Genomic DNA, 144,179 nt, shown 5'->3' with positions numbered 1-144,179 from the left:
TCAGATCAGACCATAGCCCCTATCAATTCTCCATTTCTCCGTTCTACCAGCTCCTAGGTGTGACAGAGCTTCTCTTATTAACATCAGTATAATGAGGCACAGGGGGAAAGTGTAATCAGTCCTATTACGGTACCACTTTTTTGTAAATCCTTTCCCATGAGTAAGACTGAAAACAATCGCAATTTACTAACAGAAAGTAAAAGTTGTCGTAGTCCTGTTGGTACCAGGATACTAGCGAGACAAGGTGTCAGCGTTCCTTCCCCACTCTGAACTCTAGGGTACAGATGTAGGGACCTGCATGAAAGACCCCCTAAGCTTATTCTTACCAGCTTAGGTTAAAAACTTCCTCAACGTACAAACTTTGCCTTGTCCTTGAACCCTATGCTGCCACCACCAAGCGTTTTAAACAAAGAACATGGAAAGAGCCCACTTGGAGACGTCTTCCCCCAAAATATCCCCCCAAGCCCTACACCCCCTTTCCTGGGGAAGGCTTGATAAGAATCCTCACCAATTTGTACAGGTGAACACAGACCCAAACCCTTGGATTTTAAGAACAATGAAAAATCAATCAGGTTCTTAAAAGAAGAATTTTAATTAAAGAAAAGGTAAAAGAATCACCTCTGTAAAATCACGATGGTAAATACCTTACAGGGTGATCAGATTCAAAACATAGAGAATCCCTCTAGGCAAAACCTTAAGTTACAAAAGACACAAAAACAGGAATATACATTCCATCCAGCACATCTTATTTTACCAGCCATTAAACAAAAGGAAATCTAACGCATTTTCTAGCTAGATTACTTATAGATTACTTACTAACTTTACAGGAGTTGTAAGGCTGCATTCCTGATCTGTTCCTGGCAAAGCATCACACAGACAGACCAAACCCTTTGCCCCCCCCCCATCCAGATTTGAAATAGTCTTGTCCCCTCATTGGCCATTTTGGGTCAGGTGCCAGCGGGGTTACCTTAGCTTCTTAACCCTTTACAGGTGAAAGGGTTTTGCCCCTGGCCAGGAAAGGGTTTATAGCACTGTACACAGAAAGGTGGTTACCCTTCCCTTTATATTTATGACACAAGGTGAGTGAGGTAATATCTTTTATTGAACCAACTTCTGATGGTAAGACAGGCAAACATTAGAGCTTACACAGAGCTCTTCTTTGGTCTAATAAAATATATTACCTCACCTACTTTGTTTCTTTAATATAAGGAAAGGCATAATCCTAAATGTGCCCAAGCAAGAAAAATATAATGCAATCTTTAATGTATAAATCAAAATAGGATATCATTTCTGATCCAAAGTAGAGACTGCAAAGATTTACACCAAGCCAATTCACATCCTTTTTAGTTCCTAGGCAGAATTTCAAATATTTTCTTAAAATTCAGGGATAATTCACAACAATTTCAAAGTTTCAGCATTAAACAGTAGGAAAATCACGTTCATCCTAAAACTGCCAATAGTCTTGCAGACCTGTGCTAAAAGTTGTCTCCACTTGGGACTCTGTCCTCCAAAATCTCTTGCAAATTTTTGTCTTTCCACTCAATTACTTCTATCCTATGTCTATGTTTGCAAAGTGTAAGGAGAACCATCATTATTATCCTATGTATCGGTAGTAAAAATAGTGGTGGTAGTAAAGAGTGACATGCATTTTACAGAGCAAATAAAAGATAGTCGGTTCCATGGAGTTCTAACAATTTAAGCATAGACAACTGAGCATTGGCACACCTAACTTTTAGGCACCTAGAAAATCAGTGGGATTCAGGAAGTCTGAGTTTGATGCCTAACTCCCTCTACAATGAATGGTGAGAGATAGGCACCTCAGAATGAGATTCACAAAAGCCAGCATGCAGGTGGCTCCTAGCCTAAAATAGCCAATGGGAAATGCCAAGAGGAGGAGATAGGCCTTAAATCCCTATTTCCTCCCTCTGCTTGGGATTCTTAGCTGTGAACCCGCTGGAGTTAGGGGCCTTTACCACAGCAAGAACCTGTGTGAAGGGGAAGGAAGAGAGAACGAGGAGAAGAACCTGAACATCTCTCATAACTTCTATCCCAGTGATTAGGGTAGTCAGCTGGGATACCAGAGATGCCCACGTCAAGTCCAGTGGAGGGGTAGAAGGGATTTGAATTGAGATCTACTACCTTTCAGGTAAGTGCCCTAGCCATTGAGCATAGGACATTTAGATGTGGGTCTCCCTCAGTCTCTCCTGGTGAAACTGTGCCACTGTGGGTAAATAATTTTAAAAAGTCATTGGAACAAGGGGACTAGCTCTTGGGTCTTCCACTTCACAGATGAGTGCTTTAACCACCAGGCTACAGAGCCTTTTGCATGTTTGCTCTGGCCCAGCAATTCTTTTATTATTAAATCCACAGTGGAACAGCTCCAACAAGGGAGACTGAGGGAGCTCCATATCAGAATGTCCTACAGCCAGTGGCTAAGGCACTCAGCACAGAGGTAGCACATCCTAATACAAATCTTTTCTCCCTATCAGCCAGAGGGGGGACTTGAACCAGGGATCTCCCCCATCCTAGGTGAGTACTTCAACTACTGGGCTTAAAGCATTCAGGGTAGTCCTCCCCCCATGTGTGTAAGCTTTTATGTGAGAGCCTGGTCTGGTAGGTGCTTTCCGAGCCTCCCTGCCGAACTGCGCCCTGCAGGCAAGTTAAGCAGAAGAATGCCTATCTTTTCCCATTGCTCTGAGGCTTAGGCGTCCAGACATCTCTTGTGGGGCTGAAGTGTGCATAGTTAGAAGCAGAAGTATAGGCACCTGGGGAGATTTTACTGAAAACATTTAGATGCCCAACAATTTTAAGCACCTACAAGGTTCGGGGGCAGTTGAGTGGGGGCTTTGTGAATCCCAATGTAGCCTGATTCTGGGATTTAGGCAACTAGAGTGGAAGTTAGGTGCCTAAATCATTTTGTGAATCTAGCCCCTAATCCGTAAGACTCTCAAGCCCAAATTCAGCACCATACCTAAGGGTGAATACTTGAAGCATCTGAACATACTGAACAGTAGGCACATGTTTGCATACCTTTCTGAGTCACCTCACAGCCTTACATCAGAGCCCATCTCCTCATCTATGACTCAAAGGATAATTAGGGAGAAGTTTCCAGAAGTTAGGGGCAAAGCAATTTCTGTGCTAGGTAAGAAACTATGGAAGACACTACAAGGAGAGATCAAAACACTCTTAGTTTTACTTTTCTGTTCCAGAAATCAGGAAAGCACCTGTTAATTTTATATTGATGGGATTTAAGAATGTGTTCAAAGTTAATCAGGTGACTAAATTCTCTCCCGAAATGGGGCCCTAGATTATGATGAAAATCAAAGATTTTTGCAAATGCATACCTACAATAACAGGAAAATGATGATGAGGAAGGAAAGAAATGTATACAATAGGATGTCAAGAGCAGACTCATTCTAAGGAAATTAATGAATACATTAACTAATTAATTGATTGTTTTTCTTACGGATTAGAAAGAGAGAGATTGAGAAAGATTGTTCAATGAAAAAATGATTCAATGATTTATGTCCGATTACATTTTTAAATCTAAAAATTAATGCTTGACACAACTTCCTAAAACGCCAGCCGGTATTCTGGAAAGCACACGCACAGAATCACAGTTGAGATTTAGGCACACAAACATGTACGGTTTTTTTAGTACATTGAAAGCTAAAATTTCAACGGAAATCAACATTAAAAACAAAACCATGAAACCTACCTGGCTGATGAATTGACCTTCTTTATTAATATTTGAATCTTCTGCAGTTAAAAGAGGCCCTGATTTCTCAGAAGGATGCTGACCTATCAGAGTATTTGAACAACTTCCACTAGGAAATTTCCACTGACTTTTTTTGGAGTCCGTGGTTAGAGAAACCTCGTGTGAGTAGGAATGAAGAAAAGCTCTGACTCCATCGATCCCCACAAACTGCGAGACGGGAACTCCACTGAAAGTCACACTCGAGGAGTCAAACAGCTGCGAGTTTCTCCACCTGCGGAGCCTCAGGGCCAGTAACACTAGGATAAAGGTAAAGAACAAGCAGGAAACGGAAGCCACAGCGATCACCAAATACAAGGTGAGGCTGGACTGGGGGTCTGCAGGAGCTGAGAGGCTGCTTAAATCGGAGAGGATTTCGGGGATGCTGTCAGCCACCACCACCGTGACGGTGGCCGTGGCAGAGAGAGGGGGCTGCCCGTTGTCCTTCACTAAAACCACCAGACTTTGCTTGAGCGCATCTTTGTCTACAAAGGAGCGGGCTGTCCTGATCTCGCCGCTGTGGAGTCCTACAGAGAAGAGCCCCGGCTCTGTAGCCTTCAGCAGCTGGTAGGAGAGCCAGGCGTTCTGCCCGGAGTCTGCATCCACCGCCACCACCTTAGTGACCAGGTAACCCGGCTCGGAGGAGAGAGGGGCCAACTCCACTCCCGTGGAGCCATCGGTGGGAAAGGAGGGGTGTAAGATGTGCGGGCTGTTGTCATTCTGATCCAGTATAAAGAGAGTGACGGAGACATTACTGCTGAGAGGTGGGGAACCCCCATCCTGAGCCTGCACTTGGAACCGAATCTCCCGGAACTGTTCGTAATCGAAGGAGCGCAGAGCGTAGAGAGCCCCAGTCTCAGAGTTAATGGAGATGGAGGAGGAGAGAGGAGTTCCTTGAATTTGACCCTCAGTAACAGAATACGTCACTCTGGCGTTCTCTTCCCAATCAGCATCGTTTGCCTTTAATGTGAAAATGGGAGCCCCTTTAGGATTATTCTCTGTGATGTAAGAGGCGTAGGTTGTTTGGCTGAAAATGGGCGGGTTGTCGTTTTTGTCTAATATCTTCAGTAAGAGGAAGGTGGTTGTAGCCATGGGAGGAGTGCCTCGATCGGTGGCTGTGATAGTTATATTGTAATCAGAGATCTGCTCCCTGTCCGGGGCTCTGGTAGTCTCCAAACTGTAATAATTATCAAATGACTTCTGTAATCGAAATGGGAGATTATCTGGGATAGAGCACGTGATCTCACCATTGACGCCGGAATCTCTGTCTTGTACATTTATAAGGGCAATTACAGTTTCAGGAAGAGAGTCTTCAATTATTTCTTTGCGAAGAGACGTTACCGTAATCTGCGGGGCATTATCATTTGCATCAATGACCCTTAACAAGATTTTGGCTCGAGACGATAATCCACTGCCGTCCTGAGCTTGTACTTCCATTTCATGTATTTCAGAGTCCTCGAAGTCCAGATTCCCTACAACTGATATTTCTCCAGTCCCAGAATTCAACTGGAATATATGGGCAGCTTTGTCTTCTATTTTTCTAAATGAGTATATTACCTCTGAATTAATTCCTTCATCTTGGTCAGTGGCGTTTACTGTAAGCACCAGGAAACCGACAGGGACATTTTCCATAATTGCCACTTTATAGACAGACTGGCTGAAAACTGGCGCATTGTCATTTACATCCATAACAACAACTCTGATTTTCACAGTGCCAGATTTGACTGGATCTCCGCCGTCTGCAGCTGTAAGGATTAACTGATGAATTTTCTCTTCTTCCCTGTCCAATAATTTTTCAAGAACCAGCTCTGCGTATTTGCCACCATCAATTCCCGTTTGCACATCCAGAGAGAAGTGTTTATTTTTACTAATTTGGTAGCTTTGGAGGGAATTGAGTCCCTTATCTGGATCCCCAGCCTCCGGCAAAAGAAAATGTTCCCCCTTTCCCGTGGTTTCAGTTATTTTTAACTCCAGTTCCTCCACTGGGAAACTCGGCGCATTATCATTAATATCCGTTATTTCGACTTCAACCGCAAAAAGCTTCACTTTATCCTGAACAAGAATCTCAAAATTTAATAAACACTTCTCTATCCGGCCACAGATCTGTTCTCTGTCTATTCTTTCGCTAATATATAAATGTCCATTGTTCAAACTGAGAGCAAAATATTGCTTCATACCTCTGGAAATTATCCTGACTCCGCGGTCTGAGAGCTCCTTTACATCCAGTCCCAGATCCTTTGCTGTATCCCCTACGAAAGAGCCTTTCTGCATTTCTTCAGGAATTGAATAACGAATCTGTCCAGAAATTGTACCCCAGACTGTCACAATTATGAATAAAAGCGGGACTCGTATTTTGCAATCCCAGCTCCTTTCTTTATCCGCCATTTCCAAATCACCGGGATATTTTCCGATCCTATTGATTATATATGTTTCCCCAGATATTTTGGGATGGTTCGGAAGCTACAAGCACAAAGTCCAAATCAGTCCAAATCAGCAAAGAACTAGAAGCACTCACCTTTCTTCCTCTTTTCCAGCCAAACGCAATCAGTGTGGATCTGATCTATGTGCTGTGCTTTGTAACAGCGGGGCTGGACTGGCTGGATCTCTCATTGCAGTTCTCTGTCTTATTGGGTGAACAGCGGCGCTCAGAGTCTCAATCAATAACTGCACCAACTCAGATGCTACATTAACTTAATCTTTAATCTCACTGTGTGTCGTAATTTGCACTACAGTTTTAAAGGTATCATACTCGGGAGCTCCAAGTGACAGACTTGAGAGGTTCCAAAAAGTGAACAGTAAAAAATTAAAAGCCTCAGCTCAGGGGGCTAGACTAGACGACCCCTTTCAGCCCTACACTTTTATGATTCTATGATTGTTTGAAAGCAGAAGATGGAAAACGTGCACTCCGCAGAGATAATTCTTTTTATTTTCCCGATTCAAGAATTAACTCAAAAGTATCCATTTGAAAAAAAAAAGTGTGTGTGTGTGTGTGTGTGTTTTCATTCTGATTTAATTTAAGGCAGCTTTATACTCATGTTACTCCATTGACTGCTGGTGTAGTAAATGAGATCAGACATAGGCTCAGAATTTCTGCTGCCCTCTTTCTATGTGGCAATGAACTATCATAATGCTTTATTAACTATAACATTGTGTTTCTTCTACAGTACTGATGAAAACCAATCAACCAACAATCTGAGGAAATAATTTGCGTGGGAGATTGTGGAAAGGGAGTAACACTTACTTTCCCTTAAAGGGGAATATTGTTTTGTGAGCGAAGTATATATACAATTATATTTATAAAATATTATTTCGAAGTTTAATCATATTAAGTTATATTAAATACATTTTAGCTGTTTGCAAATGTAGACTTATGCTTTCATCTCCACAGAGCATTGGAGACACAGTGGATATTTTATAACAATAATTTAAAGTTATGTGGGTTGTTACAGAACTGCTATTCTGGACATAAATATGTTAAATCATTTTTTCCGATTATCGCTTTTCTAAAGTGTCTTTACCTTACACATATTTTGAGTTTTATAAATATATTATTTGATAGTTTAGATGATCATATTAATTAATTTTACATATATAAAATTAGAACAGGTCAGGTTTATTTCTATCAACTCATTTCAAGTGTACCGTTGTGACAGTTACATTATAATCCGAGACCTGCTCCCTGTTCAGGGCTTTGTCCGTCACCAAACTGTCATAATTTTCAAATTACTTCGGTAACCAAATAGGACATTGTCTGAGACAAAGCACGTGACCTCACCAATCTCTCTCGGTTGCTCTCATATTTTTAATAGAGAGATTACTCTCTCCAAAGAAGAATCGTCGGCGATTAAACAAGAGAAACGTGATCTTGTTTTTATGAAGATTTATGAATCCTTGGTGATTTACTATATGAATACGATATCTCTATTTAATGTTCATCCATATAAGTGGTGCTTGCTCTGACCAACAGGGAACCATTACGCTCATTTTCAGAAGCATTAATTTTGCAGAAAGATTTATTTTTAAGAGGGATCCTTTGCTTCCAGCAAAGTAAGGCGGATATTTGCAGAGCCAGACTTGACTGGAAGAATACTTTGAGAATAGGTTATTTTTCCTTTAACCGGACTTTATTCATAAAGTACCATTTCTAAATATTTTGCATGATCTGCTCTTTTTTTCACACCTGGCGTGAAATGTTCATTATTGCTGGAGGAATAGCCAGTAAGAGAGTTAACTCCTACCAGCCCAGCAGAATAAACCATACTCATGGGCTGTAATTTTGTTTTTATTTTAAAATTATATAATAGAGGGGGAAACTGTCATTAATATGTTATAAGAACTCCAAGGGCATAAAGTCTCATTTTATTCTGCACAAGCACTTCACAGTTGAACAGGCGCTTCGGTATTCTACCACAGAACTGCTCTCGGTCTACTCCTCCTGTGATACATATATGACCAAAACAAAATATCTAGTTTACGGTCTGGAGAAAACACGACCCCTGGGGTTCATAATTCCCATTTATCCTCGGCCGATTCTTTGCAATATTTTCTACAAAAGGGAGAAAGGCGTTTCTCCGGGAATAGAATAGTGGAAATGCCATTCCCGGCTCCCATGGAACTCCCAGATATTCCTACTCATATTTTCTTTACATTTGCTTTGTATAGAGCGCTGTGCATAGGAATTATTCTGAAATCACAAATACTTAAAGCAGTGATGGGTTCAGTTCTTCCATCTAAGTTGTCTTTCTATAAAGGTACTTTCCGAGGAAAGGATGATGAATCTCTCTCTGCCTTTCTTTCTCTTATAAAGCATTCAGAGTCAATCAATAACTGCACATACTTGCAGTATTTGCGAAAGATTTTGAGGCTTTCTGCGTGTGCTAATAATTTTCCTTTCACTCTGTATGCCTTACTTATATACCCAAATGCCCAATGACACATGCACTGAAATCAAAATGAAATAATTATGTTTGAAATGTAGAATATATCTTAATGGAAATGAAGGAAAAACATTTTCATGATTTCAGGATGAAGTTTAGAGTCTCAGATTCTTTAATGAAACAAAATGATTCCTAGTAGAGAATTAGGAAACAATACAAAATAATAGAAAATAGTTCTGAATGCTCACTCGAAATTCAGCACTCAAAATATTTTTTCTATTCCTCCTTAAGAGATACAGTTTTTTTTATGGAAAAGAAAAACACAAACAAGTTATTTTCAACGCTGAGGAATACCAAGTTTGAGCGTGATGTTGTATATCCACCCACTTTCTAATAAATCCTAACTTTCATCAGTATGTGAGAATAAATATGATATCTTTTATCATTTGGAAAGATAGAAATGGAAAATCTTTCCTACAGGACAAATAGTTATTTTGTTAAAGGTGTTTATATAATATATAATACATCATGATGTAAACTGGAACCACACTTCTAATGTACAATCGTTTTTGATTACCTAACGACTTGCCCTAATGTCCTTGTATCAGTCTACAACTGGAAAGAAAGTTTTTCTCTGAAATCTTTGAAGTCTGGTGAATTGCTTCAGAATTCTTAGTTTGTATAAAATGGAGATTATTACTCTATCCCCAGCATGCCTGAACAACAAGATATGGTGCAAAATCTGATTCTGAGGCAAATCTTCTCAAATAACAAAAGAAAATTTAAAAAAACAGAAATCTGACACTTTTTGAATATTTCCCCTTAATTCCAGGGGCACAGAATTTTGCTCCATACCTGCTGAACTCCGTGGCACAGCAAAAGTCAGAATGGCTCCCGGAAAAGAGTATGTGGCCAGAAAGCATACACCTGTGCCCTATGTTCTATCTAATTGCCTCTGAATGAAATAGATGTGAGAGAGTTAAATCCCACCATGTGCAACTCTGTGGTTATTATAGTGGACGTAAATATGTACAAATGCTGGTATTATGCACCCTGTCTCTTAACATTATGTAGAGAAACCTGTTTCTGCAGTAGTTATGTATACCTGACAACTCTGGAATGGGGATTCCATTGCAGCAGGTGTGGCTAGAAAGGGAGTATGGTTACAGTCAAGTCGGAAACTGAGAGGTGTTGTGCAAGTTTCCTTTGAGGATAGGTATTGAAAGATCAGATATGGAGTGATTGCTTTGTGAAAAGTGTTCCTGAACCTGTGTTTGCCTTTTAACAACAATAGTGCAAAGAAGTAACAAATTAACAGGAGATGGATTATATACTTAGTGGACACATGACCATCTAAAAGACCTTCTAAAACTGGCAGAATAGTGGACTCAAGACCCAATGCATCAACCAGTCAATCTTCAAGGGATCCAATGTCACAGCATTATATTCAGTTCCATACATCCGAAAGTAAACAGCAAGTACACTTTAAAAGCACATTATCAATGTGACATCATATAATAAATGAATCTTCAATAACATATGTAAACGATACCTTATTTCTTTAGTAAAACATAAGTAAAAAATTAAAAAAGCATAAAAAGCAGAGTGCAAAATATTTTTAGTAGCAGTAGCTTAGTGGTTTCATTCAGAATCAGGGCCCCATTGGAGCTGATCACTATGCAAACATACAAGTAGAGAAGATCCCTACCCCAAAGAGCTCTCTCCAACATTAAAAATAGCAAGAAAAAGCAACCGGTTATACAAACAACTTAGCGTTTCCTTGAGTGAAATAACACCATATACAGATGCTATGAAAGAAGGAAGAGGTTAAGAAACCGAAGAAAAACTAAAACATTTCTTGTCATAATGACCTCGACTAGCTCCTAAAACAACAATGCAGATAAAAGCTCCCAGCTACACTCAGAGTAATTCATTCATTAACAACAAGTTTAAAGGACTACCGTAGAGATCACCGACAAGGGTTTGGAGTTATTCGCCAAAGTACAGACAAAAATGGGTGTGGGAAACCTATTTTATGGGTATTTTAATATAACCATTATTTCATAAGAATTTTAACTTGCACATTTAACCAGTAATTCACAAATCCTCTCTGCAATACTTGTCAAATAAGAGAACTAATAAATATATTAAACGTTCTTTTCCTAGGAGTATTGTAATATTCACCACTTAATCACGGTGTTCATTTTAAAAGAAAAAAAATCTAGTTTTATTTTACTAAAACTTTTCATACTCCAAATAACAAACAGGCATCTAATGCAAAACTCACCTCATCAGGAACACTGATCTCAGATTTGGGTTCGCCGCACTTATTGCTCAAAAATAGCATTCCAGAGTTGTCACTCGAAGGGATACTCTCTGCTATCATAGTCTGGTCGTTTGGTTTTAGAAATTTAAGATCGCTATTTCCGGAATTTACGGGTAAACATCGGTTATAAGAATATGGTAAAGTCCCGTCGCCATAGTTTGGTGGGAATCTGGCATTGGATTTGGAATACAAACTAGGAGTGAAACACTGGAGAACGGTGGGATTCATTGATCTTCGAAATTTCATTATAAGAACTGCTAAAATTGTTAAAAGGAAAAAAAATGAGATCAGGGCTAAAACCAGCACCAAGTAAAACTGTAAATCAGACTGTGGTGCCGAGTCACCCGATTGGTCGCTCATTTCCGGAAAAGCCTCTTGGAAGTTCTCGGCAAACACCAGGTTGAGAGTCACTGTGGCGGACAGAGGCGGCTGCCCGTTGTCCTTCACCAGGGTGACCAGCCTGTGCTTCACTGCATCTCTGTCCGCAAAGGCGCGGGCTGTCCGGATCTCCCCGCTCTGCAGCCCCATGATGAAGAGCGACGGGTCCGTGGCCTGGAGCAGGTGGTAGGAGAGCCAGGCATTGTGTCCTGAGTCAGCATCCACCGCCACCACCTTAGTCACCAGATAACCTGCCTCGGCCGAGCGAGGGACCATCTCGAACAAGGCGGAGCCATCGGCTCCGAGGGAAGGGTACAGGATGCGAGGGGCGTTATCATTCTGATCCACAATAAACACCCTGACGGTGACATTGCTGCTGAGAGGCGGGGACCCGCCGTCTTGGGCCTTCACTTGCATCTCAAACTCCCGGAATTGCTCGTAGTCGAAGGAGCGCTGCGCATAGATCGCTCCGGTCTGGGAGTTAACGGAGATGTAGGAGGAGAGAGGCAGCTTCTCTAGGTTGCTGCTCAAGATGGAGTAAGTGACTCGGGCGTTCCGGTCCAGATCCCGGTCTGAGGCTTTTACACTGAAAATAGAGGCCCCCGAGGGATTGTTCTCTGGCACATAGGCGGTGTAGGAAGGTTTCTCAAAGACAGGAGTGTTGTCATTGATATCCGAGATTTGTAAGAGGATGGTTTTCTGGGTGGAGAGGGGGGGAGAGCCTTTGTCTGTGGCTGTGATCGTGATAGAATAGTCAGAGATTGTCTCTCTGTCAAGAATATTTTCGGTTACGAGTTTATAAGAATTACTAGAAGAAAATGTTAATTTTACAGGTAAATTACCTTGCACACCACAGGTAACCTCTCCGTTTTTTCCTGAATCTCGGTCACGGACATTAATGAGAGCCAGGACAGTCCCGGGGGGAGAGTCTTCGGGAACCAGATTGGAGATTATTGTGAAGTCAATCACAGGGGCGTTATCGTTCTCGTCGAGGATCTGTACTCGCACCTTAGAATGAGCTGTCAGACCGCCCCCATCCTTTGCTTCCACGTCCGCCTGATAAAATTTCGCCTCTTCGAAATCCAAAGGACCCGTCACTGTAATGTCACCCGTTCGGGGATCCAGACTGAATAGTTTGCGAGCATTGTCAGGGACATTGCTGAAAGAGTACATTATTTCTGCATTTAAACCCTCGTCGGTATCAGTAGCTCTCACCTGAAGCACTAAGGAGCCCTTTGGAAGGTTTTCCCTCAGGCTGACTTTGTAGATCTCTTCAGTGAAGACTGGGGGATTGTCATTGGCGTCAGTGACATTAACTCTAACTTGAGCTGTACCAGTTCTGACTGGATCTCCGCCATCCACAGCCGTCAGGATTAAGTGATGGTATCTCTGCTTTTCCCGGTCCAAAGGTTTCTCCAGTAGCATTTCTGCCTGTTTACTGCCATCCGGGCTTTCTTTCACCGCCAGGGTAAAATACTGATTGAGGCTGAGCTGGTAACTTTGTAGTGAATTGGTGCCGACATCTGGATCTCTTCCCGTTCCTAGTGGAAATCGCGTACCCGGCAGTGTGGATTCAATAATTTCTAAATCAATGTATTCAGTATTGAACCGCGGTGCATTGTCATTAATGTCCTGGATCTCGACATTCATGTGAAAAACATTAAAAGGGTTTTGCACAACCGACTGAAAACTGAGGACACAAAGAGGTGCTTCCCCGCATATTCCCTCTCGATCTATCCTTTCATTTACAATCAGGTTTCCATTTTCTGTGTTAGTAGCGAAGTACTGCTTTTCAAAACCAGAGACAACACTAAGCTTTCGCTGAGACAGTTCTCTCACATTCAGTCCCAAATCCTTGACGAGGTGCCCCACAAGGGAACCTTTGGCCATTTCTTCAGGAATCGAATAACGAATCTGCCCCGAGACCGCCCGGCCGAAGAAAGAGAATAAGAAGGGAAAGAATAGTATTTGCCGTCTGACTGCCGGGTCCCGCTCTCTGTGTCTGGTTTCCTCTCCCATCTTTACTGAATGTCCAGTTTGGTTTATTCTGAACAGTTCCGGTATGTGAATTTCTCGTTCGGCTCAAAGAATCCGTGGAAATGACAAACATATAAAATCACAATTACCACCCAATTGTCTGCAATATCCTGAAAAATGACGTATTGTATCAGCGACAGGGCAGGAATATCCTGCCGCTGCTTCTGTTATTTTCGTAGCACTGCAGGAGGCTCCAATGGATCGGCAGCCGCCTCTTCTGGTCGGCCAACGGCGACACGCTGAGTCTTTGCCGAGTAACTGCAGAGTGCAGAATTAATAAACTGAAACTCATTCTCTGTTGTGTACTCTTATTTTTAAAAATAGCAAATAAAATAAAATAAAATAGGCATTTTCAGTACCAAAACCTAAACACTCTATCATTATTTAGTATGCAAAATCATATCTCTGACTAAACATGACGTGCATGTAGGAGCGATGGATATGTGAGGATATGTCTTGTAATCGAAATCTAATTCTATGCGAAATTCATTATTAAATGTTTTAAAAACTAATACTAAAAATATAAAAATGCAACATCAAATTCTATGGTTCTTTGAGTCTATTTAAATCTCTCGCTTTAAATTCACCGGAATTTCACCAGAGATGGTGTTGCCCTTAGGAGTTAGAGGTTTTCTATACAAGGTAGAGAATTTTAAATTGGTATGTAAACGATCCTCAAAGGTACAAGAACTTCCAAAACATTTCACAATTAGATTTTTTCACAAAATTGCTAAGAGCGTATTTTCTTGTTTTTTGTTTTGTTTGGTTGTTTCTCACTGATATACAGAACACACCTATGTAAATCTAGAAATTTTGTCAGATAATCTTTAAAACACATTTTCAGTTTACTTCGAAGGTGAACTTATGAAAAAGGTGAAATATAGTTTTTAATTTTCTGTTAAAAACAGCAGTTAATAACGCTAAACAAAATATATTCTAAATGTTTATATCATAACTGTGCATATATTCTTCTGAAATACACATTATGCCTATCAATGGCTATTAGCCAAGATGGCCAGGGATGCAACCCCATGCTCTGGATGTCCCTAAACTTCTGACTGCCAGATCACTCAATGATTGCCCCATTTTGCTCATTCTCTCTGAAGCACCTGGCACTAGCCACTGTCAGAAGAGAGAATGCTGGGCTAGATGGACCATTAGTCTGATCCAGTATGGCCATTCTTATCCATTATATCAATCAACTACTTACTCTATGTAATACTTCTTCCTAATAAATTTGTCAAAATATCATGGATATTAAATTTATGATACTTTGACAAATTCAGCATGAAAAATTTTAAGTAACCATTATGAAGATCATTAGAACTATTAGCAAAATTTGGGAGACCGGGCTCTGCGCCAGCAGAGCCCTCAGGGAGCAGTGACGGTGGGGGCAGGGCCCGGGAGCCCAGGCCAGAGTGGATCAGTCCAGGCCACTGTGGAGAGCCGAGGACCCTTCACTTGCCATGGGAAGAATACCCCAGCAGGCAGGGACACATGCCAGTGGCTGCTCTCAGGCACCCTAACCTCCCATCCAGGCTTACTTCTCTGTTGCTGCTGGAGCTTGGCGCCTGGCCAGCAGCCACTGCTCCCTCCACTCTGCATTCAGAGCTGGGCAGCTGGAGAGCAGCAGCTGCTATGGGGCGGCTACAGGGGGCAGGAAAGGAAAATTTTGGGGTGGCTTAAGCTCCACAAGCCCTCCCCCCAATGTCGCCCCTGCTCTTAACTATCTAGCTAAGCTGACTTAATAACACTACCTACTCAAGCAGCATAGAGTCAAGGTTGATGTAGTTAGGTTGACTCAGTGTCAGTGTAGACACTGTGTTAATTACATTGACTGTTACTGGCTTCCAGGAGATGTCCCCCAGTGCCCCACAGTAACTGCTCTGGTGATGATTGTGAACTCCACTACCAAGGAGCCACATGGACAGGAAGACACCCATCCCCATTAAAGCCCTATGAATTTTTGAAATTCCTTTTCCTGGCTGCCCAGCTTGGCAAGCACACCTAGCAACTTTCCATTGTTGTGTGCAACTGCCCAACTGCCCATGCTGGTTCCATGCTGTAGATGTGCTCCTGTCTGGAGTACACAGGAGGAGTTGGCTCGCCTGGGTTTGTGGGGAGAAGAGGCTGTGCAGGCCAGCTCCAATCCAGCCATAGAAATGTTGACATCTATGAGCAGATTCTTGGGACATGGAGGAGAAGGATTACCAGTATTCAGATGCCATTGCCCTATACACATATAGTCATACCTGTGAACTATCCCCCTCTCATTTCCACAACACTGCCCCCTGGAGTCCCATACTCACCAGGGCTGGTGCTATGACTGGTGCCATACTGTATCAATCCCAAGGAGAAGCAACAGGTTTCAGAGTAGCAGCCATGTTAGTCTGTATTCACAAAAAGAAAAGGAGTACTTGTGGCACCTTAGAGACTAACAAATTTATTTGAGCATAAGCTTTCGTGAGCTACAGCTCACTTCATCAGATGCATTCAGAAGTGAGAATTTAGTGCTTAAAATTTATGATGTTCAAGGGGAGTGAGTTCAGTATCCTAAGTTTCAATTTCTGTCTCGAATACCCTGACAATGGTACCTCTGGGTGTTGTATCTGCAGCTGCTGGTATTGTGGCCTTGAGGGTCTCCCTTTCCACACCAGCAGAAGGCTGGAGCCAGATAAGGAGGAGAAAGAAGAGGACTTGGAATGACATGTTCCAGGAAATGCTGCAAGCCTGTGCTGCATCAGAGAACATGACCAGGGCCTGGAGGATGATCCTTGGAGACAGCATAGAGAAAGAAAGAGTGGAGAGGAAAAAGGCCTGGGATTCCAAGCAAGAAAAGGAGAGGGGGATGCACCTGGACACAATGGGGTTTCTCAGGCAGAAAACAGAGATGCAGGGGACACTGGTAGACCTGCAGCTCCAAGAATCCCATGCTTGCCTCCCTCTGCAGCCCATAGACAACTCAATGTTGGGCCCTTTCTACATCCCCCTTCAACATTCCACATGACGTCGGGGCTGCTGCACTACCCCTACCAGTCCACCTCAGGAGACATTAAAGAAAATCACAGCTGCAAATACACAGACCTGTGAAAGACTTGGTTGGTGTATGTGTACTTGAAAAGGAAATGACTGTTCTTTTCTCTTTATAAGTTGAGTTCCCTTAATTGATTAAGTTTTATAATGTTTTAAATGATTTTTTATTTGCCTGGTTGATGTCACAGAATAAAATTCAATTTTTTGGAACATAATATGTCTTTATTACTTAACAACATATGCAGGCTGGTGATGAGCATGTCTGACACCCAAAAATTTCCTGTTAGTTCATTTTGTCATTAACCATAACATGTTTATCAGACAATATTAATAGGTTCAACAAACATTAATAGGGTCAACAAACATGTGGACAAGGGGGATCCAGTGGAGATAGTGTATTTAGATTTTCAGAAAGCCTTTGACAAGGTCCCTCACCAAAGGCTCTTATGTAAATTAAATTGTCATGGGATAAGAGGGAAGATCCTTTCATGGATTGAGAACTGGTTAAAAGACAGGGAACAAATAGTAGGAATAAATGGTAAATTTTCAGAATGGAGAGGGGTAACTAGTGGTGTTCCCCAAGAGTCAGTCCAAGGACCAATCCTATTCAACTTATTCATAAATGATCTGGAGAAAGGGGTAAACAGTGAGGTGGCAAAGTTTGCAGATGATACTAAACTGCTCAAGATAGTTAAGACCGCAGAACCTCAAAAAGATCTCACAAAACTAAGTGATTGGGCAACAAAATGGCAAATGAAATTTAATGAGGATAAATGTAAAATAATGCACATTGGAAAAAATAACCCCAACTATACATACAATATGATGGGGGCTAATTTAGCTACAGCTAATCAGGAAAGAGATCTTGGAGTCATCGTGGATAGTTCTCTGAAGACGTCCATGCAGTGTGCAGCGGCAGTCAAAAAAGCGAACAGGATGTTAGGAATCATCAAAAAAGGGATAGAGAATAAGATGGAGAATATCTTATTGTCCATGTATAAATCCATGGTATGGCCACATCTTGAATACTGCATACAGATGTGGTCTCATCTCAAAAAAGATATTCTGGCATTAGAAAAGGTTCAGAGAAGGGCAACTAAAATGATTAGGGGTTTGGAACGGGTCCCATGTGAGGATAGATTAAAGAGGCTAGGACTTTTCAGCTTGGAAAAAAGGAGACTAAGGGGGGATATGATAGAGGTATATAAAATCATGAGTGGTGTGGAGAAAGTGAATAAGGAAAAGTTATTTACTTGTTCCCATAATATAAGAACTAGGGGCCACCAAATGAAATTAATGGGCAGCAGGTTTAAAACAAATAAAAGGAAGTTCTTCTTCACACAGCACACAGTCAACTGTGGAACTCCTTGCCTGAGGAGGTTGTGAAGGCGAGGACTATAATAGAGTTTAAAAGAGAACTAGATAAATTCATGGAGGTTAAGTCCCTTAATGGCTATTAGCCAGGATGGGTAAGGAATGGTGTCCCTAGCCTCTGTTTGTCAGAGGGTGGAGATGGATGGCAGGAGAGAGATCACTTGATCATTACCTGTTAGGTTCACTGCCTCTGGGACACCTGGCATTGGCCACTGTCTGTAGACAGGATACTGGGCTGGATGGACCTTTGGTCTGACCCAGTATGGCCATTCTTATGTTCTTATGTTCTTTGATAGTGTTATATTCCTATGCATACAACACTCACTTCAGGATTCATACTGGGCTGCAAAAGAGCAAGGCCGGATAGAACATTCTACAGCAATACACACTACTGTGACTCACTATTTAAATGGTCTTTCAAATCCTCCCTGAGCTACACAGCTCCACACTGAGCTCTTCTTATAGCCCTTATATTTGGCTGTTCAAATTCAGCAGACAGCTGCTCCACTTCCACGCTCCACTGCAGTGGAAACTTTCCCCCCTTTTCTTCACAGATATTATAGTAGGACACAGCAGGCAGCCATAACCATTGGAATATTTTTTCCAGTGAGGTGCACTATCATAAGTAGACAACATCAGAGACCCTTCAAATGATCATAGGCACATTCAACTGTCATCTGCATCTGCTGAGCCTGTAGTTGAAATGCTCCTTGATGCTGTCAAGGTGGCTGGTGTATGGCTTCATGAGCCATTGGAGCAAGGGGTCTCCCAGGATCACTATTGGCATTTTAACATTCCCAATGGTAATCCTGTGGTTGGGAAAGAAAGTCCCTGCTTACAGCTTAATTTTATCCTTTGTCCTTGGAATAACCACTGCCACCACCAAACTCTAACTGGGTTTACTGGGAAATGCAGTTTGGACACGTCTTTCCCCCCAAAATCCTCCCAACCCTTGCACCCCACTTCCTGGGAAAGGTTTGGTAAAAATCCTTACCAATTTGCATAGGTGACCACAGACCCAAACCCTTGGATCTGAGAACAATGAAAAAGCATTCAGTTTTCTTACAAGAAGACTTTGAATAGAAATAGAAGTAAATAGAGGTAAAGGAATCACCTGTGTAAAATCAGGATGGTAGATACCTTACAGGGTAATTAGATTCAAAACATAGAGAATCCCTCTAGGCAAAACCTTAAGTTACAAAAAAGACACACAGACAGAGATAGTCATTCTATTCAGCACAGTTCTTTTCCCAGCCATTTAAAGAAATCATAATCTAACACATACCTAGCTAGATTACTTACTAAAAGTTCTAAGACTCCATTCCTGGTCTATCCCCAGCAAAAGCAGCATATAGACAGACACAGACCCTTTGTTTCTCTCCCTCCTCCCAGCTTTTGAAAGTATCTTGTCTCCTCATTGGTCATTTTGGTCAGGTGCCAGTGAGGTTACCTTTAGCTTCTTAACCCTTTACAGGTGAGAGGATTTTTCCTCTGGCCAGGAGGGATTTTAAAGGGGTTTACCCTTCCCTTTATATTTATGACACAGCCCCATAAGGCATTGGAAAATTTTCCCAAAACACCCTGCACTGGATGGTGGCACACTGCACTGTGGGATAGCAACCCAGGGTGCAGTGCACTTTGCATCAATACAAGCGCTCCTGGTGATGACACGCACCACTGACACAAGGAGCACACTTTGAACATGCACAAGCCATGTAATATCTGCACCAGCTGTTTGCAGACATAACTTAGGTTGACATTATTTGTAGTGTAGATATGGCCTTAGTGAATTTGACATTCCTTAAGAATGCAATTCTGGCATTATTTTTATCTAAAATTAGTTACATCATATTCAGACACCAGCTCCCTGTCCAATGTTCTGTCATTCACTAACCTGTAATAATTGTCATCTGACTTTTCAAGTGAAATGTGATATTTTCTGTGATGACATGTGACTTGGCCATTCTGTCCAGTATCATGATCATGCCCACTAAAAGGGGCTATAACTGTCCCTGCAGAGCTGTCTGTTAAACAGCTGAGAAGGTATTTCATTGCAACTTCTGGCATGTTATTAATAACATCAGTAATTTCTAACAAAATTCTGCACCGACTGAACTAGCCTCCACTGTCTTGTGCTTGGACTTTCATTTAACAGAATTTGGTATTGTCCTTTAGTTTTAGTCTCTCATGTTATAGAATTAATGAATATTTGGGAAGCTTTCTGAGGTATTTTAATAAGTGAGTATATTACCTCTGAATACAAATTTTCATCAGGGTCTGTGGCATTTACTGAAACTACTACTGTACATTCTCGCAGGCTTCCCACCACTCTTATTTTCATAGAATTATAGAACTGGAAGGGACCTCAAGAGGTCATCTAGTCCAATCCCCTGCACTCATGGCAGGACTAATTATCTAGACAATTCCTGACAGGTGTTTGTCTAACCTGCTCTTAAAAATCTCTAGTGATGGAGATTCCACAACCTCTCTAAGCAATTTATTCCAGTGCTTAACCACCCTGACAGTTAGGAAACTTTTTCCTAATGTCCAATTGGAACAGGGTGTGACTCACCACCACAGCACCTCCTGCTGGCTGTCCTGAGAATTAGCTCTAATTTCACCAGAGTGCCCTCGTCTAGTGGTGTCTTGCCCATCATCACTCCTGTCTCCATGTGCAGGACCCACATCGCTCCCCAGACTGCATCATCCTCTTCTGGACACAGGCCTCTGGCTCTGCCCAACTTGGTTCTTTCCTCCCTTCTGGGAGACCGACAGTCCTTAGTCCAACCACTTGCCGCAGTGGCAAACTGCAGTCCCGATTCTAGCTGCTTGTCTCAGTGGCAAACTGCAGTCCATTCACTGGCCACTCCCCTCAGTGGCAAGTGGGGGCAAGGGGAGATGAGACATGGGCCCGCCTGCTACTCCAGATCCCATCGCAGGGAGCCTATAGCTGACAGCCATGTACTGCCCCTCCTCCAACTCTGACATCTCCTTCTCTGGGTAGCTTCCCTGAAGCCCTAGCACCTTCTCTGCTCTTGTATCAGGGCCTCAGTGTGGCAGCCATCAGCCTGGAGCTTTCGTCTACTCTGCTGATCCTGCCCAGCACTGCTCTGTCCATGGTGCTCCAGATGTCTAAGCAGCCAGTCCTCCTCCCTCACCCTTCAGGGAGTGACTGCCTCCTCCTCTGCTCAGCAGCCCCTTCTTATATGATCATAGGCTATCAGGGTTGGAAGGGACCTCAGGAGATCATCTAGTCCAACCCCCTGCTCAAAGCAGGACCAATCCCCAATCTTTGCCCCAGATCCCTAAATGACCCCCTCAAGGATTGAACTCACAACCCTGGGTTTAGCAAGCTAATGCTCAAACCACTGACCTATCCCTGGGCCAGCCTGTCCCTAATTGGCTGTTCCAATAAAACTTCTCCTGATTGGTTGTCACTATAAGCCTTTTCCTCATTGGCTGCCTCCTCATAGCCTCCCCAGGCTTATCTACCAGTGAGGGGCAGCCGCCCCATCACACCAACCTAAACCTCCCTTGCTGCAATTTAAGCCCTTTGCTTCTTGTCCTATCCTCAGAAGTTAAGAACAATTTTTCTTCCTCTTCCTTGTAACAACCTTTTACATACTTGAAAAACGGTATCATGTACCCTCTCTGTCTTCTCTTTTCCAGACTAAACAAACCCAATTTTTTCAATCTTCCCTCATAGGTCATATTTCCTAGACCAGGGATTGGCAACCTTTGGCACGTGGCCCACCAGGATAAGCTACCTGGCTGGCCGGGCCAGTTTGTTTACTTGCCACGTCCTCAGGTTCAGCTGATCACAGCTTCCACTGGCTGCGGTTTGCTGCTCCAGGCCAATGGGGGCTGTCGGAAGTGGCGGCCAGCACATCCCTCGGCCTGCGCCACTTCCCGCAGCCCCCATTGGCCTGGGATGGTGAACCATGGCCAGTGGGAGCCACAATTGGCCGAACCTGCAGATGCAGCAACTAAATGAATCGGCCCGACCCACCAGGGGGCTTAACCTGGTGGGCTGTGGGCCAAAGGTTACCAATCCCTGTCCTAGAACTTTAGTCATTTTTATTGCTCTTCTCTGGACTCTCTAATATGTCCACATCCTTCCTGAAATGAGGCACCCAGAACTGGACACAATCAGGGTTGGATTACCCAATAGGCAGACTAAACATTTGCTTAGGGCACCAGCAAAGCAGGGGGCACCAAAAAAATGAGATTTAAAAAAAAAAAAATGTGATATTTGATATTTCAAAAAAAGCATCCAAGTAGTCATCATGGGAAAAATCAGAACTTTGTTAGACTTCTTTACACTCCACTACACACTCTTCCCCTGTTTTTCTGTTCTCTTTTTATTACTTATGCCCACCTAAACCAGGGGGGCATCCTACTAACGTAGATGAAATAATGCGAAGAAATCAGATCCTGTCATGTATTGCAATAAATTTATGTTTTATTATTGACATATTCTTTTAAGTTATATTCTTGTTGGAGCTTGTGGCTCAGTTTGACCCATTTTTAGCAGACCATATCTCAAAATATGGGAATGCTGGCAAAGGTAACCCATCATACTTATCCAAGACAATATGTGATGAACTCATTGGTCTAATGAGTGACAAAGTTTGTTCAGCTATTGTGGATGAAATAAGTACTTCTGGGTACTTCAGTTTACCTGTCCACTCTACACCTGATCTTTCCCATATTGATCAATTGAGTATTGTACTAAGATATGTGTCTCCCACAGCTGGAAAACCTGTTGAACGATTTATAACATTCCTCAATTTGAAAAGCCACACTGGTGAAGAACTGGCAAATCAAGTACTGCATTATCTGTGCCAAGTTTGCAAAATAGATTTCTCAAAGTACAGAGGTCAATCTTATGACAACGCTGCCAACGTGTCAGGGCATTACCAAGGAATGCAGAAGAACCTTTTAAAATGGAACAAATATGCCATATTCATACCATGTGCTGCACACTCTCTCAATCTTGTTGGCTGCAGTGCTATTGATTGTTGTCCAGTGGCAGTAAGTTTTTTCTCAACAGTCCAGTTACTTTATACATTTTTCTCTGCCTTAACACACCTATGGGCAGTTCTTAAAACATATATGGGCAATGATCATGTGTTGAAATCTCTTTCTAATACTCGCTGGGAGGCACATGCAGTGACAACAAGTACAATTCTGGAGTCCTACTCAAAGATTGTGGATGCATTAGAAGTATAGCTGAAGACCAATCACAAAAGGGAGAATCTATATGAGAGGCAGAAAACATTGCAAACAAGATGCAAGAACTAGAGTTTGTATTTATATTGACCATGTGGAATGAAATTTTACGACACTTTTACCACACAAGTCAAGCTCTCCAAGAAAAAGAATTGGATTTGAAAACATGTGCAGTCCTCTGTCAATCATTACACACTTTGAGGAATGATTTCGAAAGATTTGAAGATATATCAAAAGATATCTTGCCTGATACTAACTATAAAGAAGCCCAGGCCCGCAAGCGAATCAGGAAAAAACAAGCAAATGATAGCAGTGCAACAGAAACAGCATTGAATCCTAGAGACAAATTTTGCATATCTACTTACTACGGTATAATTGATACACTTGAAGCTCATATAAAGAGGAGAGGTGAAGTGTACAAAGAAGTATCAAGTAGATTTTCTTTTCTAAACGGTATGGACTTATCTGATGAACAATATTCACAAGGTTCCCAAAAACTAGTTGACTCACACCCTGTTGACTTGAACATCAATCTCTGTCAAGAAGTACGGCAGTTCCACTGTTATATGCACGCAAAGTTTAATGAAACAGGAAAAGTGAAATTCAGTCACATTGATCTTCATGACACAATATTGAAAGATGGAATACAATGTGTATTTCCAAATGTACAGATCGCACTACGTATTTTTCTAACATTGATGATTACTAACTGCTCCGCAGAACGCTCTTTTTCTCAGATGAAAAGAATAAAAAACCCTCAGAGAACAACAATGTGTCAGGACAGACTTGATTCACTTTCCTTATTGTGTATGGAAGTGGACATGCTTTGTTAAGTCAGCTTCGATGAACTTATCCAGAATTTTGCAATCAGAAAATCTAGAAAGAAGCTATTTTAATTTCAGCATAAATGTAAGTTATGTGTCATTTCGAAAAATAAAATTTTATTTTATGATATAGTATGGTTTTTATTTTGAATTACATATGGGGGGGCACCATAATCTTTTCAGTGCTTAGGGCCTCTAAAGGTCTTCATCTGGCCCTGGACACAATACTCCAATTGAGACCTAATCAGAGTGGAGTAGAGTGGAAGAATTACTTCTCATGTGTTGCTTACATCACTCCTGCTAATACATCCCAGAATGATGTTTGCTTTTTTTTTTGCAACAGCATTACACTGTTGACTCATTTTTAGCTTTTGGTCCACTATGACCCCCAGATCCCTTTTCTGCAGTACTCCTTCCTAGGCAGTCATTTCCCATTTTGTATATGTGCAACTGATTGTTCCTCCCTAAATGGAGTACTTTGCATTTGTCCTTACTGAATTTCACCCTATTTACTTCAGACCATTTCTCCAGTTTGTCCAGATCATTTTGAATTGTAATCCTATGCTCCAAAGCACTTGCAACCCCTCCCATCTTGGCATCATCCACAAACTTTATAAGTGTTTATAAGTATGCCATTATCTAAATGATTGATGAAGATATTGAACAGAACCAGAACCAGAACTGATCCCTGTGGGATCCCACTCATTATGGCCTTCCAGCATGACTGTGAACCACTGATAACTACTATCTAGGAATGGTTTTCCAACACTTTTGCACCCACCTTATAGTAGCTCCGTCTAGGTTTCATTTCCCTAGTTTGTTTATGAGATGGTCATGCGAGACAGTATCAAAAACTTTACTGAAGTCAAGATATACCACATCTACCACTTCCTCCCCATCCACAAGGCTTGTTACCCTGTCAAAGAAAGCTATCAGGTTGGTTTGACACAATTTGTTTTTGACAAATCCATGCTCATTGTTACTTATACCCTTATTATCTTCTAGATGTTTGCAAATTGATTGCTTAATTATTTGCTCCATTATCTTTCTGGGTACAGAAGTTAAGCTGACTGGTCTGTAATTTCCTGGGTTGTCCTTATTTCCCTTTTTATAGATGGGCACTATATTTGCCCTTTTCCAGTCTTCTGGAATCTCTCCAGTCTTCCATGACTTGTCAAAGATAATAGCTAATGGCTCAAATATCTCCTCAGTCAGCTCCTTGAGTATTCTAGGATGCATTTAATCAGGCTCTGGTGACTTGAAGACATCTAATTTGTCCAAGTAATTTTAACTTGTTCTTTCCCTATTTTAGCCTCTTCTGATCCTACCTCATTTTCACTGGTATTCACTATGTTAGACATCCAATCACCACCAACCTTCTTTGTGAAAACCAAAACAGAGAAGTCATTAAGCACCTCTGCCATTTTATATTCAGGTTGACTAAAAGTTGGCTCCTTGTAAACTGACATGGATCTATCTGCCTAGATCCTGTGACCGGATCCCCACAGTCAGTGGCTGTGAGGATTAAACAATGAACAACCTGGTCCTTCTGGTTCAGAGCTTTCTCCAACACGACTTCTGCATATCGACCCTCAGGTACATCCAAAGTGAAGCGTTTATTGTCACTGAGATCAAAGCTCTGGAGAAAGATCAATCCCCTCATAAGGATCCTGCGCGTCATCTAGAGGAAACCGCGCTCCGGATGCTGTGATCTCACTTATTTTTAACATCGTTTTTTTTTTAATTTGGAGAACCTGGGAGCATTATCATTTATATCCAGAATTTCCTCTTCCGCTCTGTAAAACTGCATTCGATTCCTCATTCCTCAGCAAAAATTAACATATTCATCAGACATTTAACGGCTGCAGCTCATATGATGGAAGTGAACAACTTTTCGTATTTATATTTCATAAGGAAATTATAAATATAAAGCTAAATTTGCAACTCTCTGTATCGTGCCTCAAAGGGAAAACTACATTAAAGTATAGTACCCGGAACATATAAATATACAGTCTATAGTGAATAATTAATTCTCGAGCTTACAGATCTTTTCCCATGGAAAGTGTCACTTGGAGTCATTAGGAATTTTGTTCTAGTAAAGACTTCAGGATTTGGCCTTATTTATTTATATTTATCCAAAAGAACTTGTCTATACTATAGGTATTTACACACATCTTTTAAAAGCTCATACAAGAGAGTTCTTGTGGTTCAATAACCAAAAATAGACCCTTCCAGCTCACCACACTAACATTCTTCCCCTTCATCTAATTCAGGTGTCCATTTGACCTACCCTCCTAGGGGAAGCCTCATAACATAGACAGGTCATGCAAATTCTTGTAAATCCAGGCTCTGTCAAACTAAGAATAAGGTTCAGAATCCAGAACCCTTCAAATGCCCTCCGATTTGTCCCTCTTCTTTTAATTTGTTATATAAATTATCCTGTTAAACTTTAGCTGCAGTGACTCCACTTATCCAAACTATCACAGTAGCACACTAAGGGAAATAACAACGCCCAAACTAACTCGTAGCTTATATAGACCCAAAACAATACTTTAAACTTAATCTAGAAACCAGTTCTATTCCAGTGCAGAGTACAATTGCAATGTGTTCCTTGCCAGAATGCCAGGAAATATATGTATATTTGCATTCTGGACTATTGAAGTGTCCCTGTGGTGCTCAAGGGTAGCCCCATGGACACAATGCAATGAAATAATCAAATGTGGAACTGATAAAAGTATAGCTAACTCTGGTGAGATCTTCAAATGAAAAAAACACCCACCTCCAAACTTCTTGCCACGTGCAAACAAGCAACCCTCACCTCCACCCCCCAGCCCCTCCATTGTTGATACGTGTACGTACAGCAATACAGAGCACTCACCATGATCCCAAGTGTGAATTTGACTTATATATAACGGGAACACTCCCCCAGTCAAGGCAGTTGATGTAATCTCCCACATTTCTTCCTGTTCTTAAAAATCAACACCAGAGTCTTCCTTATCAGTGAGAGTGGGCAATTATTTCTACTCGTGATTTGTCACTATTCTTATATTCATTCAGGTATTTCTTCAATCAAAATGTTTAGTTCAGCCCTGGATTTTATTTTCAAACCTTCTGCAGTCACTTGCCAGTTTAAATCTCTTTTCTAGATGGCCACAATCTCATTATTAATGTATTTATTATTTATTATTAATTATTATTATTATTATTATTATTATTATTATTCCGGGATAAGTGTGTCCACAAGATGATTTTACCGTCATAGCTATGCTGGTATAATTATAACGTTATAATTAACAATAGTACACCACACATAATATTATACAATATTCTTATATAATATATATAACCTTATATGTACTATATTACAATTATATCTGCATAGCTATGCACATAATTTTCCGATTGTAGCGCAAGCCTTTACACAGTCATAGCAAATGAACCTTAAAATATATGAAGAGCGAAACCGGTTTCATTTTTCACTATTTTCCCTTCCTTTTCCAACACCACTCCAGATGACTCCGCGCATCTCTCTGAAAGTACCTAAATGCCTAATCATACAACGTTTCCACCTCTGGACATGAACATTTAGATGAGAAACCTCACTAACCGCCTTTGATTTAAGTCCATCTTATCACTATGCAATCAGCCCCTGGGTCAGCACACTTCTTATAAAAAACCTTTTCTACAGAGAATATTTCCAGGGTGAAGAACTCTAGTTAGAACCCGTCGCTAACTTTTAACTGTCTAACATCTTCCGGTTAATAGGAACGCTTTACAGTTTATTGTAACTTAGTGCTTTTATCGCTAAATCCGCCCATGGTTGAAAAAATGTTTTTCAAAAGAACACAGAAAACACCAAAGCAAAACTCGAGCTCAGACTTTCCATTCTCAATCTAGACATTAAAAAGTAATATATTTTACCTTGGATTTAGGCACTATTCTCTATATAGCATTTCATCTCATATAAATCCCCATCCTCCATAATGGGATTAAATGCTCATCTATCTGAGGAATTATCTCCGATTCTTATGAAAGACTCTTACGCAGTGATATCATAAGCAAGAATAAGAGTTATTTAAACTGAGAAATACTCTAAGGCTGCCTGGAGTGGGCAATAAATTGCCAGCGCAAGAGATCTCTTTTATACCCAAGTCATTCAGAGCAATTGTTTTGTGTTTTGTGCTATGTAAATTGCCAAGGAAATCTGCTGATTCTGTTCCAGAACTTCTGATCCACACTGGTAAACAGCGACTCTCATATTTTCAATCATAAACTGCAGTATACTGTCTTACGTTTAGTTTTTAACAAAATTTGTTCTGCCTTCGTAATATAAAATCCATATCAAGTTCTAGATTCATCCTCAAAATATTTCACTTCTTCAGACAAGGGATGAGGACTTTCATATTTTCCTAGAGAAGGAGCTGAGGAATCTTTCAGATTGGCCAAAAGTTTTCTGAAAAAATTGGAAAATATCACAGCAAATGCAAGAAAACCCAGGGAGCACCCGAGGCACAGTAGTCACTCAGTGCACAGAGAAAAATAGAAGCTTCCTTGTAGTTTTAATAACTGAGGTGATAATTACAAGATATAAAAGAGATGGAAAATGAATTTTAATGAAACTCAATAAACTTGAAGCTGTTGTTTCCTTCCGGAACATTGTTAGATAATATTATTTTTGCATTGTCGTATTCCTCTCTAATTAATCTACAACACGTTCGGAAACAAAATTATAAATTGGTTAATCTGTGAGTGACATTTCACTTTAACTATGAGATTGTAAATATATTTACCACGCTGGTCTTTGTCACATTTAGAGTTTTAATGTCGCATTTTTTTTGTTTCACTAAATGTAGAAAAATGAACGTGGAGCCTTCCAATGCCTCTACCCGCAAAGTACACACCAGGCAAGTGAAAAAATTCAAGATGAAAACTCTTGCGTATGAAAAAAATGTAAGTTTTGAATACAAAATTCTCAATATAAGAAAAGACCAGAGTAGCGCCTGAGCGTACCAAAATATTATGAAGCGATAAAGCTATCTTATAAATAAATAAATAAATAAATAAATAAATAAATAAATAAAGCACTCAAGGAGCGGGCAAATGTGGAACAGATTTATTTCTTTCTTTCTTTCTTTCTTTCTTTCTTTCTTTCTTTCTTTCTTTCTTTCTTTCTTTCCAGATGCAGACAATTGCTAAAAATGTTCTGGGAAAAAATTGCCAATACTTTTTCAAAGAGAGGCAGAAAAAGCCTTTGCTCCCAGCGCTCAGACTGTTTTGGCTGAACAATTTCAATAACATATGTTATTCTATTTAAGACTTTTTAAATATCTAATTGTGTTGGATCGTTTAAAAATCAGCTGGCATTCAAAAATTCTGAGGAATCACTATTTGAACAAAAGCAAAGCAAACAGAAGCACAAAAGTACAACCATGAGGAAAAGGAACATAGATTCTAACTGAAGGATCCATGCATACTCTTCCTTAGTTAGACATTTTCATAAATTCATGGACTATAAAATCAGAGGGTCACATACTCTGACCTCCAGAATTTCACCCATTAATTCCTGAACAACGCCCAATAATTTGTGGTTGAGCTAGTGCAAATATTTTAGAAAAATATCCCATTTCTATTTAAAGATGCCAAATGATGGTAATCTACCACTTTCTTCGGTAAACTGTTCTGATAGTTAATTACACCCACTATTTAAAATGTGCACCTTATTTCCACTTTGAATGTATCTAACTTCAACTTCCAGGAACTGGATCTTGTTAAGACTTTGTCTGCTAGCTAAAAGAACCATCTAGTATTATATATCTGCTCCCTATGCAGGTACTTAAAGACCTTGACCAGGTTGCTTACTAACCTTCTCTTCCATGACATATATAGAATGAGCTCCTTAAGTCTCTCATGTTTTCTAGTTCAGGAAACTCTTGTAGGTCTTTCCTGAAGTGCTCGAGTTTCTTCAATATCCATTTTAATTTGTTTATACAAAACTAGACACGTTATTCCATGACCAGTGTCACCAGTGCCATATACAGAGATAATATCACCCTAGAGAAGTATTATCCTTTGTACAAGGCACTGGTAAGACCTCATATAAAATACTGTGTACAATTCTGGTCACCCAGGTTCAAGAAAGTTGAATTTAAACTGGAACAAGTGCAGAGAAGAGCTACTAGGGTGTTTATGGGAATGGGGGAGGGGCTTATGAGAGGAGACTGGAAGCTCTTGGCTAGTTTAGTCGAGCAAAATAAGCCTGAAAGGGGATATGATTGCTCTCTATAAATACAGGGGGCTGGGGGCTCATTCCCTCAGGGCACCCCGCATTGGTCACTGTTGGAAGACAGGATACTAGGTTAGATGGAACGTTGGTCTGACCCAGTATGGCCGTTCTTATGAAGCTAAAGCACAATGTTGGCACAGGAACAAATGGATAAAAACTGGCCATGAACAAAGTCAGGCTGGAAACTGAAAGAAGTGTTCCAACTATGAGAGGGGAGAAGTTCTGGAACAGTCTCCTAATAGGAGTTTTGGGGGCAAATAATTTAATTAGTTTTAAGAGACAGAACCGGAGAAATTAATGAGTGCAATTGTCTGATGGGGTTGCTTGTGATGGGGGAAGTGGGTGTTAGAGGTCAGGGCTTAACAGCCCTGAGGCTCACTTCCAGTTTATGTCTTATGTTCCTAAAGCTCATGCTTCAGGCTTTCAGCCAGCCACTAGCTGGGAGTCAGAAAGAGATTCCTCACCTATGTATTCTGGGAGGGTTTTTTTAACCTCCTTCCTTTGATGAAGGGAGGGATAGCCATGGCTGGAGATAGTACATTGGGTGGGGAGGGCCAGGACTCTGAGTTGGAGCCAAGCATTCCCTCTCCCAGGTGCTTGGCTGGCTGGTTCTTGTTCATATGTTCAGTATCTAACTGCACACATACAAAATGGGAAATAAGTGCCTAGGAAAGAGTACTGCCTAAAGGGACCTGGGGGTCACAGTGGATAAGAAGCTAAATATGAGTCAACTGTGTAACACTTGCAAAAAAAGCAAACATCATTCTGGAATGTATTAGCAGGAGTGATGCAAGCAAGACATGAGAAGTAATTCTTCCAGTCTACTCGGTGTTGATTAGGCCTCAACTGGAGTATTGTGTCCAGTTCTGGGCGCCACATTTCAGGAAAGATGTGGAGAAATTGGAAAACGTCCAGAGAAGAGCAACAAAAATGATTAAAGGTCTAGGAAATATGATCTGTGAGGGAAGAGTGAAAAAATTGGGTTTGTTTAGTCTGGAGAAGAGAAGACTGAGAAGGGACATGACACCAGTTTTCAAGTACATAAAAGGCTGTTGCAAGGAGGAGGGAGAAATTTTTTTCTCCTTAACAGCTGAGGATAGGACAAGAAGCAATGGGCTTAAATTGCAGCAAGGGCAGTTTAGGTTGGACATTAGGAAAAACTTCCTGTCAGTGTGGTTAAGCAGTGGAATAAATTGCCTAGGGAGGTTGCAGAATCTCTCTCATTGGAGATTTTTAAGAGTAGGTTAGACAAACACCTGTCAGTGATACTCTAGATAATACTTAATCTTGCCATGAGTGCAGGGGACTGGACTAGATGACCTCTCAAGGTCCCTTCCAGTCCTACAATTATATGATTCTCTGATGTCATATGTAGCATCAGGAAGAAATTATCCCCCAGATCAGATAGGCAATGACCTTGGAGGTCTTTTGCCTTTCTCTGCAAGTGTGTGAGTGCTGGTCATTTGCCAGGATTATCTGGTTATTTCTCACTTAATCATTTCCCTGCTATTGCAGGGAGCCTGAGTACAGTGCATCTCCGTCCCTCCTATTTTCTGCCTGTGGTACATAATAGACTAGTTTCCTGTGTGCTGTAATACTTTGGTTTCATTTTGTTTGTTGGATTTAGTGTGCTGCTGCTGGGTGGTGTTGGAGGCCTGTGATATACAGGAGATCAGACTAGATGATCTAGTGGTCCCTTCTGTCATTAAAACTGGTGGCTCTATGACTCCATTACTCCTGCTTTATATTGCCCTTTAATACATCAAAGAATCAGGTTGAAAGAATAAAGCCATAGCACTGCACTGGGAGTTCATATTCAGTGAATTATCTACTATCACCCCTATGTCCTTTCCAGAGTAACTACTTTCCCAGGTACAGCCTCCCATCCTGAATGTATGGCTCCTAAATGCATGACCTTGTATTTGACTATATTAAAATGTATGTTTTTACTGCTCCCAGCCTACAGACCTCTCTGCATGGTTGACTGGATCTCTGTTTTTAACTAGCCCATCAATATTTATGATATCTGCAAATGTTAATGATTATAGTTTCTTCCAGATCATAGATAATAATACTGAATAAAGTTGGGCTTTGACTCCAACTTTGCTGAGCCTCATTAGAAACACCACCATCTGATTATCTTGACATAGTAAATAGAGTTTCATGTCTGAAATAGTTTATACCCAATATGTAATTTATTTATTTTATAGTATTAGATTTCAATATGAATATCAAGTGGTATTAAGTTAAATGCCTGACATTAATCTAAAAATACTAGGTCAACAGAGTTACTTTTATGAACTAAATTAGCAATCTCATAAAATATTTGTATTCTAGGCTAGCCAGACATCAAATAGGGAATAATGCCATCATCTTTATAAGGCAGTCTGCTTTTAAAATGTGACTTGCTAAAATGACATTAGATGTGGAGTATCTATAATATCTAGGCTATTTGGGGAATAAGAGTTTACGATTGCAAACCTTTAGCAATGGCCAATGTAAATTAGATTTATAATATACTAGAATAACATTTTCGTTACAGATTGTAATGGTAATAAAGGGCGTTTATTTTATTGAGGGCTGTCAGTGTAAACTATTTACGTACACTTCATTTTTGTAAAGAAGATATCTTCCGCAACGATCACTGACGATTTTTCATGATCAAAATAAAGATTTAGAGCGCTCCTTAAACTCTTCTTAGGTCTTCCTTCTGATTAGAAACTGCTTATCAGGAATAGGTTTAGGATTTAAGCTCTAGATGAAGAACCTATGAGGAAAGAAATCCCCAGATGTTGTTTAATTGTCCTTGGCAAGAATTTTAAAAATGGGTGCCCACAGTTTGTCTCTTACATCCAAATTTAGGTATCTTCACAAGTAACCTGATTCTAAACAATAAATGGGCACGAGTTTAGGCATTTCCTACAGATATAGAATCCCAACTTTAGGCACCAATTTCTTAAATTTTTGATAGGGACTAATTTAGTGATAAGGCTACTGTGATTGGCCTTTTAACAACACAGCTAGGATATAATAATATAGAAATAAAAAAATGTGTATGTGGAGAAATTAAGAATGGAAATTCTGAACTCCTTAACAGAAAATATACAACATGAAAGAAATGGCCACTAGTAGTTTTATCAATTTTTCTCTGAGAGTCAATCAATCCAACCCTCCTCCATTTTTAAATATTAAGCCACATTTTTCTGTAAACAGAATTTGATTTGAAATCTTTGTTTCCATAAACTTATTTTTAACATGTGTACTCAATAAAACGCTCTTTCTTCCTTTTAAAATATCATTACAAATACGATTAGACAAAAAGACTACAAAATATAATGGAAATATGGTAACTGAAGTGTTTTACTCAGAGATCAAAGAAATATCGAATTCAGCCGAGTACACTCACCTCCAAGAAGATGTCGAGAGCATTTCTGGTACTTGTTTCTTCATCAGACGATTCAGTCTGCTTGTTGACAGCAGAATTAATACCCGTAAGAGTGTTTGAAGCACTTCCCCCTTGAAAGCAGAATTCCTTTAATCCACAGTCCTTATATAGGACAGTCTCCTGGGCAGAAGTGTGAAGAAAAGCTCTGACTCCATCAATCCCCACAAACTGTGAGACGGGAACTCCACTGAAAGTCACACTCGAGGAGTCAAACAGCTGCGAGTTTCTCCACCTGCGAAGCCTCAGGGCCAGTAACACTAGGATAAAGGTAAAGAACAAGCAGGAAACGGAAGCCACAGCGATCACCAAATACAAGGTGAGGCTGGACTGGGGGTCGGCAGGAGCTGAGAGGCTGCTTAAATCGGAGAGGATTTCGGGGATGCTGTCAGCCACCACCACCGTGACGGTGGCCGTGGCAGAGAGAGGAGGCTGCCCGTTGTCCTTCACTAAAACCACCAGAATTTGCTTGAGCGCATCTTTGTCTACAAAGTAGCGTGCTGTCCTGATCTCTCCGCTGTGGAGTCCTACAGAGAAGAGCCCCGGCTCTGTAGCCTTCAGCAGCTGGTAGGAGAGCCAGGCGTTCTGCCCGGAGTCTGCATCCACCGCCACCACCTTAGTGACCAGGTAACCCGGCTCGGAGGAGAGAGGGGCCAACTCCACTCCCGTGGAGCCATCGGTGGGAAAGGAGGGGTGTAAGATGTGCGGGCTGTTGTCATTCTGATCCAGTATAAAGAGAGTGACGGAGACATTACTGCTGAGAGGTGGGGAACCCCCATCCTGAGCCTGCACTTGGAACCGAATCTCCCGGAACTGTTCGTAATCGAAGGAGCGCAGAGCGTAGAGAGCCCCAGTCTCGGAGTTAATAGAAATGTAGGAGGACAAAGGCACTTCGCTTCTGTCTCCTTCAATAATGGAGTAAGTGACTCTGGCGTTCTCCCTCCAGTCCACATCACTTGCCTTCATATGAAATACAGAAACACCTGGGGTGCTATTTTCTGGGATATAGGCCGTGTAATATTTTTGATCAAAGACAGGCCGGTTGTCATTTTTATCCAAAATTTCTATAAAGACAGTTTTGTTTGAGCTGAGAGGAGGAATCCCTCGGTCTGTGGCTATAACAGTGATATTGTATTCGGAGACTTGCTCCCTGTCCAAAGCTCTATCAGTCACCATAGTGTAAAAATTATCAAATGACCTCTCTAATTTGAATGGGAGGTTTTCTGGAATTATAGAACAAGTGACCTCACCATTCTCCCTAGAATCTCGATCATGCACATTAAGAATAGCAATCACTGCACCTAAGAGGGAATCTTCGGCAATGGGACTGAAAGCAGATGTGACGGTGATCCCGGGGATATGATTATTAACGTCAGCAACCTCTATCAGAACTTTGCAGTGGGCTGATAGCCCGCCTTCGTCCCTCGCTTGTATGTCAAATTCATAAAATGCTAATTCTTCAAAATCAAGCTTTGCCGTTACTTGGATGTCCCCAGTTTCAGGATCCAATTTAAATTTTTTGTCAAACCGTTCTGAGATTTTGAGAAACGAATACTTGATCTGTGCGTTTATGCCTTCATCCCTGTCCGAGGCTGTTACCCGGAGCACCACACTACCCACAGGAATGTCTTCCTTTACACTCACTTTATACACCGATTGCGTAAATTCTGGGGCATTGTCGTTTCCATCCAACACCACAATACGGATTATTGTTGATCCTGTTTTTACAGGATCCCCACCGTCAGTGGCGGTGAGGATCAAATTATGAACGGCTTGTTGTTCTCTATCCAAAGATGTCTCCAATATTAATTCCGGGTATTTTACACCGTCATCTCCGGTTTCTACATTCAGGATAAAATAGCTGTCTTGGCTACATTTGTAATTTTGTAGCGAATTCAGTCCTACGTCAGGGTCATGAGCTTTTTCTAATGGGAAACGTGTGCCTCTTGCAGTATACTCGCTGATTTCTAACGCGCTTTCATTTTCTGGGAAACTGGGCGAGTTATCATTTATATCCTTTATTTCCACCTCGCCTCTGTAAAGCTTCACTGGATTTTCCGCAAGCACCTCAATATTTAGCACACATTTTGCAATATGACCACAGATCTGCTCTCTGTCCATCCTTTCGTTGACAAATAAATGGCCGTTTTTCAAATTCAAACCAAAATATTGTGTCCTACCTCTGGCAACAAGGCTGACTCCGCGGTCTGAGAGCTCCTTTAGATCCAGTCCCAGGTCCTTTGCGATGTTCCCCACGAAGGATCCTATCTCCATTTCCTCAGGAATCGAATAGCGAATCTGTCCCGAAACTGCCTCCCAAACAGTGACCAAGATACAGCAACACAAGACTCGCCTTTTGAAATCCTGTCTGCTCAGTGTGTCCGCCATTTCAAAACGGATGAAGAGCTGCCTTCCAGTTCTCTTACCGATCTCTGCAGTGATTAGGAATCAGGAATTTGTATGCTGTTGTCTCGGACCAAATCTTCATTACGGCATCCTATGTAAGGGCTAGATTCAATCAGCAAGGTCCTCTTTTTCTATTCAGACCTTGCATCCTGCGGCTTCTCTGTCTTTGCTGTTAAATGGGTTTGCTCTATTTCGTATTAGACTGTTTGTACATAGTTAGCGAACAGCGACACTCAGAGTCTATATCAATGACCGCAGAATACTCCATTGTGAACGGTCTGTTTTGTTTTTTAATACTGACATTTCAATTGTTCAGTCATTTTAAAGCGCTAGATATGTAATTAAACGTATTGTTACATTATGCTATGTGAACTGTCATGCATACATATGTGAATATATATCTATATCTATATATAATTATTATTCTCTACAATGTAATGGAACACTCTACAGTCTGATTATGACTGAATCAGAATATATCTTTTAGAAAGACATCAAATCTCAGTGTGAGAGGGGAACCTGTATAATGAAATATGATATACTTTATGCTTTTTGCTGACATATGTCACTTCTTAATAAAATTACTATCTACATGATATCTATTAAAATGTGAAGTATAAATCCCTTAAATTGATTGAATTGTGTGTTAAAAACACTTCCAACAATAGAATGCCTATAGACGTTCATATATTAATAGCCAGAAATAAGAAAAGAAGATTTCTTCCATAAATTACATAGACTAATGTGGACATATGTTGAAGCATGAGATTGTTGGGATACTACACATAAAAAAAACCATTAAAATAGTCATAATACCTAGTTCTTATACGGGACTTTTAATAAGTAGATTTCAAAGTGCTTTACAGATGGGTTTAGTATAATTATCCCCACTTTACAGATGAGGAAATTGAGGCACACAGAGATGAAGTTATTTGCCCAAGGTCACCCATCTGGCGAGGGGCAGAGCTGAGAGTAAACCCCAGTACAAGTCCAGTGCTTCATTTACTAGGCCATACCAATGACAATTTAATTCATCTCCTAGAACTCTTGACCTAAAAGAAATTGCATCGGTGAATGAATTTGTCTCTGTAAAGTCATTTCACATATGAGCCCATATTTTAAGGGAATACAGATTTTTCAATACAGTGGAAATACCCTTGTGTTTTAGAATGAAAGGATGCTTCGTTATAATTATATAAATTTGTAAAAGCATTACTTCCATTACCATCTTTTGACTATAGATATTACAAATGCACTTTAGCATTATATTTGGCATTATTATTCTTTAAATACTGTCACTTATTATACTTCACAATGTTTGACAGTAACATTTTGAAGTAGTAGAAGTATTTCACTTCTTAAAATGTGCATACAGATTAATAAATTCACTGGAATAAATTAGATAATGGGAGAGGTGTCACCAAGAAATTAATGAAAGGAGAAACGAAGAGTTTGTTCATCAATAAATACACTTTTTAATTTAACCTCAGTTACTTAAAATTAGATTACATGATGTACAGAAATAAGCCCACACTCATCTGAAAGTAGAAAAAAAACATTGGCTAATCAAAAAACATTTAAAATTACTAATGTTACAAGATGTAAATGTATGTGCATAGGTCTAAAATGTTCATATTTAATTTCCACATAATATGTAAACATAAATAACAAAATACATTCTAAATCGTCATTAGCACAAAATATACACATGCGAGGGACTAATCCGATTAATTAAATGTTCTTCGTTAGAGTTCTTCAAACTTTTCTCAGACCTGTTTGAATCCCTTTGATAATTTTCTTGGTTTTTTTTTTTTTTTTTTTAAGGGAATCGTTTGAGTTACTTGCCTCGGCAAACTAAACCGAACCATTTTAAATTCGCCAGTTACAGACTCATCGGGATCATAATTTGTGTGAAGAAAAGCTCTGATTCCCTCTATACTATGTACTAGGACATGGGAACTCCACTAAAAGTCACACCGGAGAAGTCAGATAGCTGAAAGTCCCTCCATCTGCAGAGTCTGAGGACCAGTAGCACTATTATAAAGATAAAAAACAAGCAGGAAACAGACGCCATCACATCCCCAAATAGGAGGTGAAATTGGACTAGGTGTCTGCAGGAGCTGAAAGGCTGCTTAAATCGGGAAGGATTTTGAGGATGCTATCAGTGAGGGCAAACAACTTAAATTAGTTTTAAGAGATAAGCAAATTTATAAGTGCAACTGTATGATGGGACTGCTTGTGATGGTAGGGGACAGGGCTCAGCACCCCAGGGGCTCACTTTCTGTTCGTGCCTTATGTTCCTAAAAGACCATAATTCAGGGTTTTAGACCACCAACTGCAGGGGTCAGGGAGGGATCCACACACACACAAAGGCCAAATATATTCTGTTTTTTTCTCCTGCTCTCTCTCTCTCCTTTCTCTGAAGCATCAGAGATGGCCACAACTGAAGATGGGACATTGGAGGAGGATGTGTCACCAAGCATTCACTCTCTTAGGTCCTTGGTTGGCTTGTTCTTGCTGAAGTACGTACTCAGGGTCTAACTGATCTTCTTTTGTAGAGTGGAGAAAGACTTTTCCCCCAGGTCAGATTAGCAGTGACCTTGGTGGTTGGTTTCTTTTGGTTTTTGTTTTTCTTCCTCTGCAGCATATGGGTTCAGGTCTCTTGACAGAATCATTTCTCCGCCACTGCAGGGCCTCAGGCACTGATGCACCTCAGTCCCTCCTAGTGTCTGCCTGTGGCACATAATAGTCTTGTCTCCTGTGAGCTGTAAGGTTTCAGAGTACTTCGGTCTACTTTCAGTTGGATTTAGAGTGTGGGTATGGGGCGATGATGTATGGGAGTTCAGACCAGGTGATCTGGTGATGCCGTCTAGCCTTAAACTCTATGAATCTATGACCACCACCGTGACAGTGGCCGTGGCAGAGAGAGGGGCTGCCCGTTGTCCTTCACTAAAACCACCAGACTTTGCTTGAGCGCATCTTTGTCTACAAAGGAGCGCGCTGTCCTGATCTCTCCGCTGTGGAGTCCCACAGAGAAGAGCCCCGGCTCTGTAGCCTTCAGCAGCTGGTAGGAGAGCCACGCGTTCTGCCCGGAGTCTGAATCCACCGCCACCACCTTAGTGACCAGGTAACCCGGCTCGGAGGAGCGAGGGGCCAACTCCACTCCCGTGGAGCCATCGGTGGGAATGGAAGAGTACAAAGTTCCCGCGGTATTGTCCAATATAGAAAGAGTGACGGAGACATTACTGCTGAGAGATGGGGTACCTCCATATTGAGCCTGCGCTGGAACCGAATCTTCCAGACCTGTTCGTAATTGAAGGAGCGCAGAGTGCAGAAACAGAGTTTCTGAGTTAATGGAGAGGTAGGATATATTAGGAATTTCATGAAAACCACTATCAACAATTTAGGAGTGACTGGCATTCTCCTTCTAGTCACAGTGCCTCCACAGAAAGAAACAGAGTTTCATTTCAGATTGTTTTCCGGGTAATAAGTGAGGCAGGACTCACTGCTAAACAAAGGTGGATTGTCATTTTTTCCTGAAATTGTTATGTTACTTGTCTTGGTTACAGTGAATGGAGGAGTCTGTGCCTGTGATTGTTACATTTTTAATCTGAGACCTGCTCCCTGTTCAGGACTCTGTGAATCACCAATTTGTAATAATTATCAAATGATCTCTGTGTCTGAAGCGGGAAATTCTCTGGGATGGAAGTGTTACTTGACCATTTCTCCCTGAACCTTGATTGTTTATATTAAAAATCGCGATTCCTGAACCAGTTGAAATATCTTCTGAGACAGAGGTAAAGAGAGAGAACGCTTCAGGCGTTGAAGTGACATAATTTTCCTCAATAGCATATATAATTACTTTACAATAATCCCCCGTCCGCGACTTTCCTTAGCGTTTACCTCTATTTTATACAGCTGAGCTTCCTCATAATCCATGTTCCAATATTTCTTACTTCTTCCGTGGTGGAATTACAGTGGAAAATCCTGTGCATTCCCTCAGATGCTTCCCCGAAGAAGTAGTTTAAACACTCTGTTCGCTCCCTCGCCTTTGTCAGTCTCCAAAAGTCTAATTACCAAGGTTCCTTCTTGCACGTTTTCCATCACATATGTTTTATATATGGACTGGTTAAACACAGGCTGGTTGTCGTTTGCATCTAGAACAATAACCTGGATCGGAGCTATAACTGACCTGCAACTGTGAGATGGTGAAGACTTTGCTCCTCTTGGTCCAGGGATTTCTCCAAAACCGGTTCGGAATACTTCGCGCCACCAGCGTGTGTCCTTACATCCAGGTTGAAATGTATATTGCAGCTCTGTAGTGAGTTGGATCCCACCTCCCGATCCTGGCATTGTGTAGAAAAAAGTGCGTCCCCGGAGCCCTGAGCTCATTGATTTCTAACAAAAGTTTGTCTCTCCGGTAGCTGGACGCTTTATCACTAATGTCCTAGATTTCCACTTCAGCTCGTTGTCCACTTCACCATGGGCTCAGCCTTTATACCCAGCCCCAGATTCTTTTCAATATTTCCCACGAAAGAATCTTTCTGACTTTCTTCAAGAATCTAATAGCGAATCTTCCCATAAACTGTTTCCAGAATTGTAATAATAAGAAAATAAAGCAGAACTCGCCCTTTGCAATTCCAGACACTTTGTCTGCCATAGGAGTGAAGATGCCTCTGACTTCTGTTTAGGCGAATACTGTAGTAATCGAGATTATGTTTATTATTTAATGCATACCTCACAAGAAGTTTGGAAAAATGTAAAAATAGCTCAAAGGCAAAATACAGTCCCTATATTCCCTTTTCATAACCAAACACTGTTATGTGTGGTCGATCCATCTCTGCTTGTGCGGTGTGTATAAGGGGAAAGAGTTGGTTGAACTGGATTTTCATTTCTCTCCTTAACGGGCGAACAGCGCCGCTCAGAGCATCAACGGAACATTGCGAAGTACTGGAAGCTACGATTATTTTTCAGGAGAACGTTCTTTTCTTTTCGTGATTTATATTGATTTGTTTTCAGTAAAGCTAAACGTTATTACATAAATAATACTTTAGATGGGTTTTCGCAGAATAATGTAATTAGGTCTGCATTGGAAATATTTGTACAGCAAATATTCTGAAAATATTTAGAAATACCGCTCTTTCATTCTGTACTCATGCAAGGAAGTCTTGAAAAGTGACACAAAATGGTATTTAACATCACATATACAGGTGAAAATGAAAAGAGAAAATACGAACATTTTCGTAGAGTGCAGAATTATATAGTCTCAAAGTGCCATCTTTATCGTAAAAACAGAAAACTAATTAAATATAATAACTGGGCCAAATCCAGAGGTTCTCACTCCATTTTTGCTAAATTTTGCTCAGTCCTCGGCTCAGTTAAATTCCATTACAGACAATCGCATTTTCCTTGAAAAAGAGCTGATTGAAATTGAGTAAGTACGTTCTATTAATATTTTTAGTATTTGTGCCAATATCGTTAAATCATCTAACACAGTTTTATCTCTTTGACAGCATACGTACAGCGACCAAAGTGTAATTTTTGTTGTATTGTGAGGATCCCTCCCTCCTGACACTTTGCTGAAGAGAAATAGAGATATTCAAGGGTTAACAAACTCCAGATAATCGGAATGCGACTAGAATTTGGCAATAAGTACACAAAGACTTGCTTCATTAGGAACTAGACTTCAGGATTTGGCTCTCCATTTCCCCTCATAGCAGCTTCTGTTCCCTCCAGCCCCATTCCCCCTTTTCAGTACTCGAATGAACGTACTGATTTGAGGCACCACACAGAAAAAATTGAAATATTGCATAAAAGGAGCGAGTTTTCCTGATTATTATTATTATTATTTTATGTAGAAAGGAAAAACAGATTTATTTACATATTACTGACCGATGTGAACCCAGATGTCTAGGTTTATCCTAATCAAGTTTGAAATGCTCCATCTTCATCGGTAAGCAAATTATACAAGCAGAAATTTTAAATGTTGCTTATTTTGATGCACATTCTCAGAATACTCTTCCAGATCTCTCTTTCTTTTAGAGAAATGCTAATGCCTCAGCCATGGAAACAAATCAAAATGTTGTCCTATAACAGATTCTGTTCTATCATATATTTTCTGTAGCTTTCACCGTTTTAAAGGGCAGACTCTCTGCTACCCAGCTTCCGCTGGGAGCAGCAGAGCCGGGATCAGTCAAGGGACCTGTTATGGCTATCTGATTCTCTTCTCTAGATCAATCCAGGCTCAGGATAGAGCTACTTGGGAATATTTAACTTGTGCCTGCTAAGCATGGTACCCTAGCAATTAATCAGATAGATTGAATCAGGTTCCTATCACCAGCCAAGGACGAGGGACAGTTGTGAGGGAGAGCTGCTTACACAAGCCAGGGGCATTCTGTTCACCCTCTCCTGCCCTCCAGCTTACTTTAATCTCTGTCCGCTGGAAACTATAGAATAGTTGGAGATAACCAGAATTAATTGGGTTTGGGTGACTTCCTTTCTGCCGGAGGCAGGATCCCCGCCTCGCAGCTACGGGCAGACACGTATAGCTATTGAGGTCTGTCGGGGGCTTCGGCTTCCACTCGGGTGGCACACGGGGAATGGAGGGAGCACACAGTCTGCCCCTAAACCTCCACGCCACTTCATTGGAATTTCAAATAGCAAATACAACAGCAACATACTTATTCCGGTGTGATAACATCTTTTCACGTTTATCACTATTTTACAGGCTACTTAAACATTTGCTCCAGGACTCTTACATTGGATATTTTCATTGTCAAGTAATAAATTACTAAATGGTGGAGTGATCAGTGGGTAATTAGTTTCTTCAACGTTTGTATTAACTGGATTTTTGGGGTTAAATTTCTACCTTTTGATTTTCCAAGTACTCAGTAGTCACCAATATCAATTTGTGTAATAAGGGATGTAAACAGTGTGACCGCTCATGCCAGAGTCCCTAGATCTCAACTGAACACCGACAAACACATAGCTGGAATCAATCTGGCTAACCTGTGTGTTAGTGCTGTTAAAATAGGTATTAGAATTCTAAGTATGTTTAGACTTGATTTAATGCTTGTGAGCTGCTGCATGCATTAATCTCACTTATAACATCTGTAGTCCACATTGTAAGGTAATATTTGAGCGGTTGTATCGTGAACCTCTGTGACTGTGTTAATAACCAAACAGAAGACAGACATTAATTAATATGAAAGACTGATCTACAACAGAAGGTGTTATATCCTTCCCAAAAGGAAATGTCTGTAGCTATCAGACAGACTATGGTGGGACATTGCAACTGGAATTTCTGTAGGTACCATCAACAAGAGGACAACAGATTTGTTCTGTTTTCCTGCCCCCTAAAATGAGTCATGGAAGTGGACTCCCAGCAGCTGAGTTTGTAGCTCAGAGCACAGGGCTGGAGAGGGATAAAAACCCCCTAACAAGGAAGGACAAGTCATTGTTATGCTGCTTGGACTTTGAGGGGCAAAGTGTTTCTAGGCATATGTGTGAGATCCCCAGCCGCTTAGCCTGCGCTAGCCAGAAAGGACATATAGAACTTGCTGATTATAGAATCTTTTGTTAGCTTTTGAAACTTAAGATCATAACTCATTTGTGTATCTATGTTTACCTGCTTTCACCTAGTAAATATTCCCTGGTTTCCTTTTCTTATTTAACACATCTTTATATAGTTTATTATAGGAATGTCTACAAGCTTTGTCTTTTGAGTAAGATCTAAGGTGCAATTTACCATGGGTAAGTGACTGGTCCTTTGTGAGTGGAAGCAACCTAAATACTGCTATGATTCTTGGTGTAAGCAACCATCTATCACAGAGGTAAGATCACCTGGCTAGCTGGACAGACTGGAGTACCCAAGGGGACTGTCTGTGACTCCATGTTAAGGCTGTTATAGTGCCTGAGGCTTTACACTTGATAGTTGGTTGGTGAAATCTGAACTCACATCCAATTTGAGGTTTGTGCCCTGGTTCAGAACAATCTTTCCTGAGGTTGGTACTCAGGCTCTAGAGTCAATGGAGGCAGCATTACAAACGGTTAAATAATTTGAGGGAAGATTACTTTATTACTCAAGGAGACACTCGGAAGATAATGCACAAGAGGTAGAGCTCTGGTTCTAATTTATTAATCTCCTCAGCAGAGAAATCTCATCCCAACGACACTTTTCTTGTGTAGAATTTAATTCTCCTTTCGTTTATTGCTCAAAGACAATTGCCGCTTCCAATTATGAGTTGAAATACCATAGTGGAGTATACGGCTCTCACGGATTTCCCCATTACCTTGTCACACTTTTTTCTTAAAAATTGTTAATCAACAGATACAGATATAGATCATATATGTCATCGGATCATCCGATAAATTGCTAACAAGACAAAACATGCTACAGCAAGCAGCGCCATTATCTGCATGCGCAAGTATAAAATATTATGGTGTATGTATCGAAAAAAATCTGAAAAGTAGTTCACTAAATTGTATGATGATGGTAGAATAGTCATATAGTACTACATTGGTTGGATTAAAACTATTTTTCCTAACATTTATTTCCTGTGGCAACAAAATATCACACTGAAGTTGTTAAGCAAACACACACAAGTAAAACTGATTTAGTAAAACAATGTGAATCACTCTATCAAAAGAAGCGCGAATCTCTTCCCTTTAGCATCTGGAAGCAGCCTGAAAACTACATTTCATTTAGTATATCATCATTGAAGGTATGTGACTGTCACATTGTGTACAATTACATTTTATTAAATTCGATGTGACTGCTAAATTTAACTAAGCGAAGTTTATGAAGGAGAAGGGTTTCGGAACCCTGTTAATTCTACAAAGATATTCAGAAATGTTATAAAGGAATCAGAAAAGTATTTATCCAAATAAACAGTCCAGTACACCATGCTTTGTAATTAACCCTTTACCTTTGCTAAGCATAAAAGGTAAATATTGTGTTACAGCGCATATACACTTTCCAGAAGTTTCAAACAAACAGACAAACGGAAACTCAACAAGTCATCCTAATCACCCTTACGGACCAAATTCTGTTTCTCTCAGTTATGTAGTTCCTTTAACTTCTTATACAGTGTCAAATGACACTACTGTCCTGGATAAAACTTTAGTATCATTTTGTGTGAAAAACATCAACCCACTTCATAAACACATATAACAAGATTTAAAGAAAAACAATGAAAAATAATATCAACGTATATTCATATGATTTTCTGAGTCCACCTCCTTACTGGGGTTAAGAATATTTTGAAAATCCGCTTCTGTCTCAACATTCCCTTCTATATTACAGTGCTGAGCTGGGAGACTGGGAATGGCGGTTTCAGAAACTTGAATTCGCTGTTACCCGAACCAGTTGTTAAACAGACTTCATAAAGACAAGTGTGGGACAGAGTTCCCGTATCACTTACATCAACCAAGTTACTCAGAAAGTTACAATCTCCATAAACCATACCAGAGGTTGACATGTAATTCTCCTTAAATTGTTTTTTGTTACATAATTTAACTATGAGATTCATTAGCGCAACCAGGAAGAGAAATGAAATTAAAGCCAATGAAATTGCTAAATACATAGTTAATGTACTGCCGTTTTCCTCCTCCTGAGTCGAGTCAGTGAGTGGCATATGTACCCTCCACCAGAAGGATATTCAGCACCGCAGTAGTGGAAAGAGGCGGTCGTCCATTGTCGCTAACAAGGATGGTGAGTTTCTGCCTGGAAGAGTCTCGCTCAGTTATTGGCTTGGTGGATCTTATTTCCCCATTTTAAAGCCCCACCATGAATAGACCAGAATCAGTTGCCCCGAAGAGTTGGTAGGAAAGCCAAGGCTTCTGACCAGACTCTCCATCTACAGCCACCACCTTAGTTACAAGACAGCCTGCCTCCGCTGTTCTGGGAGCCAAGTCAACTGAGGCAGAAGAGCTGTTTTGCGGGGGGAATAAAATAACTGGAGAGTTGTCATTTTCGTCAGTAATGATTACATGGACTGTGACATTTGTGCTTAATGGAGGAGAGCTAAAGTCTGAAGCTTGTACTAGGACATCGATATTTGTTATAAGCTCATAGTCCAGTGGCCGTAGAACATATATATTTCCGTTTTCAGAATTAATAGATATGTAGGAATATAAGGACTGGTCAGCTTTCCGAGCAGGCATTATAGAATATGGCACGTTGGCATTCTGCCCTAAATCCTGACCAACAGCAGTTACGGGGCCAATTAATGCAGCTGGATTATTGTTCTCATGCACATACATGGTGCAAAATGCCAGATTAAACAGAGGGGCATTGTAATTGATGTCCGATATTTGCATCGTAATGGCTTCAGTGGTAGTAAGCGACGAGGGGGACCCTGAGTCTGTAGCGGTGATGGTTATAACATACTGTGAATCCTTCTCTCTGTCCAGAGGTTTTTCTGTCACCAGTTCATAATAATTCTTGAAAGCTGGTTTTAGAGCAAAAGGCAGTTGATCTTCAATAGAACAAGATGTTCTCCCATTTTCCCCGGAGTCGAGATCCTTAATGCTGAAAAGGGCCACCACTGTCTCAGGAGATGAGTTTTCTGGTATGAGGCTCATGAGCGATGAGCTGTAGCTCACGAAAGCTTATGCTCAAATACATTTGTTAGTCTCTAAGATGCCACAAGTACTCCTTTTCTTTTTTCAGGGGGATTGTCATTCACATCCAAAACTTCCACAAGGACTTTGCAGAGTGCAGACAGACCTCCGCCATCTGTGGCTCGAATACCAATCTCGTATTTTTCAGTAAGTTCAAAATCCAGAAGCTTTACTATTCGGATTTCACCACTCAGAGGGTTTATCTTGAATGCTGAATGGCTCTTCCCCGCATTTTGACCGAATGAATAAACTATCTCCCCAGAAAGTCCTTTATCTAACTCAGTTGCTATGACCATGGCAACCATAGAGTTTTCTGGGCTGTCTTCCAAAATCTTAACTTTGTACAACTCCCGAGTAAAGATAGGAGCATTATCATTTACATCCAGAACCATGACGTGTATTTGTGCTGTACCGGGTCTTGGGGGAGAGCCACCATCTACAGCAGTGAGAATGAAACTGATCTCAGGCTGCTCCTCTCTGTCCAATGATTTTTCCAATACTAGCTCTAAGTATTTATCACCATCATTTTGATCCCGTTAAAATATTCATTAGGAGGAATGATAGTATAATTCTGGAGGCTGTTACTTCCCACATCAAAATCCTGAGCGCCCTCTAGTGGAAAACGAGATCTAGGATCAATTGTTTTCGGGATCTTGAAAATTAATTTGTCCTCAGAGAAAACTGGAGAATGGTCATTGATATAATAAATTTCCACTTCAGCTCAAAAGAATTGCAATGGATTTTCCAGTAATAATTGAAAATGTACAGTGCACATGACAATTTTCCTACAAATCTCCTGGAGATCTATTCGGTCTTCAATTAGCAAAGCCCCTGTACTGCGTTCAGATTGAAAGTGCTGCTTGCTATCTTCTGAAACAATCCGGGCCCCACGAGCAGACAGTTTTCTCAAATCCAGCCCCAGATCCTTTACAATATTAGCTACAATGGACCCATTTTCCATCTCTTCGGGTACAGAATAGTGAATCATTTCAGAGAGAACATAAGGTGCAGAGATAGAAACACAGAAACACAGAACTTGCCTTGTTAATGCGATTTTCAGGTTTGTCGTCGCCATTCGTCTCACAAATCTCCTCCAAAACTGTCAGGAAGTCCCCTTATTTTCCAGACGAAAATATTGCAGAATGTGGAAAAGTAGATTTTATTGCATATCCCTTGTGGTACACTTAAAGCTATAATGCCGCTTCCGAACGCGCTAAACATTGTTCAGTCCGTCATTCCTTGCAAAGTAATGCCGTGGTGTCTGCGCTCCGGCGTCCCTGACCGATACTGTCTGGCTGAACTGCCGGGTTTACTGGACGCACACTTCTGTTTCAGCGCCGCCTTGGTCAATAGCACCACCAAGCGGCTTTAAAAAGGGATTCTTCCCGTTTCAAAATATTCTTCCAATGATTTTCCTCCTTTGAGCTTCAGAAAAAGTAATAAAGCGATTAATAAAATTAATAAAAGTAATTAAATAGATAAAAAGGTTGCATAAATTCTGGATGGAGAAAAAAGCTTTATTTCAGAAATGAAAAATGCATGGATATCTATCAGTATAATATAATATAATATAACAAAACAGAAAAGATAAATTATCATTGCAAAATGTCTGCACACTTCAGTTACCGCTGATCTTTTAAAAGTAAAAAAGAATAAAACTAGGAGTACATTTTTTCACAAAAAACAGTATGCTGTTTTACTAAAGCCCGTTTAGGAGTGTATGTGAAAAACCTGCCCTTCCACTCCGTTATCTCGGAGATATCACATTTATTGTCTGTACTTAGCAAGAGGAGTAACAGAACGCTGAATTTCTCTTGTCCTCACCCGTTTTACAAATACATAACATGGCACTAGTTCATTCTGTTGTTATGTCCCCGTTTCGGCCATCACCAGGCATCATCTAATAACTGATGAGGCTCCAGGCTTTCCTGCCGCAAGGAGAGGTGGCTGGAAAGCACTACTGGGATTTTGATGACACAGCTCATTTCTACCAAATGCGCATTTCAACCGGAAATCAGAGTCAAGGAATGAGGATGCGGAGCCACAATACATTCAACCAGTCTCAGGTGTAGAAGAGAATAAAACCATTTGAAACCATACATCTATTAATCTAAATCGATTAATCAGTGGTTTTAAATACCCACGTAGGCGCACACACACACACAAACTGGTTCATACCCTTGTATTCACCAAGGCAGCAAGCTAATTTTCCGAACTGGTCACTGGAACTACACACAAAGCTGGCCACATACCGGACCTAGTATTTGGACTGCGAGTAAACAGGGAAGAAATAAATAATACTCGCTTTCCTGATCCAATCACCACTTCCTCTGGATAGAGATCATTGCTCTTCCCAACCCTTGATTCAATAAATAGTCTGAAAAACAAATTGCCCTCCCTATCTTCCTCGCGATCGTAAAAGTTAATGATTCCACCGAACTTCCAAACTGTCCTAAAGGATACAAGGAACCAGACACAGGCACAGAGTTCTGACAGCTTTAGGAACAACGTAGTCATCTGATGTGCTATGTCACTGATATTCTGCTCTTACTCTCTCACCGCACACAGGTGACTTTGATTCATGGATGAGCTGTGCCAGATGATGCAGGACAGCAGAAAGGTAAGAATGCTGGTGGTTTAAGACACACTTTTTCAGATCCACAGCAGCACAAGGACGAGGACTTACTGAAAACACAATCCTCAGCAATTGTCTTCTGTGAAATCACAGTATCCACACTTGCCGTGTGGGAAGTCCACCATGTGTGAAATGGATCTTTGCCCGTGTGCTGTTGAAAACCTGCGAACAGCACATAGGTCCCCTCCGGAAGGAAATAATCAATGTATCCTTCAGGGAAGGCACTCTCCCAACCACTCTGAAATGAGCCCTAATCAGTCTGACTCTCAGGAAATCACTGGATGCCAATAACCTTTTCAATTTTTCTTTATCCGAACTTCATTTGGTATAACCAATCTATAATTAGCTGACCTGCTGGACTTTTCCCAGTCCCAACTCAGTCCACACAGCTATGCTGATGATGATGGGAAACCATCTCAGGAACAATGACAACAGACAAACATTCAAGGCTTAGATTTCCAGACCTATCAGCTCCCCTGGGGATCAATGATCACAGGAAATTGCTGTCACCTTTCAACAGGGAGATTGAGAATAGAGACATTCTATAGAGTCCAGAGAGCCATGAAGGGCAACTATTTCTAGTCCCTTAAAGGTCTCCTTACTAGACTTCAAGGGGATCCCTTAGATTGTAGGTTCCTCATAGCAGGGAATGTCTTTTTATGTGTTTGAAAAACCTCAACAGGTAGTCAACACCAGAGTAAATAAATAAATAAGCAGCCCGTCTCTTTTACTTTTCAATCTATATATGGCATTTCTTTAAACAGGCCCAGAATGTTCATAGGCTCAAATGCTTCCAGAACATGACTAAGCCAAGATTTATGTCTCCTGACTTCCTTCTGAATCTAATAAGAAAATTGAGCAATGCTTTTTTATCTCTTCATACAACCATAAAGTGGCATTTTAACAACTGAATTAAATGAATTCGTGGATTAAATCAAAATAATAAAGGGCAAAATAGCCTAATCATAGAGTTAAAATGTTTACAATTTCATGACAAAAAGACAGGTTTCAGAGTAACAGCCGTGTTAGTCTGTATTCGCAAAAAGAAAAGGAGTACTTGTGGCACCTTAGAGACTAATTGGTTAGTCTCTAAGGTGCCACAAGTACTCCTTTTCTTTATGACAAAAAGAGTTAAATAAATCAAATATCTAAAATTTGAAAACAAGTCTATAGAAATAGTGTATCTATATCTATAAAACACATACACACGCTTCTATAAGCAACCTATTAAATATCATATAGTCACATATCGGGAAAGTACACAAATAAAATCGATTGCCAGTACATAATAAAACTGATGTCAACTGTAACATAAACACTGAAAAATCATAAAGAACATGGTTGCTCGATAAAAGGAGAACAGCAAAAACAGAATTGTATATGCTAATAGTTCACCTGGACATCGATAACAAATCGTTTCGCAAAGCGTTCTTTTGAAAATCTGGGTTATTCCAAATTTGCGTATCAGCATTGAAATGTTGATTTAGGAACTGAGAATAAAGTATTGGGGATAGTGCGCCCATACCCATAATAATTAGGCTTTTCTCTATACTGTTCTGATCTGTTATTATCCTGATGGTTCTTATTTCCCCATTATGGAGTTCCACAATGACCTGGTTCTGTGGCCTTCAGAGTTTGGCAGGAAAGCCCAGATTTCTGACCAGAATCTCCACTACTGACATCACAAGGTAACCCGCCTCTGCTGCTCTGAGAACCAGTTCTATAGCATGGGAGGTGCTGTTTTGAAGAAGGTATAAAATTATGGGGGCGTTGTCATTTGTATGGATTCTAAATATTCATTTAAAATGTATCCAGCTATTATGGAGGCAAGGGAAATTCTGTAAAGAACAGTATAATGTCTCAGAGAGCAGCTAGCCTAAAACAAGAGCTCATCCCAGCTGAGCCAATACAAGTGGGTCGGGCTACACTGTCGGAGTGGGATTATGAGGCCCCATACCGAGCATACCTAGAGCCTCGATTAGTTTTATTGGGTAACAGTGAGTCAACATAACAGTGTGGAACTGGCTAGGTCCATTAATTTATTGTCTCCAATTCCCGGTTAACCCACACTTATGGCAAAGTCTGATTTTTAATAACATCAGCACTCCTTAACAAAAGCACAAATCAGTACACCCTACTAGGACATTCAAGAGTATTTCCAAAAAAGATAGACTAATAATGTCCTTATAACATGCATACACAATGCACCATTAGTATGTCAATATTCTCCAACTCTTTTCACATCTGTTCATTGCTGAAGATATCTAATAACCCAAATATTTCTAAACCAAAATACATAAAATACAAAACATTAAATGTACACAGATAAATACTAAATTCGAATTGTAAAGGTAATATTTATACGTACGTTAGAGTGGGAAAGGAATAGATTTCTGAATAATTTTGAAAATAAAAACGTCTACATTATCTTTTAATATTGGGTAAACTTTAAATAAATAATTAACGAAAATGAAATAAAAAGACTATAGAAGATCAGAAATTAATCTAACCTGGTTCGCTGATTCCACGTCCGTGTTCAGCTGGAGGTTAGTAAGAAGATCCTGTTCTTTTCCAGAGTCCGTTCCAGCAATGCCATGCTGAGGTGGGAGAGAGGGGATAATGGGTCTGAGGAATTTCAATTCGCTGTTTCCTGATCCAGTTGTTAAACAGACTTCATAACGATAACTGTGAGACAGAGTTCCGTTACCCTTTACATCTACCAAATTATTTTGGAAGTTGCTATCACCATAAAAATTACCAGAAGCAGACATGTATCTTTCTCCATAATGTCTTCTTCTATAAAGCTTGGTAGTTATAAATACTATTATTGACACACAAAAAACAAACGATACTAAGCACAAGGAAATTATTAAGTACAGAGTTAATGTGCCATTCTCTTCCTCTTCCACAGCTACATCTGTAAACTGCATGTATGCGTCCGAAAAGCCTTCCACTAGAGCTATGTTCAGAGTTGCAGATGAAGAAAGGGGCAATTCTCCGCTGTCTCTAACAAGCACAATGAGTTTTTGCTTCATCGTATCTCGGTCTGTTATTAGCCTCGTGGTTCTTATTTCACCATTTTGGGAAGCCACAGTGAAGAGACCTGGGTCAGTGGCCTTCAACAAGTGATAGGAAAGCCAAGAATTCTGACCGGAATCCCCATCCACAGCCACCACCTTCGTCACCAGGTAACCCGCCTCCGCCGATCTGGGAACCAGGTCATTAGCGGGGGAGCTGCTGTTCTGCAGAGGGTATAAAATGAAGGGGGCGTTGTCATTTTCATCAATTATCACAACTCGGACAACGACTTCAGAGCTCAGTGGAGGGGACCCGCCATCTGCAGCTCTCACAGTGACCTGGAACTCTCTTATCTGTTCATAATCCATGGATCGCAGAGCGTACACATTCCCATTTTCCGAGTTTATGGAGATATAGGAGAGAAGCGGAAGGCCACCTACCTCAGCAGGCAACAAAGAGTATGTCACTTTGGCATTCTGCTCTGAGTCTGAATCAAAAGCATTGACTTTCCCTATCAAGGCGGCTGGGCCGTTGTTTTCTCGGACATGCATAGTGTATGATGTTTGATTGAACTCTGGGGAATTGTCATTAATGTCGGATATTTTCACGACGATTCTCTCCTCAGTGGAGAGACTGGGAGTTCCCAAATCCCTGGCTGTGATGGTGATGTTATACTCCGATACTTTCTCTCGGTCAAATGTATTTTCGGTCACTAAAGAGTAGGAATTTTTTGAAGTTGGTTTTGCAGAAAACGGCAGATCGTCTTCTATGGAGCAGACTGTTCTCCCGTTGTCCCCAGAATCACGGTCTCTGACATTGAAGAGGGCCACCACTGTCTCAGGAGAGGAATCTTCACGTATCGGGCTAATAAGAGATGTTACTTTCACCTCTGGGGCATTGTCATTGACATCCACCACCTCCACCAGGATTTTGCTGTGCGCTGACAGCCCCCCGCCATCTGTAGCTTGAACGTCTATTTCATAGGTTTCTGTTTCTTCAAAATCTAGTGGTCCCAAAAGTCGAATCTCCCCATTTACCGGGTTTATACTGAATGCGTTGACGCTCTTTTTGGATTTTTGGCTAAATGAATATGATATTGCTCCATTAATTCCTTCGTCTGAATCAGTTGCGGAAACTGTCAGAACCACGTAATCTTGTTCGGAATTTTCCAAAACCCGTGCTCTATAAAGAGTTTGGGAAAACTCGGGAACATTATCATTGATATCCAGAACAGTTATTCGTACCTGCGCTGCACCGGACCGCGCTGGGGAGCCTCCGTCTATCGCAGTCAGCATGAAGCTAATTTCTGCCTGCTCCTCGCGATCCAAAGGTGTCTTCAACACCAGCTCCGCGTACTTCCTGCCGTCGCTGCGATGGCGAGTGTATACGCGGAAATGGTCCGTTGAACTGATGGCGTAGCTCTGCAGGCTGTTGTTCCCGACATCTAAATCCTGGGCGTTTGCCAGAGGGAATCGGGACCCAGGAGGAGTGGTTTCGGGCATCTTTAGAAGCAGCTCATTCTCTGAGAACTCTGGAGAATGATCATTTACATCATAAACCCTCACCTCAGCCCGATAGGACTGCAAGGGATTTTCCAGGATTATTTCAAAATGCAGAATGCAGGGGTCAGTTTGCCCACATAGTTCCTCTCTGTCCATTTTCTCTTTAATAAACAAGTCCCCGGTGTTGCTGTTTAGCTGGAAATGCTGGCGGCTGCCTTCGGAAACCACACGGGCCTTGCGAGCAGACAGTCTCTTCTCGTCTAGCCCTAGATCCTTTGCTACATTAGCCACAAAGGACCCGCTTTCCATTTCCTCAGGCACAGAATAGCGAAGTGTTTTGGGTCCGAGGGCCCATACGCAAAGAAATAAAATGAGAAACACTACTTGCCTAATGATTGTTGTTCTCCTCTGCTTATCCGCCATTTTTAATGCGAAAATATAAAGAGCTCTGTAGTGAAATAATGTCACTTGCTGTAGTCTCTTCTGTAGTTCCCGAGAGCTGTGTGCATCCCTGCTCCTGCATATATAAACTATTCCAGTCTCGCGCGAATGTTTCAAGTTGTCGATCTCTGTTCTCCTTAGCCAATACTGCCACCAAGCGTCTCAACTGATACTGATTGCATTTTGAATCGATTTACAAAGATCTGGAATTTTGTTGTATATTTGCCATCAGCTGTCAGTCTCGCATGTAAATGGAACAGTCACATCTGCAAAGTATTTAAGTCTGTTTAGTGTAAAACAGAAGTGAATGTAAAGGAAATGTAGAAGGCAGAGCTACAGATATCTTTTATATGCATATTTATAATTTGAGAATTCTAATTATTCTGAAAATCCTTTTCCGACTCTGGCAGTCTCTTTTACAACACAAGGACTTACCTTGGGGGAGAGTTGTCGAATCTTCCAGTTCCTTACAGCCGCATTCAAGTTACTAAATTCGTGAAAATGGTACCCAGCCACTGCAGTAGATTTCTGAATCCACTGCATCTTTAGAAAGCACTGACTGGAAAAATAATATGGAATGTTTGATATAAACTTGTAATTTTTTTTGGTACATTGGTCAGGCTAGTTATTGCATTAGCTAGCGTTATATCCCCAGGTATTTCAAATATTGAACCACATCCTGCCCGTGAATTTTAAGTGGGACGTCTTATTGATTCCACCCGGTAATAACATGCCCTTTGTGAGCAGTTAATATCCAAAAAGAGTCTGGGTTTGGGGCTGGTGTTTTTCTTGTTACTTTCTTCTGTCAGACCGTCTGACTATTTTGTCCCAGATTCATATGCCCATATGTGTGTTAATATTCAACCAATCTGGCTATAACACAGAATGTTATTTTCAAGCAAAACTAACAATCCTTGTTTTCACAGCTTTCTCTGTACTCCTTTTATAACAGTTCTCCTGATGGAGCTGGTTTGGGCACTGTTAAATTAGAGTGCTTATTCTATTCCAGAAATTAGCATATTAAACCAAAAAAATTCTAGAAGTCTCTTTTGGATGGGGATAATTCCTCAGGAGTCTTTAATAGAAACAGTCATGTCAAGAGTCCATCCATTTTACTTCAGTTGACAAGGTTAGCGTTTCCTCTGTTCGTTTGGATTGAAGGTGGGGAGACAGATGATTCTTTCTTGGGATTCTTTCTTTCATACTTGCCCCTCTCAGATTTTGGAAGGCATTGGGTGGAAAGCTTTAGCTATCTTTAGAAATTTCACATTGGTACCTTCTTTTCTTTTTTTGAAATCTGCAGTGAAACTGTTCTTAAAATGAACAGCATGTGCTGGGTCATCATCTGAGACTGCTATAACATGAAATATATAGCAGAATGCAAGTAAAACAGAACTGGAGACATACAATTCTCCCCCAAGGAGTTCAGTCACAAATTTAATTAACGCTTTATTTTTTTAACAAGCCTCATCAGCATGGAAGCATGTCCTCTGGAATGGTGGCTAAAGCATGACAGGGCATACAAATGTTTATGCAATGCTGGCTACAAAAGTGCCATGCAAATACCTGTTCTCACTTTCAGGTGACATTGTAAATAAGAAGGGGGTGGCATTATCTCCTGTAAATGTAAACAAACTTGTTTCTCTTAGTGATTGGCTGAACAAGAAGTAGGACTGAGTGGACATGTAGGCTCTGAAGTTTTACATTGTTTGTTTTTGAGTGTAGTTATGTAACATTTGTAAGATGCACTTTCATGATACTTGTACAGTACTTGTATGAAGTGAATTGAAAAATACTATTTCTTTTGTTTATCATTTTTACAGTGCAAATATTTATCATAAAAATAATATACACTTTTATTTAAATTACAACACAGAATACAATATATATGAAAATGTAGAAAAATATCCAAAATATTTCATACTTTTCCATTGGTATTCTATTGTTTAACAGTGTGATTAAAACTGTGATTAATCATGATTAATTTTTTGAGTTAATCGCATGAGTTAACTGTGATTAATCAATAGCCCTAATATATAGCATAGATTTGGAGGTGATATCAATGTAATTGTGATGCTGGCATACCAGGTGCCAGCTCATGCCAAAGCCCCAAACCAATTCACATATGTATTAGTATAGATTAAAGTGATTGTTAATTGTTTAAGAATGTATTTGGTATTTAACTTAATGAAAACTAATGGGACGTTACATGCATTGTTTTCAATTATATGTATCCTGTTATAATATAATAGCAAACATTTACATTCTATATTCCTCTGTGACTAAATAACCCATCAAATGAGAAAGAAGCCTTACATAATGCAATGAAAAACTTTAACAGGAAAGTGCTAATTTGAAGGCAAGTGGTCACTGTGTGTGCTGATCAGAGATCAAAGACTCTAAATGTGCTCCTATCTCTCCATCAACCAAAGAGCCCATCAGGGTGGTAAGCCTGTCAGCTTGTTTTCTGTGAGAAGAAGCTTTACCTCTGGATTCAGGGAAAGATCTTGCATCTCAGGACTGTTTGGACTGTTACAGGGAAGGGTACCAGAAGCAAAGCAGAGATCCCCAGAAACAATCTGGCTATCCTGAAAAGACTTTTTTGCCACCATTTGGGAATTAGAGACTGTGACTCACCTGTAGGTATATTTTATGTGCTTTAACCTCTCAACAGATCTCATTTCCTTTTCTTAGCTAATAAACCTATAGTTAGTTTACTATATAATTGACTACCAGGGTTGCCTTTGGTGTGAGCTCTAGAATGCAACTCGACCTGGGTGACTGGTCTCTTTGGGACTGGGAGTAACCTGTAATGTTTGTGATTTTTGGTATAAATGACCATTTATGGTTAAGTCCAGTTGGTCTGGGTGGCAAGATAGACTGGAAAATCTAGGGGGACTGTCTGTAACTCCATGGTAAAACTATTATAGTAATCCAGGAGTTCGCACCTGTTACTGGTTTGGTGAAATCTAATCATGGAACCATCACCAGTTTGGGGTGTCTGCCCTGAGGTAGGCACTCAATGTCCTGAGCTACTCCATATGGCCTGACAGTAATATATTAAAGCAACTTTTGAAAATTGCACAGGCATCCTGTCAGTGTATTACCTTCCCAATGAGCCATGTCCTGGGATTAATTTATGGGTTTTTTTAAACCACTGGTCACCTTCTAATAGCCTCTATATTTTAAAAATGGTCAGCCTGAAAAATACTTTCTTCCCCAAATTTTGCATTTTCCCCCTAAACAATCCATGCCCTTTTCATTGGGTCAAGCAAACCTGTCTACCCCTGAATACCATATATATCAGCCTTTAAAGTCCTAACATTTTTTATGAAAAGAAAGCTATTCTGGGTCATTTTAGGATGTTTTACATTTATAAGTTTCATTTCCCCTCTCTTTTTAAGACCTGCACTTTTCCGTTCATAGTAACAAAGGTACCTGACTTTACCACTGGAAAGATGCAAGAGAAACTCCAAATAACAATTTTTTGAAAGCTTTCTAAAATATCCCTAAAATATTTTTTCTATAACATCTGAGTAATTTAAAACTACATAATTTATTGGTTAGCTTTATGAACACTCGTTTGTGATGATCTATATATGTCGCCTTTGCTTTCCTGTTCATCATACACTCGTGGAGATAAAATTAGTATGACACACAGAATCAAGTATTCAACAAATATGTGAGGAAAGACAGAGAGAGCTGCTCCGGGAAGATATTCTTGATAAAATGGTTGCGAATCTGTTATATCTCTGTACAATCATTTATAATTGTGTAATGAGGTTGGAATGCATCTGGAGATTGGAAGAAAAGACTTTAACTATACACAATGATACTGTCAACTTCTTAACATTGATGGTTTTCAGGTGGCTGTTCACTGTTTATGTGAAGTGAGTTGTTCGTTAGAATTAGGATCTTACAGTGGACGAGTTGAATTGGGAAAAAGGAACATCACATAAAGCTGATTGTCATCCTTTTGCTGGCAGTCTCAACAGAAAGAAGGATTGAACTTCTCATTCAATTCATGAGATTGTGGCTCATTCATGGGGAGCTTGGAAGGTGGCATAGCTACTGCCAATGAAAAGTAAACAGAACACTTTACTTTTATAAAATCCAGCAATGATCCCCAAACTAACATTTACTTATTGTATGAAGGGAACTTGATATAAGCAAAGAGAGATGTAAATTTTCCAGAAGTTACAGTTCATATTGTCTTAAATTTACTCCTGGGGGAATTCTGCACCACTGTGCAATGCAGAATTTTGCAGAAATTAACACTGTGTGTCCAGAATTTCCTTTCCCCCACAGAAATGGGCTGCAGTGATGCTAGCCCTCACTAGGGGCTACTGGACCTGGCAGAGCCTAGCTCGCACATAGAAGATACTGTCGGGGGGAGGGACAGGGAGCCAGAGGGTTCCCAGCAGATGCAGTTCCCTGCCCTGTGAGAAGGTGAGGGCTGTGCTCAGGAAACTCCATTCAAGCCTGGGACCAAGCATCAGGCTGTTTCTCCCTCTGGATCCCTGAGTTCTTGGGAAGGAAGGTGGCAGATGTCTGGTCTGGGTGGGGGAGGGCACAGCTGGGCTCAGGTGTGTGTGTGAAGGGGGCAGAGAAACAGGAACTGGGTTGTCACCAGGGGTTTCTTAAACACTCTAGTCCTCAGGGAATTTTTGTGTGTGTCTGTATTGTTACATACTTGCTGACAGGTATTTTGAAATAAATTATCAAAATAATTGAAACTGGTGTATTTATGTAGTGTTATTTTGACAAATAAAATTTGCAGAATTTTAAAATATTGTGCACAGAATTTTTAATTTTTTGATGCAGAATTTTTAATTTGTTGGCACAGAATGCCCCCCAGGGGTACTGTAAGGAGGCTATTATGGTCCATCATGGAGAGATGCTGAAAAGGGATCACAAGGGTCTGCGCCTCAATCTCAGGTCCACTATAGGTATAGTGGGAGGCAAATTCAGCCGTGGTGAATGCAACAGCTAGGATGCAACTTCATAGCCAGTCCAAGCTAATTGGCAATATTTTCTCTTGTCCTTGAAACCCTTGTGTAGACACTACATTGCATGACTAGGTGACTGGCTCCCAAACAAGTGTAGGTGGTGAATAAGAAGGATCTTTTTTATCCACAGAGGGCCAGATCCAATTCTCACTAAATTCAGTAGTAGACTTCCACATTTTTCAGAGCTACAATGAGAAAGTGAAACAATCTTTACAACTGAAAATGGTTCGGCCAACAGGAAGTGAACTTCAGTCTCCTCATATGGGTCCCAAGAGTCTTGGTTGAGTACTATATGGGACCCCTGTTAAATACGGCCACAGGATGGAAACCAGCCATTATGCTCTAATATCTCCCAGAAGTTCACAGATACAACATAATTAGTTAATTTCCCCATTTTGCTTTATCTAGAATACCTCGCGTTATCCACTTGCTTTATCAGAACATCTACTCAATTTAATTTTTTGTTTATTAGTCCCTATTTAAATGTGTAAGTGGCAGGAGGGTAAAGAACAGTATAAAAATCAACATGAAATATACTGAAGTTGCAATTACATCTACCTCCTGCACTGAACAGCAAATAGAAAACATGGCTGAACTTCTGGACCGACTCTTCAGTCTATGGATTCCCTCATCTCAATCCTCTGCCTTACCCAGAGAAGAGATATTGTGTGAAATCCTGGCCCATTTAAGTTAGTGGGAGTTTTACCATTAACATTAGTTATCTAGCATTTCACCCATTCAGTTCATGCTATTTCCTGAATTTGAAATCAAATCCTTCATTGAAATTGACGAGTAATTATAGCGCATACAATCTCTCTCTGTATGTGTGTGTGTGCGCCCGTATACACACACACACACACACACACACAATTGGTACTCAGATAACATACCGAAATTGAAGCATTAGAGAGAGGGAGAGAGAGGGAGGGAGGGAGGGAGAGAGGGAGGGGCAGGCAGATGGAAAGACGGTACAAACAGAAGAAGGATGTAGTAACCTTCAAAATGAAGTTATTTTCTTATCCTCAGTGCATCTTGTCAAAATACTATTAAACCATTCTGTATTGACTCTGAAATCTTCAGCAAAACGGATTATTTTATGCCATATTTTTTCAAGATAATAAGACTTTACTATTTTAATGTTTTATAGCTTCTCAAAAGATTATCTACTTGTCAATATTTTGAGTATTTATTTTTTCCTAGTTTCTCTTTTCTATAACCGGTTAATTGGGCTCTAAATCAGAGAGAATACCAAGGAAGAAAAGAAAAAAGCAATGCAATTTACTGATACATTTAGCAGGATAGGAGGAATTATTATGCTGATTCAGCTTTCCGGAAACAACGAATGCGCAAAGAATTGGAAAACACACCATTAACTCCCTGCATAGGATAATTTTAAGGAGAATAACATAAAACCATTCATTTATATTTAAAAAACTTTCATTAATGGAGTTTGACTGTTCTCTGGGCCTTCTTTTACGATACCAAGATATCGATCACAGAGAGGAACTGTTTCCATATTAGAGATATAAACTAAGCACCGCCAGAATTTGCATACTACAAATGCCCTCGGAAAAGAAAGAGAAGAGCTCGCCTTGTGAAACGTTGACAGCCCAGGACAACAGCGTTCTCTTCTAAGGGCACAAATCGGCGCTCCCAAAGCAGTTGATTACACATCACTCATTTTCGCACACTCTGACTTCTATTGCATCCGGTAGCTCCGAATCTCTTGTGCAATATCTCTCTCTTCCCCATTCAAAGATTTATTCTGTATATTTCAATCAGTGAAACCGTTTTGATGTAACACTTAAAGAAATATTTTAATTTCCACTTCCGTGAAAATAACAAGGTAACATATTTAAGAAACAGTAACACCGATATCTCAACTGAAACCTTAGCAAGTAAAATTATATAATTAACTCCCACCAGTATTAAAATCACTTCCATACACCATATGTATACTGGAGGAAATACAGAGGGATACTGCAAATATTTCAACATAAAAATTCAATTAATATTATTGAAATCTATACAGGCGTTAAAACAATAATTAATTGCATATTGGGCTAGAAAAGAGGGGAAATATATGTAAGCAGCAGAGAGTCTCACCTGACTGGCAGATTCCATTTCGTTATTCAGATGCGAGTTAATAACAAGATCCTGTTCTTTCACTAAATCCGTTCCAGAATTGCTGTGCTGAGCTGGGAGACAGGAGATAACAGGTCTCAGAAATTTGAACTCGCTAGTTCCCGAACCAGATGTTAAACAAACTTCATAACGATAATTATGAGACAGAGTTCCGTTACGCGTCAAATTATTCTGGAAGTTGCCATCGCCATCAACAATGCCAGAAGCAGACATGGATGTTCCTCCATACTTTCTTCTCCGAAGTAGCTTGATTATTGAAAATATAATTATTGAAATTAGAAAAAGAAACGAAATTAAACACAAAGAAATGACTAAACACGTAGTTAATGTGTCATCCTTTTCATCTCCCTCAACTACATCAGTAAACTGCATATACAAGTCCGAAAACCCATCCACTAGAGCTATGTTCAAAGTTGCAGATGAAGAAAGGGGCAATTCTCCGCTGTCTCTAACAAGCACAATGAGTTTTTGCTTCATCGTATCTCGGTCTGTTATTAGCCTCGTGGTTCTTATTTCACCATTTTGGGAAGCCACAGTGAAGAGACCTGGGTCAGTGGCCTTCAACAAGTGATAGGAAAGCCAAGAATTCTGACCGGAATCCCCATCCACAGCCACCACCTTCGTCACCAGGTAACCCGCCTCCGCCGATCTGGGAACCAGGTCATTAGCGGGGGAGCTGCTGTTCTGCAGAGGGTATAAAATGAAGGGGGCGTTGTCATTTTCATCAATTATCACAACTCGGACAACGACTTCAGAGCTCAGTGGAGGGGACCCGCCATCTGCAGCTCTCACAGTGACCTGGAACTCTCTTATCTGTTCATAATCCATGGATCGCAGAGCGTACACATTCCCATTTTCCGAGTTTATGGAGATATAGGAGAGAAGCGGAAGGCCACCTACCTCAGCAGGCAACAGAGAGTATGTCACTTTGGCATTCTGCTCTGAGTCCGAATCAAAAGCATCGATATTGCCAATCTTTATCCCTGGCCCGTTGTTTTCTCGGACATACAGAGTATATGATGTTTGATTGAACTCTGGGGAATTGTCATTAATGTCGGATATTTTCACTGTGATGGTTTTTTCAGTAGAGAGACTTGGAGATCCCAAATCCTGAACAGTGATGGTTATATCATACGTGGAAACTTTCTCTCGGTCAAGTGTACTTTCAATCACCAGAGAGTAGGAATTTTTGAAAGTTGTTTTTAAAGAAAACGGAACGTCATCTTCTATGGAACATACTGTTCTCCCGTTGTCCCCACAGTCCCGGTCTCTGACAATGAAAAGCGCCACCACTGTTTCAGCCAAGGAGTCCTCAAGTATCGGGCTGATGAAGGATGTTACTATCACTTCTGGGGCATTGTCATTCACATCTAGAACGACAACAAGCACTTTGCAGTGCGCAGACAGACCCCCGCCATCTGTGGCCTGAATGTTTAACTCGTAAGTCTCAATCATTTCAAAGTCAATTGCGCCTGTGAGTCGAATTTCCCCTGTCATTGGATTTATCTTAAAGGTTTTGCTATTTTCTTTGGATTTTTGGCTGAAAGAATAGGATATTTCCCCATAATTTCCCTCGTCTAAATCAGTAGCAGAAACAGTAACAACCAGATAATCTTTGGGGCTGTTTTCCAGAACTCGGGCTTTGTAAATGGTTTGAGAGAACACAGGGAGATTGTCGTTGGCATCCAGAACAATGACAAGGATTTGTGCTGTGCCGGATCTCGGAGGGGAGCCGCCATCTACAGCCGTGAGCAACAGACTCACCTCCGGCTGACGCTCTCTATCCAATGCTTTATCCAGCACTAGCTCTGCATATTTCCTGCCGTCACTGTGTTCACCGGTATACACACGAAAATGGGCATTGGTGCTAATGCTGTAGTTCTGGAGGCTGTTGTTTCCCACATCTAAGTCCTGAGCGCTCTCTAGAGGAAACCGAGATCCTTGGGGAGTCGTTTCCGGGATTTTAAAACGTAGTTCACTTTCCAAGAACACTGGAGAATGATCATTTACATCATAAACCCTCACCTCAATTCGATAAGATTGTAAAGGATTATCCAGGATTATTTCAAATTGCACCGTGCAGGGGTCAGTTTGCCCGCACAATATTTCTCTGTCCACTTTCTCTTTAATAAACAAGTCACCTGTATTTCCATTTAGCTGGAAATACTGGCTGCCGTCTTCAGTAACAATGCGAGCCCTGCGAGCAAACAACCCCTTCAGGTCTAGCCCTAGATCCTTTCCTATATTAGCCACAAAGGACCCGCTTTCCATTTCTTCGGGAACAGAATACCGAACTGTTCCGGATCCGATGGCCCACACGTAAAGAAACAGAAGGAGACACGCGACTTGCCTTTTGAATGCTGTTCTCCTCTCGGTATCCGCCATTGTTTATATAAAAACACATGACAGGGCGATCCTGAAATAATATCACTAGTCGAGATTCATCCCAGGATTCTTATTTCCGGAAGATGTACTTTAATTTCAGTATTCCCTTTCTAGAGTTTTAATTGATCTGAATCCCTTTGTCGTATTCTCAGCAATTCCAGAGAAAGAGTCTGCACGTCTGATCTTGTGATCGTGGGATGTTTCATTCCTCAGGAGTGCATTACAATCTGCAGTTGTAAGCCCTTCTTAGCCAACAGCGCCACCAGATGTCTGAACTTTATGTTCGTTATTTTTTTTTCCTGATTTTTTTAAAAATGTATAAAATAGTATGTTGCGTCGTGTCCTAGACATATTTAAACACATAAAATATTTATTGTTTGATTTCTTGATCGCGATTTATATAGAACCAACAAAAATAACATGAATTGAGATTCTTTTCATAGCATTTTAATATATTTTGTAAGTACATATGAATAGTGCTTGAAAAATGAAAGGATTAAACTATCATATCTACAGTATTTCATTAATCTGTTACCCAAATTATTTCAGTTCTAAAAATTCACGTTCCTTTTAGAGTTGGAATGTCTATCAGAGACATCTGAGATTAGGAGATGTGTGAAATCTTGAATTCCTAATATTCTCCTTTAGCTAGTAAAACATGTTAAAATAGTATAACTTAAACTGAAGCAGATGCTTCCCCAAATCACAGTAATTTGAAAATTTATAACTGGTCTTTTTATTTTACCCTTATTTCTTTTGGTCTGGATTCATTTATTTTTGTATGCTTTTTACTATAATTTGTACTTAATTGTTTCACAACAGTTACTTCTTTCCATAGCTAACCATAAAGTTGTATTTAATTACTAGAGTCATAGATTCCAAGGCTGAATGGAGCATTGTGCTCATCTAGTCTGATCTCCTGTATGACACAGCACAGAGAACTTCCCCCATATAATTCCTAGAGAAGATCTTTTAGAAAAACATCCAATCTTGATCTTAAAATTGCAGATGATGAAGAATCCACCATAACCCTTGATAAATTGTTCCAATGGTGAATTATTCACACTGTTAAAAGTTTACATACTATTCTCCTTCTGAATTTGTTTAGCTTCTACTTCCAGCCATGGGATCCTGTTATATCTTTCTCTGTTACATTGAAGAGCACATTAGCAAATATTTTCCCCTTGTAAGTACTTATAAACTATAATCAAATCATTCCTTAATCTTCTCTTTGTTAAGATAAATAGAATTAGCTCCTTGCATCTATCACTATAAGGCATTTTTCTAATCTTTTAATCATTCTAGCCTCTCTTCTCTGTACCTGCTCCTATTTATCAACATCCTCTTGAATTCTGAACACCAGAACTGTATTCCAGTGTTCCAGTAGCCATCACACCAGGGCCAAATACAGAGGTAAAATAATCTCTCTATTTTACTCAATATTCCCCTGTTTATGCATCCAATAATCATATTAGCCCTTTTGGCCACAGCATTGTACTGGGAGCTCATGTTCTGCAGATAACCGACCACCTCCAAATCTTTTTCAGAGTCACTGTTTCCCTGGACACAGTCCCCCATCCTGTAAATACAGCCTATGTTCTTTCTTTCTAAATACCTACCTTTACATTTAGCCCCATTAAAAAGCCATATTGTTTGCTTGTATCCAGCTTACAAAATGATCCAGATCACTCTGTATCAGTGACCTGTCTCCCCACCCCATGACCCCGCCATTTTTGTGTCATATCCAAACTTTAACAGTGACAATTTTATGTTTTCTTCCAGGCCATTGATAAAAATGTGAAAAAGCATAGGGTCAGTGTGGGATGGCACTAGAAACACACTCTTTGGATGATGATTCCCCATTTACAATTACATTTTGAGACCTATCAGTTAGCCAGCTTTTAATCCATTTAATGTGTGCCATGATAATTTTATCAGTCCAGGTTTTTAATCAAAATGTCATGTGGTACCAAATCAAAGGCCTTACAAAAGTCTAAGTATATTATACACACTTTTACCTTTATCAATCAAACTTGTGATCTCATCAACAAAAAATATCAAATTAGTTTGACAGGATTTTTGTCCATAAACCCATGTTGATTAGCAGTAATTATATTACCCTCCTTTATTTCTTTATTAATGAATAATATTTATCCCATGCTCCATTATCTTGCCAGGGAGCCATGTCAGACTGACAAGCCTATAATTACCTGAGTGTAAGGAACCACGGCCTAGGTGGTCTGGCCTAACAGTTACAGCTGGGCTGAGTCTGCATCTCAGGGACAGTAGTCACTGAGCAGGAGTTGGAGGAATCACAACACCCAGGTTCAGTAAGCAAGAGTCAGGGTCAGAGTCAGGCTGAGTTTGGGGACCAGAGGTCAGAGGTAGTACCAGGCTGGAATCAGGGGCAGGAATCAGAGTCAAAGTCAGGCTGGGAATGAAGACTGGAGATCAGGAGACAAGGTGAAGTCTGAAGTCACAGCAGGCCAAAGTCTATGTGGTTTCCCAGACTGGGGCAACCCCTGAGGTAAATAGGGCACTTGGCACGTGAGAGGGCTTCAGGGTACTGTCACTCTGACTCCCTTGGTGGTACTTACTGTGGCAACTACTCTCCACAGTGCTCCCTGGGTGTGGCTCTCTATGACCTCCTGGTAGAAATGTGGGAATGTCAGCTGTTGAGGCTCTGCAGACCCAGGCTCTAGTCCCTGGACCATTACACTAGGTCATTCCATTTACCCTTGCAAAATATTGACACAGCATTTGCTTTCTTCTAGGTTTCTGGAACTTCTGCAGTGTTTCAAGACTTTTTGAAAATCAACATTAAGGGTCCAGGGAGCTCCCCAGCCAGCTCTTTTTAAGCTCTATAATCCAAGTTATAAGGACCAAACTTTAGTAGCTGCTGTTTATCATCCTCCTGAGATGTTGAGAGAAGATCTGTATTTTAATAGGTTCACTATTGTTTGATGTCCCCATCACAATGATGAAATTTTCTGGGAAGGCAAAGAGTATTCAGCATGTGCTATTAATTTTCTGTTTTTATGTGAATATAAGAAATAATAATAATTTATGTCATGTGAATTCCCAAAAAGTATTGGCTTTTCACCAGGAATATTTTTTGGGATAACACACAAAAGATTTTCATAATGAATTTCAACACACATTTTCATCAGGAGTACAATTTTTGTTGACCCAGTATAAAATGGTCCCATTCCAATAAATATGAAGCTGTCACCTATACATTCCCTGTTTGAGCAGTGTATTCGTTGTCTGTTTCATTTATTACCCCGCTAAGCCACCAGAATTCTTTCATTAAGGGTAAAATCCTCTCATTAGTTTGCTGGGTAAGGGCATAGATATCTAAAATGGCAATTTATTTTGATTGTACATAGAAATGAATCTTCTGCCTATGTTTCAATTTCTAATAGAGATTAATTTCCACAGCCTTCATCCTACATTCCTTTATTCCAATGGATTTCCAAACAAAAGTTGTAGCCAGCCATTTGGCTATTGATGTAGGTATATGTTAGGTAAGCTATAGGTATAAATCAAAGTGATAATGCAAAAGTCTACAGGCTTCAGAGTCTGTAAGACAATAGCTTAGTTAATCTAATTGAGGACCAAGGCCTAAAACACTTAGTATAAGCAACTAAAAGGACTGACCTTCTATCACAAGATGTCACAAAATGGAATGCTGTGATACACAGGTATGCTAAACTGCTGACAAGTAACCACAAAACACCAGTTTATGCTCATTTAGGGTATTTTAAGATATGAATATCCACAGATGTTCAACCTCAAGAATGCTATGGTAACCAATTGTTCATATAGTTGAGGTAAAACGGTAGGTAGCCTGACCTTGTTAGGATGAAGAAGTTTAAATATGGATATTGGGGACTGAACACCCTCATGAATATGCATGGCAGCCCAATATCAGGCATTAATACAAAGGGACTGACCTAGGCCTAAGCCGCTGAGATCTTCCTGCTATGCCAGAACTAGGACTACTCAAGGGTTATCTGTCTCACCCATTTTAGGTCCCTGCAAAGGGTGCTGTGAGTATGCACTTAATGCTAGTTGTTTTATATTATCTCAGTCTACTTTGCTGGATTGTAGTGTTTGTCATATTGCTAATGCTAATAAAAATATTACAGTTTCAAAGGGTGTTTCCTAAGTGTGAGTGTCTCTCCTGCACACACCCGGGTCCTCCTCCTTGTACCAATTCTAAAATTTTGTGGTTGATCTAGAAACATCTGAAACCTGCCAGATCATGACTCTAAGAATACCTAACCAAAAGATCAGGCAACAAGGTGTACCCTCTTTTTTTTAAAAAAGTAGACTATTATATCAAAATTATAAAATCTACTCTATGCCCATTGCAAGTTCAGAATTGGGAAATGTTATTGTCTAGAAGTGCTTAGAAATTAAAAGATTTAAGTGAAATGGAACAAGCCACACGTACCAGCAATTTCTTACACATATAAACTAAGCAAATGGAAAGACATCTGACCTATCTACAAAATTGGTTTAACAATTCTGAATATCAAACTGGAAGTGAATACTTCTTGGAAAATTATTTTAAGGCCTCATAAAACTAAGTGGAAGTGTGTGAAACATATTGTTGCATCCCCAGGTCTAATAAATAACTACTGGCAATTGAAAACATATTCCTTGCTCACACATTCAGAAATGAGTGAATATTTATCTCTTACCATAAAGAACATAAGGAAACTTAAAAACAGAAAATCAAACGACCTTCCATTGTCTCTTAAAAACGATTACTAGAGTAAGGAGCCTCAGAGAGACAGTGTGGACTGCAAAGTGTGTTTTAATTACCACATACAGTAATTCCAAATTTCATACAGAATTAATACAGATTCTTGTTGTACATTTAGTAAATGTGACTTGCATCTAAAATATTATTCCTGAAACCAGAAAAAGAAAAGAAAATAAACACAAGGAAAGTGCTAAGAACACAGTCAATGTGCAGTCTTGCTCATCTTCTGCTTCCTTAGATGAATCAACAAATTGCCTATAAGGGTCTGAAAATCCATCCACTAGAAGTATATTTACTGTTGTTGATGAGGAAAGTGGGGATTCTCCGCTGTCTCTAACAAGCACAATTACTTTTTGTTTTATCGAATCTCAGTCTACTATTAGCCTCGTGGTTCTTATTTCACCATTTTGGGAATTCACAGTGAAGAGACGTGGGTCTGTGGCCTTCAGCAGCTGGTAGGAAAGCCAAGAATTCTGACCAGAATCTCCATCCACAGCCACCACCTTAGTCACCAGGTAACCCCCTTCCGCTGATCTGGGAACCAGGTCATTAGCTGGGGAGCTGCTGCTCTGCAGAGGGTAGGGCGTTGTCATTTTCATCATTTATCACAACTCGGACAATGACTTCAGCGCTTAGTGGAGGGGACCTGCATCTGCAGCTCTCACAGTGACCTGGAACTCTTTTATCTGTTCATAATCCATGGATCACAGAACGTATACAGTCCCATCTTCCGGAGAGAAAAGAAAATAAAGGAAATAAAGTCACCTATTTCACTCGACACTCTTGAGTATGTCAGTTTGGCATTCTGCTCTGAATCCGTATCAGTGGTATTTACTCTTCCTATCAGTACATCTGGGTTGTTGTTTTCTTTGCTATACATAACGTTGCATGTTTGATTGAATATTGGGGGGTTATCATTAATATTGGACAATTCCATGGTTACAGTCTTCTTGGTACTTAGATTGGGAGAACCGAAATCCACTGCAAATAAATTGTAGGATGATTTTTTTTCCCCTCTCTTTCCAGTCTGCCTTTGATCACTAAAGCGTGGTAATTCTGGAACGTTGGCTTCAGGCCAAAAGGAACATTATCTTGGATGGTGGACAGTGTTCTCTGATTGTCCTTAGAGTCACGGCCTCTGATAATTTAAATGGCCACTATAGTCTCCAGAGAGGAGTCCTCAGGTATGGGGCTGGTGAGGGATGTTACACTCATTTCTGGGGCACTGTCATTAACATCCACAACCTTCACAAGGATTTTAGAGTGGGAAAAACACCCTCTGCCATCTGTGGCCTGAATATTTAACTTATATGTTTCAATCACTTCAAAATCCAGTTCCCCTTGGAGTCGAATTTCTCCTGACTTTGGGTTTATATGAAAATATTTGATATTTTCTTCAGATTTCTCATTAAAATAATAGGATATTTCCCCATAATTTCCCTCATCTAAATCAGTAGCAGAAACTGTGACAACCAGATAATCTTTGGCGCTGTTTCCAGAACTTGAGCTTTGTAAGTGGCCCAAGAGAACACAGGAGGATTGTCATAGAATCATAGAAGATTAGGGTTGGAAGAGACCTCAGGAGGTCATATCATCCAATCCCCTGCTCAAAGCAGAACTGACACCAACTGAATCAGCCCAGACAGGGCTTTGATAAGCCGGGCTAAAAACCTGTAAGGATGGAGATTCCACCACCTCCCTAGGTAACCCATTCCAGTGCATCACCAAGCTCCTAGTGAAATAGTGTTTCCTAATATCCAACCTAGACCTCCTGCACTGTAATTTGAGACCATTGCTCCTTGTTCTGTCATCCACCACCACTGAGAACAGCCGAGCTCCATCCTCTTTGGAACTCTCCTTCAGGTAGTTGAAGGCTGCTATCAAATCCCCCCCTCACTCTTCTCTTCTGCAGATTAAAGAAGCCCAGTTCCCTCAGCCTCTCCTCGTAAGTCATGTGCCCCAGCCCCCTGATCTTTTTCGTTGCCCTGCGCTGGACTCTCGCCAATTTGTTCACATCCTTTCTGTAGTGGGGGAGCCCAAAACTGGATGCAATACTCCAGATGTGGCCTCACCAGTGCCAAATAGAGGGGAATAATCACTTCCCTGATCTGCTGGCAATGCTCCTACTAATACAGCCCAATATGCCATTAGCCTTCTTGGCAACAAGGGCACGCTGCTGACTCATATCCACCTTCTCATCACTGGTTTCAGAGTGGTAGCTGTGTTAGTCTGTATCAGCAAAAATAATGAGGAGTCCTTGTGGCACCTTAGAGACTAACAAATTTATTTGGGCACAAGCTTTCATGGGTTAAAACCCACTTCATCAGATGCATGGAGTGGAAAATACAGTAGAGAGGTATAAATACACAGCATATGAAAAGATGGGGGTTGCCTTACCAAGTGGGGGGTCAGTGCTAATGAGCCAATTCAACTAAGGTGGAAGTGGGCTATTCTCAACAGTTGACAAGAAGGGAGGAAAAATCACTTTTGTAGTGCTAATGAGTTCAATGTAATCAAGGTGACCCATTTCAAACAGTTGACAAGAAGATGTGAGTATCAGGAGGGGGGAAATTAGTTTTTGTAGTGACTCATCCACGCCCAGTCTTTATTCAGGCCTAATTTGATGGTGTCCAGTTTGCAAATTAATTCCAGTTCTGCAGTTTCTCATTGGAGAATGTTTTTGAAGTCTTTTTGTTGAAGAATTGCCACTTTTAAGTCTGTTATTGAGTGTCCAGGGAGATTGAAGTGTTCTCCTACTGGTTTTTGAATGTTTTAATTCTTGACGACTGATTTGTGTCCATTTGTTCTTTTGCATAGAGACTGTCTGGTTTGGCCAATGTACATAGCAGAGGGGCATTGCTGGCACATGATGGCATATATCACATTGGTAGATGTGCAGGTGAATGAGCTCCTGATGGTGTGGCTGATGTGGTTAGGTCCTATGATGGTGTCACTTGAATAGATATGCGGACAGAGATGGCAACGGGGTTTGTTGCAGGGATTGGTTCCTGGGTAAGTGTTTCTGTTGTGTGGTGTGTAGTTGCTGGTGAGTATTTGCTTCAGGTTGCAGGGCTGTCTGTAAGTGAGGACTTGCCTGTCTTCCAAGGTCTGTGAGAGTGAGGGATCGTCCTTCAGGATAGGTTGTACATCCTTGGTGATGCGCTGGAGAGGTTTTAGTTGGGGGCTGTAGTTGACGGCTAGTGGCTTTCTTTGTTGGGCCTGTCCTGTAGTAGGTGACTTCTGGGTACCCTCCTTTTCTGCAGAAGTCATTGGCATCCAGACCAATGACAGGGATTTGTGCAGTACCAGACCTCAGAGGGGAACCATCATCTACAGCCATGAGCAACAGACTCACCTCCGGCTGATGCTCTCTATCCAATGCTTTATCCAGCACCAGCTCTGCATATTTCTGCCAGTGCCATCACCATGTTCGTCGCCATACAAGTGAAAATGGGCATTAGAGATAAAGCTGTAGTTCTGGATACTGTCATTTCCTACGTCTAAATCCTGGGTGTTTTGCAGTGGAAACCAAGATCCAGGGGCAGATGTTTCCAGGATTTTTAAAAACTGTTCCTTTAAAACAAAACAAACAAACAAACAAACACATGATCATTTATATCATAAACCCTCACTTCAGCTGGGTACATTTGCAATGGATTTTCCAATAATATTTCCAAATTTACTGTGCATGGGTCGATTTGCCCGCACAGCTCCTCTCGGTCCACTGTCTCTTTGATAAACAAATCGCCGGTGTCACGGTTGATTTCAAAATACTGTTTGTTCCTTCAGAAACAATCTGGGCCTTCTGAGTAGACAGTTTTCCTATTTTTAAGTCCTAGGTCCTTTGCAATATTAGTGACAATAGACCCAATTTCAATTTATTCAGACACAGAATACCGAATCATTTCCGATTCTGCCACCAACACACAAAGATAAAGAACCAGACACAGGACTTGCCTTTTCAACGCCCGTTTCTCCGAGCCCACTTTTTTCATCTTACAGACAATAAACTCCCTTCAGTGAAGGCTGTTACTTTCCAAACTATCGTCATACATCCATCAGCAGTAGCTGGGCTTGTGAATGGTTTCCTTCTTTTGCTAAAATGCATTGTTCTGCGCTTCTTCCCCAATGCTATGATCACCTCTCATGCACCACACTGATCATGTCAGTTCTCCTGCTTGTCTGCAGTCTCCTTGAGCAATGGAGTCCCCAATGCCGCTGTTTTCTTTCTATGCCTTCTTGGGCAGCAGCGCCACCAGACATAATAACCGGAAGTAAATAAAATAATGAAGATGTCATTATTTCAATTCCCGTGTGCGTATAATTCATTTCTCTACATTTCTGAGAATTTATTAATACGTCAAATCTTTTATTTACTGCAAAAATAAATAATATTTTAGCGAATTTTTTTTCAATTTGCGACATAGGGTCAAGATGACCCACTCTGCAATTTGATAAGCAATAACTCAGCCACAATGAAACACATCCACCAGTGGCAAGAGCTGCAATGCTAGTGACACCTAACTCGAATATACATCAAGGTCGCATAGCCGGAAATTCATGTAGAGCAGCGATACCACAAGTTGATACATGTCTGACGTTGATACATGTCATACATTTTAACACACATCGCAGGTAGATGGTTAAGAATCAAACAAATACTGTGGAAAATTGTGTTTCTTGGTGCCAAAGAATAAAGAATAACGTCTTTCAGCATTATAAATCCAAAATGTGAGTATCTTTAAGCGTTATTAAACCATAGCGTTATTATCAGGCTATATAATTATGAACTTTTCTTTGTTATAACTGGTTCACATGTAATAAATAAGGTCCATAAAAGAAAAGTAACAGCATTAACGCTTAATAGACTACGAAAGTGATGACATCACACTCCAAGCGGGCACCCATGAGGAAGGGGATTACTTTCCAAACAACCGGTGTCGGGTTATAACGTCAAAAAGGTCATTTTGTTTCCATGTAAACACTGTAACTAACTGTTTTAATAGGTAAGTGAGTGTATGTTACTAATCACTGAACCTTTAAGCAGTGAAAAGACGTGTTGGGATGGCTGCAATGTGGTTTAAATCGCCAACCATGTGGTGGGTGTGTCAGCCATCCTTAATGCTATAATGCTTGCAGTCGGTGGCACAGTACATAACAATATTCAAATACCCCATGACAGAAAGAGGAAAAAGAAAACCCTCAGGAGCTGAGTATCATAAACGAAAGGCTGAGAAGGAAAATGACCAAGCAAAACAGCAGGGGTCCTTCCTGCAATATCTTCTCTTTAATCCAAATAAACATGGAAGCAGTTCAGAGCATCCAGATGAAGGAATTTTACTTGGAGAGGAGGTTAGCTCACATCCACATGGAAGCAGTTTGGAACATCAAGATGAAGGGATATTACCTCGAGATGAGGGTAGCTCACATCCATAAAAAAGCAGTTTGGAAACTCAAGATGATGGAAACTTACTTCTAGCTGGAGGCAGCTCACAGCATCAGACTGATATGGAAGTGGAGAAAATTTATTCACCTTCAGAGACACATGCAGAAATTGAAGTAAATGAAGTAGAAGGAAGAAAGGATGAGGAAGTTACAAACAAGTTACAGTATGGGGACCCAGCTTCATGGCCCAGATGTGATGACAGTGTGCAGCAAATTCTCATGGAACATGGACCCGAACAAGTTCATGAATTTCCCTTCCCCAAGGATGGAAATAAAAGAAAATTCTCTGCTCAGCATTACAAGAGGAAACTCATTAATGGGGAAGAAATTCATCGAAACTCAGGATGAACTGCTAAGAAATAGGGCAAACACAACCCAGAATTGATGGTTATTCTTATATAAGATACACCAAACCAGCCACAAAAGTAAATTCCTGTTTCACCATACTGGCTAACAAGAAAACATAAAGGCAGTTTCCTCAGGCATTCTAGTTCTTATATCACCACCAAAAACACTGGATTCAGAGATGAGTGGTTCTTTACAACCCATTTCATCAAATAATAAGTTCTTCTGATCCCAGAGGACCAGCCATACACCCAGGTCAATATATAACTTAGATCTTACCCAAAAATCATGTTGATGCCAATCCTTTAGTATCTAAAATCTAAAGGTTTATTTGTAAAAAGAAAGAAAGAAAGAAAGAAAGAAAGAAAGAAAGAAAGAAAGAAAGAAAGAAAGAAAGAAAGAAAGAAAGAAAGAAAGAAAGAAAGAAAGATGAGAGTTAAAATTGGTTAAAGGAATCGATTATATCCAGTAATGGCAAAGTTCTTGGTTCAGGCTTGTAGCAGTGATGGAATAAACTGCTGGCTTAAGTCAAGTCTCTGGAGTACATCCACAATTTGGATGGGTCATTCAGAGCTTCAGTTTGTAGCAAAGTTCCTCCAGAGGTAAGAAGCAGGACTGAAAACCAAATGGAGGTGTTTCCAGGGCCTTTTATAGCTTTTGCCATGTGGAGGGCATTCCATTGTTTTTACTGTGGAAAATCACAGCAACAAGATGGAGTCTGGAGTTACACGGGCAAGTCACATGTCCATGCATTTTGCCTAGTCACAGCAGGAAATTCCATTAAGTGTAGATGGGCGTCTCCCATGGTCCATTGTCAGTTAAATGTTCTTTCGATGGGCCACTCAATTTGAATAGTCCCTCCAAGATATGCTAGCTAATTACTTCGTGGGTGTTACCCCAGGGGCAAACATTTGAAATCCAGGTATAAAGCTAATACTTATAACTTTAAATACAACAATGATACATGCATACAGATAGCATAATCATAACCAGCAAATCATAACCTTCTGCAAATATGATAGGGGGAATGGAAAGGGGACAAGGGACAGGAGGTAGGGTCAGGAAGGTAATCACAGAAAAAGAATTCAGAGGACCATGAAAGAAATGGGAGTGCAGTGGGTTGCGACAGATATGGGATTGGGTCATGGGAAACACCCACGGGTCATAGAAAGCATAAAGGTGGACTGGCAAAAATGGTCTTTTCACTGCTTTTAAAACTGTAAATGCTTAACATTTTCTACATATATAATCTGAAATGTTTAATGATTTCTCTTTGAATAATGTCTCCCTCTCGTTCATCCTCACACCCATTCATCCTCTACTCTGTGTCATGTATAAATCTCCTCAAAACATAAACTTCCTATCAACTTGTTAACATATTTAGGACAGCAGCCCTACTTCAGTGCATTTCTAAAGATGTGTCAGAACAGGTCCCCACTCTTATGGCTTTTATATGCCAACCTGATTTTAAACCTTTTTAGAGCAGAAAATTCCAAAATAAAAAATATGTTAAAGCAAGAGTTAAGGTAGGTTGTAAGTGAATGTCAATTGAATCCAACTCACACACACACACACACACACACACACACACACACACACACACACACACACACACACACATTTTAGAAACATTCTACAACAGCAAAAGAAGAAAAAGTCTGGAAATCTGCCATATAATCTTTCATCACTTAGTGTTATCAAACCAGAAATAAATTGCAAAACTACCTGCAAAGGCCAAGATAACAACATAATGAAAGATTTTAAAATTCAATTTCTGACTCTAGGAATCTATTTCTAATAATCCTTAACACTAATTTAAGTTACATTATTTATTACAAAAATGTATAAAACACTGCAAAATATAGTGTAAATACAAACTTGCAAGTTCTATACCACAGGACACAACACCATCAACTAATTTCACAACACCAAGTAGATCAGTTGCTCAATTTCTATTCATTAAAATAGTCTTCTGCTGTACTAACACATCAGTTAAAAACCAGATAGAATTCTGATATGATTCAATATACCCTGAGACTCTACAGCTTTCAATATGTTTTCGACAAATGCACTATACATCCACTGTATATATAAAGTCAATCCACTATATATATAAAGTCAATAGTATGCATCGAGACATTTCCATTACAGAATAAAGCAATATGACAAAGTTAAGGTTGGCTACATGACATAATTCGAGTAACAGCAGAGACTCCTAGGGCCCTAGCTCTTAGAGTCACGTGATTAGATCAGAGTCTCGGCTTTCATTTAAAGATATGTCCAGCTCTCATGTATGCAAGGAAAACTCTAGAAAGATAAACTGAGTGCAACTGATTCCTGAGACAGCAGCTAGCCCGAAAGACGAGCTCATCCCGGCAGAAGGAGGGTAGTGCCTTCCCATGTGGGTGGGGTCACAGTGTGGGAGTGGTGTTATGGGGCCCCCATAGAGTATACCTAGGGCCTCCTTTGCCTTAATTCGGTCCTGGGTGACAGTAACAATAACAATGGGAAAATAGCTGGGTGCATTAATTTATCATTTACAATTCCCTGTTAAACCGCGCTTCTGACAAAGTCTGTTTCTTTAATGATACCAGGAGTCTTTGATCAAAGACAAAAACCAGTTATCCCTACTAGAATATTCAAGAATATTTCCCCAAACGAGGAGAGGTGGACAACTCGGACAATATTTCCCCAAAGGAGATTAGGAGGTTAATCATTTCCTTATAACGTGCATACTCAATGGACCAATAGTATATTAATACTCTCCGATACTTGTCTCTGAAGATATCTAATATTCCAAACGTTTCTAAATCAAAACACAGACTACGAAACATTAAATATATACAGATCAACACTAAAATCATTTGCAAGAACCAATAGAACATAAAAGTAGCATTCTGAATAATTGTGAAATATTTATGATGTTTTCTTTAAATATGGTTAAATGTGGGCATATGTTAAATCAATAAGAAAAAAAATAAGAAAAAACTATAGAGAATGAGAAGTTAATTTTACCTGGTTCGCTGATTTCATGTCCATGGTCAAATCAAAGTTAGTAAGAAGATCCTGTTCTTTTCCAGAGTCCGTTCCAGCATTGCCATGCTGAGGTGGGAGAGAGGGGATAATGGGTCTGAGGAATTTCAATTCGCTGTTTCCTGATCCAGTTGTTAAACAGACTTCATAACGATAACTGTGAGACAGAGTTCCGTTACCCTTTACATCTACCAAATTATTTTGGAAGTTGCTATCACCATAAAAATTACCAGAAGCAGACATGTATCTTTCTCCATAATGTCTTCTTCTATAAAGCTTGGTAGTTATAAATACTATTATTGACACACAAAAAACAAACGATACTAAGCACAAGGAAATTATTAAGTACAGAGTTAATGTGCCATTCTCTTCCTCTTCCACAGCTACATCTGTAAACTGCATGTATGCGTCCGAAAAGCCTTCCACTAGAGCTATGTTCAGAGTTGCAGATGAAGAAAGGGGCAATTCTCCGCTGTCTCTAACAAGCACAATGAGTTTTTGCTTCATCGTATCTCGGTCTGTTATTAGCCTCGTGGTTCTTATTTCACCATTTTGGGAAGCCACAGTGAAGAGACCTGGGTCAGTGGCCTTCAACAAGTGATAGGAAAGCCAAGAATTCTGACCGGAATCCCCATCCACAGCCACCACCTTCGTCACCAGGTAACCCGCCTCCGCCGATCTGGGAACCAGGTCATTAGCGGGGGAGCTGCTGTTCTGCAGAGGGTACAAAATGAAGGGGGCGTTGTCATTTTCATCAGTTATCACAACTCGAACAATGACTTCAGAGCTCAGTGGAGGGGACCCGCCATCTGCAGCTCTCACAGTGACTTGGAACTCTTTTATCTGTTCATAATCCATGGATCGCAGAGCGTACACATTCCCATTTTCCGAGTTTATGGAGATATAGGAGAGAAGCGGAAGGCCACCTACCTCGGCGGGCAATAGAGAGTATGTCACTTTGGCATTCTGCTCTGAGTCTGAATCAAAAGCACTGACCTTCCCTATCAAGACGGCTGGGCCGTTGTTTTCTCGGACATGCATAGTGTATGATGTTTGACTGAACTCTGGGGAATTGTCATTAATGTCGGATATTTTCACGACGATTCTCTCCTCAGTGGAGAGACTGGGAGTTCCCAAATCCCTGGCTGTGATGGTGATGTTATACTCCGATACTTTCTCTCGGTCAAGCACATATTCAGTCACTAGAGAGTAGGAATTTTTGAAAGTTGTTTTCAAAGAAAATGGAAGATCATCTTCTATGGAGCAGACTGTTCTCCCGTTGTCCCCAGAGTCCCGGTCTCTGAGGCTGAAAAGCGCCACCACTGTTACAGGCGAGGAGTCCTCAGGTATGGGGCTGGTGAGGGACGTTACTTTAACTTCCGGGGGATTGTCATTCACATCCAGCACCTCCACAAGCACTTTGGAGTGGGAAAACAGCCCCCCGCCATCTGTGGCCTGAACATCTAGCTCATATGTTTCAATCGTTTCAAAATCCAATTGGCCTTTGAGTCGAAGTTCCCCTGTCACTGGGTTTATATGAAAGGTTTTACTGTTTTCTTTGGATTTCTGGCTAAAAAAATAGGATATTTCCCCATAATTTCCCTCGTCCAAATCAGTAGCAGAAACAGTGACAACCAGATAATCTTTGGGGCTGTTTTCCAGAACTCGAGCTTTGTAAGTGGTCTGAGAGAACACAGGGGGATTGTCGTTGGCATCGAGGACAATGACACGGATTTGTGCTGTGCCTGACCTCGGCGGGGAGCCGCCATCCACGGCCGTGAGCACTAGACTCACCTCCGGCTGCTCCTCGCGGTCCAGTGGTTTATCCAGCACCAGCTCTGCGAATTTCCTGCCGTCACTCCGAACCCGCGTATAAATATGGAAGTAGTCATTATTATCGCTAATGCTGTAGTTCTGGAGGCTGTTGTTTCCCACATCTAAATCCTGGGCATTTTCCAAGGGAAATCGAGACCCAGGGTCAGACGTTTCCAGGATTTTTAAAATAAATTCCTTGTCTGAGAATACTGGAGAATGATCGTTTATATCATAAACTCTTATCTCAGCGGGATAGGCTTGTAAGGGATTTTGCAGGATTATTTCAAATTGCACCATGCAGGGCTCCGCTTCCCCGCATAATTCCTCTCTGTCCACTTTCTCTTTAATAAATAAGTCCCCGGTGTTGCTGTTTAGCTGGAAATGCTGGCGGCTGCCTTCGGAAACCACACGGGCCCTGCGAGCGGACAGTCTCTTCGGGTCTAGCCCTAGATCCTTTGCTACATTAGCCACAAAGGACCCGCTTTCCATTTCCTCAGGCACAGAATAGCGAACCGTCTCGCATCCGAGGGCCCACACGCAAAGAAATAGCATGAGAGAAGCGACTTGCCTTTTGATTGTTGTTCTCTTATCCGCCATTCTTAATAGGAAAGAACACACAGACATCGATCGGGAAATAACGACACTAGTGGAAATTCATTGCAGAATTCTGATTTCCGAAAGATTTACTTTAGCCTGTATATTTCCTTTCTACGGATTCAGTTAATCCAACGCCTTTATAATTTTGTTTTTCTCAGCGATACCAGGCGAAGCACCCGTATCTCGGCTCCTGCATTCTGGTCCTGTTACGTTCTAGCCTTATGACTCCAGGATCGCCTGTTGTAATCTTTCCCCTTCTTAGCCAACAGCGCCACCATGCGCCTGAATGAGGTCTTTCTCGCCGTAAAACCGGTTGGAAAATCTGTTCGATGGTGGTTCTATCTCCTTTACAGAATGGCTATTATATTGCTTTCTTTTTAGATATCCTGAATTAATAAACTTTTTTTTATAAAACGTAAATCTATTTAGAAAACATACTAATACGGAAAGCAAGAATAGACATACTGAATATTTAATATGCATTTTAGTCTATTTTTTTTTCAAATAGTGCCTAATCCGAAAACTCAGAGGTGCAAAGCAGCCAAAATTCTCCTCGATATTAATGTGACTTGAGGCTTCCCAGAATATCTAAAGGTCTGGTCACTGTTTCTTCGACTGTAAAATCTGTGGGGGAGAGGTTATCTTGTACTCCATATGGCTCAGTTGCCGGCATTAAACAAACAGTAAAATAAAATAGCCTCTATAGTATGTCTGGAAAATTGCTTTTGGAGCCAGTTTGTCCTTTCCAGTGTTGTTAGTGTGGTGGAGTACTGTTACTGCTGTCAGTGTTGCTGTTTTTGGAGCTCTGATGTCAGCTAAAATGTAACTTCCTTAAAAATACTCTTAACTTCCTTAAAAATATGGATGACACCAAGATGGGAAGGATTGCAAGCACTTTGAAGGACAGGATTAGAATTCTAAAGGACAGTGAAAAAATGGAGAATTGTTCTGAAATCAACAAAATCAAATTCAATAAAGACAAATGCAAAGTACCTCCTTTAGGAAGGAAAAATCAAATACGCCACTCGAGGACAATGGCACAGATTTGTGCTGTGTCACTCAGGGTGACTTTTTGGACAGGTGAGGAACAAATCACAAAATAGTCATTTCCACTCCTGCACAATGTATAATTTAATAGCTGTTAAAAACTTACCTTATTTTTAGTAAAGAAGAAGTAGCAGTGGGACCCTGGAGCTGGAGCCACCACCGCTGCCACTGCTACCTGGGTCCAGGCTGAGGGCCTAGCATCAGGCAGGCTTGGGCCTGGGCAGCCGCTCATGAACCAGCATGGGGCCTGCCTCAAGGGGGAGAAGGCTGGGGAGGCACAGGCTGCACGCCCCATTCCCACCCCCTGCATCCTCCATGTAGCTTGGGCTTAATTGCTACAATCCTGCCACTGCCTCACCAAGCAGTGGTTACCACATCAAGGCCCTTACAAAAGTAGGGATGTAAAATGCCATGTTAACAAGGCAACTTCTTGAGGCACTATTAGCTATACCAAGAGACTCATTCTGCATTACATTCTTCAAACTTGCTGGCATTGCACTTTTCTTTTGGAGAGAGTGAATTGTTACATTTAAATAAAATCACAAATTGTCCTTAAATCTGTATATATTTATCAATAAAAATTATTCAAAATGTATTTTGAAGCTTTTGTTAATTCTTGGTTAGGCTGCAGCTCACTTCCCTGGATGGGGGCGCTATCTCTGGCCCAACTGCAAAATGGGAATAACTGGCTAGGTGGTAAAACTGCTGAAAAGGATTTGAAGGTTTTCGTGGATCACAAATTGGATATGAGTCAACACTGGGATGCCTTTCTGGGGAAAAAAACCTAATATCATTATGGTGTGTAATAGCAGGAGTGTTGTATCTAAGACATGGGAGGTAACTGTCCTGCTCTGCTTGGTACTGATGAGATCTCAGCTGGAGTATTACATCCAGTTCTGGGCCTCACACTTTATGAGCCATGTGGACAAGTTGGAGAGAGTCCAGTGGAGAGAAACAAATATGATAAAAGGTTTAGAAAACCTGACCTATGAGGAAAGGTTGAAGAAACTGGGCATGTTGAGAAAAGAAGACTGAGGTGGGACCTGATAACAGTCTTCAACTATGTTATTGGTTCTTATAAAGATGACTGTGATCGATTGTTCTCCATATCCACTGAAGATAGGACAAGAGGTAATGGACTTAATTTGTAGCAAGAGAGATTAAGTTTAGATATTAGGAAAACTACAAGGGTAGTTATGCGCCTGAATAGACTTCCAAGGGAGGTTGTAGAATGCTGTCACTGGAGGAAGGACAAACACTCATCAGGAATGGTCCAGGTCAGGGGCGGGCAAACTATGGCCCATGGGCTGGATCCGGCCTGCAAGCCCTTTTAAGCTGGCTCAAGCCACACCAAAAGTGGCTCATCCCCACTCTGGCCGGGGTGCTGGGTCTGGGCCACACTACTCAGCTCGGTCCCGCTCCGGCGCTCCATTCGGGACGCTGGGTCGGGGGCCGAGCTGCCTGGTGCGACCCCGCTCCGTTCGGGGCACAGGGTCGGGTTAGGGCTGCACCATGCAGCTTGGCCCCACTCCGGTGCTCTGGCTGGGAAGCTGGGTTGGGAGCCGCACCAGCCGGCTCGGTCCCACTCAGGTACTCCAGCTGGGTCAGGGGCCGAGCTGTGTGGTGTGGCCTGCTCCGCCGCAGCGCTGGATCCATAGCTCAGCCCCACTCCAGGGGGCACTGGATCGGAGGCCACACTCCTGAGCCTCTCCTCATGCCTCAACCCCCTGCCCCGATCCCCCTCCCGCTCTCCAAACCCCTCCATCCCAGGCCGGAGCACCCTCCTGCACCCCAAACACCTCATGCACAGCCCCATCCCAGAGGCCGTACCCCCAGCCAGAAGCTGAACATCTTCCGGCACCCTTGCCCCAGCCCTGATCCCCCTCCCACCCTCTGAACCCCTCGGTCCCAGCCCAGAGCACTCTTCTACACCCCAAACTCCTAAACCCCAGCCCCACCCCAATCCCACACCCCCCACAGCTCAACCCCAATTTTGTGAGCATTCATGGCCCTCCATACAATTGCTATTCCCTGATGTGGCCTTTGGGCCCAAAAGTTTGCACACCCCTGGTCTAGATCTAGGTTTACTTGGTCCTGCCACAGTGCAGGGGGTTGGCCTCATGATTTTTCAAGGTCCCTTCTAGTCCTATATGTCTACGATTCTAGTATTCCAACTGATTTCAAATGAAATTCCACGAAGGGAGATACAATTATTATTAACACTTTGAACCCTTCTGAGTGGCATCACTTGACATGATTTTAATAAATGAGTTTCTGAAGTTATAGTAATCATTTTACTGTCCCCACTTCCTAAATGTGTCACCATTTGGTACTATAAAGACCAGAACAAATGCTTTAATTAAAATGACCTTTGTTTTTGTTGCCTAAAGTTTTTCCCCGTCATATATTTATCAGATTACAGCATTATTATTAGAACGTCTAATACACTCAGTGAAAACAATGTGATACTCTGCCACCACTGAAGAAGCATTTATCTCATTGTCCACTTTCTTGTGTGAATGACGCAGTGCTGCTGAGCAATGACATCCACATGTGCTCTGGGTCCTCAACACAGCCTCCACCAGGCCCTTTAAAGTCCATGGAAGGAATGGTCGTGTGAAGTCAGGGTAGCAGGTAGCAGGTTTATGCACTATGGTCAGTCTATTGAATCTGGTGCCTAATAGAGTTCCACTCCATATTCCTATAGATAAACTACAGGTATGTGACCCATCGGGAGTCACGACTCGCTTCAAATAATCAAATACACAAGAGAATTATTTATAGCTCACTATCAGGCTAGGAGTACTCCTTGAGTGAGCTACACATAGTGCATTCTGGTTCAGATAGTATTCAAGAAAGACGTGGAGGAAAAAGTGAAGAGTAAATAAAAATAAAAAAAAGTGTGAATAATATATAACTAAGCATAATCCTATCTACTTTGGAGTACATAGTACAACTTCATAAACTGGAGAAAAATCAATCATTGGGTATTAAGCAAAAAAAATTTAACGTGGATATGGTAAGAAGAACAATCTAATTAGAGTATTAAATGGGATGATCTTAGCCATCGTAGCGAAAACTATCTGGTTAGAGTAGGAATTAACTTTAGTCTCAGTCCACATCTTTATAATGTGAACACACATAGAGCAAGTGCCATACTGTTAGTATTCACGGGATTTTCATCTGGAAGGGTTTTCAGCCCTGCTTAGACTTCAGATATCCATTTTTGGTCATTGTGGGTTTTTTTGTTTTTTGTTTTGTTTTTATTAAACATCAATTGGAGTGTTCAAAGGAGAGCAGAAAATTAACACAGGTTGGAAAGTCAGCCCCAACAAGAAAGGTTCAGAGCAAAGAGAAAATAAAAAACAGGGAAGTAGTGGTAACTATGTATAATTCCCTAAAAATATGGTGTAGAAGCATCCGCATAATTAAGCAACAAACAGCGAGCGAGAAGTAGTGGCATTAATAACTTGAAGGAGGGCAAATATAGATTTTATTGAGTTTAGGGAACAGAACATGCAGTCACAATACACTCCAGCTATTTCACTTCATATCGCTTAATCTTATTCCTGATATGTGCTAATTTAACACAGAGACGTTTAATTTGAGTGAATAATGATGTAACCAACTACAAAGTTTAACCAAGAGATGAACACACACTCAATATATGACTGTTGGGATGATATGCCATCATTTCAGTGCTAAAAATGCTAGTGGACAGTGACCATGATATTAGCCAGAGACATCTGGAGGGTAAGTGTCCCACAGGGTTTGGTGAACCATGTAAAAAGTGAATAATTGTGAAGACCACAGCTAAGCCTGGAAAGGGTCATACCTCTGGTGTGAATATAGACATGTTAGGGGTATGACCCATATCGAAGAACATATGTTAAAGGTCAGATTCGTTTTTAACCGAAATAATATGAGGAAATTTGTAAAGGTTTCCAAATGTGGTTGTGAGCTCAACCGTCAATGGAGAAATTAAAGGCGAGGGTAACGGTCTGCAAAATCAGTGTTTAAACCTTAGAGGCGTGGTCTAACTTTCCAAGTTACAGGTTCCTTCAACTCCCATTGAAGAAAATGGAAGCCCAGAAAAAAAAAGGCTACTTTTATTCGGGTGCCTAAATATACGTTTGCTTGCCTGTGTTTAGGCCCCCATCTGGAAAATTTTGATCCAGATATATACGATACATTCTATATCTGAGGTACTCTATGAACAGTGTTGTTCCATGACTTCCACAATGCCGGTGGATAAGCTAAGCAATGGCACTTCAAGTCTTTCCAGCTAATAGCGATCCCTACATTCCAGTCCTAAAGGAAATCAGCCGGGATTTTGCCTCAACTTTTTCTACGTGACAAGATTTTACACGTATGTTGCATTACATGTTAATTCATGGAACTAAGTGACCTCCTAACTATATTTCATGAACCTGATCAAGCAGAGTTCAAAGTGGGAAAATTTTATTGAGATTTCAGTGGAGCTGAGAGAGTTACATGTTCTTCATCCCACACAATACTACAGTTTCGCAAAAAGGGTAAAAATTTCAAAAGTGACTAAGTGATTTAGGACGAAGTTCAATTTTCAAAAGTGATTTAGGACGAAGTTCCATTTTCAAAAGTGATTTAGACATTTCTGGCAAAGAGTCTCGTGGCACCTTATAGACTAACAGACGTATTGGAGCATAAGCTTTCGTGGGTGAATCCCACTTCGTGCATCCGACGAAGTGGGTATTCACCCACGAAAGCTTATGCTCCAATATGTCTGTTAGTCTATAAGGTGCCACAGGACTCTTTGCCGCTTTTACAGATCCAGACTAACACGGCTACCCCTCTGATACTTAGGTATTTCTGTCGCTCTCGAAAATTTAACCAAAAATCGCTAATCTAAAACAGTATCTGTACGCACAAGGACATCGCTATCAATCATCATCATCAATGGATTTCTATGAGAAGAGGAATATTCATAATTAAAGCACAAGGCAAGGGCGTGAAGATTGAATAGTAGGGATACATACGGCTACATTATTACTATGTACACTCAAATTGTTTAAAATTCTGTTAAACTCTTACTAACAAGCATCAAAGCAAGCTTGGAAAATTAAATATTAATCAACACAAGCAGATATGCTGTCCTGACTCATTGATTCTATCTGACTACCCGCATGGGAACTATTAAGAAAATCATTGTCTCTGACCTTGTCTATTTCAGAATTCTGAGAAAGAAAACTAGGGTTTATTGGTCTGAGAAACTTAAACTCTCTGTTACTCGATCCCTTGGTCAAACAGACTTCATAATGACAAGGCTGGGATAGGATTCCGGTTCCACTGGCATCTACTAAATTACTGGGGGAGCCGTTAGCGCCATAAAAATTGTCACAAGCCCAGTTATATTTTTCACTAAAATTTCGCCTTTTACATCCCTTAATAATTACAAATAATATTATTGAAAATAAAAAAATGAATGAAAACATAGCCAGCGCTATCACTAAATAGGTAGTCAATGTCCTGTCCTTCTCTTCTTCGTTGGGTACCTCAAAAATCTGCATATATGCGTCTGAAAATCCATCCACCACAAGAAAATTTAGCGTTGCTGTGGTTGATAGGGATGGTTCTCCGTTATCTTTAGTCAGGATAAGAAGTTTCTGCTTGAAGCTGTCTCGTTCATTTAATGGCCTAGTGGTCCTTATTTCACCATTTTGGGAAGCCACAGTGAAGAGACCTGGGTCAGTGGCCTTCAACAAGTGATAGGAAAGCCAAGAATTCTGACCGGAATCCCCATCCACAGCCACCACCTTCGTCACCAGGTAACCCGCCTCCGCCGATCTGGGAACCAAGTCATTAGCGGGGGAGCTGCTGTTCTGCAGAGGGTATAAAATGAAGGGGGCGTTGTCATTTTCATCAATTATCACAACTCGGATAATGACTTCAGAACTCAGTGGAGGGGACCCGCCATCTGCAGCTCTCACAGTGACCTGGAACTCTCTTATCTGTTCATAATCCATGGATCTCAGAGCGTACACATTCCCATTTTCCGAGTTTATGGAGATATAAGAGAGAAGCGGAAGGCCACCTACCTCAGCAGGCAATAGAGAGTATGTCACTTTGGCATTCTGCTCTGAGTCAGAATCGATAGCACTGACTTTACCAATCTTTATCCCTGGCGCGTTGTTTTCTCTTGTATATATAGTATATGACGCTTCATTAAACACGGGAGAATTGTCATTAATATCTGATATTTCCACTGTGATTGTCACTGCAGTAGCGAGACTGGGAGATCCCAAATCCTGAGCAGTGATTGTTATGCTGTACTCCGACAGTCTCTCACGATCCAGTGAGCTTTCAGTCACCAGAGAGTAGGAAGTTTTTGATACTTTTCTGACAGTAAAAGGCAGCTCGTCTTCTATGGAGCAGACCGTTTTCCCATTATCGCCGGAGTCCCGGTCCCTGACACTGAACAGAGCCATCACTCTCCCCGGCTGGGAGTTCTCGGGGATAGGGCTGGTGAGGGATGTTATGGTCACCTCCGGAGCATTGTCATTCATATCCAGCAATTCCACCAGGACTTTGCAGTGTGCAGACAGACCCCCGCCATCTATGCCCTGTATGTCTATCTCATAGTTTTCTCTGTCTTCAAAATCCAGTGGCTGCTTGAGTCGAATTTCCCCGGTGAGGGGATTTATTTTAAAAGTTTGGCGATTTTCCTCTGAATTTTGAATAATAGAATAGGATATTTCCCCATTAATTCCTTCGTCTAAATCGGTAGCAGAGACTGTAGCTAACAAATAATCTTCAGGTCTATTTTCCAAAATCTGGACTTTATAAAGAAGCCGAGAAAATATCGGATTATTGTCGTTTATATCCAGAACCGTAACTCGAATTCGGGCTGTACCCGACCGCGGTGGGGAACCACCATCGACAGCTGTGAGTGTGAAACGGATCTCCGACTTCTCCTCCCGGTCCAGGGGTTTATCCAGCACCAGCTCTGCGTACTTTCTGCCGTCACTGCGATCCCGAGTGTAAATCTGAAAATAGTCATTAGAGCTAATGCTGTAATGCTGGATACTGTTGTTGCTCACATCTAAATTCTGGGCACCCTCCAGTAAAAACCGATTTCCAGGCATAGTACTTTCCGAGATTTTAGAATAAATTCATTATTTAAGAACACCGGGGAATGATCATTGATATCATAAACGCTTACCTCAGCTCGGTAGGACTGTAGCGGACTCTGCAGCGATATCTCAAAATGTACCAGCCAGGGGTCGATCTGCCCGCAGAGCTCCTCTCGATCTATTTTTTCTTGTATAAACAAATCCCCAGTGCTGCGGTCTAGCTGAAAATACTGTTTTTCCCCTTCAGAAATAATCCGGGCCTGCCGAGAGGACAGTTTTTCGGCTTCCAGCCCCAAATCCTTTGCAATATTCGCCACGAACGACCCGCTTCCGGTTTCTTCAGTCACAGCATAGCGAAGCGTTTCAGTTCTCACCTCCGGCACACAGAGAAAAAGGATCAGAGACAGAACCTGCCTTGTCAGGCTTTCCTCACTATTTCTCATCCTCATGTTTCCTTGTATCCGAATCTCTTCTACAGATACCTGTTCTCTCTTTAAATATATGTCAGCGTCCCTTAGTCGCGCTTACGGGCAAGAATCTTTGCCAAAACCCGGCTCCACCTGAAGATCTTTCAGAACAGTGCAGTTCACATTCCGGACTACGCACTATTGTGGTCTGCTTCCCTGCTTGGCGGAGGGACGCTCTCTCGGCGAGTAATGGAGTTGTCTGGAGCCTCAGTTTTTTCTTCGCCTTTGTGGTGAGCAGCGGCTCCAAGCGTCTGCATTAAAAATTACTGAGATATTTTTCAATGTAAAACGGTTTATAGTTTTACATTTCATATCGTCAAAACCTTTTGCAAACATAACAGCAATAAAATATTTAATGAAAACTGAAATAGAATAATGTCCAATTCGAAACAAGTAAATACGAGTAGCCTTATGATATTAAAAAGATTAACCAGAGGCGCGATTTCAGCATGTTTTATTGTAAAAAGCGATTAATTTGAACGTTTCTCTTTGAGGTACTTTCTCCGCCATATTGATTTCAAGTGGAAGGGGTAAATGAAGGAAATAAAATATACACTTTTTGTTTTCGTTATAGATTTATCCCTTGTATAACTCCATTGACCTCAATGAGATTACAGCTGGAATAAATTTGGTCCAATACGCCTAAGAAACTTCCCTTAGCCATTCCCAGATATTGACCTGTACGATGCCAAATGCGTTCCATTATGTATTTGAACGACTCATCTTTTTAAAAAGTACATGCTTAGATCTAAACTCCTAATATTAGTTAGGGATTTTATCTAAAATCACTACTTCATCCTGTGGACAGTTTTCCTTTATCTAAATATTTTCTATATTTTCCTAGAATCTAAATTCAATTCGGGGTAGATAGTTATACACTTCTTAAGCCAGGCCCACGGCTCTGCATTTGCTGGGGTTAGTATTTGTGTCTGCTTTGTAATACCTCGACTGATACGGCAGAAGCAGCCTATCCATCAGGGAGATCCCTTGAAATGGCTCTAGAACAAATATCAGAGTAGCAGCCGTGTTAGTCTGTATTCGCAAAAAGAAAAGGAGTACTTGTGGCACTTTAGAGACTAACAAATTTATCTGAGCATAAGCTTTCGTGAGCTACAGCTCACTTCATCGCATCCGATGAAGTGAGCTGTAGTTCACGAAAGCTTATGCTCAAATAAATTTGTTAGTCTCTAAGGTGCCACAAGTACTCCTTTTCTTTTTTCTAGAACAAATAATCACTTCCCCATTCATTACAAAGTTGGGATGGGACCCATACGTAGCTTCAAGGCATAGCGGTATCTTTCTCAGGCTGCTATCTTGTTCTTCAGAATCTCAGATTTCCTTTAAGAATCAGCAAATCTCTAGCAGTTATAGTTTCAAAGAAAACCTAAAATATATGAACTCAGTGTAACAGATACAGAGATGTCTATGCAAGTCTGAAGAGAAGCTGAAATAATAGATGTGAGAGTGTTGTGAACTGCCTCATTCATCTAATTGAAGAGTTAGCGCACAGATACCCAACGACAACTCAAATGTCGGCCTTTTAAAATATTTCCTTCTTCGGAGTATAAAGGAGAAGATCATAGATCTACTCAATTTACTGTGAGTGACATCTCAGTTTGGTGCCACAAGTGCCTTCCCCTTTGTCCCGAAGTCACTAGGAGCCAAGTGCAAGAACCATAGCATAGTGACAGTCCATGGGCACATTCATGTCCACTGAAGAGTATCCAAATTCCGAAGGCCCAGTGGAGGTGAGAGGCCATGCACGACCATATTTTGAACTGCACAATCTACCGTGTCACATTTTGGTGACCCACATGCTTGCAGTTTATTTTATAGGTGACGTTCAGAAGAATATCATCTCCTTTTCTGCCAACTGGACCCCTGCGGGCTATGAATTATAGCCCTGTATTAGCAGTTTCATGTGCTAACATGTATCTTAAGGGGTATCTACTTGGCTTCCGAAACTTTTCTCCTTCTAAATAAAATTCTATTATTCATAAAGTAGACATAGAACCTTTACCAACATCTGGACAGATATTATGTAACTGGATGATCACTTACAGGTCAAGTTCATACCTGCTGTGACTCCATGGACATCAGGTAGGAATGAATTTGTCTCCACACATTTTACTGTACCCATATTTAGAGATGAAACTATTTCAATTTTTCACAAAAAGTGTCCATACATTACATATGTTCTATTCCTTTCTCCCTTTTAGGGATCCTGCTTTGTGCTTTACTAGCTGAGGACACAAACAGTCCATAATTAACAATATTAACATATTAAAATATATACGTTTATAAATTCTAAGAGAATCATATACAGACATTATCATTTACCAATATTCTTCAAAATTACAAAAACTAAAACATCAAGGAATTTTCTTTACAGGCACCTATGTTAATTAACACAGGGAAAAGAAGATTTTTTTATTGTAAATGATCAGTAAATAACATAGCTATAGAAAATTAAGAATATCTATGTAAAAGGTTTAAGCATTTTCAGATTCACTTAATAATTCCTGTACACTAAAGAGGCAAGTAGCTGATGGAAAAAATCAATATTTTTGCTTTCAAAATGAATATAATATCCTTACCTTACTAGATGACTTCGTTTCGTTTTTGTTGGTAGAGTTCATAGGAAAATCCAAATTCGTTTCTCCATTAAATTGCTGTTCTGGAAAACTGGGTATAATGGATCTGAGGAATTTGAATTCACTGGTTCCCGATCCAGATACGAAACAAACTTCATAGCCATAACCTTGGGGGAAAGTTTCATTACCTGTTACATCTACCAAAGTATTCTGGAAATTTCCATCTCCATAAAAATGACAAGAAGGAGAGAGATATTTGTCTCTATAATTTCTTCTCTTGTATATCTTAATAATTATAAAAATGATTACTGAAACTAGAAAAATAAATGAAACTAAAGACAATGAAATTACTAAATACATAGTCAACGTGCTTCTCTGCTCATCTTCCGCTTCTTTTGCTGCATCAACAGATTGCATATAACCATCTGAAAATCCATCCACTAGAAGTATATTTAGTGTTGCTGATGAGGAAAGTGGCGATTCTCCGTTGTCTCTGACAAGCACAATAAGTTTTTGCTTCATCGTATCTCCGGCTGTTGTTATCCTTGTGGTTGTTACCTCTCTATTTTGAGATCACACACTGAACAGGCCTGGGTCTGTGACCTTGAGCAGCTGGTAGGAAAGCCAAGAATTCTGACCAGAATCCCCATCCACAGCCACCACCTTCGTCACCAAGTAACCCGCCTCCGCCTCCGCCCATCTGATTGGATGGAGCAAGCAGTTCTCCCATTATCTCCCAAGTCTCGGTCTCTTACACTGAAAAGCGCCACCACCGTCTCAGGAGGGGAGTCTTCGGGTATCGGGCTGTTCAGAGACGTTACATTATTGTCATTTCTGGGTGATTGTCATTCACATCCACAACCTCCACGAGGACTCTGCCGTGTGCAGGCAGACCCCGTCCATCCTGAGCTCTGATTTCCATCTCATGAGTCTGGTCCTCTTCGAAATCCACCTCACCTGCCACTTTTATTTCTTCTGTCACCGAATCTATTGCAAAAATGTGTTGAAAGAATATGTTATCTGGCTGTTTGTTCCTTCGTCCACCTCTGTAGCAGATAGTTTGCAAATTACTTGATATTTAGGAACATTTTCAAATACATGCACTTTGTACAGGAACTGACTAAAGCCAGGGGTGTTATCGCTGATACCCAGAACAATAACTCGTATGTGAACTGTGCCAGTCCTCTGGTGAAGCCCCCCTCCCCCTCCCCCCCCAGCCAGTCAGAAGCTGTGAGAATCAAATTAAATTCTGGCTGCTCCTTCCGATCTAATGTTTTTTTTAATACCTGTTCAGCATATTTACTACCGTCTCCCCTAGCTTGCACATCCAGCCGGAAATGTTCATTGGGGCTGATCGTGTAGTTCTGGATGGCATTTGTTTTCCAGGGGAAAGCGGGTGTTTTTCTGGGTCAGTTCTGGAATTTCGAACATAAATTCTTTCTTTCGGAAACTAGGGGAATTGTCATTCACATCCTCTACCTGCACCTCAAAGCGATGCAACTGCACTGGATTTTCCAATACAATTTCGAACTGCAGTAAACACAGGTCAGTCTGTCCGCACAGATGCTCACCGTCTATTTTCTCCTTTATTATCACATCCCCCGAGCCGGTGATGAGTAGAAATTACTTTTTGCTACTTTGTGAAATCAACCGGGCCCTGCTAGTAGTTTCCCTACATCCAATTCCAAATTTCCAAATCTTCAGGCACGGAATAGCGGATCCCCTCATACAGCGCTCCGGACGAGCAAAGATACAGAAAGAAAGCCAGAAGTTGCCTTTTTCTGATGTGGTTCCCCACCACGCCAGCCACTCCCGAGTCTGATCTAGGACACAGCGCTTTCCATACAGCAGCTCTGATGCCTAAAAATAGGTCCTGCGGTACCGGAGCAATAGTTTGATTTACAGTATATCTGCGGGGTAAAACAATTCAGTTTTAGATAGAAGCCTAAATATCTTTCTTCAGAGAAGGACTATTCGTCTTTTATCCCGGGGATGCTCCCTGTCATGGCGATTCTTCCTAGCACCGCCTTGATACGCTTACTCGGTAGCGCTCTTTTGGCGCCACCTTTGGTAACAGCGCCACCTAACGTCTCAAACAACACCTTTGCTTTCAGATCCAAGCGAATTTTAAAGATTATCATAATAGAATCATAAAATCGTAGAACTGGAAGGGACCTCGAGAAGTCATCTTGTCCAGTCCCCTGCACTCAAGGCAGGACTAAGTATTATCTGGACCATCCCTGACAGGTGTTTGTCCAACCTGCTCTTAAAAATCCACATTAAACATTTTAAACCTAACCGGGTCATAGAATCATAGAATATCAGGGTTGGAAGGGACCTCAGGAGGTCATCTAGTCCAACCCCCTGCTCAAAGCAGGACCAATCCCCAATTTTTGCCCCAGATCCCTTAAGTTACTTTCCACAAGATGTCAGAACATGTTAGTATTAGAGCTGAGTGGGTCTAATATTTATTTAATTTTCTTTCTTTTGTATAGGAATTAGATACAGTGCTCCTGTCTGCCAAAAAACTGGAGTTTTCAGGTGCCTAAGTAACCCCTGGAATTGCCGTTAAAATCCCCTCCCCCCCAACCAAAATCTGAAATGGCGCCCCTGAGTTAGGAGCTTCCATTACCTTTAGGAAAATTAAGATAATTTAGAAATATGTTGGCAACTTAATATTTTGATAGTTTTTTCTGTTCCATCAGATGTCAATCATTTAACAACTGTCTTAAAAGGAAAGTGCTAATGAATGGAGAAAATTCTCTCTCCCGTCTTCCAATATGTGGTGTCTGATGGTGGGACAAAGCAGCCATGAGCTCAGGCAGAGAATGATTCAATACTGGGATAGTCACAATTGTAGTTGCTCAGCTTTTCAGACTATTTCTGTCATGACAGAGTCTAACAATGACTTCACCGTCTTCGGATGAATCATGTCCTGTGTTTCTAGTCTCTATTTAATCGGTGATAGCATGTTGAAAATACACGGTTCCTTATATGTGTGTATCTCATGTTAAACCCTAACCTGATAGCATTTTCCAGAGTTCTGAGTAAATACATTCCTGCTCCCACTGAAGTCAGTGGAGAAATTCCTTTCACTTCAATGGAGGGCCATCGGACCCTAATTCTGCAGTCATAGCAGGAAGTATGGGGAAATTGCTATGACTATTTCCCAAAGACTGAACGTTCCTGAATAAAGGACAGGAAAGTATAATAAGAATCCAGAAAATATGGAAGAACGTCAGCTAGAAGTGGGATCCCTGAATGAGGCAGCTAGAACCTATGCTCAGCGAAGATACAAGGTTCGGAAATTTACTACTAGGAGTACCAGGAATCTAAAACTAGCTGAGCAGCATAGGTTCCAAGAAAGAAACGGGAAAGCAGAAAGAGCGCAAACACCGTAGATGATGTCAAGGGTGAAAATTACATCTAGGTTTGAATGGAGGCGCACAATAAGGAAGGAATCCTGTGTCTAGAGCTTTGGTAAGTTATTGGGAGAAGTTGCTGACTGCTCTACCAGTTAGAAGTGGTTGTTATAATAATTAATAATTTTAAGACGACAAACTTCTGCAATATGCCCAAAAAGGAACTCTGCACTAAAACACTGCCAGAGGCCACCCACAATAGTAGAAATAGTGCCAAATAGGTTAAATGTCCTTGGGCCCTGGGAATACCCAGCTAATTGTTTATAGGTACTGGATTCTCCCTAAAATATGACAGATCTATTGAGTGCAGAGGCAAATAAGTAAGTAAATAAATAAATTCTCCTCCCCTCATATTTGAAGTTCGGCACTGGAAAAGGGGAGGGGCTCTTGCAGTCCAGTTTTGTAAAGGGGTTCAAGATTTTCAGAAGTGATGGTTCTTAAACCATATTTGGCAAAAGATTGGTCTAGTGTTTCAAAGTGCTGAACAGGCTCAATGACACTGATTTCGATGGAAGGTGCTGGACGCTCAGCACTTTGGAAAATTAGGTCGTTATTTAGGTGTCAGTATGGGGATTTAAGAACCCACCTTTTAACTCCAGTTTTTAAAAACATTGGCCCAGGTATTCATTTGTCTGATACATTTTTCATTCCTTTTATGTTTTAGTTAAATGTTAGAAGAAATTTCCCCGACTTCTCCCACCTAATGAAGATTTGTAGACGGAACCAATGTTTGCCTGACTTCAATGGGAGCTGCATTTCCTCTGCTGCCTGGGAGCGACTCATTCATGTAAAAGAGGGCATGTTTAAACAGGTCTGTACTTTCCCACACTCTCTTCCTGCCAGCAGTGGGATCAGATTTCATAGCCATCCTTCCTGCATACACGGTCCACAAGCCTTCACGTTCTGGAGGGACAGTCCATCCACCAAACCCCAAAACATGTCATTATAAATCGGTGCTTTAAGAACATGTCCCCTGATGACTTTGCTTCACAGAACCTGATCTGGCAGCACAGCTACCAATCGTTAGAATCAACGGATAAAAAAGTCAATCTAAAGCCCTTTTAAAAATTGTTTTTATTAGTGTTATGGTCACCAGAAACTCGATTTTTAAAATCTTGTACACAACGTGGAAAATTACACCATGTTCCCTTTATCTGAAATATTATATTCGGTAATGAAATTAAAGGAAGACAGAAGGAAAGAGATTTATCTTAACTCATTACACACTACAAAGTGTTTAAAGTTTACTGTATCACTTTTAACCTATTTTACTAACGTTCTACTAATGCAATATTACTCGTCACTTCTACAGTATCTTTTAACCAAGGATCTCAAAATGAGTTATAACTATTAGTTTCAGTTTCATATGGTTAGAAAAAAAAGACTACAATTTTGAAAATACACATTTTACAATATACACAAAGCTCAACCTCCCGACTAAATATGCAATGTACATTGCGACCAAGCAGCTTTAATTTAACCAGCTTCTATTTGTTAATACATAATTACTTTGTAAGTGAAATTTATTCTTAATTTTCATTGAACATTAAACTTGTACATTGAAAAGAGGTTTCAGAAAATCAACATACTATTCCATAATCATCTCCATAAGGGAGAATCATAGGGAAGGTGGTTTATGATAAATTACTGTTAAAGCTTAGGTTTGACTTATTATGTTTCCTTTATATCTAGATAAAGTAGACGTTGTTAAGCTCTAAAAATAATACACTAAGGGCTAGGTGGAATCTGCAAAGCAAGCATGCTATAGGAGCTCCTTCTCTTCTTCAATAGTCATACCATAAACGCAAAGGTCTACGTGAAAAACCAGGAATAAAGAATTACATAATATAGAAATACATATCCTTGCTCTCTTACAGAAAGGGCCTGTACCTTCTTGAAAGTTTCTTGGAGGGCGATAAGCCTCTTGATTCTCATTGCTCCTTTATGATGTCTGACAGTTGAACAAAGCAGAGCTGGTTGTTCTTATCTATTGGTAGGAAAGCCAACCGTTTTGACTACTGTTCTCATTTATCCCTATCACCTTGTTAACAATACAGCCTGCGCCTGAAGATCTGGATATGGAGTCTTCAGAGACAGAAGCTCTGCCCTGCAAACAATATAAAATGATGTGGCGTCATTATCGGCTGTTACGAAGAACGCAGGCATTCGTGTGCACCGGGGGGACATGCAATCAGGGCTTCATCTTACAGAACTGTGGCTGGGATATCGTTCTATTTGAAGTCAATGGAAGTTTTGCCATTGATTTCAATGGGAGCAGGATCTGGCCTGTACCTACATCCTATAATATAAATGCTCATGTTTAATGAAACCCTCAGATAAGGCACTGTGTATCTATACAATTTTACAGTGTGAAAATTGAGAAGTAAATTTAATTTGATAAGCCAAATACAGCGATATCCACTTCGTTGTATTTCTATTTGTATTTCTGTCTTTCAAAAACTGTCCGGAACATCTTACATCCCCTGTGAGGTGTTTACAATTACAAATCTGGAAGAGCTTTATGGTAATTTAGGTGGCTGATTCAAAAAGATCATTATCTTGCTGTTTGTTTAAGCCAAAATGTTCAAATGTGGTCATTGGTTGTGTGTGCCCAATTCCAGACATCTTGGGCCTAGTTTTCAGAACTGTTTAGTACCCAGAACTCCCACAGAACTCAGTGGGAGCGATGGGTACTCCATGACTTTGAAAAATCGGGGCATGAGTGTCTAATGCTGGGCATCAAAAAAGTAGGCTTCAAAAATCATGAGTCAATTTAAAAATGTGTGGCCAGGATCATTAGCAGTAATAATAACCAACTAGATCGTCTTAATTTTTTAAAATAGATTTGTAAGAGTTAAGAATAACTTATTTTGATAGCAACTAATTAACTGTTGGTTAATACTTTCTGTAGGAACGCTGCATAGCCCCGACAAAGTGCCAGCATAAACGCTGATTTTTATCATGATCAAGGCTGTCCAAGTGATAGATGCTCAGATGCTGTCAATTGCCCCTCCTCCACCATCATTTACTTCCGCGGCGCTATGTCGATTTACACCAGCTGGCATATTGATGTCTTTAATATCAGTTTTGTATTTGCTGTTTACATCTCCTGAAGGGGAAGTGTGGGTTTTCTTTTGGAGCACTTTGCCATTCTATCTTAGGTATCCAAATCCAGACTGTTCTCCCAACAGAAATTACTATAATCAAATAATTCATTAATTATGTTGAACTCCAGGTTATCTTTAGATAATAATTAGAAATGATCATTTATACTAAAATATCTCTGGGAGTACATTTTACTTTCAGAGATCTCTGTTTTAATTAATTCAGGATTCTTGGCAGTAGATTAAGATATCTAAAACCTCAATGTCATTTTTACAGAGAAAAAAGACTCCGTAGTTTATAGGTTTTTAAAAAAATCTATACACATATTAACGTATAGTAATAATAAGTCACCAATTAGCCATTACTAATAGTCACAACAACCGCAAGTTCCTAGATTCAAGATATTTGTTAGGACCGGTGTCACAAAATTATTCTTGAATGACAAACTCTATCTGAAACACTGCTTGATTATTGTAACTCTCTCCCTCTCTCTCCCCCCCTCTCTCTCTTTGGAGGGGAAAAAAATCTGTAAACTCTTTGCAAACACCGGGCCCATAAAACCTCATTTTAGTTGTATCCATTATCTGGAAAATGAAGAGCCAGAATTAAGGCAATGCTTATTCTTGAGCTTCTTTCTTTGTACTTTCTAAAGGCTAGATGCTCCTTCACCTTTGTTCTGGTGGAAGGGAGCAGAAAATGATGGAATTTGGCCACTGTGCGTAAAATAAGGGGTATTAAGTTTCGCCTCACGTTCCCCCATTTTTACAGCTAATTCTAATGCCTGCTCCCCTCCCAAACCAGCAGAAATACTTCAAGCAAGACCAGCGGGAGGTAACGATTCCATCAGATTTGGCTTCTGGGTTTCCTCTGTCCATGGAGAAAGCAGAGAAAGGGGAGGAGGGGGCTGCTACAGAGTGTGGAGAGCCAGAGAAGAACATGGGAAACATCCCCTCTAAGAAGTCAGATTTATTTCCCCTATCGATCCACATTGCTTGTATTCTTTGTATACCTTCCTTTTCTCCCTTAATACATCCCTCCACCTGAGGGTAAGATCGGTAGCAAACTCCAGAAAGTGGAATCTCCCGGGACCTCTCTTCCTGTGGGTTTTGCCTCAGGGACAGTACAATATGAGTCAATGCTACAGTTCACCCCAGAGAGGACATAAATATTATCCACCAACAAGTGTAACGTCAGGAGAATGCGCTTGGATACGGCCTCCTACAATCATTAAACACATTCAATCTCACAATGCAAAACAGTTATACTATTATTACTTCCCACGGGCTATACACTTCCGTCCATTCAACACAAAAACAGAGAGCTAAGTGGTACCAAGCCCGGCTGCTTTATATTGAATTACACCTCCCCCCATCCTCAGTTGCGCCTGTCGGAGTTTTTCCTCAGCTGAGGACCGGACCCTGTATTTTCAGCATTGTTAGACAAGGTACTAGCCAGCGGTGTTTCTACACATCCACATCCATCGGACATTACTTGTACACAGGTTTCAGAGTAACAGCCGTGTTAGTCTGTATTCGCAAAAAGAAAAGGAGTACTTGTGGCACCTTAGAGACTAACCAATTTATTTGAGCATGAGCTTTCGTGAGCTACAGCTCACTTCATCGGATGCATGCACGAAAGCTCATGCTCAAATAAATTGGTTAGTCTCTAAGGTGCCACAAGTACTCCTTTTCTTTTTACTTGTACACAGTGAATTTCCTTAGTTGCTCTAGATAATTGCTTCTCCTGGGACTCTGGACTCTGTTCCGTTCTTCACCCATTTCCCGAACACTTGCTGCCTATAAAAATCCTGCTAGTACCACTAAGTGCAGCTACATCAGCAGTGTGCATATAATACTGGCTTATAACATCCACGCTGATTGTCATGGGTACAAAAGCTCATGAAGCTCGAACTGGTGATGATGTTACAGGATTTAAGCCATCATTGCCCATTCCTTCAATAAATATCCCCCTCATTGAAACCTCTGCCACTGCTTGCTGCTCACATAGCAAAGGGTTTGATGGAAAACAAAGGTGTAGTTTACATATTGTGGGAGGATACATTTTCCTTAGATACTTCTATTTTACTTTGTTTCCCCGACCTCCTTCATTACATATTGAGGCATTAGTCCTAAAATCCACACCTCAGCAAAAACACTGCTAAAAAAGCAAGTTCCGCCTCAATTTCCCTGTAAAATTTTAGACTTCAGGGCGTCCCCTTAGGAATATTGTACAAGGGTCAGATAATTCTGATGTTAATGAGCCCTTGATAATTAACATCCAAATAATTCTTTTGACAAGTTTAAATCTTTCTTGGTAGAGAACACACAGAACGCAAGAAGATCAGAACCAGTCTGGCAAACTCTCATTTAGAGCGTTACTGTGCAATTATATTAGCCCGCACATACTAACATTTCAAAAATACGTTGGACAATAAACAGAAAAGCTCCCTAGAAAATGAAATATTTCTCAATATTTGTAAAATGTTCCACTCAACTAATTTTCATAGCAGCAGAAACAAACATATTCAAGCAAGGTAATGATGCAAATGGAGTGAAATAGGCACTCACCTCTCTCAGAGATTCTTTCTCCTCCTTTAGCTGAGAGTTAATCTGAGAGTCAAGAACGGACCCTTCTGCAACGCTGGGGTCAGCGGTTAGGGACGGTACCAGCGGCCTCACAAATTTAAATTCGCTCGTGCCAGACCCAGTTGTCAAGCAAACCTCATAACAATAAGATTGAGGCAGAGTCCCAGTGACGCTCGTGTCCGTAGGATTTGTAGGGAAGTTGGGCTCAAAATAAAAGTTCCTGGACGATGGAACATACCGCTCTCGGCACTGCCTTGTCTTGTATAGCCGGATGGCGATAATTGTTACCACAGAAACCAAAAAAAGGAATGAAACGAAAGACAAAGAAATGACTAAATACAGGGTTAATGTGTCCTGCTGCTCCTCTTCTTGTGGTACATCCAGTAACTGCATGTAGGCGTCTGAAAACCCATCCACCAGAAGCACATTAAGCGTCGAGGTGGTGGATCTGGGCGGTTCTCCGTTGTCTCTAACCAGGACGATAAGTTTCTGTTTAACAGAGTCTGGGCTCGTTATAGGCCTGCTGGTTTTTATTTCCCCGGTTTGGAGACCCACAGCGAAGAGACCTGGGTCTGTAGCCTTGAGCAGCTGGTAGGAAAGCCAAGAATTCTGACCGGAATCTCCATCCACAGCTACCACCTTCGTCACCAGGTAACCCGCCTCCGCCGATCTGGGAACCAGGTCATTAGCGGGGGCGCTGCTGTTCTGTAGAGGGTATAAAATGAAGGGGGCGTTGTCATTTTCATCAATTATCACAACTCGGACAATGACTTCAGAGCTCAGTGGAGGGGACCCGCCATCTGCAGCTCTCACTGTAACCTGGAAATCCCTCGTTTGCTCATAATCCAGAGACTGCAGAGCGTACACATTCCCGTTTTCGGAGTTTATGGAGATGGAGGAGGAGAAGGGGAGGTCACCGATGTTGCCAGGCAACGCCGAATATGTCACTTTGGCATTCTGCTCTGTGTCCAGGTCAGCAGCATGAACAGTTCCAATCAACAGGCCCGGGTGGTTGTTCTCCTTCAGGTACATGACGTACGAACTTTCATTAAATACAGGGGGGTTGTCATTAATATCCGATAGCTGAACACGGATGATCCTCACTGAGGTGAGCCTCGGAGTCCCCCGGTCTGTGGCTGTGATGCTTATGTTATACTCAGGCACTTTCTCTCGGTCCAGGGGCTTTTGTGTAACAAGCTCGTAATAATTCTTCAGGGTCGATTTTAAAGCAAAAGGGACATTGTCCTGAATGGAGCAGACCGTTCTGCCATTGTCCCCGGAGTCTCGGTCTCTCACACTGAACAGGGCCACCACTGTCTCAGGGGAGGAGTCCTCGGGTATGGTGCTGGTGAGGGACGTCAGCGTCACTTCCGGGGCGTTGTCATTCGTGTCCTCGATCTGCACCAGGACTTTGCAGCGCGAAGAAAACCCCCCACCATCCGTGGCCTGAACTTCTACTTCATACATTTCTGCGTCTTCAAAATCAATTATCCCCAAAACAGTGATTTCGCCAGTGAACTGATTGAGTTGAAATAATTTGAGGACTCGCTCGGGGACCTGCCCGAATGAATAGGTGATTTCTGCATTTGAGCCTTGATCCAAATCACTAGCTTCAACCTTAGTGACCAAAGTGTCCTGAGGACTATTTTCCATTAACTGCACCTTGTACACTGACTGACTAAACTGGGGGAAGTTATCGTTGCTATCCAGCACATTAACGCGTATTTGGGCTGTGCCGGTTCTCTGTGGCAGGCCCCCATCGGCAGCTGTGAGAATCAGCATCAACTGCGCCTGCTCCTCCCGATCTAATTGTTTCTCTAACACCAGCTCCGCGTATTTACTGCCGTCTCCCCGGGTTTGCACATCCAGGCTGAAGTGCTCATTAGCGCTGATTGCGTAGCTCTGGATGTTGTTTGTTCCTACGTCTGAATCTTGGGCCCTTTCTAAGGGGAAGTGGGTGTTTATGGGTATCTGTTCAGGTATTTTTAAAACGAATTCATTTTTAGAGAATTTAGGGTTATTGTCATTCACATCATCTATCTGCACTTCCATTCGGTACAGCTGCAGTGGATTTTCCAACACAATTTCGAATTGCAGCAAACACGGGTCACTCTGTCCACACAGATCCTCACGGTCTATTTTCTGCTTTATTATTACATCCCCGGATCCTGTGTTCAGCTCAAAATATTGCTTGGTGCTTTTAGAAACCAGCCGGGGACTGCGACCAGACAATTTCTCTACATCCAGTTTCAAATCCTTTGCAATATTAGCAACTAGGGACCCGCTTTTCTTCTCTTCACGCACAGAATAGCGGATCGTCTCACACGCCACCAGGGACACACACAAACATAGAAAGAAAGACACAACTTGCCTTTTCCTGGAGCGAGTCTCCATTCCGCCAGCCATTCCCGGGTCAGATCTGAAACACAGGCCTCTCTGCAAAGCGGCAGCAGCCATTCATATGTTGTGCTAGAAAGTAAACGATTTGTCCTCCAATATTGACTTTATTTGTAATTTTGCCAGCCGCCCTTTCCCTGTAATCCTTTGTCACCCCTTCCCGGCGCAGAGCCGTTGTCGTCTGGATTCAGAAGTCTGAGTGCAGCTTCCACTGAGGGCTGACGGAGTCCGAAAAGCTGCATTTTCAGCACCATCTTTGCTAATATCGCCACCTTGTGGCTCAGCTAAAATAAGACATGCTATGATGTTTACATTTTAAACTTACTATGTGCAGTTATTAACTGCATAGCAAAGATTTCTTAAGTACATATTGTGGTTATAATAAAGATCTCTTAAGTACATATTGTTGTTATAATATTTCACAGAGAAAACTCTGAAATATTAAGGCAAATTATTACCGATTGGAGGAGATAGAGAGTTGCAAAAGAATATAATAGTTAATTGAATTGTGATCCTTCCACACCACACTTCCTTCTCTCACATGCCAATACTTTTATTCTTCACAGCTAGCTAAGTAAACAAGTTACTGCAAGTTGATCACATGTCCCATTGCGTCTCCTTCGTCTACAAAGTTACAATATTTGGGGAATTCCTAAATCTATGATTCCCTTTTCTATTACGTTGTCCTAGAGTAAATCTAGGATCGACCCAGTGATTAAGCATGCATCATATAGGTAATTGTGGGGAAGGGATCTCCTCTTGGCAGCTACAGTATTATTCGACACAATGGGTCTCCCATGACAACTGGAAGAAGCAAACCTATCTTTCTCCTGATTTTTTTATCTTATATATTTTATGGCAATACAGGCCATAACAGAAACAAGAAAAATGAAACTGAAGCCGTAGGGAAGTAATGTATATATTTAATATCCCATCACATTCCTCTTACGTAGTTATGTCACTGGATTGCATATGTGCATCTGAAAATCCTCCACTAGCAGTATATTTAGCATCGCAGAAGCGGATTGGGGAGGTGTCCATTGTCTCTAATAATACTTAGCTTTTGCATAAAGGAGTCACGCTCTGTAAATGAGATCGTGGTTTCTTTTCCCCATTTTGGAGTCCGACAGTGAATAGATCTGCATCAGGGGCCTTCAGCAGTTGGTAGGAAAGACAAGAATTTGACCAGAATCTCAATCAACAGCCACCAATTTGCCTTCCTTGCTCTGCGAACTAGGTCATCAAATGGGAGAGGTCCTGTTCTGAAGAGGGCATAAAATGAAGGGGGCATTATCATTTTAATCAAATAACTTGGACAATTACTTGCTGCCTCTAAAAATCCTATTGATTCCATCAGCTGCCACTATATCACTATATCAGAGGAGAGATTAATAAGACTGAGACTTTTCAGCTTGGAAAAGAGACAGATAAGTGGGGATATGATTGAGGTTTATAATATCATGACTGGTGTGGAGAAAACAAATAAGGAGGTGTTATTTACCACTTCTCATAACACAAGAACTATGGGGCACAAATGAAATTAATAGGCAGCAGGTTTAAAACAAGCAAAAGGAAGTATTTCTTCAAATTCTTCACACAGCGCACAACCTGTGGAACTCTTTGCCAGGGAATGTTGTGAAGGCCAAGACCAGAACAGCTTTAAAAAAAGGAACTAGATAAGTTCATGGAGGATAGGTCCATCAATGACTATTAGCTCGGATGAGCATGGATGGTGTCCCTAACCTCTGTTTGCCAGAAGCTGGGAATGAGTGACAGGGGATGGATCACTGGATGATTACCTGTTCTGTTCATTGCCTCTGGGGCACCGGCATTGGCCACTGTCGGAAGACAGGATACTGGGCTAGAGGGACCTTTGGTCTGATGCAGTATGGCCATTCTTATATATGCATATAATAGGGGTCTTTCACATCTGTATTGATTGCTATGGATTCATAAACTCCAGAAGCTGTAAATGATGTTCATTTTATAGAATATCAATAAACATTGCCTCTTCCTTCTATAAGTACCCCCTTCATCAAGACCGCGGCCACTGCTGGCTGCTCATATTGCAAAGGATTTGATGGACAAATAAGGTGAAGTTTACATTTTCCTTAATCAGTGTTTTCCCCAGGAACTGAATGGGGGTGGGGGAGGGAAACAAATTTACAGGGGGGTTAAGGCCTACCAGTGGTGAGACCAGGAGGGCAAAGGTGTGCTGTACGGACCCATAGTAAAACCTGAAAAATGTTTCATGACCATTTTATTATATTTTACTCATGTTTTAAAATCATACAAATTAAAGCTGGCTCCTCAAGCCTACTGTGAAGCCCTACATATCTACGTCCTTCCTGGTTTCTTGTAATTTTGCTCAGCTCTGTTAATGAGCTTCTCGAATGCAATGTTTTCATCTTAAGTGGCTTCTTGTGTGTCCAGTACTTTCAGTCCTTCACCATATGCTCATGATCAGGAAGAAGGTGACTTCTTTGAGAACACAGAATTCTATTCAATGAGTATAAAGAATGTTCAGCTGTAGCTGTTATGACTGGGAGTAGCAAGAAATGAATTCCTACTTCTTTCATCCCCGGAAACATAGCACAAAGATTGGGTCAAACCACTAGTGATGATAAAGAAGAAGCTGAAGTCAAATCTTCATTCACTGTATGATATTGCACTCTGTGTTCAAATTCTGTATTCTGCCCTGATCTCATAGCAGCCTCATTGCTGGTAGTGTCTCACTCCACTCAGCTGTCGATGTTTTATAAGACAGGCATCTGTAAAAGCTACACAGAGGTTGAGTATAATCCAGAAGTCCCTGATGTAGATTTGTAAGAATCAATCAGCTGGCTTAACAAACACTTCATGTCCTCTTCACTTAAAGATTCTATACAACTGCCTTCATTAGTCAAGTTCTGGACTGAAGTCTTTGCTTATTCCAGTACGTTTTCAATTGATCTCTCTCTGATTGATCCAAATGGAGCTTCTATTGCTGGACAAAAATCTACTACTGTTTTAGCAGATGCCTTGATGGCATTGTTTAATGACCCAAGTGATTTCAACAGTAGACTGACAAGAGAGAATGGCGATAGTCTTCCAGCTGGACTACTTAGATCCCATCCCATCTTGGTAGGTAGTTTCCAAAACCAGTAATAATGGTTGCAGTAATTTTAAGACAACAGCCAAGGATCACTCATAAGAAAACCAGTGGGTTTTCCCGGTTGGACTAATTTAAACTTCAGTCCCAGTGTATCTTCTATTTTTCAGAAGATGTTCAGTCCTTTATGGCTTTTTAAATGTCTTCTGAAGATTCTGCATTTCGTACTAGTGTTAGCTGGAGTAGATGGCCTCTACAGTGTGTATAGGACAGGGGTCAGCAACCTTTCAGAAGTGGTGCACCAAGTCTTCATTTATTCACTCTAATTTAAGGTTTCACATGCCACTAATACATTTTAATGTTTTTAGAAGGTCTCTTTCTATAAGTCTTTAATATATAACTAAACTATTGTTGTATGTAAAGTAAATAAGGTTTTTAAAATGTTTAAGAAGCTTCAATTAAAATTAAATTAAAATGCAGAGCCCCTTGGACCGGTGGCCAGGACCCGGGCAGTGTGAGTGCCACTGAAAATCAGCTCGCGTGTCTCGCCTTTTGCATGCGTGCCATAGGTTGCCTACCCTTGGTATAGGAGATATTAGTGTTACACTTTTCTCTGAGCAAAGCTTGTACTCCACTATGTCTTCTAGAGAAATTTGCAACTTCATCAAATGCACAAGCAGCCATCTGTTTGGCATTCAATTTACAAGCATTTAACTCTTCTAAGATGTGGGTTGTCACAGATGCAGTCAATATGTCTTCTATAACTTGAACATCTAGAAACGCATCTATTGGCCTACCAGTGACATCAAGATAACATACATAATGACTTAATACTTGATGCCCATTTGCATCGGTGCATTCATCAATCATGTATGCACATTTTTTGAATGTGGTGAGAGTTCTTCACTTTTCCAATGGCTGAATCTTTCACTGTTGCACCGCATGCTTCTGGTCAGTCAGTTGAGTTCCTTGTGAAAGATAGTGAGCATTTGCCTGTCTTATTTGGATCCAGTGTCCACTTCAAGATTAACAAGTGATAATGCACTTAACACTAGCCTCCAGTTTGTAGCATGTGGTATCTCTTGCTTAAATAGAAAGCATGATGTGACAGCTCTGTTTATTCATATAAATGGTGTTGTGTCTCCAGCATACTTAACAGCCTCATTAAGTACTTCTAAAATTGGCTTTGACAGTGACTGGCTTATAAGACTCTCTGCATGTTGATGCAGTCCAGAGGCTTGGTATTTTGCAGCCTTTTCATGTAGTTTTGTCAGCATTGGCTTTGCTGATTGGTCTCGCAAACCAAGCTGCTACACTTTCACTACATAAATCCACGGTACATCCACATCTTGAATACTGCATGCATTTCTGGTTGCCCCATCTCAAAAAGGATATATTGGAATTGGAGAAGGTACAGAGAAGGGCAACCAAAATGATTAGGGGTAAGGAACAGATTCTATATGAGGAGAGATTTAAAAAGACTGGGATTTTTAAGGTTGAAAAAGAGATGACTAAGAGGGGATATGATAGAGGTCTATAAAATCTTGACTGGTGTGGAGGAAGTGAATAAGGAAATGTTATTTACTCTTTCACATAATACAAGAACTAGGGGTCATGCAATTAAATTAATAGGCAGCAGGTTTAAAACAAACAAAAGGAAGTACTTCACACAACACAGTGTCAACCTGTGGAACTTTTCCCCAGGGGATGTTGAGAAGACCAAAACTATAACAGAGTTAAAAAAAACGAGATAAGTTCATGGAGGATAGGTCCACCAATGCAGGGCCGGCCCACAACATTTTGGCACCTGAGGCGGTGAGCTCAAATGATGCCCCCATGCCCCCTCGCTTGGGCCAAAACTTTGAAAGGTCTCACTTTTGCCTTCTTCCTGTTCTTCTCCTCTCATGGTACTGCTCTGCTACCTACCCCAATAAAGGAGAACTAACAACTTAAAATGCCTTGTTCAAAAATTTGAACAGCAAATGTAACTTTTCTTGTCTGCATAGTAAACACTGGCATTTTTATCTGTTTCAATAATCAAAGTGGTGCTTTCCGTGCCTTCTTGGTTGCAAAGATTTGAACTGCTTCCTGCTGAAGGTCCACAGTCTGGGCCAGCTCATGCTCTGCTGAGACGGTTACAAAGCTGATCAGCCTCTCCTGTGTCATTGTGGAGTGTAGATGTGTTTTTATTAACTTCAACTTGGAGAAGCTGCATTCTCCACTGGCAACTGTTACAGGAAGTGTTAGAAGTATGCGCAGAGCAACAAAAGCATTTGGAATGAGGGTGGTCATCTTATTTGTGCACAAATATTCCGGAACAGCCTTTGGAGTTGGTCCTGCTGAAATGTATCTTGAAATGGCCTCTCAATTCATCACTTAATCACTCGCATCAATATCGCGCATGTCCTCATGTGTCAACACTGTCTCTAGTGCCCTGCATTGCTGGTGTAGGTCTTCTTCAGGTATAATGAGGAGTTTTGGAATATCATACAACATCCTAAATATACTATGTTCCTTGAGCTGCATGAAATGTTCTTCAACTGAATGTACTGCACAATCTAGCACCTGGTTAAAGAATTCAACTTTGAATTGTTGTTTGGGGTCTCTTATGGGACTATCCCATGCCTTGGAATCAAAATGTCTTCTTCTTCGGTGACTCTTGTATTCTTGAATGGGTGGGAAAATAGCTTCAGCGTGAAGTTCCTCTGCCAACTTCTGTGCGCTCTTCACAACATTTTGAAATCCCTCCTCTGACCAGTAAGACTGTAGGTATGACTTTGCTTTGTCCAGTTGTTCCATTGCTCCAGATATATCAAGGTCAACTCCTTGGAGTCTCTTGTTTACAACATTTATTTCAAACAGTATGTCATGCCACAACACTAAGCCACACAGAAATTTGAAGTTATGTATGTTTCTGGTGATTCCATTTCCCTCTGCCACTGTTCTCCCAAGAACAGTTCCTGTCATAGCATTATCCTCCATAATGGCAACTATGGAATCATCTATCTTCCCAATTGTGTTTCTGGTAGGCTTTATTGCCTCCACTCGACTTTCCCATCGTGTGGCACTCAGTGGTTTCAGGGTCAGAGAGGATGTTCCCAGATGTTGCTTCAAAATTTGCCATTGATGAGTTGATACAGAGAAAAATACATAGATGCTTTGAATTACATTAAAAAATTCAGCAGCCTCACTAGAACCTGATGCTGCATCACTGACCACCAAGTTCAATGAATGAGAACCGCATGGGACAAAAAAAGCTGGAGGGTTTAACTCTCAAATCCGTGTCTACACTCCTCTGTTCTTTCCTCTCATGTTGGCATCATTATCGTAGCCCTGATCTCTCATGTCAGCTATCGCAATTCCCGTATCTTCCAGCTTTTTAAGAAGCACATTTGTCATATCAGCTCCTGTAGTATCATCAATGTCAATGAATTCTACAAAATGCTCTCTGACAGTCACCATTGCAGGGACATTTTCACTAGGTTCTGTTCTTGTTACAAAACGCATCATTAAAGTCATTTGTTCCATATGGCTGATGTCAGGTGTGCCGTCCAGAATAACAGAGTAATATCTTGCTGACTTCAGATCTGCCACAATCTTCTATTTGACTATTGTTGCCAGTAACTGTACGATTTCATTTTGAATTGTTTTTCCAAGGTAGTGGTGTGTGTACATTTCTTGGGTGGTGACTCTTGTTAGATGCTCCTGGAGTACAGCATCAAACTCAGCCGTCAGCTCCACAATTTTAAGGAAGTTTCCATTGTTTGGCATATACAGCTGATCTGAAGTGCTAGGTTTTGGGTAGCAAGCATTCTCACAATGGCAATGAGCCTTTTCAGAACATTTGGCCAGTAAAGAGACTCTGATGCAATCTTCTCTTGATGTTGATCATCTATGGTGGCCTTTAACCTTAGTCTCATCTCAAGCTCTTTCCACCTACGAACGCTCTCTGGTGATTTGCTGCCTTCTCATGGCATGCCAGATTTCTAGCCAGATTTTTCCAGTCCTTTGTTCCTGTAGAACCCAATGTGGCTGGAATATTAGACTGGAAGAGTTTGCAACAAAAACAGAATGCAACATTCTGGGTTTTTGAGTACATAAGCCATGGCCTCTCCACTTGGTCACCATTGGGGATTTCACGCCAGTAATGTGTTGGATGGAACCTTCTATTTTCATTGTCTTTGGGGAACATGAAGTTTTTCACTTGCTGTGGCCCATGCAGCACAAGGAACTCCCTCAGGCTACTGCTCAAGTGGGTCCATAGTCCTGGATCATCTAGACTTAAGGAATTAAACTCAGCAGCAGCTGTTTCTTGCTCCTCCACCACACTCTTCTGTGATCTACAGTTTTCTTCAGGAATGTGCATGGTTACATCCATTTGAGATGGAGATATGGATGCTTCAGAAGCTGCCAGGTCACCTGCACTCTGACTAACTGGAAGATCAGGCATCTCCTCACCACTCACATCCTTACTGGGGCCGGAAGGCTCACCGTGAACATTTGTGTCTATGTATCTCAGGAGATCTCCTTCCTGCTTAGATAGAAAAGCTTCCTTTGCTTTCTTTCTTTTTCTGAATGCTGCCCCAGAGGAGCGTTTTCTTCTTTCACTCATGACTGCTGTTCTGTGCCAGCTATAGTGGCTCTGAGTGCTCAATTGAAGGGGACAAATAAGCAGGCTGGTAGCAGGGCCTGAGTGAGGGAAGATATCAGTGTCTTAAGGGCCTAACTGGCTCCTACTACTTCAGTTGACTGCCTGTTCTCCTCAAGTGGGTTCAGGGAAGCAGCAGGAAACAGGAAGCTCCCTGAGAAGCTGGTGTTAATCAGTCCAGGCTCTTGGCGGTGCTAGAGAAGTACATAAGAGGCTCCTCGTCCTCTCACTCACTGCAGGTCCTGCTGCTTTCTGTTATTCTGTCTCACCTTTTCTCCTGCACACCTGTTATGTCTCTTGTGCCCTCCTTCCTCCAGCACAGCACTCCACCATCTCTGTGCATCTAGAGCAGAGAGAATACGTATGCACCAGCAGCAGACACAATTTTCTTCACTCTGGGTCCTAGTGGCGCACCCCCACAGTCTGGCACCTAAGGCGGCCATCTCAGTTCACCTTATGGTAAGGCCAGCCCTTCAGCAATGGCTATTTGCCAGGATGGGCAGGGATGCCATACCATGTTCTGAGTGTCCCTAGCCTCTGTTTGCCAGAAACTGGGAGTGGGCGACAGGGGATGAATCACTTAATGATTTCCTGTTCTGTTCATTCCCTCTGAAGCACCTGGTATTGACCACAGTTGGAAGACAGGATACTGGGCTAGATGGACCATTGGTCCAACACAGTATGGCTGTTTTTATGTTCTTATGTAAAAAATAATGTATAATAATAAAAATGTTTAGTACAGAAACGTCCCACGATAAGGACCTCTCGAGATAGCAACGATGTGAGATAAGAACCTTGGGAAATAATACATTTTAAAAATCTTGGCCTAGCAGGAAATGTATAAGTTTCCCAGTCACAAACCTAGCATTCTGGCACAAAGTTACTAAAACAAACAAATGTTCTTTTAACGTGCCCCTCCTTTCTCTCTCCACTGAACCCCATTCATAATTGTTGTCCTTGGTCAGTGGAGACCCAGAGTTCACAGGTGCTTTTGCATGAGTTCACCTCTCATCCTGCATGGTAGGGGAGAGAAGGCACCTTGTTCATTCCTTCAGCCACTCACCACTCACTCAGGTCACTCACTCTGTCAACTCTTGTGCATTGTGCCACCATTCAGTCCACTGCTCTGTCGCCAATGGCCCTGTGCTGTCACCTTCTGCTGCCACCTGGCACTGTGACCTCTGCAAGTCGGTCTCCCAAGATTCCACCCAGCTCTCAGTGATTTCATCCCTCAGTAAGGGAACCTCACTGCTAGTGCAGGCTGAGCTGTCTCTTCCACTGAAACACTGTCCCACAGCAGGTCTGAGCACTTAGACCTGATTATCAGTGATTTCAGCTCTAGTGGTCACTTAAAAAAAAACACAAAAGACTCTCCATGTAGCCTAAAAAGCTCTATCTTTAAACAGGGGAAGGGGCAGGTCAAATGGTGCTGTGACTCTTAGGCAGAGCCCACACCACCAAGCAAAACACCTATCCCCCTCCCTTTCTCTCTCCACTGAGATCTGACATCCACACTCTCTGCTTAGTGAGTGCAGTTCAGTTGAGGGTGACTAGTGCTTAATTTGTAATGAAAGATGTGTCAGAGCTCAAGCAAGTTTTTTACTTTCATAACTGATATGGCAAGCCCATAGGTTCCAGAGCTATGAACTGCCCAGACTACATGTGCCAGGGCTCAGCCCTAGCACAAATTAAGCACTTAGGTCACCCTTCTCAGGACAGATCAAGTACAGTTCTGTTGCCCTTTATTCATACAATAAAGATAACATTTCATTACCCCCACATTCATTACTAAAGTGATTTGTAACCCAACACCAGCCAAATCTGATCACTTTGGCAACACAGCTCGTCTGCTGGATATTGAGGCAGAATAAGTGTGTTCATGTAAATACACTCTGCCCCTGATGCCTTCCCCTCTGCATAGCCCAGCTCATCACTAGCTGTCAGGGGAGAGCTCATTCAGACCTTGCTTACAAATTATAATTTCAAATTATTAGGTTGGTCAACGTCACTGAACTGAAGGCATCAAAACTGTCATAAAAAACAATAGCTGGGTGAGGCACCTGGTCTTTGTTCATACTTTTTAAACTTCTTATGCTTTTTCAGGTACAAGTATTTTATCATATGCTTTATATGCTTTTAAAGTGTGTATTATGTTTCAATTCAAATTTCCAACCAAGGACTAAACTGGCAACACCGCATGTAAATAATGACCACTGTGGAGTGGGATAATGGGGAAATTCTGGGGAGGGGTTGGCAGATCCCTCCCTTAGATACTTCTATTTTACTTTAAGGTTTCCCTGATCTCTGTCTTTTCACCTTCATGAAGTAACCCTAAAACTTGCACCTCATGTAGATTACCTTCAAAAATACTACTGACGAAGGAAGGACAAGCTCAGATTCTTTGTAACATTTCAGATTCCATGCAGAACTCGCTATCTAGGTCACATAATTCTGCTATTATTGCATTCTTCATAAATAGATAAACAATTACTTTTATAATTTTCCTTTGACAAGCTTCAATCTTTCTTTGCAGAGCTCAGAGAGTCTGCACACAGACCAGTATCACATTTTGATGAATGGCCTTTTAGAGAGGAAAAGAGCATAACATAAAAAAAGGAATTAAGTACAAATATATTAGCCTGAACATCATACAAGTCGGAAAAAATGTATCAACTACAGAAAAAGCTCCCGAAGAAAAAACATCTCCAGAAATTTATGGAAATAATATAAGAAATTTTCATAGCAGCAGAAACAAACATATTCAAGCAAGGTATTGATGCAAATGGAGTGAAATAGGCACTCACCTCTCTCAGAGATTCTTTCTCCTCCTTTAGCTGAGAGTTAATCTGAGAGTCAAGAACGGACCCTCCTGCAGCGCTGGGGTCAGCGGTTAGGGACGGTACCAGCGGCCTCACAAATTTAAATTCGCTCGTGCCAGACCCAGTTGTCAAGCAAACCTCATAACAATAAGATTGAGGCAGAGTCCCAGTGACGCTCGTGTCCGCAGGATTTGTGGGGAAGTTGGGCTCACAATAAAAGTTCCTGGACGATGGAACATACCGCTCTCGGCACTGCTTTGTCTTGTATAGCCGGATGGCGATAATTGTTACCACAGAAACCAAAAAAAGGAATGAAACGAAAGACAAAGAAATGACTAAATACAGGGTTAATGTGTCCTGCTGCTCCTCTTCTTGTGGTACATCCAGTAACTGCATGTAGGCGTCTGAAAACCCATCCACCAGAAGCACATTAAGCGTCGAGGTGGTGGATCTGGGCGGCTCTCCGTTGTCTCTAACCAGGACGATAAGTTTCTGTTTAACAGAGTCTGGGCTCGTTATAGGCCTGCTGGTTTTTATTTCCCCGGTTTGGAGACCCACAGCGAAGAGACCTGGGTCTGTAGCCTTGAGCAGCTGGTAGGAAAGCCAAGAATTCTGACCGGAATCTCCATCCACAGCTACCACCTTCGTCACCAGGTAACCCGCCTCCGCCGATCTGGGAACCAGGTCATTAGCGGGGGAGCTGCTGTTCTGTAGAGGGTATAAAATGAAGGGGGCGTTGTCATTTTCATCAATTATCACAACTCGGACAATGACTTCAGAACTCAGTGGAGGGGACCCGCCATCTGCAGCTCTCACTGTAACCTGGAAATCCCTCGTTTGCTCATAATCCAGAGACTGCAGAGCGTACACATTCCCGTTTTCGGAGTTTATGGAGATGGAGGAGGAGAAGGGGAGGTCACCGATGTTGCCAGGCAACGCCGAATATGTCACTTTGGCATTCTGCTCTGTGTCCAGGTCAGCAGCATGGACAGTTCCAATCAACAGGCCCGGGTGGTTGTTCTCCTTCAGGTACATGACGTACGAACTTTCATTAAATACAGGGGGGTTGTCATTAATATCCGATAGCTGAACACGGATGATCCTCACTGAGGTGAGCCTCGGAGTCCCCCGGTCTGTGGCTGTGATGCTTATGTTATACTCAGGCACTTTCTCTCGGTCCAGGGGCTTTTGTGTAACAAGCTCGTAATAATTCTTCAGGGTCGATTTTAAAGCAAAAGGGACATTGTCCTGAATGGAGCAGACCGTTCTGCCATTGTCCCCGGAGTCTCGGTCTCTCACACTGAACAGGGCCACCACTGTCTCAGGGGAGGAGTCCTCGGGTACGGTGCTGGTGAGGGACGTCAGCGTCACTTCCGGGGCGTTGTCATTCGTGTCCTCGATCTGCACCAGGACTTTGCAGTGCGCAGACAAACCGCCGCCATCCGTGGCCTGAACTTCTACTTCATACATTTCTGCGTCTTCAAAATCAATTATCCCCAAAACAGTGATTTCGCCAGTGAACTGATTGAGTTGAAATAATTTGAGGACTCGCTCGGGGACCTGCCCGAATGAATAGGTGATTTCTGCATTTGAGCCTTGATCCAAATCACTAGCTTCAACCTTAGTGACCAAAGTGTCCTGAGGACTATTTTCCATTAACTGCACCTTGTACACTGACTGACTAAACTGGGGGAAGTTATCGTTCGTATCAAGCACATTAACACGTATTTGGGCTGTGCCAGTTCTCTGTGGCAGGCCCCCATCGGCAGCTGTGAGAATCAGCATCAACTGCGCCTGCTCCTCCCGATCTAATTGTTTGTCTAACACCAGCTCCGCGTATTTACTGCCGTCTCCCAGGGAATGCACATCCAGGCTGAAGTGCTCATTAGCGCTGATTGCGTAGCTCTGGATGCTGTTTGTTCCTATGTCTGAATCTTGGGCCCTTTCCAAGGGGAAGCGGGTGTTTATGGGGATCAGTTCCGGCATTTTTAAAACGAATTCATTTTTAGAGAATTTAGGGTTATTGTCATTCACATCATCTATCTGCACTTCCATTCGGTACAGCTGCAGTGGATTTTCCAACACAATTTCGAATTGCAGCAAACATGGATCTCTCTGTCCGCACAGGTCCTCACGGTCTATTTTCTCCTTTATTATCACATCCCCGGATCCTGTGTTCAGCTCAAAATATTGCTTGGTGCTTTTAGAAACCAGACGGGCACTGCGACCAGACAATTCCCCTACATCCAGTTTCAAATCCTTTGCAATATTAGCAACTAGGGACCCGCTTTTCTTCTCTTCACGCACAGAATAGTGGATCGTCTCACACGCTACCAGGGACACACACAAACATAGAAAGAAAGACACAACTTGCCTTTTCCTGGAGCGAGTCTCCATTCTGCCAGCCATTCCCGGGTCAGATCTGAAACACAGGCCTCTCTGCAAAGCGGCAGCAGCCATTCATATGTTGTGCTAGAAAGTAAACGATTTGTCCTCCAATATTGACTTTATTTGTAATTTTGCCAGCCGCCCTTTCCCTGTAATCCTTTGTCACCCCTTCCCGGCGCAGAGCCGTTGTCGTCTGGATTCAGAAGTCTGAGTGCAGCTTCCACTGAGGGCTGACGGAGTCCGAAAAGCTGCATTTTCAGCACCATCTTTGCTAATATCGCCACCTTGTGGCTCAGCTAAAATAAGACATGGTATGATGTTCACATTTAAACTTACTATGTGCAGTTATTAACTGCATAGCAAAGATTTCTCTCTTAAGTACATATTGTGGTTATAACATTTCACAGTAAACAGTGTGGAATACTAAGGTAGATTATTACCGATTGGAGGAGATAGAGAGTTGCAAAATTATATAATAGTCAATGTAATTGTGATCCTTCCACATCAGTTTCTTCTCTCACATGCCAATACTTTTATTCTTCACAACTAGCTAAGTAAAGAAGTTACTACAAGTGGATCCCCTGTCCCATCTCTTCTCTTTCGTCCACGACGTTAGCGATATCCTGGAAATCTCGAAGTCCTATGGTTCCTTTGCTTATTAGGGTGCCCAAGAGGAAAACTAGGAAACCGCGGCCTAATAAACTAGAACTAACTAGTGACGGACCTACTTGTTAAGCAAACATCATATAGAGAAGTGTGGGGAAGGGATTCAGTCCTGGCTTCTACACAATGATTCGGAACAAATGTGTCTCCCATGGCAACTGGAAGAAGCAGATCAGTGTCTTTCTCCTGATTCTCTTGTTTTATATATTTTATGGTAATACAGGCCACAACAGAAACAAGTAGAACAACAAATTGAAGCCAAAGAGATAACTAAGTATATACTCAATACCCCATCACAGTCCTATTCCGTAGTTATGTACTGAATTGCATATGCGCATCTGAAAACGCATCCAACAGCAGTAAATTTAGCATCGCAGAAGTGGATTGGGGCAAGCGTCCATTGTCTTTAAGAATGACATCTAGTTTTTGCTTAAAGAAGTCTCGCTCCATAATTGGTATTGTGATTTTTGTTCCCCATTTTCACTCCGACTGTGAAGAGAGCTATATCAGTGGTCTTTAGAAATTGGTAGGACAAGAATTCTGACCAGAATCTCCATTTGCAGTCACCACCTTGGTCACAAGATAATCAGCTTTCGTTGCTCTGCGAACCAGGTGATTAAATGGAGAAGTGCTGTTCTGAAGACGTAATAAAATGAAGGAGCCGTTGTCATTTTAATCAAATACTAACAACCTGGACAATGACTTGCTGCCTGCAAAAATCCTATTGATGCCATAATCAGCCACTATATCACTGCTATACATGTAATAGGGGTCTTTCACATCGGTGTTGATTGTTATGGGTTCATAAACTCCAGAAGCTGTAAATAATGGTGATTTCATAGGATTTAAGCAAACATTGCCTTTTCCTTCTACAAGACCTTCCTCTGTGAAACCCCAGCCACTGCTGGCCACTCCCATTGCAAAGCATTTGATGGAAAAATAAAGCGCAGTTTACATTTCCTTAGACTGCTCTATTTTACTTTAACGTTTCCCTGATCTCCCTCATTTCACATTCGCGTAGTACCCCGGCAACTAGCATCTCAGAGATTCACTGTCTGAAAGCACAGCTGAAGAAGCACAACAAATTTCAAAGATTCCTCAGAGTGTTCTGCAAGGGGCTCTATATAGGTCACATAGTTCCACTGCTATTGAGTTCTTAACAAATACATAAACAATTGCTTTTTAAATTTCCGTTGAGAAGCTTCAACCTTGCTTTGCAAAGATCACAGACTCTGCACAGAGACCAGCATCACAGTTTGATAAATGTTTTTAGAGAGGAAAATAGCATAGGAGAACATAAGGAAAAGTACTCAAGTACTAAAATATTAGCTTGAACAGCATAAAAGTGGAAAATATGAATAAATTACAGAAAAAGATCCCTACAAAACTATCTCTAGACATTTTTGGAAGTAATCTTAGGCCTTGTCTACAGGACAGAGTTTTGTGGAAAAAAGTTATGCCACTTTAATTAAAGGCCTTTAATTAAACCTCTTTTGCATGTCCACACTATGCTTCTTGTGTCAGCAGAGCACATCCACAGTAACAGCTCTAGCATGGACACAGGGAGCAGTGCACTGTGGGTAGCAAGCTATCTCACTGTGCAACTGGCTTCAGGGTGCTTTGGGAAGGTTTTGCATTTCCCCATTGAGCATGTATAGCATCACCATGCAGGTTTTAACCCCATCCTTCCACGGGCATCCTTTACTAGATTAAAAGAAAAAAGAAAAGGAGTACTTGTGGCACCTTAGAGACTAACCAGTTTATTTGAGCATGAGCTTTCGTGAGCTACAGCTCACTTCATCGGATGAAGTGAGCTGTAGCTCACGAAAGCTCATGCTCAAATAAACTGGTTAGTCTCTAAGGTGCCACAAGTACTCCTTTTCTTTTTTCTTTTTACGAATACAGACTAACACGGCTGTTACTCTGAAACCTTTACTAGATTGTCAGCTGCTTTTCAACGGAAGTGTATGTGGGAGGGGAGAGCAGAAGGAGTGTGTGTGACAGGGAGTGTGTATGGGGAGAGAGACAGTGTGTGTGTTGGGCAAGAATATGTTGGCATGCTGTCTCCTGTCTCTTTAACTTCAGAGAGCAGCCTGACCAACCGTCCTGAGGCAGGAGAAGAGGGACAACCTCCCGCCCCACCATCATCAGCCACCTGCTCTCCACAGCATAGCAATCTCTCACACTCTTTCTCCGGCCCCCTGCAGCCAGCTCTCCCGGAGTACCACTCCTTTCCTAGAACCGGAGAAAGCAGGATTCCACATTAATGGTTCTGTGACTCCCTTCTAAGTAATTTTCAGAGATGTAGAAACACATATTCAAAAAACGTATCAATGCAAATGGAGTAAAATAAGCACTCACCTCTCTCAGAGATTCTTTCTCCCCTTTCAGCTGAGAGTTAATCTGAGAGTCAAGAACGGACCTTCCTGCAGCGCTGGGGTCAGCGGATACAGACTGTACCAACGGCCTCAGAAATTTAAATTCGCTTGTGCCAGACCCAGTTGTCAAGCAAACCTCATAACAATAAGATTGAGGCAGAGTCCCAGTGACGCTCGTGTCCGCAGGATTTGTGGGGAAGTTGGGCTCACAATAAAAGTTCCTGGACGATGGAACATACCGCTCTCGGCACTGCCTTGTCTTGTATAGCCGGATGGCGATAATTGTTACCACAGAAACCAAAAAAAGGAATGAAACGAAAGACAAAGAAATGACTAAATACAGGGTTAATGTGTCCTGCTGCTCCTCTTCTTGTGGTACATCCAGTAACTGCATGTAGGCGTCTGAAAACCCATCCACCAGAAGCACATTAAGCGTCGAGGTGGTGGATCTGGGCGGCTCTCCGTTGTCTCTAACCAGGACGATAAGTTTCTGTTTAACAGAGTCTGGGCTCGTTATAGGCCTGCTGGTTTTTACTTCCCCGGTTTGGAGACCCACAGCGAAGAGACCTGGGTCTGTGGCCTTGAGCAGCTGGTAGGAAAGCCAAGAATTCTGACCGGAATCTCCATCCACAGCTACCACCTTCGTCACCAGGTAACCCGCCTCCGCCGATCTGGGAACCAGGTCATTAGCGGGGGAGCTGCTGTTCTGTAGAGGGTATAAAATGAAGGGGGCGTTGTCATTTTCATCAATTATCACAACTCGGACAATGACTTCAGAACTCAGTGGAGGGGACCCGCCATCTGCAGCTCTCACTGTAACCTGGAAATCCCTCGTTTGCTCATAATCCAGAGACTGCAGAGCGTACACATTCCCGTTTTCGGAGTTTATGGAGATGGAGGAGGAGAAGGGGAGGTCACCGATGTTGCCAGGCAACGCCGAATATGTCACTTTGGCATTCTGCTCTGTGTCCAGGTCAGCAGCATGGACAGTTCCAATCAACAGGCCCGGGTGGTTGTTCTCCTTCAGGTACATGACGTACGAACTTTCATTAAATACAGGGGGGTTGTCATTAATATCCGATAGCTGAACACGGATGATCCTCACTGAGGTGAGCCTCGGAGTCCCCCGGTCTGTGGCTGTGATGCTTATGTTATACTCAGGCACTTTCTCTCGGTCCAGGGGCTTTTGTGTAACAAGCTCGTAATAATTCTTCAGGGTCGATTTTAAAGCAAAAGGGACATTGTCCTGAATGGAGCAGACCGTTCTGCCATTGTCCCCGGAGTCTCGGTCTCTCACACTGAACAGGGCCACCACTGTCTCAGGGGAGGAGTCCTCGGGTATGGTGCTGGTGAGGGACGTCAGCGTCACTTCCGGGGCGTTGTCATTCATGTCCTCGATCTGCACCAGGACTTTGCAGTGCGCATATAGACCCCCGCCATCCGTGGCTTGGATGTTCATCTCATAACTGCTTCTTTCTTCATAGTCAATTATCCCCAAAACAGTGATTTCTCCGGAAAATTGATTTAATTTGAATAACTTGAGGATTCTGTCAGGCACCTGCCTGAATGAATAGGTGATTTCTGCATTTGAGCCTTGATCCAAATCACTAGCTTCAACCTTAGTGACCAAAGTGTCCTGAGGACTATTTTCCATTAACTGCACCTTGTAAACTGACTGACTAAACTGGGGGAAGTTATCGTTCGTATCAAGCACATTAACACGTATTTGGGCTGTGCCAGTTCTCTGTGGAAGGCCCCCATCGGCAGCTGTGAGAATCAGCATCAACTGCGCCTGCTCCTCCCGATCTAATTGTTTGTCTAACACCAGCTCCGCGTATTTACTGCCGTCTCCCCGGGTTTGCACATCCAGACTGAAGTGCTCATTAGAGAGGATTGCGTAGCTCTGTATGCCGTTTGTTCCTACGTCTGAATCTTGGGCCCTTTCCAAGGGGAAGCGGGTGTTTACAGGGAGATGTTCAGGCAGCTCCAAAGGGAATTCATTTTTAGAGAATGTAGGGGAATTGTCATTCACATCATCTATCTGCACCTCCATTGGGTACAGCTGCAGTGGATTTTCCAACACAATTTCGAATTGCAGCAAACACGGGTCGCTCTGTCCGCACAGATCCTCACGGTCTATTTTCTCCTTTATTATCACATCCCCGGAGCGCGTGTTCAGCTCAAAATACTCTTTGGTGTTTTTAGAAACTAGCCGAGCACTGCGACCAGACAATTCCCCTACATCCAGTTTCAAATCCTTTGCAATATTAGCAACTAGGGACCCGCTTTTCTTCTCTTCACGCACAGAATAGCGGATCGTCTCACACGCCACCAAGAACACATACAAACATAGACAGAAAGACAGAACTTGCCTTTTCCTGGGGCGAGCCTCCATTCTGCCAGCCATTCCCGGGTCAGATCTGAAACACACGCCTCTCTGAAAAGCTGCTGCAGCCATTCATATGTTGTGCAAGAAAGTAAACGATTTGTCCTCTAATATTGACTTTATTTGTAATTATTCCAGCCGCCCTTTCCCTGTAATCCTTTGTCACGCGTTCCCGGCGCATAGCTGTTGCCTTCTGCATTCAGATGTCTGAGTGCAGCTTTCACTGAGTTTTGCTGGTCTCCGGGAATCTGTATTTTCAGCACCATCTTTGCCAATATCGCCACCTTGTGGCTCAACTAAAATAAGACATTCCATGGTATTTAGATTGTAAATTTATTATGTGCAGTTAATATTATTCTGCATAGAAAAGATTTCTCTTTTATCTGCAAATCGTGCTTATAACGTTTCACTGTAAGAACGGTGAAATGTTAAAGTAGATTATTACCGATTGGAGGAGGTAGAAAGTTGAAAAAACATATAAATCATTGAATTGTTATCTTTCCACAACACATTTTCTTCTCTCACATCCCAATACTTTTATTCTTCACAGCTAGCTAAGTAAACAAGTTACTACAATTCGCTCACCTGTCCCATCACTTCTCTTTCGGCCCACTAGCTTAGCAATATTTTGGGAATCCCTAAATCCTACGATTGCCGTGCCTACTATGGCGCTCAACAGGAAATCTAGGAAACTGCGGCCTAATAAATTAGAACTAACTAGTGATCGACCAAGTGGCTAAGCAAGCATGATATATATAATTCTGGGGAAGCGATCGAGTCCTGGTATCTACAAGCAGACGTGTATCTTTCTCCTGACTTTCTTGTCTTATGTATTTTATGGCAATACTGGCCACAGCAGAAACAAGAAAAACATGAAATGAAACCTAAGAGATTAAGTATATAGTTAATATCCCAGCATGTTCCTCTTTCGTAGGTATGTCACTGAATTGCAGATACGCATCTGAAAACCCATCCACTAGCAGTATATTTAGCGTCCCAGTAGCAAATTGGGGAAGGTGTATATTGTCTTTAACAATGATATCTTGTTTTTGGTTAAAGGGGTCTCGCTCCGTAATTTGCATAGTGGTTTTTCCTCCCTATTTTGGAGTCCGACAGTGAAGAGACCTGGGTCTGTGGCCTTCAGCAGTTGATGGGAATGACAAGAATTCTGACCAGAATCTTCATCTACAGCCACCACCTTGATCACAAGGTAACCGGCTTCCGCCGATCTGGGAACCAGGTCATTAAATGGCAGAGGCTAGAACAACACATCTCAAAACTGTTAATTTACTGTGCCCAATTATTATCTGCATGGCAAAGATTTCTCTCTGTTAGGTACACATTGTGTTTCAAATATTTCAAAGTAAGGAAGTGGTTAACCCAGGTTATTTCCCATTAAATGAGAAATAGTTATAAAGTATTAGAAAAAAAATCCGACTTGTGATACTTCCATAATCCGTTTTCCTCTCTCACATCCCAGCACTTTTATTTTCCATAGCTAAATATGTAAAACAAGTCAATGCAATTCGCTCACCTGTGTCACCGATTCTCTTTCGTCCACGAGGTCACCTGGAAACCCGCCGAAGTCTCATGATTCTCTGGCCTAGTATGGTGCTACTCAGGAAAACAAGGAAACTGCGGCTTAAGAAACGAACTAATGGGTGGTCGACCCGGTGGTTAAGCAAATATCATATATGTAGCTCTGGGGAAAGGATCCAGTTCTGTTTTCTACACAATTATACAACAAAATGGGTCTCCCGTAGCAACTGGAAGAAGCAAACATGTATCTTTCTCCTGATTTTCTTGTCTTATGTATGTTTATGCAAACACAGGCCACAGCAGAAACAAGAAAAGGAAATGAAATTGAAGCAAAACACATTACTAAATATATATTTAACATGCCATCCTGCTCCTCTTCCGTAGTTAAGTCACTGAACGACTGGCTCGCATATGTTCATATGAAAACACAGCAGCTAGCAGTATATTTGGCGTCGCAGCTGTGGAGTGCGGTAGGTGTCCCTGGTCTTTAACAATGGTAACTAATTTTGGCTTAATGTGGTCTCGCTCCGAAATTTAAATTTAAAGTCTCTCGGTCTTTCCTTCTCCATATTGGAGTCCGACAGTCAAGAGACCTGGGTATATGGCTCTAAGCAGTTCGTAGGAAAGCCAAAAATTCTGACCAGAGTCTCCATGTACCTTAGTCACAAGGTAAGTTGCCCCAGTTGCTGTGCGAACCAGGTCTTAAAGGGGAGCGGCTGTTCTGAAAACGGTGTAAAATGAAGGGTCCGTTGTCATTTTAATCAAATAATAACTTGGACAATGACTTGCTGTCTGCAAATATATTGATGCCATCAGTTGCCACTATATATGCATGTAATAGGGGTCTTTCACATCGGTGTTGATTGTTATGGGTTCATAAACTCCAGAAGCTGTAAATTACGGTGACTTCATAGGATTTAAGTAAACATTGCCTCTTCCTTTTATAAGTACCTCCCACTGTGAAACTGCAGCCACGGCTGGCTACTCCCATTGCAAAGGGTTTGAAGGACAAATAAAGTGCAATTTACATTTCTTCAGATAGAATTATTTTACTTTAACTGCTCCCTGATCTGCGTCATTTCACATTCACACAGTAGCCCGGCAACTCGCGCCAAATATAGATTCACCGTCCGAAAACACAACTGAAGAAGCAAGGGCAGACTCAGATTCTTTGTAACATTTCAGATTCCCTAGACTCGCACCGTGCATAACATTATCTAGATCACATAATTCCGGTGCTATCATAAACAATTACTTTTAAAAATTTCCTTAGACAAGCTTCAAGATTCCTTTGCAGAGATCCGAGACTCTGCACAGAGACCAGTATCACAATTTGATAAATGCTCTTTTTTTCTTTTTGGGGGGGAAGGTAGGGGGTAGGGTGGGCTGAGGTGGAGTGTGGGGGGATAGCATAGAAAACTACTTAAGTGGAATTACATTAACTTGGACATAATGCAAGTATAGAAGATGAACAATGAACTACAGAAAAAGCTCCATACGAAAAAAAAATCTGTAGACACGTATGCAAGTAATCTAGGTAATTTTCAGAGCAGTAGAAAAAAACATATTCAACCAAGGTATTGATGCAAATGGAGTGAAATAAGCACTCACCTCTCTCAGAGATTCTTTCTCCTCCTTTAGCTGAGAGTTAATCTGAGAGTCAAGAACGGACCCTCCTGCAGCGCTGGGGTCAGCGGATAGAGATGGTACCAACGGCCTGAGAAATTTAAATTCGCTCGTGCCAGATCCAGTTGTCAAGCAAACCTCATAACAATAAGATTGAGGCAGAGTCCCAGTGCTTCTCGGGTCCGTAGGATTTGTGGGGAAGTTGGGCTCACAATAAAAGTTCCTGGACGATGGAACATACAGCTCTCGGCATTGCCTTCTCCTGTATAGCCGGATGGCGATAATTGTTACCACAGAAACCAAAAAAAGGAATGAAACGAAAGACAAAGAAATGACTAAATACAGGGTTAATGTGTCCTGCTGCTCCTCTTCTTGTGGTACATCCAGTAACTGCATGTAGGCGTCTGAAAACCCATCCACCAGAAGCACATTAAGCGTCGAGGTGGTGGATCTGGGCGGTTCTCCGTTGTCTCTAACCAGGATGATAAGTTTCTGTTTAACAGAGTCTGGGCTCGTTATAGGCCTGCTGGTTTTTACTTCCCCGGTTTGGAGACCCACAGCGAAGAGACCTGGGTCTGTAGCCTTGAGCAGCTGGTAGGAAAGCCAAGAATTCTGACCGGAATCTCCATCCACAGCTACCACCTTCGTCACCAGGTAACCCGCCTCCGCCGATCTGGGAACCAGGTCATTAGCGGGGGAGCTGCTGTTCTGTAGAGGGTATAAAATGAAGGGGGCATTGTCATTTTCATCAATTATCACAACTCGGACAATGACTTCAGAACTCAGTGGAGGGGACCCGCCATCTGCAGCTCTCACTGTAACCTGGAAATCCCTCGTTTGCTCATAATCCAGAGACTGCAGAGCGTACACATTCCCGTTTTCGGAGTTTATGGAGATGGAGGAGGAGAAGGGGAGGTCACCGATGTTGCCAGGCAACGCCGAATATGTCACTTTGGCATTCTGCTCTGTGTCCAGGTCAGCAGCATGGACAGTTCCAATCAACAGGCCCGGGTGGTTGTTCTCCTTCAGGTACATGACGTACGAACTTTCATTAAATACAGGGGGGTTGTCATTAATATCCGATAGCTGAACACGGATGATCCTCACTGAGGTGAGCCTCGGAGTCCCCCGGTCTGTGGCTGTGATGCTTATGCTATACTCAGGCACTTTCTCTCGGTCCAGGGGCTTTTGTGTAACAAGCTCGTAATAATTCTTCAGGGTCGATTTTAAAGCAAAAGGGACATTGTCCTGAATGGAGCAGACCGTTCTGCCATTGTCCCCGGAGTCTCGGTCTCTCACACTGAACAGGGCCACCACTGTCTCAGGGGAGGAGTCCTCGGGTACGGTGCTGGTGAGGGACGTCAGCGTCACTTCCGGGGCGTTGTCATTCGTGTCCTCGATCTGCACCAGGACTTTGCAGTGCGCAGACAAACCGCCGCCATCCGTGGCTTGGATGTTCATCTCATAACTGCTTCTTTCTTCATAGTCAATTATCCCCAAAACAGTGATTTCTCCGGAAAATTGATTTAATTTGAATAACTTGAGGATTCTGTCAGGCACCTGCCTGAATGAATAGGTGATTTCTGCATTTGAGCCTTGATCCAAATCACTAGCTTCAACCTTAGTGACCAAAGTGTCCCGAGGACTATTTTCCATTAACTGCACCTTGTACACTGACTGACTAAACTGGGGGAAGTTATCGTTGGTGTCAAGCACATTAACGCGTATTTGGGCTGTGCCGGTTCTCTGTGGCAGGCCCCCATCAGCAGCTGTGAGAATCAGCATCAGCTGCGCCTGCTCCTCCCGATCTAATTGTTTGTCTAACACCAGCTCCGCGTATTTACTGCCGTCAGTGTCCAGGGTTTGTACCTCCAGACGGAAATGCCCATTGGGGTTGATTGCGTAGCTCTGGATGCCGTTTGTTCCTATGTCTGAATCTTGGGCTCCTTCCAAGGGGAAGCGGGTGTTTATGGGGATTTGTTCCGGCATTTTTAAAACGTATTCATTTTGAGAGAATTTAGGGGAATTGTCATTTACATCATCTATCTGCACTTCCATTCGGTACAGCTGCAGTGGATTTTCCAACACAATTTCGAATTGCAGCAAACACGGGTCGCTCTGTCCGCACAGATCCTCACGGTCTATTTTCTCCTTTATTATCACATCCCCGGAGCGCGTGTTCAGCTCAAAATACTCTTTGGTGTTTTTAGAAACTAGCCGAGCACTGCGACCAGACAATTTCTCTACATCCAGTTTCAAATCCTTTGCAATATTAGCAACTAGGGACCCGCTTTTTTTCTCTTCACGCACAGAATAGCGGATCGTCTCACACGCCACCAGGGACACACACAAACATAGAAAGAAAGACACAACTTGCCTTTTCCTGGAGCGAGTCTCCATTCCGCCAGCCATTCCCGGGTCAGATCTGAAACACAGGCCTCTCTGCAAAGCTGCTGTATGTTGTGCTAGAGGAAAAACGATTTGTCCTCCAGTATTGTTTTTATTTGCAATTATTCCATCCGCCCTTTCCCTATTTTTTGTCACCCGCTCCCAGCGCAGAGCCGTTGTCGTCTGGATTCAGAAGTCTGAGTGCAGCTTCCACTGAGTGCTGGCGGAGTCCGAAAAGCTGCATTTTCAGCACCATCTTTGGTAATATCGCCACCTTGTGGCTCAGCTAAAATAGGACATCCATGATTTTATTGTATAAGCTTATTGCGTGTGGTTACTCTCTGCATGGCAAAGATTTCTCTTTTAAACACAATTTGTGATTATAATATTTCACAGTCAGAACTTCTTAACCCAGTTTACTTTCCATTATACGAGAGAGAATTATAAATTAATAGAGAAATAAAATGGATTCTCATACTTCCACATCTTTTCTTCTCTAACATCCCAGAACGTTTATTCTACACTTGCAGATACCATAAAACACCTCAATGCAATTCTCTCATGTGTCCCGTTGCTTCTATTTCTTCAGCGAGGTTGTCGATATCTTGGGTACTCACCGAAGTCCTATAATTCCCTTCTTTATTTGGGTCCTTAACAGGAAAACTAGGAAACTGAGGCCTGAAAAACCTGAACTCACTGTTGATCAACCATCAGATATGTAGTTCTGGCGAAGGGATCCTTCCCCATTTTTTTTTAAGAGGGCAACGGGAAGACGTCACATGCATCTTTTTCCTGATTTTCTCCTGGTTTTCTTGTGTTTACGTATTGTACAGCAGTATGGACCACGACAGAAACAAGAAACAATGAAATTGAAGCCAATTTCAATCTAAATATATATTTATATTTAATATGCGACGCTGCTCCTCTTTCGTAGTTACACATGTATATGCACATCTGAAAATCCATCCACTAGCAGTATATTTAGCGTAGCAGCACTGGATTAGGGCAGGTGTCCATTGTTTAAACAACAGCTAATTTTGGCTTAACTTGATCTCTCTCTGTAATTGGTCTGTCGGTCTTTACTTCTCCATTTTGTAGTCCGAAAGTGACCTGGGTCTGTGACCTTCGGCAGTCTGTAGGAAAGCCAAAAATTCTGACCAGAATCAATGCCACCACCTTAGCCACAACGTAACTCGCCTCTGTTGCTCTCAGAACCAGGGTAAAGGTGCTGTTCTGTAGACGGTATAAAATGAACAGGGCTTTGTCATTTTTGTCATTTTTATCATTTTTATCAATTATAACAACTCAGATGACGATTTCAGCTCCTCCTGGATTTCACAGCTGTCATCCGCCACTCTCACTGCAATTTGGCAATCTCTTACCTTTTCATAATCCAGGGTTCTAAGAACATAAATATTACTATTTTCAAAATTTATGGAGATATAAGGCAGCTCACTTATCTGACTCTGCACTAAGGAACATTTCATTTTGGCCTTGTGCTTTCAATCTAAATCAACAGCATTTACATTGTCAATCAGTACAGCTGGGGCGATGTTTTCCTTCAAGTATATAGTGTAGGATGTCTGGTTAAATTCTAGAGAATTGTCATTAAATGCCTGATAACTGCGTGGAGACGATATCCTCCGATATCTGAGTGGTTAGGCTGGGCGTCCCTGAGTCCATGGCATTGATGACTGTATTTATAACTCCGATGTTCTCTCCCGAGCCTTTGTGGTCCGCAGCTCATCGTAATAATTGAAAGCAGGATCTAGAGCAAAATTCCGACTGTCCATGGAATCTGCGTCTCTGACACTGTCCTTGGGGGGACTCCTCGGTGAAGGATGTGAGTGCTATCTCCTCCGGCAGGTTGTCATTCACATTCAGAACCTCCACAAGGACTTCGCAGTACGCAGACAGACCCCAGTCGTTTGTGGCTCTACGCTCCATCGGGTAATTTTTAGCTTTCTCAAAATCCACCCTTCAGCAGATTCGTTTTGCTCTGGTGACAGAGTGTAGCTGGAATAGCTGACGACATCTGTCTGATTTACTGGTCAATGGGGCTGTTTCCCGGAAAACGTGTTTAGTAAATCGCGCGAGTAAAGACAAGGATGCTATCATTGGCATCCAGGAGGACTATAACGCAGACCTGTCCCGTGCCAGACCTGGGTGGAGAATCCCCACTGGTTGCAGTTAAACTAATCCCCAGCTTCTCTTCCCGGTCCAAGTGCCTCTGCAGTACAGTACCAGCTCTGAGCATTTAAAGCCAACCCCGTTAACCCTGACAGCTCATCGGAGCTTAGCGTGTAGATCTGGAGGCTATTGCCTCCCACAGCTAAATCCTGGGCACTGTCCAGAGGAAAGCCAGACCCAATGGATGTGGCTTCCGGCATCTCTACAACCATTTCATTTTCGGGGAACGGAACAGAGGGGAATGATCGTTTACGTAGGAAACCTCCACCACTTACGCTTGGATTGGAGACAATGGGGGTTTCAAGAATATTTTACAGATCTCAGTTTCCAGGCAGATTTACTCTAGGTCCAGTTTCTCTTTTATTGGCAGATCCCGGGTGTTTAGATTCAGCTGAATGATCCCTTCAGAAACAATGCGGACCGCAGACAGCTGGCTAACAGCAGCCCCTAAGTCCTTCGCAATACTGGTGACAAGGGAGTCACTTTCCACGTCCTCAGCTAAAGAACACAAAATTGTTTCGGATCACGCCCGGCACCCACACAGCTAGAGAATAAAGTAGGCTACATGCCTTTTCATGGATCCGTTTGATACCTAACACACCATTTTACTTCAACAAAACAAAGTCTTTTTAAAGCAATCACTATGCTTTCCAGCCATTTTCTTGACGTCCAATATTGTACCTTAATTGCGAATAATTCGGCTATTAATGCTGTCCCTGAATGTATTGAAAACATCCTAACACCATATTAGGCCATTCCTCCTGAATAGCTAAAATGGTTTTTCCTTCGGCTTAGCGTGCATATTGCTTCCTAACTAATATGGCTAAAGGATCTGCTGGTCTATGGTCAACAGCGCCGCCACTAAAATCATTGATTCCATTAAATTGCTTTCATTGGATAGCGTTATTATTTTGATTTTCCCACTTACCTATATCTACATTTATTTCAGTTCTTCTTGCAATAATGTGATTGAGGGAGCCACAGAGATGCTATGTAAATATCTTCCTTTCCGAATATGTGGCACAGATACTTGAAAATATGATTCTACTCTAGGTACAGCTTCTAGTAACTTTCTCAATTATGAGCGTGAAGTGTCAGCTTCGGTACTGAATACGGGGGATGGTGTCAGGGGGAAAGGAAGGAGCAATATTCCCCTAGTTTAGCAGCTCTTCATTGATTAACCTTTGAAAAGTAGCCCCCACATCCATATAGACCAGATTCCACTATGAAAGCTGACTTTTCCTGGACATCAGCATCTAAGGGAATTTGCCTATACCCTTAAATTAAATTCAGATTACTGATGTACGTTTCACTCCCCAGTAGATCCAGTAGGTCTTCTGTCCTGGGTGTGGAGTAAGGAGCAGGGTTAGGTGATGGCATTTACCCTTCTAAAACCCACATAAAAATCTAATTGTTTTATCCCTGTTAGGTACCATCACAATAGGAGATGCTTTTTGATTTAATAATCACTCCTATGTCTAACATGCTCTGCACTTCCTCCTGAGTTTGTCTTTAATTTCTCATTTAGCACAATTTGCTCTGCTAGGGGTAGGGCGTGTCCCCTAGCTTTAATGAAATGCTCTATTTTGCTCCTTACACCTGCAGGTTGGAAAATACCTAGCTGTGGTATTTCAAGAGGATCAACATCTCCTGCTTTTGGGTTGGGTCCCAACCCTCCCAAATAACAATGCTCTTTAAGGGAATCTGTTCCTTACTCTCTCTGATAAAATCAATTAAAGAGGCAGTACATGTTCCCTCATCAGCACAACAAATCATATTCACTGCCTGCCATCTTTCTCTCTTGGTAAGCTTTTAACTATTGACATGTACCATTTGCACCAGGTCCCCTGCCAGGGGGCTACTTTACACTATAAGTGACCTCATTAATTCTATCATCTCCAACAGTCTCTCACAATAGTTTTGCATCTTGTTTTTCCTCACTGGAATCAACACTAACACAAAGTCAACTATACCAAAGGATCTTTCCTCAGTACGCCTGTCTTACCATGTTTTTTTCAGACTTCTGCCTCTTTCCAAGTCTATCATAGCTTTAAATTCTCTTTAAAATCAAGTGACATATTCCCCTTTGGGCTGTCCTGACTCTTCTATACTACCCTTCCTAGAGTCTTGAATTAAATCTAGGTGTCCCCTGACCAGTTTCCCATAAAGCAGATCAAGGGGAGGGCGTGCACAAGGGGGGCAAGCAGGGCCACTGCCCCCAGCTTCTGCCCCACCCCTTGCCCTGGGATTTCCTCCCCCAGCCCATCTTCCCCCCTTTCTGCCAGGGTGGGAACTGGGCTGAGCGGGGCTGAATGGGCGTGCCTGGGAAAGGCACTGTAGCTAGCGCCCTGCTGAGCCCCACTTGATGGCGCCTGGAGCAGGGAAGCCGAGCTGGCAGAAAAGCTTCCGCAAGAGGCGAGCTGGGAAGCCGGCTGACCACTCCTCGCCTGCAGCCTTCAGTAGGTGTTTGGAGCGTAGCAGAAGGGAGCTTGGGACAATGTGGGTGGTGAGGCAGCAGGCCCAGCGGCGCTGTGGGGATGAATGGGGAGCCCAGGGAGCCGGTGTTTAAAGTGCCCCTATAAAAGTAAATGAAAATCCCTGCGCACGTCCCCCTAGGGGGAAAACCAGTATGTGAATAAGAAATAAGGGAGCAACACATCCCAGTCATTCTCTTGCCGCATAACATACATGCTTAGCATATACTTCAATGTTCCATTTATTCTTTCTACCAAACCACTGGTCTCTGGATGATAGGGGATGGCTTTTATATGCCTCACTCCACACAACTCCCATAACTTCTTGAAAACTATAGACATGAAATTTGCACCACGGTCGGACAAGATTTCCCTGGGAAAACCTACCCTGCTCAAAATGGTTGTTAGGGCCTCAGGGTACCTGGTGGCAGCATCCACCACAATCTGTATATATTTCTTTCTATTTCTGGGAGGTCTGGCCTGGGGGCCAACAATTTTTATAGACATTCTGGCAAACATCTTAATGATGGGCAAAGGCGGCAAAGGTACCTTGCAGGGTCCTCTTAACCTCTTATGCTTTTGATATAAGACACAACTCTTACAATGATTTTATTTTTACTGTCTCAGCCATGAGAAGCCAGTAGAAATTCTGTTTGAACCTATCACAGGTTCTTTCCACTCCTAAGGGTCCGGCAAGGGGACAATCATTAGCTACTTGTAGGAACTATCTCCTGTACTTCACAGGCACAAGCACTTGCTTGCAAGTCTCATTGGGGCATCTCTTTTTCCTACGGGAAGCCTCCCTGTAAACAAGCCTCTTAGAAAAAAAATCACCCTTTCCTTTCTCCGCCAGGATATTATTCTGAGCTGCATCCCTCTCCTTGACCACGGAAGTATAAGCCAGTTGTACCTCCACAAATTCCTTTAGAGTCTCACTTAAATTAAGAGCAGACTCTGGCAAAGCAATGAAATCTCCAAGTCCCTACTTGGGGGACAGACTGTCCTTTTCAGCTGACAAAGGACTGGGGGCATTTCAACCCCATCACCCGCCTCTGCAGCCCTCTCTGCTGTCCAAAGACAAGCCAGGCTAGACAGAACTTTACTCTTTTTGGCTGCGAATTATTATATTAATCTTCTTAAACATGGTTAATATATCATTGCTAATTAAAACCTCAGGAGAAAGTAGACCTTGGCCAAAGATACAATTACAGGGAATTTGGCCAAAGCTAATATATTTAAGTGTTTACCAGGAATTCTGTCTCTCCCCTACCCCCAAACTTTCCCTGATCAAAGTGACTTGGGCTGCTGTGTCCCTCCAGCCCTAACAATCTATGCCATCTACCTTTGCATTTTTAATAAATTCTTCTCTACCCTCCCAAGATCCAGTCCTAATATAGTTCACTAGGATTTACTCCTGCTCCATCACTAGCTCTGAAGCAATGGTGGTGGTATTCACTGGAGCGCTGGGCACAGATCATGGGGTTACCTTGAGCCTCAGGCATTTTGGTTTTATCTGGCTGGAGCCCCATAGTGATGACAGAATACTTGTCTTCCCTTTTGGTAGGGGGATTTTAAACCCTTGGCTCTAGAGGGTTTTTTAAATCAAAGTTGTGGTTAGGTTTATTTCCAATCCCCTCTTCACCAGGATGTCATGGGGATTTTAATTCCTCTGGGATTTGTGCCTCTGATGGGCCCTTGATTCAACATATTCATCAGCAATGTCTGCAGCCTCAAAAATGGTGAAGGGTTTTGTTTTTTTGTCACAGATGGCTGCCTTTACCCCATCTGGACTATCCATAACAATTGCTCCTGGGCCATCAGATCAGTTTTCCATAATCACCTTCAGCCCGCACTCCCATTTTCCATTTTGTCATAAAATTTCATCTTTTATGTACATATTCAACATGCGAGATATTTAGCCATTCGAACTTTCTTCAATCGATAGGTGTCAGGGATAATTTTTTTTAAATTTCTTGTACACCTTAGCATCACTCTCCTCTTTATCATTAAGTCTTGGCTCACCTTCCCAGTTATTCTGGTTAAGAGAATAGACATCGGTTTATTCTCTGGAATACTGTTCATCCCATATGGTCTTTCCAAAGCGGACAGGTACTCTCTGATAAAGAGTCATCCTCTTTATAAATTGGGCAGACTTTCTCACATTCCCTTGTGTTGTGGGGGAAAAGGGGGCATACTCAAAGGATGGGGAAGCCCCTTTTGCTACTTCAGTATCCTGAGCTGCATTGTTTGAGCTTCCATCAGCCCCCTTTCCTCAGCCTCCTGTGTGCTATTTCCTCATATTCTTAGATGGCCTTTCATCTTCGGTGGTTTTTCTCCGTGGCTTCTTCTTTGGCCTTGACTGTTGCTGTTTGTTCCATGTGCCTCTCCTGGGCTCTCTCTCAGCACCCTGGGCTCCTTCCGTCTCCCTGATCCCTAATTCTGCCATCCATCTCTGCTGGTCACGTTCTTCCTTGGCTCTCAGGGGCTGCAATCAGGCCAGTTCCACTGCCATGGTCACCTCTGTGTGGTGTGGGACAGGAAGATTCTCACCCTCTGTGTCAGACTCCATCTCATGTTTCTTCCCTTTGCACCTAATCAAACCTTGTGAGCACAGCTCTCAGCTCCTGATCTGGGGTTTTCCTCTGAAAAGATATTCTCTTCTGCAGACATACATTTTCAAGGTATTTTCTCACAAGACCACTGTGTCACTCACTATGTCTATTCTTCAGACTTTAAAAACTCTTAATGTCAAGTTTGAATTTTAACAGCTCTGACTAAAGAATTTTTGAGGTAAGCACATCCCTTTTTGGCCAGACCATACCCCTTTTTGAAGAGCTATCGGGTCACTGTTGGTGAGGTGGGTAGAAAGAGCAGATCTGTATTCCGAGCATAGAAGGATCAGGAAAAAACAACATTTTCTCGTGAAAGTCAAAATAAACCTAATTTCTTACACTAATCTCGGATGCACAAAGAAGACTAGCAGAGGTCAGTCACCCTAAACAGAAAGATGGCTCACCTTTTGTTTAGTCATTAATGGTAAGACTTGATCCCTATAGTATTTTACAAATATTTAAAGAAATACTTTATAGAGACAGATACAAATTCAGCTTCCTTTCACTTTTCTGGGCCACAGGAGCAACCTCCAGTCGGCCTCAATCTTTTGTGAATTATTTGCCTTTACTGTCCTAAATTTTGGTACCATCCGTGACTTAGAACTTTTCTTCTCCTTCTTCATCTCTTAGAGCTGGGCGCTGGCAACCTACGATCATCATTCTCCCCTCCCTCATTCTCCTCAAACATCACCGACTTACAACGCTGCTTCACTCCGTTTTCTTGAAAAATCTCTATTAATGCCTTCATCTCTCTTCCCCTGTCTACTATAACTCTTCTCTCGAGACCCGACTTTCTGAACTATGGGATGCACAACATTTTAATGCCCACTTTCTGAAATACAGAAATAAGCATGATGATGACACTTCAATCCTTAGAGGACTCCATCGGTCCCACGTTCATTTCAGGACCCAGTTTTTTTTTTTAAAAAAAATCCCTATTTTTAAATAACAGCAACAACAAACCCACTCTTCATGGGCTAGCACTGTCTACCTCATGGATTTTCTTTGCCCCCATTCCTTCATCTTCTGGTACTCCAAAATTAGTTTTCTCTGCCAGTACAAAGAGTGTCTAGATTATTAGCACAATAGCCTTCTCCTCTTCATTGCCTAGTTTCCAACCCTTTTTTAAATAACTAGGTTAATTTGTTAAAATTCTTTAATAAACAAAAAACTACTCCCTCTATACAAACAAACAAATAAAAATGCAACCATTATCTCAGCAATACAATACAAAGCCTACAGATTTCCAAATTTGTCACAATTAACAGTTATAGCAACACAAGTTGTGACCCCTTGTCCGATGTATACGAACTTGTATCTTATAATTGATGGACAGTGATCAGAACCTAAATAGGACGTAACTTTCTCGCTTGGTTATGGCCTTTAGGCTACTCAGTACTCCTATATCACAGCCTTGGAGTTTGGAAATCAAGGAGGTGCCGTTAAGAAGAATAAACCCATGGCTGGGATTTTCAAAAGATGGAGTTGGGCACCAATTTCAATGCAGTGTTGGGGCTTTATCGTTTAGGATCCTTTGAAAATAGCAGCCTATATTATTTCAAGGGAGAAATACCATTGATTCATACGAAGGCATACGTGTATATAGTCCAAAATGTGTTTCAATCCCAGGTAAATACATATAGATTATGGAAAGGAAAGGAGAAAGGATGTATATAGAGGTTTCATCCCTTTGTTGTTAACAATGAACTTTTAGTGGAGGCATAAGATAAATAAAATTATCCAAACAATACTCCTGTTTCCATAGCGCAAGCGCTAAGTGGAAGGGCTCACTCACCCCTCTCACGGGATCCTTTCCATCCAACATGTTGGAATTAGTCTGAGTCTCCAAACTGGTCTTGGGATTCACTTCCACATTACCATTTTCCACAGGCAAAGGCGATCCCAGCGGTTGAAAGAATTTAAAGTCACTGTTGCCTGGCCCATTTGTCAGACAGACCTCATAACGATAGGATTGCGAGAGAGTCCCAGTGCCTGTTATGTCTAGCAAGGTGTTGGAAAAGTTGGAATCGCCGTAAAAATTCCTGGAGGACGCAATGTATCTTTCCCTACACACTCCTGCTGTATTTCTCATCATGGCGACAGTTATCACCACAGAGACAAGAAAAATAAAGGAAATTAAAGCCAAATAAATTACTAAATACAAAATCAACGTTCCATCTTCTTCTGCTTCCTTTGACGTATCCTCTATCTGCATGCAGGCGTCTGAGAGCCCGTCTACCAGGAGCACATGGACCTTCAGCTGTAGTGGAGCGAGGTGACTTTCCATTATCCCTAATCAGGGATGACAAGCTTTCGTTGAAAGTTGTCTCGTTCAGTCACTGGCCTCGTGGTTTTTACTTCCCCGTTTTGGAGCCCGAGAGTGAGGAGACCTGGGTCTGTGGCTTTCAGCAGCTGGTAGGAAAGCCAAGAATTCTGACCGGAATCTCCATCCACAACCATCACCTTTGTCACCAGTTAACCCGCCTCTGCCGATCTGGGAACCAGGTCATTAGCGGGGGAGCTGCTGTTCTGCAGAGGGTATAAAATGAAGGGGTCGTTGTCATTTTCATCAATTATCACAACTCGAACAATGACTTCAGAGCTCAGTGGAAGGGACCCGCCATCTGCAGCTCTCACTGTAACCTGGAAATCCCTCGTTTGCTCATAACCCAGAGACCGCAGAACGTACACATTCCCGTCTTCGGAGTTTATGGAGATGTAAGAAGACAACTGGAAGTCACCGACCTTCCCAGGCAATAGTACCTCACATTGGCATTCTGCTCTGTATCCATGTCTTCAGAGCGCACAGCTCCAACCAGCTGGTTGGGACTGTTGTTTTCCTTCAGGTACATGAGATATGATGACTGATTAAACAATCGTTAATGTCCGATATTTGCACACTGATGACCCGCTCAGCGGTTAGCCCGGGGTGCCCTAGGTCTGTGGCCGTGATGCTTATATTATATTCCGGCACTTCCTCCCTGTCCAGTGGACTTTGTGTCACTAACTCGTAATAATTCTGGAAAGTTGGTTTTAGAGCAAAAGGGAGATTAGCCTGAATGGAGCAAATTGTTTCCCCATTGTCCCCGGAGTCCCGGTCTCTGACACAGAACAGGGCTACCACAGTCTCGTTGGGGGAGTCCTCAGATACCGGGCTGGTTACAGAGGTGATTGTCACCTCTGGGGGATTGTCATTTACACCTATAAACTTCACAAGGACCGTGGAGTGTGCAGAGAGGCCCCCAGAATCGGTGGCCTCAATGTTCAGTTCATATATCGCTGCTTCTTCAAAATCAGTAAGTCCCCAAACGGTGATTTCACCTGTTAATTGGTTTAACTTGAATAACCAGAGGACTTTGTTAGGTACCTGCCTGAATGAATAGGTGATTTCTGCATTTGAACCATGATCCAAATCGCTTGCTTCAACCTTAGAGACCAGAGTACCCCGAAGGCTATTTCCCACCAACTGCACCGTATAGAGACTGACTGAACTGAGGAGAGTTGTCGTTTGTATCTTGAACAACGACGCCTACCTGGGCTGTGCCCGTCCTCTGCGGAATGCCCCATCGGCAGCTGTGAGGATCAAATTAAATTCTGTCTTTTCCTCACGATCTAGCGGTTTGTCTAGCACCAGCTCCGCATATTTGCTGCCGTACTGGTGGGTTTGCACATCCAGACGGAAGCGTTCATTGCAACTGATCGTGTAGCTTTGGATACCGTTTGTTCCCACGTCTGAATCTTGGGCTTTTTGCAGGGGGAAGCGGGTGTGGGTTTGAGACACTTCGTTAATGTTTAAGATCAGCTCTTTTGGGGGGGAATGGAAGTGAATTGTTATTGATATCCTCTCTCTGCACCTCGCCCCGATATAACTGCAATGGATCTTCCAGCACTAATTCGAAATACAAACTGCAAGGGTAGAGGGGCCTGCACAGCCACTCTCGGTCTATTTGCTCTCCTATTAATAAATCCCCGCTGTTTACATTGAGCTGCAGCTGCTCTTGGCTCCCCTGAGAAGAAACGACCCTAGCCTTACGAGCAGAGAGCTTTCTTACATCCAGCCCCAGATCCTTTGTGATATTGCCTGCAAAAGATCCGCTTTCCCTCTCCTAGGGCACGGAGTATCGCAGGGTGTCCGATACCGCCTCGCAAACAGAAACAAGCAGAAAGACAGACAGGACTTGCCTTCTCCTGCCGAGCTTCCTTTCTCTGCAAGCCATTCCAAAGTACAGCAGCTCCCAGGGACCCGGAGTGGCTCCCAGCAATACTCCCTGCTCTGATACTGCAGGCTGTCTTACCCGTGCCAGACTACTTATTAGTCCTCGAATGTCTTCCCAAGCAGTTATCGCTTTTCCTCTTCCCTGGATGACGCCTTTATAACAATAGAGAGCACAGTATTTGCGTCGCCATTTCTGCAGCACCTTGGCCAACAGCGCCACCAAGTGTTCAACCGACAATTACAGAAACCAGTATGACTTTGGAACCTAGGTACAGTTAAGATCAAGTGCCATAACTATCCCCAGGGCAAATATACACATATACTATACATACATTTGCTCTGAAGGCTGTTTGTTATATGTTTATAGACAGTAATATAAAATGAACATAGAGAGGAAACGAAACTATAACAAACGATCTTAACTTCCCTAGTTCAATCATTTTAATATCCATTTTATGTAAAACGGGACAACAGTGTTTTATTGATTAGAATTATATACATACATTTTAAACCGATTACCTTTTCTATTGACACTTTTCCCTCCTCTTTGTTTGAAATGTATTCGGTGGAAGGATAGACCCAGTAGGACTATATTCACCAGCTAAACTTGGTAAGAAGGGTCTGAGAAACTTAAATTCATTGATGCCTGAGTAAACTTTTAGAGAAGTTTCATGATTGTATGGGCAGGCCAGAGATGCGGTACCAGTTATGTCGGCGAAGTTACTCGGGAAGTTACATGCAGTATAGCAACGTGCAGAGATGTGTCCATCTCTGGAGTTTCTTCTTTCATACGTTTCCTGGAGTACTATCACCATGACAGAAGCTAACACAAGAAATTATATTATAGGCCAAATAAATTACTAAACAGATTGTTTATGTGCTATTTTTTAGATGTATAGTAAGACACCAAGATAGAGATGTCTCCATCTCTAAGGTTTCTTGTTTTATAAAGATCTACGGTTATCATCATCATCATAACAGAATTAGACAATGAAATGAATTTAAAGCCAAATAAATAAATAAATCGTGAATGTTTTTTCCCTTCATATTTATACATATTAATTATATGTGTGTGTGTGTGTGTGTGTGTGTGAAAACCCAGTAACTTGGAATACATTTAGAGTCGGTTGCCTATTGTCTTTAGAAAGAGTAAGAGCTTGGCTATAACTTGATCTGTTATTGGCCTTGAGGTTCTCATTTTCCTATTCTGGGATCTTACTGTGCGCAGATCAGGGTGGGCGATTGTCAACAGCTGATGTGAAAACCAGAACTTCTGAGCAGTGTATCCATCAACAGCTACCACCCATCTAATAATTATACAACCTTCCTTTGTTGATTTGGGAGATGAAGTTGCTGTTCTTCAGAGGATATAAAATGAAGAGAACGTTGTCATTTTCATTAATCATCAACTAAGATAATTTCTTCAGAGCTTAATGGAAGGGACTACCCTCTATCTGCAGTCTGATTGCAACACAGATTATATATATATATAAAATCATAATCGATTGTTCTTAGAACACAGTTGTCACCATTTTCAGAGTTTATATAAATATAAAATTGTTCACTTACCCTACTAGTGAACATCTCACATTCGCATTCTGATTCGAATCTAAAGCGGTAGAATTTACATTGTCAGTACAGCTGTGTTGTTGGTTTTTCCAGTGCAAGGTGCATGCGATTTGAGTAAACATACAGTAATTGTGATTAAAATGGGTAATTTTCTATTTTAATGTTTCCAGGGAAGTCAATTAGGAAGTCAATTGACTTCCCTGGAAAGGCGGGCGAGCTCCTCTTCACTGAAAATATGGCGATGATGTACTGAAGCTTCTCACAGTCGAAGGCCTTTTCGATTATCAGGGTATTTTTTATTTTGTTATGAATTTTAGCACAGAGGGGTAGTCTTCAATTATTGCACAGAGGACCTCCTATTTCCCCATAAATCTAAGTCCTTTGACACTAAAAAGACCTACACCAGTACCTCGTGTTCAGTTTTTTCTTAGCATACCATATCCTTTAATTCCAGAACCTCAGTGAGAACTTTGTAAAATGCAATGATTCGGCACAATTTTTGCACCCTAAGAGTAGTTAATTTTTTCCAGCTTTCTAAAATCTACTTATTTCATGTAGGCATCTCCTGTTCAGGAATTTAGATAAGAAGCTTATTTTACTTGGCTAAATTCTTAGGACTGAAAGCATGTGTTCTCTTCCTGTACCTCCCCTTCGCCACCTATTCCTTTCCCACCTCACTCGTTCATATCTGTCGTATTTATTACGAAAACAACACTTTTGATACATTCTTCTGCAGCCGTACTCTGCACGGTACGTGCATTTTCCTTTACATATAGACCAAAACTAGAAAAGCCTGCCATCTCCAGGTCTTCAAATGCAGGAAGTCGTGTAATTGTGTTGATTTCCCTTTTAGTATTAGTTCATGGAATGGGCTCTCATCCTTGCCTGTCTATCGCGATACCTCAGAAAGTTAACAATTGGTATGACATGACTGTCGGGAAAATGAGGATCATTGTTCCTTATCTCCAGAATCTCCATCTTCACTGTCAATATACCGAGTGGATTTTCCATTTCTGCCTCAATACTCAACAGACGAAAAAGGCGTTGAGTACCTATGTTTACTCTATTCGATCTTCACTTACACTTTCCCCCTTTTCACATTGGTAAATATAACAGTTTATTTATCCCGGAATTAACTCGGATCTTACCATCCAACAGTCTGTGTATGAATCGTTCAAGATCTTCGGCAGCAACCCTCACCACCCCCACCCCATCCCCTCCAGTTCTACAGGAATCAGCGAATAAGCGACATCATACAGAAAAAGGAAGAGAAAGAAAACCAGTCTGTGATCACATTTATAATCTCCTTCCACGGAAGAGAGGGGTTTCATTTCATTTCTTGACGCAGCGACGCTTTTAAATCCTTTTGAACGGTTTTGAGCGAGGGTAATATTCAAATATAAGCACAATATTGCAGCCGGGATTTCAACAGCCAGATGTCAGGGTAGCTGGTTCTCAGCTCGCTGCTTCCTGCCTGAAAATTCCTCGAGTCTCAGCAGCAATAAAAATACAGCAAGAGCGACACAGAGAGTTCAAACCAAGAACTGCAAATATGCGTGCAAAGAGCTCAGACAAAAATTTTATACCATGTTTTGGCTCTTTTCAAATTAAGATATTGAATAAGTTTCTCATTTTCAATAATTTGCAAGCATACATGGATTCCACTATGTCCAACACACTTAAAACTGCACAAAGAATCTAGCTGTTTCACGATAGCCTAAGAGACATTTTATAGTAACGTTTCCCCACAAATGGCTAATACATGTCATATAGTAAATGTAAGTATACCAGACATCGCTACGACACTCTGTAGAATATAGGTCAAGAAATCAGTCGTGTCAGCTGACAAGTTGGACACAGCAGGCTGAAAACGTTGGTTATTTGTTGCTTTTCCAAGGAGGCACTCCCATCACATTTTCATATCTTGTTCTTGCTTAAATAATCTAAGAGCCAATTTCGCAATGTAAACTAGGTATCTTCTGTTGCTACTTAAGCCAGCACACAATTTATGGGCAATCCTTACCCCCAAAACCTCCCCGCAGCGTCTCAGTGTTTGGAGAACAAAGGAAACCTCTATGCTTTACATCATATCAAAGGTTACCTTCAAGTGAGATAATTATTACCTCTATTTTTTTACTCGCAGCATTTTCAGCTACTGGTACTTGCATTTCCACTTTACCTTGTCTGTGACATTCTGCTGAATGTTTGCGAACGGCTGGATGGCCTTCCATGAGATCTCTAACCAGTCCCTTTCCTGCCTCCACGTTTTCAAGGAAATAACACTAATTCTCTTCTGTATCCATGACATGCTCCATATCTCCAGAGAAATATTCACTTCTTAGTTTCAGCCTTTAGGGTCTATTTTTCAAAGCCATTAATATGAATCAGCCAAATTAATGGTCTGATTTTCCTAATCTTTGTGTTCAGTGGGACATACCTTAAAATGAACGTATTTCAGTTAATCCGCATGCCAAACATGTCACAGGTGTCTGGACCAGCTACAACTCTCCAATATCCTGAGGTATTAAAGAGTCCAGAGAGATCATAAAAGAACGTTTGTTTTTCCAATAATTCATCGACATCTGCGTCGAAAACTCCATCTACCCAATATCTATTTTATGTTGAAGTAGAATCCGAATCTCATTCTTTGAATTCATTACATTTATTAGCACTTCAAGCAGTTTATCCGAGACGTTGCTGTGATTGACCTCAATGGCATAACACGAACTACAGACGGGAATGCCTCTGAACCAATATGCATGAGTTATAGAATTGGGATAGTGAAACAATTCTACCCTGGTTTTGTAACACCGCCTTTTTGGCTTTTAATTTCTCCAGTTTTTCATGGATGATATCGAGTAGATTGATCAAATAATATTGTTACCAAGGGTCTAGTACTTTTATCCAAGTTTTAAGTTCTCTCAAAAAATCAAAATATTTCATGTTGTTGATAATGCATAGAGAGGTATTTCTGCCGCTGCTTTCTTATGATACAGGTTTGTATTCTTGTCCTCGAGTCCCACGAGTATCTTAATTAGCCTGATATTGGTTTTAGCTGACATCTTTTTATTTTTCACCTGTTAAAGGGTGTTCAGTAATAGCACGTGATTCACAGGATAAATTAGTGAGATCTCTATTTAATTCTTACGTGTCCTCAAATAATTTAATTGCTGGAGAAATGACTGTCACCTGGATGGCCGGTGTAAAGCAATAATTACCTTTTACGATTTTAGCATCGACATTTTGGACAGACTTGAGTGGTGAGAGTTGAGAGACAGTGCGAGCACACAGAACATTACAGTAATCAGTGCAGGAGATTACCAACATAGGAACAAAAGTATCAACAGTGGGATAATGGTGGAAAGGGTGGGTTTGGAGTTATTAAAAAGAAAGCAACAACAGGGTTTTGTGAGAAACTGTAGAAGGAGTCAGAGATTACAGTGAGATTCCGGGGAGATAGGAAGGAAAATTGAGTTTTCCATTAAGGGAGAAGTAACACAGGGAAGGAATTAGGAGGAATGACGCGATGTTTCGCTTGGGAAAGACTTTGAAATGTCAGACTGCCAGTTACAGACGAGATACAGGAGGGACGAGAGAAGTCTAGGTAGATAAATAGATTTCGGAATCTGAGTTGAAGACGTGAAAGGAGATAAACTATTTAAGAGAGCGAAAATGAGGGGATCACGACCAGAAGCCTGTGTAACTAAACAAGAGATGAGCTATTAAAGGAGAGGCCAAAGGAGCAGTCAGTGACGTCGGAGGAGAGCCATGAGACTATAATACCAGGGAAGCAAAAAAAAAAAAAAAAGAGAGAGAGAGAGAGATTAGGAAAACGAGAGCTGCCTTCTTTCTGATTTTGACATCACTAATCAAGAAGGATAAGGACAGAGAAGTACACCTTGGGTTTAGCTAGAAGGAGGTCAGTAATGCCGTTGGAGAGGTTTGTTATGGTAAGGGGATGTAGAATAACTTGAGTGACCAAGGAGGAGAGGAAGGGAAGGCAGCCAGAGTAAACAGCAACCTACAGCATTATGGGAAAAGGAAGATGGAGGGGAGGTAGTTGGTGAATCTGAGCCCTTACCTCGAACTTAAAGGCTACTTTTCATGTGTATTATTTTTAAAAGGGAACTCGTTTCCATCCCTCGCCTTGGCGAGAATGCTCGGTCTCTTCCAAGGGAAGACGCAAACCCAGACACAGCGGCAAACAACGAGCCAGATCGAGGCAGATCAGAGAAATCTCGCGTTACGCTTCAGCACCAAGGACAGGACGCGAGAAACGGTCCCGCCCTGTTAACTCCTTCCTAGCTCACACTTCGATTGCTGACAAGGCAAAGGCAAGACCAAGCGCTTCTTAACTGTTTTTGTCAACCTGGGGCTCTTGTCTTATTTTAACACATTTATGTTTACTACAAAGCACCAAGTTCTCAAGATGCAGTGTTTTGTTGCTTCTTGTTTTGTTTGTATCCCTCTCCTGCTGGTAATAGCTCACCTTACCTGATCAATCTTGTTACAGTCTGTTTGGTAACACTCATTGTTTCATGTTCTCTGTGTATAGAAAATCTCCCGACTGTATTTTCCACCACATGCATCCAATGAAGTGAGCTGTAGCTCAGGAAAGCTTATGCTCAAATAAATTTGTTAGTGTCTAAGGTGCCACAAGTACTCCTTTTCTTTTTTCAAGAAAACTAAGTTATACTAAGAATTCTGTTTAAAAAATCTCAGAAAAAATTATC

At 41.6% G+C, this 144,179-nt stretch overlaps 5 protein-coding genes and 3 pseudogenes across 12 annotated transcripts; all 8 read right to left on the bottom strand.

The window, feature by feature from the left end:
- Positions 1–33,506: 33,506 nt before the first annotated feature.
- On the bottom strand, positions 33,507–35,948 carry LOC141992670 (protocadherin gamma-A10-like). Its single transcript, XM_074962003.1, has one exon. The coding sequence runs from the start codon at positions 35,946–35,948 to the stop codon at positions 33,507–33,509; it is 2,442 nt and encodes an 813-aa protein (XP_074818104.1).
- A 9,291-nt stretch (positions 35,949–45,239) lies between these two features.
- On the bottom strand, positions 45,240–91,085 carry LOC141992118 (protocadherin beta-1-like). Of its 7 annotated transcripts, none has more exons than XM_074960795.1 (3): positions 77,304–79,920; positions 51,735–51,821; positions 45,240–48,014 (listed from the first exon to the last, which is right to left on the bottom strand). In XM_074960795.1, exons 1-3 carry the CDS (start codon positions 79,758–79,760, stop codon positions 47,958–47,960), a joined length of 2,601 nt encoding a protein of 866 aa, XP_074816896.1. In that variant the 5' UTR covers positions 79,761–79,920; the 3' UTR covers positions 45,240–47,957. The 7 variants fall into 7 exon arrangements, with proteins under 7 accessions (XP_074816896.1, XP_074816897.1, XP_074816899.1 ...); XM_074960797.1 differs by lacking the exon at positions 77,304–79,920 and adding an exon at positions 90,954–91,085 and having other exon boundaries at positions 45,435–48,014; positions 51,735–54,451; XM_074960796.1 differs by lacking the exon at positions 51,735–51,821.
- LOC141992120 (protocadherin beta-1-like) lies at positions 45,260–47,664 on the bottom strand (annotated as a pseudogene).
- LOC141992632 (protocadherin beta-1-like) lies at positions 68,633–72,493 on the bottom strand (annotated as a pseudogene).
- LOC141992119 (protocadherin beta-1-like) lies at positions 85,618–90,991 on the bottom strand. The gene is given in 3 exon segments (XM_074960802.1): positions 85,618–87,924; positions 87,927–88,607; positions 90,954–90,991. Coding segments are annotated over 2 exon segments (2,451 nt in total). The 5' UTR covers positions 88,339–88,607; positions 90,954–90,991; the 3' UTR covers positions 85,618–85,885.
- Positions 91,086–95,433: 4,348 nt separating the features above from the next.
- On the bottom strand, positions 95,434–123,037 carry LOC141992116 (protocadherin beta-16-like). Of its 2 annotated transcripts, XM_074960791.1 has the most exons (3): positions 122,367–123,037; positions 118,430–121,128; positions 95,434–96,479 (listed from the first exon to the last, which is right to left on the bottom strand). In XM_074960791.1, the coding sequence occupies exons 2-3, from the start codon at positions 120,902–120,904 to the stop codon at positions 96,360–96,362; spliced, it is 2,595 nt and encodes an 864-aa protein (XP_074816892.1). In that variant the 5' UTR covers positions 120,905–121,128; positions 122,367–123,037; the 3' UTR covers positions 95,434–96,359. The 2 variants fall into 2 exon arrangements, with proteins under 2 accessions (XP_074816892.1, XP_074816893.1); XM_074960792.1 differs by lacking the exon at positions 122,367–123,037 and having other exon boundaries at positions 118,430–121,381.
- On the bottom strand, positions 96,414–138,083 carry LOC141992115 (protocadherin beta-16-like; annotated as a pseudogene).
- LOC141992669 (protocadherin beta-16-like) lies at positions 123,741–126,397 on the bottom strand. Its single transcript, XM_074962002.1, has one exon. It carries the CDS (start codon positions 126,395–126,397, stop codon positions 123,905–123,907), a length of 2,493 nt encoding a protein of 830 aa, XP_074818103.1. The 3' UTR covers positions 123,741–123,904.
- Positions 138,084–144,179: the final 6,096 nt, after the last annotated feature.

Source organism: Natator depressus, chromosome 8 (genome assembly GCF_965152275.1).
Source record: "Natator depressus isolate rNatDep1 chromosome 8, rNatDep2.hap1, whole genome shotgun sequence".
Taxonomy (NCBI): domain Eukaryota; kingdom Metazoa; phylum Chordata; order Testudines; family Cheloniidae; genus Natator; species Natator depressus.
This window is presented reverse-complemented; position numbering and strand designations above follow the sequence as displayed.

Excerpts from the sequence above, each read along its gene's own strand:
- LOC141992118 (XM_074960795.1), bottom strand. The coding sequence starts at position 79,760 with ATGTCTGTGTGTTCTTTCCTATTAAGAATGGCGGATAAGAGAACAACA. Across the intron at positions 51,822-77,303 it reads ACATGAAATCAGCGAACCAG|CATGGCATTGCTGGAACGGA; the intron begins GTAAAATTAACT and ends CTCCCACCTCAG. Across the intron at positions 48,015-51,734 it reads ACGTGGAATCAGCGAACCAG|CTCAAAGGAGGAAAATCATT; the intron begins GTTAGATTAATT and ends CTTTTTCTGAAG.
- LOC141992669 (XM_074962002.1), bottom strand. The coding sequence starts at position 126,397 with ATGGAGACTCGCTCCAGGAAAAGGCAAGTTGTGTCTTTCTTTCTATGT.
- LOC141992670 (XM_074962003.1), bottom strand. The coding sequence starts at position 35,948 with ATGGCGGACACACTGAGCAGACAGGATTTCAAAAGGCGAGTCTTGTGT.
- LOC141992116 (XM_074960791.1), bottom strand. The coding sequence starts at position 120,904 with ATGGCTGCAGCAGCTTTTCAGAGAGGCGTGTGTTTCAGATCTGACCCG. Across the intron at positions 96,480-118,429 it reads AGAAAGAATCTCTGAGAGAG|GGCAGAGCTTCTGTCTCTGA; the intron begins GTGAGTGCTTAT and ends TATTGTTTGCAG.